This window comes from Cervus elaphus, chromosome 12 (assembly GCF_910594005.1).
Source record: "Cervus elaphus chromosome 12, mCerEla1.1, whole genome shotgun sequence".
Lineage (NCBI taxonomy): Eukaryota > Metazoa > Chordata > Mammalia > Artiodactyla > Cervidae > Cervus > Cervus elaphus.
In genome coordinates this window covers 26,725,517-26,869,695 of record NC_057826.1, presented here as the reverse complement: position 1 = coordinate 26,869,695, position 144,179 = coordinate 26,725,517, and the positions used below count along the sequence as shown (strand labels likewise).

Here is a 144,179-nt window from a genome sequence, read left to right as displayed (position 1 = left end):
AATGTAGCTCCTCTGTCCACAGAATTCTCCAGGCAAGAATACTGGAGTGGGTAACCATTCCTTTCTCCAGGGGATCTTCCTGACCCAGGGATCAAACCCAGGTCTCCTGTATTGCAGGCAGATTCTTTACCATCTGAGCTATTAACCACATAATAAGCTCTTCCCCTCAGCCCATAGTACTCTTATTAACAAGCAGGAAGTGAGACACTCCAGCCTGTGCCAGAAACAGTCTGTGTGATAGTCTGAGTGTGTACATTACATTCAGAGCTTAATATTGGTGACGTGAGGACTAACTACTGGTTGACTTACCCGTAATCCTGTACCCTTTCCCTGACCTCTATTTCTAACACATTTCTCACACTAGCCATTTTTTTGGTCCCAGTTTTACATGATAATCTGTTGAATTGGTGCATTTATGGCTCATTCCTCAGCATTTCTGCCTGTTTCCAAATTATAACCAAATCCTGTTTCTGTTTCTTTCTTTATTAACTCCAAAAGACAGTGTTTTTGTCCAATATTGCTCTCAGCCTTCATGATACGCCAAACCACATCAAAGCCTAAAGTTATGTGCACTGCTTACCTAGGACTCACACTCACATGTGTGCTGAGTCGTGTCTGACTCTTTGCGACCCCATGGACTATAGCCCACTATGCTCCTCCGTCCATGGGATTTTCCAGGCAAGAATACTAGAGTGGGTTGCCATGCCCTCCTCCAGGGTATCTTCCCAACCCAGAGATCAAACCCCTGTGACTCTCGTATTGGCAGGCAGGTTCTTTACCACTAGCTCCACCTATGAAGAGCTCACCCAGAACTGGGACCAGGTAAAGACAGAAAAATGGTTAATTTGTCCCAGTGTCTCACTCTATTCACTCTGTGTATAAGTCTCTTCTGCTCTGTTCTCCCCAGACCTCTTATGCCCACATACTACTCTGAATTCCTATAGTTAGGAAAGATCATATTACTAACTATACAACTGACTGGTCAATGTTCCTTATCATGCAGAGGACTCCTGGAGGGAACAATGCCCTTGGTAGAATTTCAGACACTGTGAACCCAGTAGGGAGATTTTTTTTGGTAGGAGTATTCATTATAATATTTAAGTGGTTATTTGGTCACATAAAGTTGGCCCTTCTTGGAGCCAAGCACAACTCAGAGGATGGCAAGTTTTCTGCCCCCTTCCCTGAGGCAGGATGAGGCACCCTAGGGAAGAACAGAAAACCAGACCCACCCAGTGAGGACAGCCAGGCTTCAAGGGCAAGTGCAGGCCAAGAAACAGAACACACAGTTTCCAGAGGATTCACAGCAACAGGGAAAGGAAGTCGTCAGTCAAGCTTCATCTTCAGGAACGTCCTGAAACTGAAAGGAGTGTCCCAACAGGCAAGTGGAACAGTAAGGGGAGATTCACCCTGGAGCAGGTCATGCCCTGAGATCCAAGCCAGAAAGAGCCACGGGGAAACTTAGCAGTCAGGTTGAGGAGCAGGAGCGCTGCTTGAATTCCTGGCAAGAGGAATTACCAGACCAACAGAGGTCCCTGACTCTAAAGGGACCAAGATATGAGCCATGTATCTGAGATATCAGCTCAGTTCAGTACAGCCACTCGGTCATGTCCGACTCTTTGCGACCCCATGGACTGCAGCACGCCAGGGCTCCCTGTCCATCACTAACTCCCGAAGTGTACTCAAACTCGGTCCACTGAGTCAGTGATGCCATCCAACCATCTTATCCTCTGTTGTCCCCTTCTCCTCCTGCCATCAATCTTTCCTAGCATCAGGGTCTTTTCAAAAGAGTCAGTTCTTCGCATCAGGTGGCCAGAATATTCAAGTTTCAGCTTCAGCATCAATCCTTCCAATGAATATTCAGGACTGATTTCCTTTAGGATGAACTGGTTGAAACTCCTTGTAGTCCAAGAGACTCTCAAGAGTCTTCTCCAACACCACAGTTCAAAAGCATCAACTCTTCTGAGATATCAATTTGGCTCAAAAAATAAGACAAGAATCTATCTCTTACATATAAATGGGAAGCCAGAGTCTCAGAACAAACTTCCCTAATCAGAATAGGGACACAATTCAGAGCCAGAATCTGTGCTCTGACCCCTGGACAGAGTCCGATAGGTTCTCTGTTTGTTGTCAGAATGAAGACTTGGGGTGCTGCTGGCCTAGCAACTGAAAGAGTGGTGGTCCCAGTTTGGAGATCTGAGGGTTAGATTGGGCCATAAGCCTGTATAACACTTTATGCTAATGAGGAAAAGGCATCCTGTGCACGCAATGGTAAACCTGTCAGCACAGCTCTCGGTAATGGACATCTTTGTGTTCTTTATGAAAAATACCCCTCCCAGTTGGGCACAGACTTGCGCAGGTCACAGCCTGGTGTCTGGAACACAGCTAGATTCTACCCGCCTTCTTATTCCTCAATCAGCCACCCTTGGGCAGCCAACAACCTGTCCAACCATACCCAGCTGACCTGGAAAGTATCATACAATGGCTTAACACTAGGAGAAAGCCTGTTCTGGAAAAGTCTAGAATCAGAGGTAAGGAAAGGATTTTCCTTCTCTCCTCTAAGGTATAACCAAGCCTCATCCACATATCCCATGGAACATAAAAAGGGGAATCAAGAGGAATGTGCATCAGCAGCTGATCAAAAGACTTATTTCCTCTCGGAAAGGACATTTAAATATGAATTCAAGCTAAGTAATCTGAGAAACTCCAAAATAAATGCTTTGGCAAAAACATGCATTTCATGACTTTCTTTTCATAGACCAGTTATGTTCCTTGTTTTTTTTTTTTTTTCCGAGGCCTGCCTAACAAGAGTTTTTATTATCTGTGACCAAGTAGAAGATAAGTTGGACAGATGCACCATTCTGAGGCCAAGATCCTCACAGCAGCTCTTTTTTTTGCTAGAAGCAACATCTGGCTGCATGGCTCTTTTCCCCCTGGAGATGTAGTGGCTGTGGACGTGGCTGGCTGCTCAGTTTGATTGCAGCTGTAGAGCTGCATCCCAAGTTGTTTCTGGCATAAGCTGCAGCTGGGCAACATCTGACTTCGTCCTTCCACAACCTCCCCCATCCTTTTATATAAAGCAGACCCCAGAGGAGTTGGGGCAAGATTCTGGATGATGTCAGCCCTCTGGCCCTATGCCCTCGGTAGACGTTGAAAGTGAGGCCCAGTGGTGTAGGGACCAGCGTTCTGTACCCTGTGAAGGTTTAGGGAAGAGCATAATCACATCAGTCAGGCAGGAGCCGGGGGGGAAAATGAGTTTCTGTTCACAGGGGAGAGGAAATGAAAAATCTTTCTGGAGCATGGGTACTTTCCTGTCAGTGACGCCTGCAGATAAAGAATGAAGAGAGGAACCTATAAAGATACTCAAGAGAGAAAGGAGGCCAACAGTCCCCAAGGGTTCCAGGAATACCTTTGAATTGGAAGGATTCCGGTCTGATAATTTTTTGAAAATCATGTTTTCATTTTCCAAATGATACATAGTCGCTGAGGAAACTATAGAAAAAGAAAGTAAAAAATACACACCTAGAGAGAACCCTATTTCTATCATTCAAACTCAGCTCATTTGGGATATTTCCTTCCTAACTTTTTTTTCTCCCAGTGTATAGAATGAGGAGAGGATCTCCCTAGATTCACTCACACATGATATATGTTTTTATATTTTTTATATGATACTAAATTATAAAAATTTTGCCATGTTGATGTTCTCCTTAACCATTTTTAATGGCTACATAATCAGGCAGTGATGTCAATTTTCTAAATTAACATTATTTAGGTTCAGAGGTCACTGAAGAAACATTTTCAAAAAGGAAACAGAATCAGTAATAAATAAGTAAATAAAAATAAAGATTGGATTTAGACAATGAGAAGTAAGAAAAAGTTGACGTAAACTGAAAGATTTATATAGACTGGGAAACTAGCAGGATGACAATACAAACAGTAGAAATTCTGAAGCTGGACCTTAGAGCTTGTGTAGTTCTGTGCTACTCAAAGTGTGATCCTCAAACCACCAGCATCATCTGGGAGTCTGTTAGGAGTGCAGAATCTCATCCACCCCAGACCTACTGAATCAGAACCTGCATTTTCCGAAAACCTTTGGGGAGTTCATTTGTGCACTAAAGATCAAGGATCATTGGTTTAGAACAATTTCCTCCCCTATCCAGAGAGGTAAAATCTGACCATAGTCACACACTTGTTAGCCACAGACCTGGTTTCTGTCTTTCTACTAAACCAAAATTGGTACTATTCAACTAGTAATAATAATAGATAATAGTTATCGGTAGCTATGTGCCAGGAATTATTCAAATTGTTTTACATTTAATCCTTATCACAACCCTACTAGTGTCCCTATTTTATAAATAATTTTTAAATAACTTGCCCAGGGCCAGATAGTAATTGACAGAGCTGAGACAGAGCTCCATTACTTGAGCTCCTAACCACTGAACTAGATGGGTAGAGGGACCATTTTGCTATACTTTAGCTTAGCTTATCCGACACATATCACACTTGAGTATGTTAGAGTCCTACACAAGGGACAGTGCACAGAGCTACGTGGATCTGAACCAAAAAGTCTAGTTCCAAAGCCCCCACTTGCTCTTAATGAATCACTAGGCCAGCAGAACTGCAAAAGAGAACAGGACATCCTGCTGTCTGAAAATCAGTACAGCCGATGTAAGAAGTCTTAATCTGCAAGAAGTCGCCTGTATGTTAGGCTTCCTTTCTTATTGAGTTTTCTATTATTTTCTATTTACCCGTTATTGATTTCTTCTCCCAATTTATTCATTCACTTTAATCTTTTATCATGCCTATTTTTTCTTTATTAGTTATTATAGCACTGCTCAGAAGACTATGTCAGAAGACAGTCTCTGCCCTCCTAGATTTTGCAGTGCAAAAAGAAAGATAAAGATTAAATAAATAATTATAGGAAATATAAATATATTGATAATATATTACACATTGTTTATATGACTATGTTTAACTTCAAGTAGTGCTATGAAGGAAAATTACAAGTGCTGAGAAAAACCAGCATGGGCTGGTGGCCTCATCTTGGAGTCAACCTTAGTCAGGTCTACCCACTCCCTGCAACTTCACACACACATTACCTTCCTTCATCATTGTCTCTCCACTTAAATATCAAACTCATTTTACAAATAGTCACATTTTTTTCAAATCAGAAAACCTTCTAACATCCCCATTAAATTCAGTACCTGAATTACTTTCCTACTGCTGTTATAACTAATTACCACAAACTAAGTGGCTTAAAACAAATTTATTATCTTAAAGTTCTGGAGGTAAGTATTCCAAAATGGATCTCCTTGGTAGCTAAATGGCTAAAATCAAGATGTGGCAGGGCCTCGTTCCTTTTAGGGGCTCTCAAGGGGATTGATTTCCTGGCCTTTCCTGGTGGTTAGAGGCTCTCCCTTTCAGCCAGCAACTGCATAACCCTGACCTCTACTTCTGTGGTCACATCTCCTCCTCTATGATTCTTCTACCCCCTCTTTCACTTATGGGGACCACTTCCATTGAGCCCATCCGGATAGTTCAGGATAATCTTCCTAACTCAAGATTAATCACTTAATCCCATCTGCAAAGTTCCCTTTGCCATGTGTAATAACACAAGTTCAAGGGATTGGGAGGTGGATGTGTTTGGGGGTCATTATCCTGCTACGACAGCAGGCTCATGCTGTGTCCCTCACCCTGTTCCTAGGCTGTGTGTGCACTTGTAGCTTCATCGTATCACCACTGTCTCCTTCTCATTCTTTCCCCTCATAATACAACCACGTAATGATTCCAGTAACACATCAGCTAAACAGGAAGAAGGAAGCATAATGGGGCAACCCCTGAACCACACTTTTCCACTGGAGCATAGCCTTTCTCCTTTTTTTTTCAAACAAAGCTTTTGTCTTGGACTTGATTTTCTAAAAAAAGCCAAAACAGCACATTTCCTGATTCAGAATGTGCCTACAAAACAACAGAAAGGCTATCATTTTTTCCAGGTAACTTTTATAAAGGAAAAAGTTACACTGAAATAGCTCATTATATTGGTAGAGACATTGGGGAGGTTGATTAGAATGTTTCAAAAGGAACTTTGACTCCAAAAATCTATCCCCAAAACAATTAGAGATGAAGCACAATGATGTACAATCATTTAAAAATGAAGAGGTGAAAACAACCTAATTATTCAAGGTTACAGGATTGAAAAAATAAAGATTGCAGGATTGAATTATTATATGTTTGTGCAGTGGTTCACTCTGTAGCCTTTTAAATAATATTGTGATACATATTAAGTGACATGGAAACAGAGTAGTGATATCAATTTTCAGGATTATGCAGCATGGTTAATTAACATACGTGATTATGTTCAGAATTATATAACTAAGATAACCATAGAGTTCTTTTTTTTAGTTCTTTTGGCTTTATCTGTGATTTTCTAATTGTTGCGCTATAACTTAGATTACTAAGCAATAAAAAAGCAGAGCTTTTCAAGTAGGGTTTACTGATGAAAACATACAGATATTTAATCATTAAAATAATAGCAATAATAACCAGAATGCATTTAGTTATTTTCATTTTGCAAAGCATATTCTTATGCAAATTTTATACCCATTAAATGATTTGGACACTAGCCAGGAATATTTATACCCTAAACAACCAATGAGAATCCACATAGCTATAAATAGCAGACACAAGATCACTTTTACCATCTATCCCTCTCCCCATGATCCCTATGCTCTTGTTACACAGAACTTCCACCGTTCTTTCAAATGTGCCACACTTATTGTCACCATAGGACCTGTACACTGACTGTCCCCTCTGCTTGAAATACTCTTCCCACAGATCTTCACATGGCTGGCTCTTTCTTATCATTTAAGAATCAACTCAAATGTCACCTCCTCCTCCTCAAAGAAGTCTTTCCTCACTACCTCAACTAAAATATTGCCCCCACCCCTTCTCCCAGACAGTTTTTTTCATGGCACCTTTCTGAAATTATTTTCCCCTTTAAGGTGTTTGTTTACAGCGTGCATCTTCTCCCCACTCCCATCCTTTTCTTCCCCTAAAATGCAAAGCATGTGAAAACAAGGCTATTTTTTTCTCTGTTCAGTAATTCCTAGAACATGCCTCATACACAGGAGGTACTCAATACATTTTATGTTAAATAAAAGAATTGCCAGAAAACTGTATCCATTGCCTTATAGAATGTGGGCTACAGGAGAGTTTTATTTTTCTTTGCAGCATTCAGTTCCTTATCATGATTCTGGAAGGTTCTTTACTCTTTTTTTTTTAATAGAATCATCATGTACATAGAGTGAAATACACAGATCTTAAGTGTACAATCTGATGAACTTTGGCAATCATATAAGCTCACTTAACCCCAACCAATATATATAGCTTTTAAATCACTCTAGCAAGTTGACTTTGCAAACCCTTCTAGGTGTCTCCACAGAGGCAATAATTATCCTGCTTTCTATCACTATAGATTAGAACTCCCTGTTCTGGAGCTTCATATGAAAGAAATAATATAGTACTATGCTCTTTTTTTTTGGCTACATGCTTTCATTCATTATACTTCTAAGATTTGCCCATATTGTTGCATTTAGCAATAATTTATTCATTCTCAATACTGTGCAGTATTACACTGTATGAATATTTTTCTATTCTTTTATTTGCAGACATGTGACTTAGTCCCAGTTTGAGGTATTATAAATAAAGCTGGTAGAAACATCCTTGTATAAGTATTTTTGTTAATATCCATTTTCATTTTTCTTGGCGAAATAACCAGGAATAGGATTACTGGGCTATACAGTAATTATATAGTTTAACTTTATACAAAAAACCGTCAAACTGTTTCTCAAAAATAGCTGTGCTGTTTTACATTAACACTAGCAAAGCATGGAAGCTCTGTTGTTTCACATTCTCACTGACAGTTGGTATTGTCAGTCTTTTTAACTTGGAACCTTCTGGCAAGCACGACATGACATACCCCTGTGGTTCTAAATTGCACTCTCCTCATGACAAATGATGTTGAGTACCTTTCATGCATTTGTTGTTCATTTTTATATCTTCTGAATAAAATGCCTGCCTGCTCAGCTATTTTGTCCATTTTCTCACGTGGATGGTGTGGGTTTTGATTTCTTCACTATAGCAGGTGTTCGTTATGTTCTGGTTGTGAGTTCTTTGCAGATGCATAGATTACAGCTATTGTCTCCTAGTCTCTGACTTACCTGTTCATTTCCTTAATGATGCCTTTAGAATAACTGAGGCTTTCAATTGAAGTCCAGCTTATCTTTTCATTTTATAGCAAATGCCTTTTGTATCCCCCTAAGGAAACTTCGTATGCCCCAAAGTCAGGAAAATACTCTCCCATTTTGAATCGATATTATGTATGGTACATAGTAGGAATTGGTACTCATCTTTCTCATACACTTATCTTGTTCTTTCAGTACCATCTGCTGAAAAACCATCATTTTACCTATTGAATTGCTATGGTGTCTTTGTTGAAAATTAATTGACCATAAAAAAAGAATGGATCTATTTCCAAACTACTGTATTCCATAGATCTATTTTTCTATCCTTAGTTTAATATCATGCTAGCTTGACTGCTGTATCTTCATAGTTAATCTTGGGATCAGGTAATGTAATTTCTCCAATTTTGTCCTTTTTTTAAGGACTATTAGTCATTTCTATTTCTTATACCCGTTTTATAAGTTGTATCTTTCAATTAAGTTATTGAATGTCTTGACAGAGTTATTCATAGTATTCTTCTATACTTTCAGTGTCTGAGATTTGTAGTCATGTCTTAACTTTCACTCCTGCTAATAATAATTTGTAAGGTTTTTTTTCCATCTTCATCAGTTTTTCTAGCAGTACATCAATCTTATTAATCCTTTAAGATTCAGTTTGGGCCTTGTTGCTTTTCTCTATTTGGCTGTTGTGTCTGGTTACTTTAAAGATTTTCTCTTGCTTTAACTGATTTTTAACAATTTGACTCGGATTGTCTAAGGATGGTTTTTTTTTTAGAGTTTGTCAAGCCTCGTGGATCTATGAGTTAATGACTTTCATCATATTTGAAAAATTCTTTGCCCCATTTTCTCTCTCTTCTCCTCTTGTATTCCAAATGTGTCATGATTGTGGACTGCTTGAAATTATTCTACAGGTTACTCTTCTGGAACTTTTTCTAATCTCTTCACTTTCATTTGGGTAATTTTTATTGGAGTGGTTTTAAGTGTACTGATCAACAATCAATGTCCTGTCTAGTTTGAACCCATACACTGCTTTTTTTTAGTTCAGAAATTACCTTGCTCTAGTTACAAGTAAGAAACTACCCTTCATCTCTGACCCATAAGTTCTGCGACTTCTGCCAACATCCATGGAATTGTGGCAGGCTCACTTGTTAGCTTGCAGGTACACGGGCATGAATCTGAGCAAACTCTGGGAGATGGTTAAGGACAGGGAAGTAAGGCATGCCGCAGCCCATGGGATCAAAAAGAGTCAGACATGACTTAGCAACTGAACAAAACAACAACAGTAAAATCTCAGACCCTCACAGTCTTTGATAACCGGTATTTAAGCTAAAAAGTGTTTGGAGACTGCAATTAAAGATATTATTTTATTCATCTTTATATTTAACTATGGTAGAATCCTAGAATTCACTCCCACAGGAATATGTGAAGCAATATTTCTCTCTGTTTTTAGCTCTTCATCCGTTGCAACTTACTCAACAATCTTCAAGGACCCTGGGGATCAAGCAATTTGCTTTGGTCTCTAATCCTCTTCCAGATTCCAGTTCATTCCACCTGCCCATGGAATCATCTAAGGCTTGAGTGATTTCTCCTCATCCCTACAATATTTCTCAATCTATGGCAGGTTTGCAACACCATCTGTCCAAACAAAGACTGACAACTTGATCCAAGGTATAAAAGCTGCCACACGTATCTGTTCATCCATAAAGAGCTCCTTCCTCTCTTATTCTCCTTTTCTTTATTTCTTTCTCTCTTTCAACTAAGATTTAAGTTCTTCACAGGTTCCTGCATTAACCCTTCTCCACTAGCCCCATATAAAAAAATAATTTTTATCTTATCTGGCTTTTTAGTTGTTGTACCATCAGTTCAGTTCAGTCACTCAGCCGTGTCCAATTCTGCAGCCCCATGAACTGTAGCTGAACTGTAGCACGCCAGGCCTCCCCATCTATCACCAACTCCAGGAACTTGCTCAAACTCATGTCCATTGAGTTGGTGATGCCATCCAACTGTCTCATCCTCTGTTGTCCCCTTCTCCTCCTGCCCTCAATCTTTCCCAGCATCAGGGTCTTTTCCAAGGAGCCAGTTCTTCGCATCAGGTGTCCAAAGTATTGGAGTTTCAGCTTCAGCATCAGTCTCTCCAATGAATATTCAGGACTGATTTCCTTTAGGATGGACTGGTTGGATCTCCTTGCAGTCCAAGGGACTTGAGAGTCTTCTCCAACATCACAGTTCAAAAGCATCAATTCTTCGTCGCTCAGTTTTCTTTATGGTCCAACTCTCATATCCATACATGACTACTGGAAAAACCATAGTTTTGACTATATGGACCTTTGTTGGTAAAGTAATGTCTTTGCTTTTTAATATGATGTCTAGGTTTGTCATAGATTTTCCTTCAAGGAGTAAGTGTCTTTTAATTTAATGGCTGCTGTCACCATCTGCAGTGATTTTGGAGCCCCAAAAAATAAAGTCTCTCACTATTTATTTCTACTCTTTCCCCATCTATCTGCCTTGAAGTAATGGAACTGTTGTTGTACCATATCAGGGAGTAAATATCTTTCCTATTCTTCTATATCACAATCAGATGTTTCAACCCTGATTCTGATAAATACCTTTGCAATGTAATGTATAAGAACTCCAAAGGTATTTTATACAAAAACTCAGGAGCTGTATCATTGTTCTTGGGTATATGCATTTAAGGGCTTCCCTGGTAGTTCAGCTAGTAAAGAATCCACCTGCTATGCAGGAGAATCCAGTTCGATTCCTGGGTTGAGAAGATCTCTTGGAGAAGGGATAGGTTACCCACTCATATTCTTGGGCTTCCCTGGTAGCTCAGATGGTAAAGAATCACCTGCAATGTGGGAGACCTGAGTTCGAACCCTGGGGTGGGAAGATCCCCTGGAGAGGGCATGGCAACTCACTCTAATATTCTTGCCTGGAGAATCCCCATGGACAGAGGAGTCTGGCAAGCTACAGTCCATGGGGTCTAAAAACTCAGACACAACGGAGCAACTAAGCATAGCACAGCACATACGTGTTTAAATTTGGCTCAAGAACAACAACTTTTAGATGTAATCAACAAACTTTAACCACTAGACAAGTGTAGTTAAGTGACAACTGACAGCTGCTGATGCTGGGAAAGATTGAAGCAGGAGGAGAAGAAGACAACAGAGAATGAGATGGTTGGATGACATCACCACCTCGATGGACATGAGTTTGAGCAAACTCCAGGAGTTGGTGATGGACAGGCAAGCCTGGGGTGCTGCAGTCCACGAGGTCGCAAAGAGTCAGACACAACTGAGTGACTGAACTGAACTGAACTAACAGCTGCTAGAAGTGCTGCTCACTAAAACTCACAGGGATTTTACTTTGCTTAGAATGATAATCCTCAGTGACCAAAAAAATGAGAAATTTAAGAGTTAGATTTGATTGCTTGCTTAAAACTAAGGACAGAAAGCAACTATAGAAGTGATGTTAAGAAAAGGTCTTTCTTTTTATATCATCATATTGAAAGAGACATAAAAATGTTGAACTGAAGTTGTTGAAAATCAATAATTTAGCACAACAGGGATCATCCACCTTCAAAATTTGGAAATTTAGCTGTACACTGTAGTAAAACCTCCTTAAAATGCCCCCACTGTTTTATGAGTCTGGTCTTTACTGAGAGTTGAATTTGTCCTAAGAGTACCCATGGGTAAGTAAATAGAGACTTTATTTCCCAACAGATCAGAGACCATAGCAGAGCAAGTCATGGCTCTTTTAAGCACCCCTTCCCACAAAACTGGAAGAGACAGTTTTCATCCACTACCAACTAACCTCCTGGATTTTTAGTTACAATAGCACCCACTACTACTCAACTTTATTGGTTAGGAATTTTCTCACTTCCTCTGTAGTATAAAAGTACTTTATTTAAGTAAACATCTATGAGCATCTACTACATATCTAACATAAATGCAGCACTAAGGATGTGAGAGTAAATGGGATGCACTCACTGCCCTTGAAGATTTCAGGACGATCTTATCTCAGATTACCACCTGAAATTTCAGCTCTTCTCAGTCCCCTCCCCTTCCATGCTCCCCATCCCAATTGATCCCATTGCCTGTCATCCCCAGTGAAGTTTACTTCCCACAGCTGACTGCCTTCCACACCCCTGACTCCGATTTGAAACAATATTGGCCCCCCTACTTTGTGCTGGAAAGCTTGAGCTCACTGCTTCTCACAGACTCTCCCTCTGAATTTTCAGAGGCATCCTAACCCCAAGATCCAGATCTTTTTATTCAAGGAAGATATCCTCTTGGTTATACTCCAGAGGAAGTCATTCCCAACCTCGAATGCCCTCAAGTAAATACAACTAACATATGCTCACTTGTTAAGCCTCCTAGTTCATTGAACACACCCCAAAATGTAACACATTTTACCATAGGAAGCTAATGGTATGTATTACCCACTCAGAACCAGACATTCTTCCTTAGTCTTTCAGTCTAATCCTGCACACTCCCTGTCCTGATCTTCCCTTAGGGTAGAATAAAAATAAGAAGACCACAAATCCCATGTAGTGCCTATGTGAGTTTCATACCTGGATCAGAGGATGTCTCAGACTTTAATTTCCCTAGGTGCTTTCCAATCCTAGATTTTGAGAAATAGAATTGCCTAGTATTTGTGGTAAACTGTTCAGAGAAATGGACACAATAGTAGCTCCCACCTCATCAGTTCAGTCCAGTTCAGTTCAGTCACTCTTGTGTCCGACTCTTTGCAACCCTATGGACTGCAGCACACCAGGCCTCCCTGTCCATCACCAACTCCCAGAATCTACCCAAACACATGTCCCATCTTGTACACCTTCTGCAATTAGGGTTTTCTACTACTCTCATGAAGCTACGGAGCCTCCCGTGAGATATGTACTGGCCCTCTGACTTGATTTTACCTACAGATGGCAGTAGAGGTGAAGGTGTGCCTTCTAATACCAGGCTTTCAGAGACCTTGTACCTTCTAATTCTATGATACTGGAACACTCCCTATTGGAATCCTGTCTTACATGCCTTAAGGAAGCCTAAGCTAATCATATGGTGAAATCACAAGATAAAGAATCATAGTGTCCCAACTGCAACTTCAGCTGAACCTGGACTTGAGCCAATCTGACATCTGAAGGTAGCCATATGAGTGACTCCAGACAACAGAAGAACTGCCCAGCAAATCCACAGAATCATAAAAAATAGGTACATTTTGGGATGGTGGTTACACAGCAACGAAAACTGAAATAATATTTAAGGGCATTATTTAAGGAACAACAGTGTCTGGGTTTGAATCCCACTTAACTCTTTCACTTATTAGCTTTGTAGCCTTACGCAAGTTATCCAACCTTTCTATGGTATTAAATGTCGACCTCTTTTTTTCATAGTAATATAACTTTCACTTGGTACACAACAACTCAGCTAGACCTCATTTTCAAGCCTCCCTTACATTTAGTCACTATGTAGCTAAGGAATGTGAGCAGAATATACATTTACCATTTCTTGGCCTGGACCTTAAGACATTGGACATGCACTTCTTCATACTCTCTTCCCTTTCTGCAGGACAATGGATGTGCCCATAACCTAGCTTCAGCCATGCAACGACAAAGACAACCTCCTAGAAGACAGTGCAGAAACAAGGTGAAAGGAAACTGGTTCCCTGAATGGCTACATGGAACATAAATATCCACCTAGACTACAGCACAAGGGAAATAGGCTTCTATACTCTTTAAACGAAGATCATGACATCTGGTCCCATCACTTCATGGCAAATAAATGGGGAAAAAATGGAAACAGTGAGAGACTTTATTTTCTTGGCCTCCAAAATCACTGCAGACAGTGACTGAAGCCATGATATTAAAAGATGCTTGCTCCTTGGAAGAAAAGTTATGGCCAACCTAGATAGCATATTAAAAAGCAGAGACATTAGTTTGCTGACAAAGGTCCACATAGTCAAATGTATGGTTTTGCCTTGTGAAAGTTGGACCATAAAGAAGGCTGAACACTGAAGAACTGATGCCTTCAAACTGTGGTGTTGAAGAAGACTCTTGAGAGTCATCGAACTGCAAGGAGATGAAACCAGCCAATCCCAAAGGAAATCAACTTTGAATATTCATTGGAAGGACTGATGCTGAAACTGAAGCTCCAATACACCTGATACAAAAAGCCGACTCAATGGAAAAGACCCTGATGCTGGGAAAGATTGGGGGCAGGAGGATAAAGGGACAACAGAAGATGAGATGGTTGGATGGCATCATCAACTCAATGGACATGAGTTTGAGCAAACTCCGGGAGATGGTGAAGGACAGGGAAGCCTGGAATGCTGCAGTCCATGGGGTCTCAAATAGTTGGACATGACTGCGCGACTCAACAGCAATGACTCTAAATTAAAGTAGTATTCAGTTTCCTTGTTACAGTATCTTAGTCTTTACCTAATATAATCTCTGTGCCTTAAGTTTAAATAATGCTTGAGGGCAATTTGAAATTGGTTGGTATTCCTTCCATGAAAGGAAAATAACAGGAACATTATAAAAATTATTAGTGTCTTTCCATATTCCCCCACAGGAAAAGTGTCTTGCTGTAACTGAACACTAGAAGAGAGTCTAAAACCATGTTGTACAAGAAAACATCTTATAATTTACTATAAAGTGCAATGTACTCAAGGCCACAAAGTTTTTTTCTGTAGTTTTTAGTTGAAAGGTATTCTAAGAGCACTCAAAGTATTCAACCTATTATTGGGTGAGGATTAGTTGCTGTTGTCAGCAATGTATATTTTTGAAATGTACAATCTCAGTACTTGACCAGATGAGATGAGGTGATGGATGGTAAATATTTTCTAATTTGTTAATAGTATATAAGGCAATTGGTTACCAGATGTGATATATGACTAAAGAGCATAAAATATACTTTTTTATCTTGTAATCCATTTCATTGCTTTGTGGGTGACCCATGATTGTGGGTCAATCATGAAGACAATATGATCAAATGGAATACATTTTCTGTAATTTTTTTTTTAATTTTTTTATTAGTTGGAGGCTAATTACTTCACAACATTTCAGTGGGTTTTGTCATACATTGATATGAATCAGCCATAGATTTACACTTATTCCCCATCCCGATCCCCCCTCCCACCTCCCTCTCCACCCGATTCCTCTGGGTCTTCCCAGTGTACCAGGCCCGAGCACTTGTCTCATGCATCCCACCTGGGCTGGTGATCTGTTTCACCATAGATAGTATACATGCTGTTCTTTTGAAACATCCCACCCTCACCTTCTCCCACAGAGTTCAAAAGTCTGTTCTGTATTTCTGTGTCTCTTTTTCTGTTTTGCATATAGGGTTATCGTTACCATCTTTCTAAATTCCATATATATGTGTTAGTATGCTGTAATGTTCTTTATCTTTCTGGCTTACTTCACTCTGTATAAGGGGCTCCAGTTTCATCCATCTCATTAGGACTGGTTCAAATGAATTCTTTTTGACGGCTGAGTAAAATTCCATGGTGTATATGTACCACAGCTTCCTTATCCATTCATCTGCTGATGGGCATCTAGGTTGCTTCCATGTCCTGGCTATTATAAACAGTGCTGCGATGAACATTGGGGTGCATGTGTCTCTTTCAGATCTGGTTTCCTCAGTGTGTATGCCCAGAAGTGGTATTGCTGGGTCATATGGCAGTTCTATTTCCAGTTTTTTAAGGAATCTCCACACTGTTTTCCATAGTGGCTGTACTAGTTTGCATTCCCACCAACAGTGTAAGAGGGTTCCCTTTTCTCCACACCCTCTCCAGCATTTATTGCTTGTAGACTTTTGGATAGCAGCCATCCTGACTGGTGTGTAATACAAAAAACCTCGAATAGCCAAAGTAATCTTAAGAAAGAAGAATGGAACTGGAGGAATCAACCTGCCTGACTTCAGACTCTACTACAAAGCCACAGTCATCAAGACAGTGTGGTACTGGCACAAAGACAGAAATATAGACCAATGGAACAGAATAGAAAGCCCAGAGATAAATCCACGAACCTATGGACACCTTATCTTTGACAAAGGAGGCAAGGATATACAATGGAAAAAAGACAACCTCTTTAACAAGTGGTGCTGGGAAAACTGGTCAACCACTTGCAAAAGAATGAAACTAGAACACTTTCTAACACCATACACAAAAATAAACTCAAAATGGATTAAAGATCTAAATGTAAGACCAGAAACTATAAAACTTCTAGAGGAGAACATAGGCAAAACACTCTCCGACATAAATCACAGCAAGATCCTCTATGACCCACCTCCCAGAATATTGGAAATAAAAGCAAAAATAAACAAATGGGATCTAATGAAACTTAAAAGCTTTTGCACTACAAAAGAAACTATAAGTAAGGTGAAAAGACAGCCGTCAGATTGGGAGAAAATAATAGCAAATGAAGAAACAGACAAAGGATTAATCTCAAAAATATACAAGCAACTCCTGCAGCTCAATTCCAGAAAAATAAATGACCCAATCAAAAAATGGGCCAGAGAACTAAACAGACATTTCTCCAAAGAAGACATACAGATGGCTAACAAACACATGAAAAGGTGCTCAACATCACTCATTATTAGAGAAATGCAATTCTGTAATTATTTTTAACCCAGTGGAACTCATTTGAGAGTTAAGCAGATAAAAATACAGGACAAGGAGGCCAATTTTTATGGGAGGAGATTAAGCACAAGTACCTTATTTGGATATCCATGCTTTAAAGGAATTCTCTCTAAAATTCTCTGTCATTTAGAGCAGTCCTTATACAGCAGGAATTTCGGTAAACTTGTTACAAGCTTTGAGCAGATACAGAACAAGACAAAATGTGGCCCAATGTTTTATCAGAGTCTGAAAAAAATCACAGAACTGTACTACTTTATGTGAGTCTGCCAAAATTTGTACTGGATGACACACTAGAAGTTTATAAAATAAAAATACACAAAAGCCTTATATAAGTATGTTATTTTTCATGTTTTATGGCTGTTATTCAATTTGTATTACAATTGATGATAATAGGTCTAAGAGAATAACCATTTAATGCAAGAATAAAATGAAAACAAACATTGTTGTACATTTATTCATAAATATATGAATAGATTCTTAATGTTTTAAGGTCTGTTTGGCATTCTAAGATTGATAAGTGTTGGAAGTACAACACGAGGTATAAAAGCCAATAACCAATTCCAAGATATTCATGAAAGTGAAAGTCGCTCAGTCATCTCTGACTGTTTGCGACCCCATGGACTATACAGTCCATGGAGTTCTCCAGGCCAGAACACTGGAGTGGGTAGCCTTTCCCTTCTCCAGGAGATCTTCCCAACTCAGGGACTGAACCCAGATCTCCTGCATTGCAGGCAGACTCTTTACCAGCTGAGCCAACTTTACCAGCTGAGTCAACAAGGAACTTAGGAATGTTAAAATTCTTACAAAGGGGGAAAATAAGGCAATGATAATTTATATAAAATAGTGTGAATGTATATTGAGTAATACTCAGACAGCCTTTCTTTGGACAGCCTCTTTTTGGTTGTTAGGGAAAGCAGGGGTGGTACAGAGACCAGATGTTATCTTCTGTCTTCCAGAATGGGCTGGAACCACCTCAGGAATTTGATCTGGTGCCACCACTCTTCCAGCTTAACCCCATGGTGTGACTGAGAGATTTAGACAAATGCATCTTAGAAGCTGAACAAATTAATGTGGGTTCTGTGCCAGATTCAGTTAACTTGCTTCTAGATTCCTAGTTCATCTTCCTCCTAAGAATCTGGCACTTAAAAAATCAGGCTTTGAGTTGTAACTTTTAGGGGAAAAACTTTACCTTAAAATTTAACTCTCTCAGATTTACTTTCAGTTCAGTTCAGTCGCTCAGTCGTGTCCAACTCTTTGCGACCCCATGAATCCTAGCACGCCAGGCCTCCCTGTCCATCACAAACTCCCGGAGTCTACCCAAACCCACGCCCATCGAGTCGGTGATGCCATCCAGCCATCTCATCCTCTGTCGTCCCCTTCTCCTCCTGCCCCCAATCCCTCCCAGCATCAGGGTCTTTTCCAATGAGTCAACTCTGCGCATCAGGTGGCCAAAGTATTGGAGTTTCAGCTTCAGAATCAGTCCTTCCAATGAACACCCAGGACTGATCTCTTTTAGGATGAACTGGTTGGATCTCCTTGCAGTCCAAGGGACTCTCAAGAGTCTTCTCCAACACCATAGTCCAAAAGCATCAATTTTTCGGCGCTCAGCTTCCTTCACCATCCAACTCTCACATCCATACATGACCACTGGAAAAACCATAGCCTTGACTAGACGGACCTTTGTTGGCAAAGTAATGTCTCTGCTTTTTAATATGCTATCTAGGTTGGCCATAACTTTCCTTCCAAGGAGTAAGCGTCTTTTAATTTCATGTCTGCAATCACCATCTGCAGTGATTTTAGAGCCCAAAAAAATAAAGTCTGACACTGTTTCCACTGTCTCCCCATCTATTTCTTATGAGGTGATGGGACCAGGTGCCATGATCTTAGTTTTCTGAATGTTGAGCTTTAAGCCAACTTTGTTACTCTCCTCTTTCACTTTCATCAAGAGGCTTTTGAGTTCCTCTTTACTTTCTGCCGTAAGGGTGGTGTCATCTGCATATCTGAGGTTATTGATATTTCTCCTGGCAATCTTGATTCCAGCTTGTGCTTCATCCAAACCCGTGTTTCTCATGATGTACTCTGCATATAAGTTAAATAAGCAGGGTGACAATATCCAGCCTTGACGTACTCCTTTTCCTATTTGGAACCAGTCTGTTGTTCCATGTCCAGTTCTAACTGTTACTTCCTGACCTGCATACAGATTTACTTTAACTCTTTACAATTACTTAATATTATAAAGGGACAACATATAACTTTATTCTGAGGAGTCCAGCAAGTGTAGTTTAATGAAGTGACCAAAGTTAACATCACCAGTAATCAAGTCAACTGGATCATTTGCCTACTGACATGGTGCACTGGGAATAATACAATTCTAACTGCATAAATGAACTTATCCATAAAACAGAAATAGAGTTATAGGAGTAGAAAACAAACCAATGATTAACAGGGAGTAAGGAGGGGGGGATAAATTGGAAGATTGGGATTGACATATACACACTACTTATACCAAATGAATAACTAAAAGGACCTACCATGTAGGACAGGGAACTCTACCCAGTACTCAGTACTCTCTACTCAGTACTCAGTACTGGCCTATATAGCAAAAGAATTTTTAAAAGAGTTGATAGATTTATATATAAAACTGATTCACTTTGCTGTACCCTGTACCCCTGAAATTAACACAACATTGTAAATCAACTATACTCCAACAAAAATGTTTTTAAATGCAAACCCTAACATATAGTGTTCCTACCAAAAATGCATAACCTGATTCTGATCCTGAGAAAACATCAGCTGAACCTGAAGTGAGGAGCATTTTATAAATACCAACCTATATTCTTCAAAAATGACATCTTAAAATACAAATAAAGAATAAGGAACTGTCCAAAGTAGAAGATTTAAAGATATATGATGGCTAAATGAAATGCATGATCTTAGATTGAATTCTCTACTGAAGGGTTGTGGGGAGGAGAAGGATTGCTATGAAGAAACTTGAATATAGGCTGCAAATTATGAAATGGTATTATAAAGATGCTGTATTTTCTGAATGTAACCATTGTACCATGGCCATGCATGAGAATGAGCTTATTCTTAGGAGATACAATATTTAAGTATTCAGAAGTAAAGGAATATAACATCTGCAACATATTCTCAAAAGGTCCAAGAAATACTATATAAACATAGAGGGAGAAGGCACAATAAAGCAAATGTCACAAAAAGTTAATAATTGATAAACCTAGATTACCAATGCATGGGAGTTCTTTCTAAAATTCTTTCTTCTTTAAAGTTATTCTAAATTGTATATTGTCTAACCCTATTTTTAAAACACAAAGTTATTAAGACATGAAAGACATGAGAAGTCATTAATTTTAATACCCCCATCTTGGTTAATACTATTAGGGAGTCCTAGCAGTCCAAGGGGTCACAAAGAGTTGGACATGACTGAGAGACTGAACTGACTGAGAACAAAAAAAAAGATGTTTATCTCTTAGCAAACCAAGAATACAGATCATTAGAGCTACTCATTAAACAGACAGTTTTAAGTGTTCATCGACACATTCAAAATAGACACTTTTCCAGAGTGTTTTTTTGTTGTTTTCTTTTTTTTTTCATGGCCATGTCACATGGCATGTGGGATCTTAATTCCCCAACCAAGGATTGAAACCAAGTACCCTACAGTGGAAGGGCAGAGTCTTAATGACTGGGCCACGAGGAAGTCCCCAGAGTGTTGTTCTTTCACAGTAGTTTCATTGGAAATGTCTGAGGTTTGAGATTGTTTCAAGTGGATGTTGTTAACCACCTAACATCCAGAAAGGTAAACTTCAAACAGCAGGAGTCTGTATTATACATGTTGTTGCTGTTCAGCCACTAAGTCGTGTCTGACTCTTTGTGACCCCAGAGACTGCACTCACTAGGCTTTCCTGTCCTTCACTATCTCCCAGAGTTTGTTCCAACTCATGTACATTGAGTTGGTGATGCTATCTAACCACCTCATCTTTTCACCCCCTTCTCCTCCTGTCCTCAATCTTTCCCAGCATGAGGGTCTTTTCCAGTAAGTCGGCTCTTCACTTCAGGTGGCCAAAGTATTGGAGCTTCCGTTTCAGCATAAGACAGTCCTTCCAATGAATATTCAGAGTTGATTTCCTTTAGGATTGACTGGTTTGATCTTCCTGCAGTCTGAGGGACTCTCCAAAGTCTTCGCCAGCATCACAGTTTGAAAGCATCAATTCTTTGGCACTCAATCTTCACGTCTGTACATGACTGCTAGAAAAACCATACCTTTGACTATACGGACCTTTGTTGGCAAAGTGATGTCTTTGCTTTTTAATACACTAAGTTTGTCATGGAGGACAGTGAAAAAGCTGACCTAAAACTCAACATTAAAAAAACTAAGATCATGGTATTCGGTTCCATCATTTCATGGAAAACAGAAGGAGAAAATGTGGAAACAGTGACAGACTTTATTTTCTTGGGCTCCAAAATCACTGCAGATGGAGACTGCAGCCATGAAATTAAAAGCTTGATCCTTAGAAGGAAAGCTATGACAATCCTAGACAGCGTACTATGCATGATGCACTCCAAATCCAAAGATCCATGGCTCCTCTACAAAGTCATTCAGCATCATTGGGCCCCCATTGCATGTCAGGTGCCACACTGTTTGTGGGCTGATTCACAACATAAACATAGTTTCCAATAAGCTGCCAGTTCATAAATAGATCACTTCTAGCCCAGACCTCTCTCCTGAGCTGCAACTCCACATGGGCCACAGCCTACTGTATCTCTTCACTGGATTCCTGACAGGCATCTTAGCCTGCACCTGCCAAACTGCACTCTAAATCTGTATATCCTCCAATCTTTCTCTCTTTCAATAAATATGGAATCCTTCTCGTTGATTTGGGGAGAAACATTGGAGTCACCTCTGCCATCTTCCATTATATCACCACGACAGCCTAGCCATTATCAAGTCCTCTTGATCCTATCTCTAAATATATCTTCACCTACTTTTTTCATCTCCATCTAAGAAAGACAAATAATTTAGTGATTAAGATCATGAAGTATGGAATCAGATTACTTGGACTGAAATCCAAGCTCCAATCTCTCAGCTGTGTGTCCCTAGCCATGTTACTTTCCTTCATTGTGCCTCAGTGTCTTTATCCGTAAAATTGGGATCAGTAATAGTATCTATTTCTTTTTAAATTTATTTTATTTTTGACTGCACTGGGTCCTTGTTGCTGCACAGGCTTTTTCTAGTTGCAGCGAGCAGGGGCTACTCTCTAGTTGCTATTTGTAGGCTTCTCATTGCAATGGTTTCTCTGTTGCAAAGCCTGTAGGGCATGCAGGCTTCAGCAGTGGAAGCTCTCAGACTCAGTAGTTGCTCTCACAGGCAGTAAAGTGTGAACTCAGTAGCTGTGGTACGCAGGCTTAGTTGATCCATGGCATGTGGAATCTTCCCAGACCAGGGATCAAATCTTTGTTCCCTGCATTGGCAGGCAGATTCTTAGCCACTAAACCACAGGGCAGTCCTGTTTCATAGGAGTATTAGTGTAACTACTCAGTAAATGCTGAATACTACCATCTCCTCTGCCACCACTCTGATCCAAATAATCATCACCTGTCAGCCTCTTATTTATCTCTGTAATTCCACTGTTGTACCTCTATGATCAATACCAGTGCTGCTGTTGCTGCTAAGTCACTTCAGTCGTGTCTGACTCTGTGCGATCCCATAGACGGCAGCCCACCAGGCTCCTCCGTCCCTGGGATTCTCCAGGCAAGAACACTGGAGTGGGTTGCCATTTCCTTCTCCAGTGCATGCATGCATGATAAGTCACTTCAGTCGTTTCCAACTCTGTTTGACCCCATAGACAGCAGCCCACCAGGCTCCTCCATTCCTGGGATTCTCCAGGCAAGAACACTGGAGTGGGTTGCCATTACCTCTGCTGCTGCTGCTGCTAAGTCACTTCAGTCGTGTCCGACTCTGTGCGACCCCATAGATGGCAGCCCACCAGGCTCCCCCATCCCTTGGATTCTCCAGGCAAGAACACTGGAGTGGGTTGCCATTACCACTAGAGGGTCTTTATTTGAAACACTGATAAAAGTATGTTATTTTCCTGCTTAATGTGTTTCAGTGGCTTTCCACTGCCCTTGATTATAATCTGAACACATTTCCAAAGGCTACATGTCCCTGCATGACCGAGCCTAGTGATTCTCCAAATTTTGACAGAAGAAGACCACATGATGGATGGTCAGTTGACACAGTGCTACAAATTTCAGGTCAAAAAAATAGACAAAACTCATCCTAATATTAAAGAATAAAAATATAGTTTTAAAATGATAACAATTACATGTAAGTGAGAAGTAGAATATTGCTTGCAGCTTTTCACCTAGCCATCCAGCTCCATGCCAACTTTCATCAGTTTCCATCCACATATAGGTGACTTATTTTCTTCTACTTTATCTCTAATAAGCTGTACAATCCTAAATCACAATTGAATCACAATTGTAGATATCAGGAATGGCAATCAAGGATGGACCTGTCAGAGCACTTAAAACTGAATGAAGCAGAGAATCCAAAAATTATATGATAATTTTTTGCTGAAGATCACTTTCAAAGCTCTGTCAGATGCTAAGTGAAGGAGTACATCAGACAGGAGAGCAGAAAGGTTAGCAATTTGCACCAATTTCAAATCTGACAGCATCCAATTCTAAAAGCATCTATTCATGTTGTAGTATAGCATTTAGATATGGTTTGAAAATAATACATAATCATTTTTATCTGGGCCCAGTGAAGAACATCATCAGGTACTAGGGGAAAAAAAAAGCAAAAAACAAATTTTCAGCAGTGGACACTTCTTCACTATAGGTCAATCTTTGTAATGAATCCTGCCATTTTACATTTGAAATCTTGAAATGTTGGCTTTCAAATAATGTATCAGGCTGTTTGAGATTCTGATATCACTGAGATACACCACTTGAAAATAGATTTCAATGATAAAGCTGCCATTATCAGATCATCAAGAAGAAATACTTCTATCTCTTTCCTCATTGCAAAAGCTTGTGAACACCTTTCCTCTCACCAACAATTCTCCCTCTGTCTTCTGAATCTTTATCTTCCTATTTATTAGGTCATTATCATTGGCATAAAAAACTATGCTGTTATTCCTTTATTTAAAAGAGTAAGACCTGGGAACTCCCTAGTGGTTCAGTGGTTAAGACTCCATACTTCCCCGCAGGGGACACTGGTTCATTCCCTGGTTATGATCCGGCATGCTTCACAGAGTGACCAAATGAAAAGATAAAACATCTTTTTAAAAAAGAATAAGAAGATAAGGTGTCCATAGGTATGTGGATTTATCTCTGGGCTTTCTATTGTGTTCCATTGATCTATATTTCTGTCTTTGTGCCAGTACCACACTCTCTTGATGACTGTGGCTTTGTAGTAGAGCCTGAAGTCAGGCAGGTTGGTTCCCCCAGTTCCATTCTTCTTTCTCAAGATTGCTTTGGCTATTCAAGGTTTTTTGTATTTCCATACAAATTGTGAAATTATTTGTTCTAGTTCTGTGAAAAATACCGTTGGTAGCTTGATAGGGATTGCATTGAATCTATAGATTGCTTTGGGTAGTATAGCCATTTTCACAATATTGATTCTTCCAATCCATGAACACGGTATATTTCTCCATCTATTTGTGTCCTCTTTGATTTCTTTCATCAATGTTTTATAGTTTTCTATATATAGGTCTTTTGTTTCTTTAGGTAGATATACTCCTAAGTATTTTATTCTTTTTGTTGCAATGGTGAATGGTATTGTTTCCTTAATTTCTCTTTCTGTTTTTTCATTGTTAGTGTATAGGAATGCAAGGGATTTCTGTGTGTTAATTTTATATCCTGCAACTTTACTATATTCACAGCAATCCCACTCCTGGGCATACACACTGAGGAAACCAGATCTGAAAGAGACACGTGCATGCCAATATTCATTGCAGCACTGTTTATAATTGCCAGGACATGGAAGCAACCTAGATGCCCATCAGCAGATGAATGAATAAGGAAGCTGTGGTACATATACACCATGGAATATTACTCAGCCATTAAAAAGAATTCATTTGAATCAGTTCTAATGAGATGGATGAAACTGGAGCCCATTATACAGAGTGAAGTAAGCCAGAAAGATAAAGACCAATACAGTATACTAATGCATATAAATGGAATTTAGAAAGATGGTAACAATAACCCTATATGCAAAACAGAAAAAGAGACACAGATGTATAGAACAGACTTTTGGACTCTATGGGAGAAGGCAAGGGTGGGATGATCTGAGAGAATAGCATTGAAACATATATATTATCACGTGTGAAACAGATCGCCAGTCCAGGTTGGATGCATGAGAAAAGTGCTCAGGGCTGGTACACTGGGATGACCCAGAGGAATGGGATGGGGAGGGAGGAGGGAGGGGGGTTCAGGATGGGGAACACATGTAAATCCATGGCTGATTCATGTCAATGTATGGCAAAAACCACTACAATATTGTAAAGTAATTAGTCTCCAACTAATAAAAGTAAATGGAAAAAAAGAATAAGAAGTTTTAATTTCTCTGATCTATCTTTTAAACCTCTCCAGTCAGTTTTACATTCCCATAAATTTCACCAAAATCACTCTTGTCAATATTACCAGGGACAATGATATTGCAAAATCCCACAGTCAGTTGTCAGTCCTCCTCTTACTTGAATGTTAGCAGCTTTTGGTGCTGTTGATTACTACATCCTCAGGAAACACCTTCCTCACTTGATCTCCTGGACACCATGTGTTCTTAGGTTCCTCCTTAAGGGGTTCTCCTTGCTCTGCTCAATCTCCTTTGTGCTTCTAACCTCAAGAGGGTTCTCCTTTCTCCAGGGAGGCAAATCTACACCCTAAGCCTCAGTTCTACTTAAAATCCAGGACCATATACATCTCTGTCCAATAGATACACCATTTCCAAAACTGAAATCTTGACCTCAGTTACTCTTAAATCTCCACTCACAGTCCCAGTTAATGGAAGTGTTATCTTTCTGGTTTCTCAGGCCAGAATCATCAGGGTTCATCCTTGATTCATCTTGTTCTTTCACAGCCTGCATACCGTCCTTCAGATCACTACTGTACCCAGAACACAACCTCTTCTCTCATTTTCTCTCTGGCCCAAGCCACCAACATATTTCAACTGGATTATTGCTATTGATCTCCTTGCTTTCATCCTCCAGTAACTTCCAGTCCATGTTCCTCACAGAAGTTAGGGTGATCCTTTTAAAATATGCCCAGTTAGAAGCCACAGAAAGGTATAAGAGCAAATACAGAGTTCCAGAGAATAGCAAGGAGAGATAAGAAAGACTTCTTAAGCGAACAATGCAAAGAAATAGAGGAAAACAGTAGAGTGGGAAAGACTAGACATTTCTTCAAGAAAATTGGAGATACCAAGAGAACATTGCATGAAAAGATGGGCACAACAAAGGACAGAAACTGTAAGGACCTAATAGAAGCAGAAGAGACTAAGAAGAAGTGGCAAGAATACACAGAAAAATGAAAAAGATCTTAATGACCTGGATAACTTACAATGGTGTGATCACTCACTTAGAGCCAGATCCTGGAGTATGAAGTCAGGTGGGCCTTAGGAAATATCACTATGAACAAAACTAGCAGAGATGATGGAATTCCAGCTGAGCTATTTCAAATCCTGAAAGATGATGTTGTGAAAGTGCTATCAGTAAATATGCCAGCAAATTTGGAAAACTCAGCGGTGACCACAGGACTGGAAAAATTCAGTTTTCATTCCAGTCCCAAAGAAGGGCAATACCAAAGAATGTTCAAACTACTGCACAATTGCACAATTGCACTCATTTCACATGCTAGCAAGGTAACGCTCAAAATCCTTCAAGCTAGGCTTCAACAGTACATGAACCCAGAACTTCCAGATGTACAAGCTGGATTTAGAAAAGGCAGAGGAACCAGAGACCAAATGCCAACATCCATTGGATCACAGAAAAAGCAAGAAAATTCCAGGAAAACACCTGCTTCATTGACTATGCTAAAGCCTTTGATGGTATGGATCACAACAAACTGTGGAAAATTCTAAAAGAGATGGGAATACCAGACCACCTTACCTGCTTCCTGAGAAACCTGTATGCAGATCAAGAAGCAACAGTTAGAACTATACATGGAACAACGGACTAGTACAAAATTGGGAAAGGAGTACATCAAGGCTGTATATTGTCTCGTTGCTTATTTAACTTTTATGAAAGGCCAGGCTGGATGAAGCACAAGCTGGAATCACGATTGCTGGGAGAAATATCAACAACCTCAGATATGCAGATGACACCCCCCTCTTACGGCAGAAAGCAAAGAGGAACTAAAGAGCCTCTTGATGAAAGTGAAAGAGGAGAGTGAAAAAGCTGACTTAAAACTCAACATTCAAAAAACAAAGATCATGGCATCCGGTCCCATCACTTCATGGCAAAAAAATGGGGAAACAATGGAAACAGTGACAAAGTTTATAGGCTTGGACTCCAAAATCACTGTGGATGTTGACTGCAGCCATGAAATTAAAAGACACTTGCTCCTTGGAGGCAAAGCTATGACCAACCTAGACAGTATATTAAAAAGCAGAGACATTACTTTGCTGACAACAGTCCATATAGTCAAAGTTACGGTTTTTCCAGTAGTCATGTATAGTTGTGAGAGTTGGACCATAAAGAAGGCTGAGCCCTGAAGAATTGATGTTTTCAAGTTGTAGTGCTGGGGAAGACTGGAGCGTCCCTTGGACAGCAAGGAGATCCAATGAGTCAATCCTAAAGAATATAAGCTCTGAATATTCATTGGAAGGACTGATGCTGAAGCTGAAACTCCAATACTTTGGCCACCTGATGCCAAGAGCTGACTCATTGGAAAAGACTCTGATGCTGGGTAAGATTGAAGGCAGGAGGAGAAGGGGATGACAGAGGATGAGATGGTTGGATGGCATCACTGACTCGATCGACATGAGTTTGAGCAAACTCTGGGAGGTGGTAAAGGATGGGAAAGCCTGGCATGCTGCAGTCCATGATGTCGCAAAGAGTCAGACACGACTGAGCGACTGAACAAGAACAAGTGCCCCATAGAATAGCCCTCTTCTTCTCCAGTTCCTCATTTGATTTTTCTAGCATAACTGTGAGAGAAGCTATGTCATAGCAGTGTCAATTGTAGAATTATGTCTGAGGTTAAGAAAAGGCTTAAGGAAAGACAGTGGGAAGTCTAAATTTCTGTAAAGTTATATCAAACCAATTGAACTGTCACTTCATTTTATGGAATCTGCTTCTTTCAGTATACTCAGGCCTGCATCTAAAATCACAGAAAGTTTACCTAATCAGGCTTCACAAATCCCATCCCCTCAATCAGATTTTGAAAACTCACATTTACTCTAAGGGAGCTTTCCCTAGTGACATAAAGGGAATTTCAACATTTTTTAAAAAGATCTTCAGTCCAGAATAATTTAAGATTTAAGCACTGTACTGATTCCAGTGGTTTAAGAAATACTAGGAATAACTGTATGAGACAGATGTTAACTGAGGAAAAAAGAACTTTAGAAATGGATATAGTTATTTTCCTGCAATGTTGTTATTCATCCAATTGATTTGGTCTGGTAACAGTATCTCTCGTGTTTTCATGGCATAGAGAATGTGATGGCTTAATTTTCTGAACATATATTGTGTCCAAAATATATTTTGAAGAAAGGAATAGAGTGGGAAAAATTGTATTTAGTTTTTGTTCGCTTTTGTTTAAGTGGTATCAAAGGTAGTCAATATACCTGACAATAAGTTTTTGTACCCAAAGAAGGAGGAAATAGACACTCCCTATTATGTGCCCAATTTACCTACTGGAAAAAACAAAACAAAACAAAAAATTAAGCCAAACAAAAGGTTCAATGATTTCTGTTCCATATCAAATCAAGAAATTGGGGCTATAGTCACACATCTAAGCAATAATGTTGCAGATTACCATTCCAATCCTCTTTTGATTGTGCAATAGATAGCCATGAAAACAAACAAGAGAGAAGAATATTTAATATTCATCCTTGGAATCAGCTGCAGAGATCATATACTAAGAAATATAGTGCTTTATCAACACCTTCAGTAAGAATAAAAATAAATATATAGAAAATGGTCTGAAGTACCAGAGTTCAGTAACTGATAGGTTATCCCAGGTGGTTTATATAATCCCTGCAAACAGAGCAAATGAGGCATGGATTGTAGGGCACAGCACTAAATGTTACTGCATGTTATGGGCTCTTAAAAGGCCAAAGATCAGAATTGGTGGGAAGAATTGAATGTAGGACACTCACTATGACTCAACCATTCATTCTTAACACAGCCAAGAGCATCCTGTAGCCAAAGCACTTGTGGGAATCCTGGCTCTGCTACTTCCTAGGGATGTGAACTTAATCTCTGTGTTTTAGCAATCCTATCTATAAGGTGAGAAGTTTTGGTACCCTTAGCATAGAGTTGTGGTAAGGATTATACATGTTAATATATGCTAACACACAGTCATATTTTTATCATCATAATTATTACTGCTACCACCAGCTATACTCATTATTATTATTCCTTTTTTTTTCCACTTCTTTTCCTAACATCAATATTTAGAGTTTCCTCCCTCATTCCCCTTTTCCATTTTCAGCTCTGTGATTCCATGGGCACAAGTTGTGCAGCTTGATTGGCTTAAATCCATCAGCATATCTCACTTAACCCAAGTCAGAGAGGGATTTGTAAGGAAATACCAAGATACACAGTCTCCTCCCTAACAGGCTGGGTGACTGAGGAAGTGAAACTTACCTCCATCATGTCTGTGGAGTGGCAGAGAGATGCCAGGCGCCATGTTGTAGAGCCTGTTGCTGTTCAGTCACTCAGTCGTATCTGACTCTTCGTGACCCCATGGACTGCAGCACGCCAGGCTACCCTGTCCTTCACCATCTCCTGGACCTTGCTTAAGCTCATGTCCGTTGAGTCAGTGATGCCATCCAAGCATCTCATCCTCTGTCATCCCCTTCTCCTACTGCCTTCAATCTTTCCCAGCATCAGAGTCTTTTCTAAGACAGAGTCTTTTCTTCGCATCAGGTGGTCAAAGTATTGGAGTTTCAGCTTCACCATCAGTCCTTCCAATGAATATTCAGGGTTGATTTCCTTCAGGATGGACTGGTTGGATCTCCTTGCAGTCCAAGGGACTTGGAGTCCTTCTCCAACACCACAGTTCAAAAGCATCAATTCTTCAGCACTCAGCTTTCTTTATGGTCCAGCTCTCATGTCCGTACATGACTACTTGGAAAAACCATAGCTTTGACTAGATGAACCTTTGTTGGCAAAGTAATGTCTCTGCTTTTTAATATGCTGTCTAGGTTTGTCAAAGCTTTGCTTCCAAGGAGAAAGTATCTTTTCATTTTGTGGCTGCAGTCACCATCTGCAGTGATTTTGGAGCCCAAGAAACTAAAGTCTCACTGTTTCCATTGTTTCCCCCATCTATTTGCATGAAGTGATGGGCCCAGATGCCATGATCTTCTTTTTTTGAGTGTTGAGTTTTAAGTCAGATTTTTCACTCTCCTCTTTCATGTTCATCAACAGCTTGAGGATGGAACTAACCCAGAAGTAGGAGGCCAAGAATGGATCCTACTGACAACATTAATCCTGGATTAGTCAAACCCAGTAATAGTAAATCTCAGTTACATAACTATAAATGGCTTTAGCTTAAGTTAGTTGGAGTCCAACTATGTTCCCTAGATCTTTTTATATATTTATAACTATGTTCTAGAGATGTGATTAGTTTATTTTTATTTAAAAAGCAAAAATTAATTATTTATTGAGGATTTTTTTATAGTCTACCCAAATAGGGGCTCAAGTGACTTTTATCTAGTTCTTAACCACGTGTCTTAGTCTGTTTGGGCTGCTTTAACATAATACTAGACTGTTGTAAACAACAAAAACTTATTTCTCATAGTTCTGAAGGCTAGCAGTCCAAGATCAAGGTTCCAATAGATTTGGTGTCTAGTGGGAGCCCACTTCCTGGTCCATAGACAGCCGTCTCCTTGCTGTGTCCTCAAGTGGTAGGAGAGGCAAGGGAGCCCTCATATAAAAGAGCACTAATAAGGGCACTAACCCCATTCATGAGGGCTTCATCCTCATGATCTAACCACCTTGCAAGACCCTACTTTCAAACCCCATCACATTGGGAATAAGATTTCCACATATAAATCTTGAGGGGACACAAACATTCAGTCTATAGTACCATGTAAAAACAAAAGCATAAGTTTGAACAGAAAATCAACTCATTATAATCACGTGTCCGGAATGCTCCTCCAACATTTCATACTTTTGTTAAGCAGGCATAGACTTATTAAGCAAGTCCTCTGTTTATGCATTGTCTTTTTTTTCCCATTTATTTTTATTAGTTGCAGGCTAATTACTTACAATATTGTAGTGGTTTTTGTCATACATTGACATGAATCAGCCATGCTTAAATACCACATGCAAAGCATAGTTTACCTGAGACTGCCCCTCCATCTTTCAGGCATTAACCAGGGCTCCTTCATGTGCAAATAATAGAAATACATCCCAAATTATTTTCCATCAAAATGGGAATGCACTGACGTATTCAAAAGGGAAATCCAGAGCTGTGTTAAGAATAGCTGGATCCAAGGACTCAAATTGTGTGACCTGGAATCTGTTTTTCTCTCTATGTTTCAGCTGTGTTTCTGTGTAGTATCAATATAATGGTTTAAAATCTTAGCTCTAGAAGAAAGCTGCCAGACTTAGAATCCTGGATCCACTACTTCTTAGCTGTCTGACACTAACAAATCATCTGATTTCACTTAGCCTCAGTTCTTTAATCATAGAAATGGAGATAATAATAATGTTCACCTCATAAGTTTTAGGAGAGGATTAAACAGTTATAAAATAAAAACTACTTTATTGCCCTTACCATTATCAGCATCAGGCAGGATCTTTACATCTGGTGGCAAATAATGGCCCCAACAAAAAGTTGATGTGATCCCTAGAGAAGTTTTAGGGAAGAAGAGCACCTCTTTCCAGATAGAAACAGCTGAAGTTCTAAAGATAATTCTCATCCACCATTCTTGGACCATATGCCCACTCCTGCAGCAGAACATGGGGTTAGCCCCAGATGAGCAGCTTGTACTGAGGATAAAAAAGAGCAGCAGGAAAATTGCTATCATCAAACGAGGAAAGATATCTTACTTAGATAGGAAAAAACAACAAATGTCTACTACAGAGCCAACCACACCTTAATTATTAAAATAGTAAATAATAGCTGTAGCTGTTTTATAGAGTGAACAATAATAGTCACGAAAAGGATGCAGCCTGTGAGCCATGTTGTAAAGAAAGTTCCTTTATTGTTTAGAAAGTTGGATTTAATAAATACAAAAAGTTCCTTCCAGATTCAATGAGATTGAGATTTGGAAAGATTTTGAAACACAATAAAAATGAAAGTCCAACAGAAATAAATCTTTTGGTACTTGGAATTTGCTATGTGTTGGAATCAGACAAGAATGTTTCATCAGTGTGGGCATTTTTAAAGGATTATCTTTCTTTGATATGGAAAAGTGAAATAAAGATAGATAAAAAAGTACACCTGAAATTTACAAAAACAAAACCACTTTAAATATTGAATATATTGTCAATTCTCCCATTATCATCAGTGAAAATAATATGATTTTATCATACAATATTAAAGTAAAAAGAAGTTACTTTTAGACTTCCAGACCAAAGGAGATATGCATCTCACAAAATTAATTATAATTCTTTTAGTTTTCCAAAAAGTGAGGAAAAGTACAAAATAATTACCAAGTATAATATAGTCAAAAACAATAGATGCACACTAGAAACCACTATTTAACATTTTTGAAATACCCACTGCTTTTAATAAATCAGCACAATAAAGAGTGAATAGAAGAACAACCAAAAAAGAAAATTGCATAAAATTGTCTGGAATCTCACTTCACAAGAATTCTCCATCTTAACAACTCTTTCTGTCGGAGACTGATTTTCTAGGGCTCTCAACCTGAAAACCATGTGTCCTTCTACGTAATGACTCCATCCGTACTGTGCCCAGGGTTGCTAGCATTATAATCACAGAAGACTTTCTCTTCTTTCCTCTCTCCTGGGAATTTTGATAGACTAGTTTGAAGGTATTTTCTTTCCCCTAACTCTCTTTCCACTTATCCCACTGGGAGCTGGTTTTCGGACCTTGCCTCTCAGGCCCTGTCATGCACAAGCTCTGAATCGGAGACTCAAGCTGTGATCGCATCTCATGCTTAGTAGTCTTTTTGTCTCCTTTTTTCTGACACATAATTTTTACACACAAACTAATTAGCACATGGATGTTCAAGAAAGACAAACAGATACATTAAGTCTACAGTGTAGAATTGCATTTCCTCTGCATTTAGTGTTTCACCACAAGGAGTTGGCTGGTAACCTGCAGGCTCTCAGAAGGACTCATTTTGAGTTGAATCCAGTCACAAGCAAAATGCCCCCTCGTACATAATATATCTTGTACATATTATGTCTTATATATATCCCATATCACCTGTTATTGTTGAAAGGAACTTCAAGTCCTCAATCCATGTATATTAATTTTTTATATAACAATAATGCATCCTAAGCAGAGGTCAAATTTCAAGTTTTCTAACAGAGACAAAAAATGTACACCAATCTTTCTCATTCTCCCAACAGACCCCACATGCAAAGCAGGCAACAGAAGGGACAAGGCCCCAGAGCCCACAGAAGTTAAACCTATGGCAGTGACACTGTGATGCTAGTTCACTCAAACAATGACCAATCCAATGACCTTAGGCTTCTTCGGCCCATGTCACTAACCTGTTGAAATAATCATCAAGGATCTTTGTTAGACTCTAAGATGGCTATTTCCAGCAACTATTTCCTGCTCCATGACCCTGATGGATGAACAACCTAATACCACTTCAATCTCAAATTTCTCCCCCTTCCAAAATATACCTTTCCAGTCTGTAAGATCAGGAATCAATGTAAAATTTCTTTCTAAACTGTTCTCTTTCTCTGGATTTTCTGGATAGGGGGAACTTCAAAGTTCTCTAACCTCTTAGTTTCTATGGAGGGAGACCAAAACATTAGATCATCTACTGGACTCTTTCTGGAACAAGGCTTTGTTTTCAAAATTAAGGTATGCAATAGTGAAACACAGAAGATACACACACACACACACACACACACACACACCTCAACCATTACTGGTCAAACTGGCCTCTTCTTTCCTAAGACAGAAAGAAGTTTCCACCTATCTTAGATCTGCAAGTAATCTATTTCTATCAGAATTAAGAGACTTGGAAAAGAGAGAAAATTCCTTTAAGCAAGAAAAATGAAAGCCATTTCTGGAACTATAAAAAGATCATATCCACAAAGACGTGGCTGACATATGATTATGATATGATATATGATATGATATGACATGGACACTGTCCAGAGGCCGAGTACAGGTAGCCTGAAAGATTGAAAAACGCAAATCCAGAAGGGTCCCTGGTGGCTCTGGACTTGGGGAGAAGCAGTTCCAGTCCATACTTATCCCAAGATGGCCTGTTAACTTTTAGCAGTTCTCCAATTCATCTTGAGGTTTGGTCCCAGTCGGGGATTTGGGTCAAATCCCCTAAAACTATGCAGCCTTCCTACCTCACACCATACCCTCCACCTCTGGAGGCCTGACTTCCATATTAGCCCCACAGAGGGCTTTCTCTGGGGCTTCCCAGGTGATGCTAGTGGTAAAGAATCCTCCTGCTAATGCAGGAGACATAAGAGATGTGGGTTTGATCCCTGGATGGGGAAGATCCCCTGAAGAAGGACATGGCAACCCACTATAGTATTCTTGCCTGGAGAATCCCCATGGACAGAGGAGCCTGACAAACTACAGTCCACAGGGTCACTACAGTCCATGGTGTCACAAAGAGTTGGATGTGACTGAAGCGACATAGCACGCAGGCACATACAGGCTTTCTCTGGAAAGGGAGTGACTCATGGCTGGGCTGGGCTTGCCAGAATCATGGGAACCACAATACATCCCACATTCCTAAGTCTGGAGTCTTAACAGTCTCCTATGTAGAGGCTAGTCCAGAACCAGAGCATCTGACCAAACTGCATTATTTCCCTGTATAATTTCTAGTTTCAAACACAAAAAGGAAAAAAAAAGGCAAGGGAGAAAGCCTGGGCTCTTTTATTAAAGTCAGACTAAAACTGGAATCAATCAGAGAAATCAGAATTTTATGCAAAAATACTCTGTTGGCATTTGGGAAACCTCATCTGAAGCCAAAGCTCACAGGACAAGAGGAAGTCAGGGAATTAAGGTCTTTTGGAAAAAGCAGGAAATATCGCCCAGCAAGATTTCACCATGTACTGTTAAGTTTGTGTAACTTGGTGCTTGAGGTAAACCAGATAATTAATGGCTACAAAACCACCACTCAGTTGTTGACATGGCCCAAGATCCTAAAGTACAGGCATCTGGTAAGGAATATTTTAGCAAATGGTCTTCAAACTTCTTCTAAACTCATACATATAAACTTTTGAAATTAAAGTATATTCTTGACCACTCTATCTAGACAAGTAGTCACAATTGTATTGACTCATGGACCCATAAGAACAACCCTGAATTTACTTTTTTTATTTACTTTTATTACTTTTTTATTTACTCAAAAATTATTTTTTTAATATTCTAATATTCTGACTCAGATCAGTTTTTAATGTTTAAAAAGATTTATTCTCACATGGACAATATGATCCATATAATCAGCAGGTTAATAAAATTCTAACTTTTTTGACCATTTTTACTAGGATGTCATAAACATTTTCCCCTATAAATATTCACTTTGGCCAGGGAGGGGATGTGGTCGAGGAACATTAAATAGCAATGAAACAAGTTTAACTTGAGAAATACAGCATTGACATGATCCATCTTTGCCTGTAATCCAATCTGTCAGGTTGGATTTCAAGTTAAAGATAAAAGACCCAAAATTGGTTGCTTCAGCTCTCTTAAATGTCTGTTAAACTGCAGCCCACGTGGAAATCAGCTTGGACTTAAATATCTGTGTCTGCTGGCACAGTGTTTAGGTTTATACACAGAGACAGCAAAATTTCACCCAATTTGATTTCCTGTTCTTTCCCAGGGTTTATTTGTAATGGAGGAACACAGGCTGAGCAGCCATATGGAGTTTGAGAACTCCATATCTGAATTGAGTATTTACTCCGTGCCACATTTACTGCTGATCTCAGGTTCAAGGTCAAAGGCAGAACCTTCTCAAAGTTCTGCCAGACATATCATCACGTGGTGCTCAAAGTGACCTTACTCGTCTTCAGGATGGAGTTCTTGACACTATCAATCACTCCGTTACCTGCACAGATTTGTTTGGCTGCTGCCTTCACACTTGAGCCAATTGTAATTTTATTATTACAATTGTATTTTGTAATGTATTATTTTGTAAATGTATTATTACTATTGTAATTTATGTTATTACATATTCCAGATGTTTCACATAAACTAAATGAAAATAAAATTATAAATCACATGCAGTTGTAGGTGCCTTCAAATGTTTCAGATTGGCACTAAACATGAAACAATTCAACTTTCACACTTCTTACCTAACCTCAACTAACCGATCTCTGGTTGTTTAAACTATCTCAACTTTTCAAGCTGTTCATCAACATTTAGTTCTCACCTTCTTGGAACATGGTAGGATCATACTTCTGACCCTCATGTTGGGTAGCATGGGAATGTGACTTGCTTTGACCAATGAATGAATAGAAGTGTCACTTCCAGAGTGAAGCTTTAAGAGTCAATGTATAATAGGCTATTATTCAGGCATAAAAAGAATGAGATAATACCATTTGTAGCAAAGCGGGCAGACCTAGAGATTATCATACTAGGTGAAGTAAGCCACACAAATATCATATGATATTGCTTATATGTGGAATTGGAAACAAAGATACAAATCAGAAAACAAACTTAAGGTTTCTGTTCTACACATGCAATCATTTGATTTTTTGAAGATTCCACCTATATGTGGACACACAATATTTATCTTTCTTTGACTTATTTCACTAAGCATAATATTCTCTAGGTCCATCCTACATTGCTGCAAATGGCCAAATTGCATTTTTTGTGGTTGAATAATATTCCATTATATATATATACATACATATATATATATATATACATATATATATATATATACATATATATATATATATATATATAAAAACACATCTTCTTAATCCAATCACCTGGTCATGGACAACTTGGTTTGCTTCCACATGTTGACTATTATAAACAATACTATTATGAACAATGGGGTACATGTATCTTTTCCAATTAGTATTTTAATTTTTTCCAGATATATACCAAAGAACGGAATTGATAGATCATATGGTAACTCTGTGTTGAAAAAGTCTATTGATGCCATTTTTACAACAGCATTACTTTTTAAATAAGGTAGATACATATTTCTTTTACCTTTTTTGGGCTTCCCTGGTAGCTCAGTCAGTAAAGAAACTGCTGCAGTGCAGGAGACCCAGGTTCAATCCCTGGGTCAGGAAGATCCCCTGGAGAAGGAAATGGCAACCCACTGCAGTACTCTCGCCTGGAAAATCCTATAGACACAGGAGCCTGTGGGCCACAGTCTATGGGGTCGCAAGAGTCAGACATGACTTAGCGACTAAAGCCCCACCACCATGGTAACTCTACCTTTACATTTTTGAGGAAACTCTATACTGTTTTTCATAGTGGCAGCACCAATTTACATTTCCACCAACACTGTACAAAGGTTCCTTTTTCTCCACTTCCTTACCAACATTTGTTGCTTGTAAACTTTTTATGATAGCCATTCTAACAGGTGTGAAGTGATACCTCATTGAAATACATGTTATTTTAAACTATTGAGCATTGGGAGTTGCTATAGCAATATAATTTGGTAGAAACACAACAACCTAACCAAAACATCATCTCCTTATAGAAAGGAAATATTGGGACACTAAACACTATGGGAAATGTTACTACAATCCAACACAGAAGAAATATGAGAATATATTGATTATACAGTAGCATATGTATGTGGATATATATATTATTGATGCATGAGTGAGTGCACATGTGCTCAGTTGTGTTCAACTCTTCGCAACCCCATGGGCTGTAGTTCACCAGGCTCCCCATCCAGGGAATTTTCCAGGCAAGAATACTATAGTGGTTTGCCATTTCCTACTCCAGGGCATCTTCCTGACCCAAGAATCAAATCACATCTCTTGCATCTCCTGCATTGTCAGGAAAATTCTTTATAACCACTTATTAAAACAGACTTCTCACCCTACCCCTGCAAAAAAAAAAACAAAAAACAAAAAGCCTCAAATCAATTGGATAATCTGAATTCTTAAAACCAATTCTCAAAAATCTCAAAGAAACACACAGTTCCTGTGTCAAAAACGTACTTGACCCATTTGTCAGAAACACTTGCAGAGTTCCACTTCTTTTCTAAGACTGAGGACATTAATCACACTCAGTGCTTCAAAGGGGCTTCGTTTTGAGTGACCCAACAGACAAATAAATTAGGTGCCAATGGCTCCTTTATAATTGAAGAGGACCAGGCTGACCAAGGGGAGAAGACTAAATTAAAAATGGAACTGTTCAAGAAAAAGCAGCGTTTGGAGACCTGAAACAAACCAATAAAGCTGTCCCACACACTCTCATTTCCAAAAGTAAGGGTGAGCCAAGACATGTGTGTTTATTCGCTAATAAGATGCAAACATCCCACATCTGATTGATTTCTTATGTGCTACAACCATAAAAATGTTTGTGTCTGGAATACACGTACGAGTGTCGAGCTCAAATGTGGCAGTTTATAAACCTGATCACACATCTTAAACCTAACAATCTACAACAACGTTTCCCTTTGAAACAATGAAACTCTGGAAGGTTTTCTTCTTTATTGCCAGGACAAATTTCTTGCGGTTTCTCATTTAAGTATGTGAATAACTGTCCAGTTTTAATTTGCAGAGCTTTTAACTGGTGACTCAGTGAGGAATGATGTCATATATTATCCTCCAACGGCTGGTGTGGTTCCCTGTGTTTCTGTGGCAGACAGTACTCCGGGGTTTTCATCCTTTCGTCAGCCTCTTCCCAGCCAGCCACAGGCAAACAGGCTCCCCAGCCCTGGATGAAACAGGAAGTCTGACAGCTTGAGTCTGCAGTGGGACCCCTAGTGTTTTCCCACTCCATGTCCTGGCAGCGTTCCCCAGAAATACAAACACACACACACAGAGCTCCCATTGTTGCAGCCTTCTCCAGCCCACTGATCCTAATATGGAATGCAGCAGGAAACCCATGATTTCCTGACACTCGGCAAGCTGGAGGAAGCAAGGAAAAACTCCATTAAAAAAGCCCAGCTTCCCTCCATGTTAGATGTGAAGTGGAAAATGGGGAAGATTTAGCAAAATTCCACAGTGTCTTCAGTCAGGCTTGGAGAACAGGGGACCAGAGTAAACCCCTCCAGCTGTTGAAATTTCTAGACTCCCAGGAAACCCCTAGAATTCAGTGAAGATGAGGATTTCTTAACTTGAACTGATGGGGGAAAGGGACAGATGCTTTTAATCACTCTCCCCAGTGCGTTACCTGTCCCGATCAGTATGGTAAGTGAGAGGGCATGTGCCAGCCACCTCGGACGAGTCCGCAGGATCCCAGTCACCCCAAGTAAGGCAGAGTGATCTCAAGCCTGCCGCGGGCTTCATGGGCTTTGGAAGAAGCGGGAGAAGCAACAACCACAGCACAGGAACGGCAGCTGGAGCCGCGAGCATGAACTGCCAGGAGGGAAATGAGAGCAGCTGCGGCTGTGGTGGCCACGAGGAGAAAAAGATGCTCAAGTGTGTGGTGGTGGGGGACGGCGCCGTGGGCAAGACCTGCCTGCTGATGAGCTACGCCAACGACGCCTTCCCCGAGGAATACGTGCCCACTGTGTTCGATCACTACGCAGGTAAGAAAAGGGGGAAACCCTCCCCTGCGTACGGGACACACGGTGTGGGAGGTGACATCCCTGCTTCAGAGGGGCCTGGCTTATCTCCATTGTCAGTGCTGGGTGCAGGCCTGGCGGAAGCCAGGTAGCTGGGCATCACAGCAACCAAGGTCTTTGCTGTTGTTACAACAACTTGTGTATCACTTTTATTGTAACACTTTTCTCCACTTTAACCAAATGAATAATGCTGGGGAAATACCCTGAACTGCCCTCTAGACTTTGGGGCTAGAGATATTATTTAATATTTGTCCGAAGATTCATCAACTTTCTTTAATGTGAACATTATAAAATGTAGTGTAATTGCATCACAGTTCTTTTTAACTTTTTATTTTGTATTGTGGTATAGCTGATTAACAATGTGGTACGTCACAATTCTCTTTTACAAAAAAAAAACCTCACTAGTTACACAACTGGTGAAAGAAGTGTTCTTGCCACTTCTCATATATTCACCCCATGCCATTTATAAATGAAATGCTTAAATTAGTAGCAATAGAACATTCATTTTTCCTTAATGATTGGTGCTATCCTGATGTAGTTTCATTTTCCTGTGGAAGTAGATTGAAGAAAAACTATTCAAAGATTTTAAATATCTGTTAGGCAATCTGTATTTTGATTAAAAGAGAAGTTTTTAATCAATATGTTTTAAAGGTAAAAATAAAGATTAATATAAAATTTCTTAATTATTTTCAACATATGTCCCCAAAGCACAAAATACGGCATAAGATATTTTAAGGTCTGACAGTTAAGATACTATAGTTACAACTTAATTCTTTTGGTTATATTGAGTGTTCCAGTTTGTCATGCGATCGCTTATCTAATTTTTTCCACTTTGACTCTCATTTTTCTCTTAATCTCTAAAGTAAATCCTATTAAACTTCTTAAAAGCAAATTCATAAAATGCTTCAATTTACAGTAGCCTTGTTTTTATAACTTTTTGGAATATGATGAATTGTTTGATCACTATAAGATCAGCTTGAGTTACCAGAGATTTGAGATTTTGTGATAGGGAAATTTCTCTTCTTCACTTTGGCTTTGGGTCCAGGGCAGCAGAGGGGAAATAGCCCACAGGAAACCTGTTTGAGTGCTGGCTTTGCTGTGGGGCTATTTGAAATCCTTTCTGTAGGAAGTAGCTTCTTTTCCATAACTAAACAATCACCTACGTCTCCTCCTCCTGCTAGATGTACCTGATTTATGACACTGTTACATAGCAGACAGGGAGAAAACCACAGTGAAAATAGTATCCATTCTCTAGCAGCTTTTTCTATATTTGTAGAAATTAAGAGCAAATTTGAATGCTAATTCCCTTAAGCTTTTCTGAAATTATAGTGGCTGTGCCCAGAGAAGGGTTTCCCTAGTGGCTCAGACGGTAAAGAATCTGCTTGCATGTGGGAGACCTTGGTTTGATCCCTGGATTGGGAAAATCCCCTGGAGAAGAGAATGACAACCCACGCCAGTATTTTTGCCCAGGAAACCCCATGGACAGACAAGCCTGGTGGGCTACAGTCCATGGGGTCACAGAGTCAGACATGACTGAGCGACTAAGCAGACACACACGTACATGCCCAGAGAAGAACCTTTTAATGAGAACAGAAAGAAGAGAAGTGCACATAGACTTTCACCCTGAGGGGGGAAAAAAATCTAATTGTAAGATTAGGTCTGCAACTTAAGAAAATTATTAGGATCTTGACCTATAAACATCTTAGCAAAGGCTATTTATTCTACATTCTCTTTCTGCCAGGCTAGGGAACTGGCAGATTGCTGTTGTTGTTCAGTCACTAAGTCTTGTCCAACTCTTTGTGACCTCTTGGACTGCAGCACACCAGGCTTCCCTGTCCTTCACTATTTCCCGGAGTTTGCTCAGATTCATGTCCATTGAGTCAATGATGCCATCCAGCCATCTCATCCTCTGGTGTCCCCTACTCCTCCTGCCCTCAATCTTTCCCAGCAACAGGGTCTTTTCCAATGAGTTGGTTCTTGGCATCAGGTGGCCATAGTATCAGAGCTTCACTTTCAGCATCAGTCCTTCCAATGAATATTCAGGGTTCTTTTTCTTTAGGATTGACTGGTTTGATCTCCTTGCAGTCCAAAGGACTACCTAATCTCAAAAACTGCTAACAAAAAAAAAAAAAAAATAGAACCCACAAGGTTTCGAGTGCTTTTAAAAATTGCATATTCATGGGACTTCCCCTAGTGGTTCAGTGGTTAAGAATCTGCCTTGGAATGAAGGGGACTCACTGGTTGGGGAGCTAAGATAGCGCATGCTGTGGCCAACTAAGCCCATGTGCCACAACTAGAGGGCCCACAAGATGCACTGAAAGATCCCACATGCTGCAACTAAGAACCAATGCAGCCAAAATTAAAATAAGTAAATAGATAATTTTTTAAATTACATATCCCATCTCCAACTTTTAGGTGAACCAATTACAGCACAGTGTCAGAAATAACAACGATAAAACTGTCTTTAGAGGTAAAATCAGCCTATAAAAAACATCAGAGAACAAACAAAGCCTGGATCACCACTAGATTTCACCAAGGACAAATTATTTTGTTGCAGTTGTATACATACTTGCTGTTATTTGAGCATTAAAGCATCTAGATTTTGGCTATTCCTTGTTTTAGCTCTCAAGATACACAGCCACTATTGCCAAAGCAATATTTTGCTCATAGTTCAGTTCAGTTCAGTCGTTCAGTCATGTCCAACTCTTTGTGACCCCATGAACAGCAGCACGCCAGGCCTCCCTGTCCATTACCAACTCCCGGAGTTTACTCAAACTCACATCCGTTGAGTCGGTGATGCCATCCAGCCATCTCATCCTCTGTCATCCCCTTCTTCTCCTGCCCTCAATCTTACCCAGCATCAGAGTCTTTTCCAATGAGTCAGCTCTTCACATCAGGTGGCCAAAGTATTGGAGTTTCAACTTCAACATCAGTCCTTCCAATGGACACCAGGACTGATCTCTTTTAGAATGGACTGGTTGGATCTCCTTGCAGTCCAAGGGACTCTCAAGAGTCTTCTCCAACACCACAGTTAAAAAGCATCAATTCTTCTGTGCTCAGCTTTCTTTATAGTCCAACTCTCACATCCATATATGACTACTGGAAAAACCATAGCCTTAACCAGATGGACCTTTGTTGGCAAAGTAATGTCTCTGCTTTTTAATATGCTATCTAGGCTGGTCATAACTTTCCTTCCAAGGAGCAAGCATTTTTTAATTTCATGGCTGTAATCACCATCTGCAGTGATTTTGGAGCCCAGAAAAATAAAGTCTGCCACTGTTTCTACTGTTTCCCCATCTATCTGCCATGAAGTGATGGGACCAGATGCCATGATCTTAGTTTTCTGAATGTTGAGCTTTAAGCCAACATTTTCACTCTCCTCTTTCACTTTCATCAAGAGGCTCTTAAGTTCTTCTTCACTTTCTGCCATAATGGTGGTGTCATCTGCGTATCTGAGGTTATTGATATTTCTCCCGGCAATCTTGATTTTAGCTTGTGCTTCTTCTAGCCCAGCGTTTCTCATGATGTACTCTGCATATAAGTTAAATAAGCAGGGTGACAATATACAGTCTTGACATACTCCTTTTCCTGTTTGGAACCAGTCTGTTGTTCCATGTCCAGTTCTAACTGTTGCTTCCTGACCTGCATACAGGTTTCTCAAGAGGCAGGTCAGGTGGTCTGGTATTCCCACCTCTTTCAGAATTTTTCATAGTTTATTGTGATTCACACAAAGGCTTTGGCATAGTCAATAAAGCAGATATAGATGTTTTTCTGGAACTCCCTTGCTTTTTCGATGATCCAGCAGATGTTGGCAATTTGATCTCTGGTTCCTCTGCCTTTTCTAAAACCAGCTTGAACATCTGGAAGTTCACGGTTCATGTATTGCTGAAGGCTGGCTTGGAAAATTTTGAGCATTACATTGCTAGTGTGTGAGATGAGTGCAATTGTGTGGTAGTTGGAACATTCTTTGTCATTGCCTTTCTTTGGGATTGGAATGAAAACTGATCCTTTCCAGTCCTGTGGCCACTGCTGAGTTTTCCAGATTTGCTGACATATTGAGTGCAGCACTTTCACAGCATCATCTTTTAGGATTTGAAATAGCTCAACTGGAATTCCATCACCTCCACTAGCTTTGTTTGTAGTGATGCTTCCTAAGGCCCACTTGACTTCACATTTCAGAATGTCTGGCTCTAGGTGAGTGATCACACCATCATGATTACCTGGGTCGTGAAGATCTTTTTTGTACAGTCTGTACAGTTCTTTTGCTCATAGTAGGCACTCCCAAACATTGTTGCTTTTATACTTCGTACCTTTTTTAAGTACACAGTATCTCACATCTTTAAGGGAAATAACAACGTGGGCCATATACTTCTAGAAGCCCAGTGAAGTGAACATTTTCATCAGTAGAAGGATATTCTCCACCACAAAGACCCTAACTCTCTTTACCACCATCCTCTTCATGTATGAACTGATTGAATGTAAACCCTGACACAGTCATGTGAGAATCCACTCATGATCTCGTCTCCATGTGGAGAAGTATTTGATATCTAGTCCCTGAGTTCTACTGGCTCATTCTGCAGTGACAACCTGCAACTAGTTTACTGAGTCTTTGGAAAACTGAAGTCAAAAAATTCAGAAAAATTCAAGTCAAAGAGAGCCTATCCCTTAAAGAAGTGAAAGGGCTTCCCTTCTGGTTCCGCTGGTAAAGAATCCGCCTGCAATGTAGGAGACTGGGTTCAATCCCTGGTTTGGGAAGATTCCCTGGAGAAGGAAAAAGCTATCCACTCCAGTATTCTTGCCTGGAGAATTTCATGAGCTGCAGAGATCTTTCCCTAATAACTAACTATCTTAGAAAGGTAAAGATATAATAGTATGGTCGCATTAGCATACTGCTGAAAGTAGTGAGCTCTGAAGCCAGACAGCCCAGTTCTAATACTGACTCTGCCATTACTGTGTGGCCTTAAGTTAGTTGCTCGACTTCTCTGTGCCTCAGTTGTCATGAATCTTTTAAAGGGACAGTAGAGATATTAATGTCATGAGAACAAAATAAATTAATACATATAGTTCTTAGAACAGTGTCTTACATATGGTTTTAAGTGTTAGGTACATAGCAGCTACTCTGATTAAGCATAGGGATGAGACGGTTAGGTAGCATCACCAATTCAATGGACATGAATTTGAGCAAACTCCGGGAGAGTGTGAAGGATAGGGAAGCCTGGTGTGCATGGGGTCAGTCCATGGGGTCACAAAGAGTCAGACACAACTTAGCGATTGAACAACAAAATCTTATATACACAAAGAATAAACAAAGTCTTACTGCATGGCATGGGGAATTACATTCAAAATCCTGTGAAAAACCATAATGGAAAAGAATTTTTAAAAATTTATATATATATATATATATGTACACACACACACACGTATAACTAAATCACTTTTCTGTATAGCAGAAATTAACACAATGTTGTAAATCAACTATACTTCAATAAAAAAAAAAGAATAGGGTCTCTTTACTTGAACACAGCTGTGAAAGGGAATTAAAGTATAATTAAAAGATAAAGGCTACAGCCAGGAAGAATATCATTACAAGAGTGTCCTCCAAATGGAACAAGGTATGATTGAATGTGTATATTGTCTTTATAATATAGTCATCATGTTCACTGATAATTGATAAATATGTCTACATGGAGTAATTGTAGCTGGATATTCACTTGAGAGGAAATATTAGTTTTGCACAAGTGATTTTAAAAAAATCAACAACCAACGAGAAAAGCAATGTTTTTAAGTTTTATGAATCTTGGTTGTTCTCCCTCCCTCCTACCTACCAGAATCCAAAAGTACATCTGCCAAAAAAAAAAAGGTACATCTGCTCAATGTAGCTTTCCCTGACTCCCCAAGGAAAATTCCTTGTTCTTTCTTCAACCCATGTCCAGAAATGTGTCAACATTGCTAGAACACAACTTTCACAGTTGACAGCAATTTGCTTGATTTCCTTACTTCCCCACTGCCACTGTACTATAAGCTCCTGAAAGAAAGGGTCATGTCTTGTCAAAACCAGTGTTCTATTCTATGTTATTGGGACTTCCTTGATGGTCCAGGAGTTATGGCTCCAAGCTCTCACTGCCAAGGACCCAGGTTCAAACCCTGGTCGGGGAACTAAGATCCTAAAAGCTGTAGTGTGGCCAAAAAGGAGAAAAAGACTCTCAGTCTTCATCTTACTTGGTCTCTTGGAGGCTTTTCTTATGGCTTATACTCTCCTTCTTGAAACACTTCCTTGGTTCCTGAGATATAACATTCTCCTAGTTTTTATTACCCTCGATGGCAGTTCTCTCTCTTATCTCCCCTGCTGTCTTCTCCATCTCTTCCCTACCACTCTACATCAGCATACTATAATATTCAGTCTCTCCATACTCTTCTCTATCTGTGCCCAGGTTGATTGTATCTAGTCTCGTGGACTTAAATACTATTTATACACTGATAACTCCAAAATGTATATCCCTACCACACACACACACACAAAATACCCTGACTCAGAGTCATATACCCAACTGTTAATCTGGATATCTAACAGACATCTCAAACTTAACCTGTCCAAAGCAGAATATTTTTAATTCTCCAGATCTACTCCTCCCCTAGTGTTCCCAGTAGAAGTATATGATTACCATTTTCCACCCAGTTGCTCAGAACAAAAACTTTGGTATTATCCTTAACTCCTTTCTCCTTTTGACAGTACCCTCCATCTCTCTCCAGCCAAACCACTAGTTATTACCCCTTCCTACTACAAATCAGGTCAACATTCATAATACATCTCAAGCCTGATCACTTCACACCACTCCTCTGCTTTCATTCTTGTCCACTCCACCATCACTTCTCATCCAAACTGCTGTAATCACTTCCCAGATCCCTGCTTCCAGTCTGGCCCCCTCCAGTCAGTTTTTCACAGAGGGACTACCCACAGCCCCAAATCCACCAATCACTTCCCTTCCCCCTAAGACTCCATCGTTTATCACAGTCCCCAAGGCACTCCCTGACTTGGGCCCTGTTGTCTCTCCAACCTCCAGTCCTAACACTCTGCTCTGCAGTAGTTTTGCTCGAGCCACACCAGCCATCTTGATGTTCTTCAACCACACCAAACTCCTTTCCTTGAAGATTATGTTCTTGCTCTTCCCCCAACCTAACCTTATTCCCTCCAGATCCCCCTCGGTCTCAGTTGATCACAATGTTTAATGCGTTCACATACACAAACACAAACACACATGCCTACAGAGTCACTCTTTAACTTTTTATCCTGCTTCATCTTTCTTCATAAGATTTAACACTACTTGACATTATACTTATATTTGTTTGCTTACTATTTTTATCCTACGTTGGAATGTAAACTCCATGAGGGCAAGGGCTTTGTCTTGTTCACTGCTCTATCTCCATCTTCTAAAATAGAACTCAAACTCCAGTGTACTCTAAATAGACAGTTATTGAATTAATGAATTAGAATGTCTTAATCATCTCATTCCTCCTGTGCTTAGACAAATTCCTGGTCCATTAAAACTTTGAATAAACTTTGAATAAATGAACAAATTGTCAGTCCAATAGATGTCTCTTTAGGAAGGAACATATAAAATATTTATTAAATATATTATATTTTTGAACTATTTTGTTCACATTTTAAATAATCGCTTTATCTCTACTGGAATTATAATACAGCATTGAATTTTCTTGATCTAATGGACCAATGTCATGTCTATTTGCTCAGTCGTGTCCGACTCTTTGCAACTGCATGGACTGTAGCCTGCCAGCCTTCTTTATCCATGGAATTCTCCAGGAAAGAATACTGGAGTGGGTTTTCATTTCCTTCTCCAGGGGGTCTTCCCAACCTAACGATCAAAACTGGGTCTACCACATTGCAGGCAGATTCTTTACCAGCTGAGCCACCAGGGAAGCCCAATGTATTCAATGCATAAATTTCATTTGGAAACAGACAGGATGCATTCAAATTCCTCCACTTACATTATATTTAAACGTTTACATAAATTCTGAGTGGCCCACTCATTTATAGTTCTTTATAAAAGAGCATGTTCCGGAGTAACTCCAAGTTTAACTAAGAGCTAGGTCTAAAAACTGGGGGCAGTTAAAGGAAGATTAAAAAGCCCACAAATATGCCTAAGAAACATCTTGACACTGTTTCCTACTCCCAAGGATGACTCGAGGTGTCCTAACAACCTTTAGAGACTTCACAGCTTATCACAGAATAACCGTATTTCTTCTCCCATTCTGGCTTCATCTTATCTTCAGCTTTGAGTTTTGTGGCAGATGTCTCACTGATAAAATAGTATCAATTAATGTTTCACACCACATATGTCATAAGGATAACACTTGCGTTTCTAGTTTAGTTAGATTGTAAGTTGAGTTGGATCATGCTTGTGGTTTGTCTGTTGATGTGTGTGGCTGCATAAAAGAATCCCATTCAAGTTAAAGCCTCTGCCTGACATACCTCATTCATCATTTCATTTATCCTCTGTATGAGAATCAGTCATGTCTGTGGCTCTTTCGCCTACCACCCATCTCTCTAGGAAAACCACCTGTGTTTAAAAATTTTATGTTGTCACTACTTGCAAACCCAGGCTGCCTATGCAGGAAATTAACACAATTTGTGGAAAAGGGAAAAACAGCTATTTGCTCTATCAGCTGAGTGAGATGTAAAAGGATGTTGTTTTCACAGAGAGCTGAAAGTCAATTCTAAACTTTTTCCACCTAATTAAATGATGATTGGTCCAAGGTAGACTCCATCATAACCCTAATGGCCAGAGCATTGGGAGGAAACTATGTCCAATCCAGAAGGGAAAAAATAAAATAATAAAGAGTGAATAAAACAAAGCCCCAGTTCTATACAGTGTTATGACACAGTTCTGCCCCTTCGGGAATATTTACTCAGGAGTTTCTCTTTTGTTCTTTCTAAAGATATCTGAGAGTCTCTGGAGAATGGATGAGATTCATTTTTTGTAAGCCAAAAGAAAACCTAAAACACCTCTCATGGGACAATAAAATAAATCACCAGGCTTTTAACCTTAGGCAAAAATATAAAAGAAGTATGTGAAAGAGGAGACAAGAATGAGCCAGTCAAATCTCTCTGTTCAAAAACCCAACATGATGCTCAAAAGCCCAATATCTCATAAGTATTCCACACTCCAATATCTCTTTGCGAGGCAGTGTGGTAGTGCAATGAGTGTCTGATGTTTTTTCTGGACTCTTAGAGGCCACATCAAAGGTACAGTAATAGGAATTGTATAGATAGTTCCTTCCACAGTCTACATTGTGATGCCTATGAGCACAAGCACATTCAGAGGTTCAGGGGTGGAAATTACACTCGGAAAGCCAAAGCATACTGCAGAGGAGTAAACTGTGAGCTTCATCTCTTAGGACTAAGAAAGAATAGAAGAGGGAAAAAGAGAATTAAGTATCTGTGACCCAAGAAAAGTCATGCTCCTGGGATTAGAAACTACATCTGCAGTTCATAACCCTCCTGCATTCCAGATTTAGCTGGCAACAAACCAAGGCCTATGACCAACGCAGGCTTCAGTGGACAGACTCCCTGTGACCAAGACTTTTAGTTCCACACGGCCTGGCTTCTTTGACTGCCCAACCTAGGAAATCCTTCATAAAGTTTACTACTGACTGGCCAACAAGGTTGGACTTCAGGAAATCAGTACTTCATCTCCAGGATGGCATTTTCAGAATTTACCATCACTCCCTCTTGTTGTGGGGCAAAGAGAAAACTTGGCTCAGTGATGGCCCAGTACCTTGGATATCTTTGTTTTGGAATGTAGTTGGCCTGTTCCACAAAGGCAACAGAAAGGTGGGCAACTCAACTGAGGCCTCTGAGGAAAGGACAGGTATGAAAACTCAACAGAAATCATCTCGCTCACCAAGTCTGAGCACAAGATCACAAGGATCTACAGAGGTCCTACCCTCTGTGTATAGACACAGGTTCTAATAAGACTGAAATTTTAGTTTCCCACAAACAAAAATCAAGGCCATCCCTTGGTTAGTTGGCAGAATCCAAACAGTTAACTTTCTGAGTATAACTCAGTCAAGATAAATTCCACCGTGAACTCAACAGGGACCCACTGTGAATCACTGAGTGGCCTGGCATCATTCCTGAATACTCTGAAGTCCACCAACTTTTTGGATGTGCCTAATTCTCACCAGACAAAAGGACCCATTCATGTGTATTCATTCAGCGTTTTGTATTGGTTCACAATACAGCTTTTATTTATGATGTTCCTCATTCGCAGTCTCAGTTTGAATTTCATTATGGCCACGTGTAATCCTACAAGCAGTGTGGTACTATTTAATTGCAAAACCCAGATGCTACTAGAATATGTACTAACAACAATAACAATAGCTACACACTTACAAAGTCCTTGCTATGAGCATATTTTGAAATGTTTTCATACATCAATTCATTGTATCCTCATAAATGATCCTATGAGGTATTAATTTTCCTAAATTTGACTGATAAGGAAACCAAGTCTCAAAGTTATTACCCAATTTGCTAAGGTTAAATAACTTGTAATGAAGTAAGCGGAGGCCATGAAACAGTAAATAAACAATGTAAGCAGTGTGTAGGTTTAGAGCTAATAACATTAATCAGAAAGTCACTGTTAGTTAGGATATGCTAACCTGTTCTAACAAATAGACCCAAACATGTAAGGGATTAACACTTTACTAATTTATGTCCCTGAATAGGTATTCATGTCAGTTGGGTGACTTTCCTTCATTTAGTCATTTAGGGACACAGGTTCTTTGCATCTTGTGATCCCACCATTCCTTAAGATCTCCCATCCAACCAGACTACTGAGAAAGAGCATGGTGGAGAGGCTTGCATGGAAAGTTTTATGTACCAGGCCTGGAAGTGACAGACATCATTTCCAGTCAAACTCCAGAGCAGATAACTTAGTCATGAGGCCACACCTATGTCTAAGGGAAGCTGGGAAATAAAAACAAACCCACCTATGTGCCCAGAAGGGGGAAGAATGAATTTTAATGGAATCTAGCCATCTCTGTTTGCATCAAACTCTCTAGCCACCAAATATTCCTGCACATTTTTTCCTACATGTAAAACAAAATTTTTCTCAAGAGGGATCACAGAGTCCAATATTTCAGTGAAGCAGGTTGAAATCTACCATCTGCAAGTGACGCCTGGTCCTTTCCATTTGATGGAGAAATGGTTCCTGTGGTCAGTAGAAGATTCATTATCTCCCCCATATATACAGTCACCTCTTAGCCAATGATAGAAGAGATGGGATAACCAAAATACCCAAACCCCCTTTCAGAAAAGAAAAGAATAGGAGAAATGTAGCAATAACAGAGTCCAGATAGCAAATGTTGGGAAGACTCCCTGACCTAGCAGTGGGAGACCTTTCTTGAACTAACCCTTATGTTGTTCTCCAGGAGGAATTTCTTTGTCCATTATTCTGAACTTCCCCTAGCTTGGGTCTCTGGGGAGTTCTTCTTCCTCTTCCATTATCCTTTATGACACACATCTGAATTGGGCCTCAGGGACTCTGTCTTTCTTAAAAGTCACACAACTTTCACAGCCTGCCTCTTGCTTGTGCAATTTCATGGCTCAAGCATTATTTTCATAAGAGCATTTAGTCCAAGTTTGGAGTTTCTTTGGAAATGCAGTTCTCTCAAGAACTTATTAGGTTTCCGGTTAGTTCTCAGTACCCAGTAACCACATCCAAGACTGAAGTGAGTCTTTCCTAGACAAACTTCTTAAAAATACTTTGTCTGCCTCATCTAGCCATTGCCTGTTGCTCTCAAATTAACAATAGTGGAGGGCATATGAAGCAAAAGACTTTATGTGACTTCATATGACTTCATGTGATTCTGCTGTTGGGTACGACTTCGTGTTGCTCTATATCTAGACAGAATATGAGAGGATCTGGAGGGCAAGGCGTGGTGATCTGGCCCAGGTCTGCAAGTGGCAGGCATGACATCTCTTTATATTTCTTTGGAGAGAAGTTAAACCCTAGGCCACACTTAGAGAAGTTAGCTATATGCCCAAAGAAAGAGTGAACAGATTTCAATGAACACTTAGTAATCATCATCACACTCGCTAAGCTGAAATTTCTTACATCAAATACAATAAACTCATAAACAATACAAATTTCCCTAAGGATCATATTTAGATATTCATTCAACTACAAATGAAATATCTGTATTTCCCAAATTTTCCCAGTACCTGCTTGTCAAAAATGCAGATTCTGCAAATTGGTGTAGCCACTATGGAAAACAATATGGAGGTTCCTTTAAAAACTAAGTATAGAGCTACCATGTTGTCATTGTTCAGTTTCCCAGTTTGTCCACCCCTTTGTGGCCACATGGACTGCAGCACACCGGCCTCTCTGTCCCTCACCATCTCCCGAAGTTTGCCCAAGTTCATGTCCATTGCATGGCCATCCAGCCATCTCATCCTCTGACACCCTCTTCTTCTGCCCTCAATCTTTTCCAGCATCAGGGTCTTTTTCAATGCATCAGCTGTTTGCATCAGATGACCAAAATACTGGAGTTTCAGCTTCAGCATCAGTCCTTCCAATGAGTATTCAGTAAATTCCCTTAAGATTGACTGGTTTGATCCCCTTGCTGTCCAAGGGACTCTCAGGGGTCTTCTCCAGCACCACAGTTCAAAGGCATCAATTCTTTGGCGCTCTGCCTTCTTTACAGTCCAGCTCTCACAACCATGTCTTCACATGGTAGCTGGAACATATGGTAGCTAGATCATATGGTAGTTTTTTTGGTTTTTTGTTTTTAATAAAAGGAGAAAAAGAGCTACCATGTAGTCCAGCAGTCCCACTCATTGGCATATATCCAGAAAAGATGAAGTCCGATTCAAAAAGATACTTGCTCCTCAATGTTTATAGCAACACTATTTACAATAGCCAAATCATGGAAACGACCCAAATGCTCATCAACAGATGACCGGTTTAAGAAGATGTACTATGTATTTATAGTATGTATGTACATACACACGCACACACACACAGTGGAATATTACTCAGTCATTAAAAAAGAATGAAATACTGCCATTTGCAGCAAACATGGGTGGATCTGGAGAGTAACATACTAAATGAAGAAAGTCAGACAGAGAAAGACAAATATTATATGACATCAGTTATACAGGGAATCTAAAAAATAATACATATGAATCTATGTACAAAACAGAGGCATACTCACAGACATAAAAAAAAACTTGTGGTTATGAAAGGGGAAAGACAGTGGGGGGAAGGATAAATTAGAAGTATAGGATTAATGGATATATATTACTATACAAAAATAGAAAAGCAACAAAAATTACCTGTATAACACAGGGAATAATATTCAAGATTTGTAATGCACATATACAGATTATTTTCAATTATATTTCCATTTTAAAAAAGGAAAACTATACTTCAATTTAAAAAGGAAAAAAAAATGCAGATTTCTTTGGTTCTTGCCAGAATTTCTATACCAGAGAAAGAGCTGTAAATATAAATTTCAACAAGCAGCCTAAGAATTTCTTATTAGGTGAACATATGAAATGATCATTTTGTAGTTCAAAATCATTTGGGTATCATAAGTTCATATGGTTCAATCTAATATAATTTAGAACTTTCAGAAAATCCTTTATGCTATAAAGATGCCTAAAAATCAAGAGAAAAATTCTATAACCAACCATCAATCATTATAAGGGCTTTCCTGGTGGCTCACACAGTAAGCAATTTGCCTGCAATGCAGGAGACCAAGGTTTGATCCCTGGGTCAGGAAGATCCCCTGGAGAAGGGCATGGCAACCCACTCCAGTATTCCTGCCTGGAGAATTCCATGGACAGAGAAGCCTGGTAGGCTACAGTCCATGGGATTGTAAAGAGTTGGACAAGACTGAGCGACTAACACTTTCACTTTCACACTTTGAATCAGTAAAAAGCTAGTTGAGAATAAGTACATGTATATATCATTTCTTGACTTAGTTTCTAACGGAAGAAATTGTATAAGACAGAAGAGGTCTTTAGAGCCTTTCAGAAACAGTTAGCAAATTCCTAAATGAGGGAACAGAGTCCTTTATAAAAAGATCTGTGCCCATGGCTGGGACATAGAGAGACCTTGGAAGAAAAAATTCACAAGGATGAAAATCAGAAAGTGTCAGGGAAGGGGGAGGCGCGGGGAGGGGGGAGGTGCCTGGGAGGAAAGGGAAAAGCCTCGGAGACTCACAACAGAGAAGAGTGGGAGTTGTAAAGCGGAGCGGAAAGAAGGCTCATTAGGGAAACTTGGGTGCATCAAGCACCAGCTGCTGAGAGCAAAGCCTCAGGCGTGATTGGCAAAGCCAGGAAGCATGAACCGCTGTTCACAGAGCCTGCTGTATGCAAAACACTAGTCAGCGCGACTGTGAGACCTTCGGAGCGGGCCCTGAGGAAAGCTTAGAGAACGCGTACTGTCATGGGAAGAAGCAAAGGAGCTTTAAAACACTGGAAGGAGCCTGGGATCCTTGGGAGGTTTGGGTGCAGCTTTGTCCTGGACGCAGTTCTTGCTCTTCCATATCTATCCAGCCCTGTGGTTATGAAACGAACATAAACATCTGTTTCCCCTCTGCAGATCTTTCTGTTCTTCTTCTTGCTTTGACCTAATATTTGGAGAAAACGGGGGGGGGGGGGGGGGGGGGGGGCGGCGCGGGGGAACAAAAATGGAAAGTTGCCTAAAATTCAATTTCTCGGAGTCTAAAAAAGCTTTTACTTGGGCTAGAATCTGGTTTCTGAAAAAGACAGGAGGTAAAGTCAGGGAGAGACAGAAATTTGGTAACTGGGACTTAGGCACCCTTATCTGGGCAATGACCAGCACTCCTGCCGGTGGGGACCTCTTTCAAGTCTCACTCTCACTGTTTTTAATACAAATCAGTCAGCCAGGCTTCAGAATGCGATTCAACTTGCCAACAAGAGAGAAACAATTCTCTGTGTAGCCTGAGCAGAATGTATCATGATGAAAAAAAAAATTGCTTCATAATCTTTTTGGAATAATATTTGTGGTTTATTAATAAAATAGCAATTATGTCTGTGTGTGTTCAGTTGCTCTGTTTTGTCCGACTCTTTGACACCCTATGGACTGTAGCCCACCAGGTTCCTCTGTTCATGGAGTTTTCCAGGTAAGGATACTGGAGTGGGTTGCCATTTCCTCTTCCAGGGGATCTTCCCAACCCAGGGATTGAACCACCTCTCTTGTGTCTCCTGCATTGACAGGCAGATTTTTTACCACTGTGCCACCTGTAAAGCCCCAAATAGTAATTAATTAATGTTAGTTAGCTATTATTTAATATGCACCAAGCCCTTTACTTTGCTGTCTTCTTTAAGCCTCATATTTTCTCTGGTAGTAATATCTTCATCTCATAGAGAAGAAAATTGGAAGTCAGAGAAGTCATCACTGCAATGTCACAGGACCAGGAAGTGGCAGAATTGGGGTTAAAATCTGTCAGCTCAAATATTAACTCCTCAGGAGGCTAAACCAAACCACCCTGATTTAATTGACCACCACTTCAACACCTATTTATTTTCTCTGTAGTAATTATCTTTCTTGTTTATTCATTTATCCATTGCTTGTCTCATTGTAGAATGTGTACTTCATGAAGGCAAGGTTCTGTCTGTCTCATTTATTCTTATGTCCCCAGTGCCTGGAATTAGCCTACAATATAATGGACACCAGAAATGCCTACTGAATAACTGACTGAACGAATGAATGACATCCAAATATCCCACAGTTTTAACCACTGCATTATACTGAAATCAGCACCCCACATGAACTGTCAGGATAATTTTCTATGTTAAAATTTGGTCCTCCCTCATCCTATATATCCTAAACATCATGATCATTCATTCAGAAATAGTGTCTTGAGGGGACTTCTCCTGTGGTCCAGTGGTTGAGACTCTGCTTCCAATGCTGGTGGCACGGGTTCAATATCTAAGATCCCACATGCTGTGTGGCATGGTCAGAAAAAAAAAAGGTAATAAATTGGGTTTGCTTAAAACTTTCTAAAGCAATTTTATTCTTCTAGGAAAAAAATCCAAAAGCTTTTGCTTTAAGCCAAATTTCAAACTTGTGAGTTGAGTGATTTCACTAGGCAAAAATTGTTTTTCCTAATTATATTAAGGATTTCTGTTCTATCTCTTGTTTTTTTGGATGCTATATCCTAGAGGCAAAAAGAAAAATTTAATTCCCTAAAATATGTACTGTAAAACTTTTTTCAAGTAATTAAATAAATAAAGAAAAAAGCAATAAGTCAATAATCTCCTTAATGCATACCAGGTATAAACTTCCTAAAAACTGTGAATGATGTTTATAAAATGTCACCATTCAGTAGAAAGTATACTAATTTTCAGCTGATAAGAAAAGTCATGAACATATATATCAATAATGGGGCACATTATACTTGTTATAAGAAAAGTTATTTGGAAAAAAATGGTTATGCTCTTTCTCCTCAAGTCTCCTCTCTGCTCTTATTGGATAAACACACTCTGAGCCTTAAGTGCTTCTTTCTTCAACTAAAATGAATTTCACATGAAATTTACAATAGTTCAAGCTAGTAAATACTAGAGTTTTCAATAGTAAACATGTTTTTAACCAAACAGAGTTTCTGTTGTCTAGTCACTGAACCATGTCCACCTCTTTTGCGACCCCATGGACTGTATCCCACCAGGCTTCTCTGTCCATGGATTTTCCAGGCAAGAATACTGGAGTAGGTTTTCATTTCCTTTTCCAGGGGATCTTCCTGACCCAGGGATAAAACCCACATCTCCTGCAGTGGCAGGCAGAATTTTTACCACTCAGTCATTAGGGAAGCCCACAGAAGACAGAGTGAATGTTAAATCTTAAGTGTCAATATCAGCCATAAACTTTGCCGTGGAGGTTGTTCCCTTCATTTCATTCACTTACCCTCCTAATAACTCTCCCTACCAAGTCCTCCCCTTAGATAAACTGAATCTTTTAGGCTGTAGATGAAAGCCATTTCCTCTCAAGTTATAAAAGATGGAGCAACCTTCATCTTCATCTTCAGAATAATGGCTTTTAACATATTTGAAAACCAAGGAAATTTTCATCCCTTTTGTCCTCAGACAATATATTGCCAGATCTTTTCAACTCCTTTCACAGACGTTTGACTATTCTTTCCCCGTTTTTAATAGGCCACTTCTCATGAGTTCACTTCAAGGAAATCACAAACAACTTTCATTTCAAATCTTCAGCCAGCACCCAATAAGTAGCTTTTGTAATTTTTTTAGTAGTAAAGGGTGTCTCATCAACATGGTTAGGTACAGCCAACCCTAACAGGATGTAGAAATCTAGACTAAATAATGTTTTTGATCACCTCTATCTTTGAGGTTTTTTCCCTTGTTATTAGGGAAATTAATGTGTCCTTAGATTGACACATTCTTTGGTATTACAGGAGATATATTGGTCCCAGTGGTTACCATAGATCACTGTATTTTATAGCACTGAACACTCTATCATTGTAACAGATATGCTAGTCTTACTAGGATTTAGAATGTAGATTACAAATCATCCTGAAGCATTTTTTCGTCAGCTGCACTCACTTCCTACCAGTGAGTACATTAAAAGCTTCTCTAGAAGAGTGACATCCTATTTAATGACCTCACCAATTACCACAGATTGAACTCCAGTTTCACAAAAGACATTCTGTTCCAGAGTGATCTAGATTTTTCTGGACACAGGAAGAAATTTTAAGCTCCAAGCTTTGAACAAAGCCTGAAGTGTACCTTTAAGAGATCATGGGTCATTGTGGACCTTACCACATCATCAATTAACCTTAAGTCTCATAATTTACACAGTAAAAAAAATTACTTCACTTTGTGTTTATTTATATATGTGGGTCCTCAAGAGATTTCCAAAATTTCAACTGATGTGCAAGTGTGGAGGTTGTGGTGGTGGGGAAGGAGTGATAGGGGGTTAGGAATATAGCTTAACAGATGCATGGCTTACATCCACACAACATTTGGGGGCTTCCCTGGTGTCTTAGATGGTAAAGAATCTGCCTGAAATGTGGGAGACCCAGGTTTGATTCCTGAGTTGGGAAGATTCCCTGGACAAGGGAATGGCAACCTACTCCAGTATTCTTTCTTGGATAATTCCATGGACAGAGGAGCCTGGCGGGCTACAAACCATGGGGTCACAAAGAGTTGGACACAACTGAGCAACTAATCCAAAAAACTAATTTGGAAAAATTAGTTTCCAACACATTTGGAAAAATACATTTTATTTGCATTTGGTGTCACAAGGAGCCAGTAAACCTACATTGTTTTGATATCTAAAATCACTACTTCAGCTTCCCTATCTTTTGCAATGTCACCAACATTTCAGAGGCCTGTTCCCATGAAATGAGGAAGAGAATTTCTATTGCACTGACAGAGACACTTAACTGCACTTTTACAGCCAACATCTGGTTACTCCCACAGACTCTGAAAGTCACTCAAAGAAAAAGAAAAAGAGATCACCCAAAGAAAAAGAGCACCAGGTAAAGTGTTTTGCAAAAGAGAAGAATCAACCCACAGAATGATCCATTCATCCATTAAAAATTGTTAGCACTGCTCTACATCTTTGTAAATGGGCACCAACCACCTCTAAATAAACTAACTGAAAATGGTGACTACAGAGGATTTAATGCACATTTTTATTTTCATGATTCTTAAAATCAATAATCAGCTATTGAAAAAATATATGACATACTCAAGAAAGAGCCTCATAGAGATTGTTTTGTTCTTGTTTAGTCTTTCCATATTCTCCTTCTTCTTTTTTTAAAAGACTGTAAACTTTCTTTGGCATGTGCCAAGAGTTTCCCCCCACCCCCGAAGTACCTCTATCTGGTGAATTCTGCAGGAAAGGGAATGCATATCTTCTAAGAGAAAGGCAGTGGCATGTTAATTTGACAAGCAGCTTTAATTTGATAAGCAAAACTTGTTGCTAATATTATTTAAATTTCATCTTTTATTAAGGAAAAATTACTTTAGCAATATTTAAATGGTATATGTGAGAATCATAGAAATTCAGTTATGGAAATTACACCATAATGCAAAAGGAACAAGGAAGAGCTGCATATTTCTTTCTTGGTGAATTAATCAGTGATTCAAGAGGAATAATGCAAGTCTACCCCTGAGCAATGTCTTTTCAAATCTATAGAAAGAGAAAATTAAGTGAGCTATTTCTCTGTGATTCTTCAAGGACAAGGTTTTTCTAGCCCCAAATCTTTGGTAACTTTTCCACTAGGATCCATTAGGATCCTTTCTTGGGTACATAGAGTGATCCTCTTCTATTAATTTCTAAATTTCTCCTTTTTTTCTCATTTTAACATCAAGTCACAAAGACAAGAAGATTCTTAGTTCTGGGGATGAAAACTAGCACAGGATATTCCTATTTCCTCCAACCCCTGACTAGGTAACTCGATCTCACTCCTCAAGAGAGGTCCTGTTTGAAAACAGAACCGGCCTGGAGTCTGGCCTGGTCCATGAGATCAGAGTAGGACATAGCACAAGAGAGAGAGTAGCCCTTAGCAAAAATCCAAATGTTCCTGAATTATAAGAGACGGTGGTTTTAACTTGACTTCCCAAATGCCTTCCTTCTTTATACATATACTCAGTGGTTGAAACTATAGAAATTCAAACAATAGAACTAAATTTTTTTACTAAAGAATCTGGCGTTATGTCCTATCTCTAAACGACTATACTGTTATACTTGTTGTCTTAAGGCAATAAGATCCCTAAAGCTTTCCTGTTCCTCCTCATCTGTTGTCTCTCAACTGTGTGAATGCCTCCTATAAAACAGCTACTTCTCACTGTTTCTGATAGGCAAGACGTGGAAGCAACCTTAATGTCCCCCCATAGACGGGTGGATAAAGAAGATGTGGTATATATATACAATGGAATGTTACTCGGCCATAAAAAAGAATGAAATAATGCCATGTGAAGCAACATGGATGAAACTAGAGATCATCATACTAAGAAAGACAGAAAGAGAAAGAAAAATATCATATAATATCACTTATATGTGGAATCTAAAAAAAAATGATACAAATGAATTTACTTACAAAGCAGAGTTAGACTCACAGATATAGAAAACAAATTTGTGGTTACCAAAAAAGAAAGAGGTGAAGCAGAGATAAATTAGGAAATTGGAATTAACATATACACACTACAATATATAAAATAAATAAGAATCTACTGTATAGCACAGGGAACTGTACTCCATATCTTACAATAATCTATAAGGGAAAGGAATCTGAAAGGAACTGAATCATTTTGCTATACAGGAAATTAACACAACATTGTAAATCAACTGCACTTCAATTTCATTGTTTAATTTTTAAGTTTAATTTTTAAAATAGCTGCTTTTATCCCCTTCTGCCAGGCTACTCCTCCTAGTGAGGCAAGGCTCTATCCCCCATCACAACTGGGCTTATAGTAAGCACTAGATTGTAAATGCTGATTATATTTTCAACACCAGAGAATGGTGATAAAGGATGTAGCACCTTTTCCAGTGTCAAGAACACAAATGGATGTCTCAGGGATAAAAATTGCATTACACATGTCTGGTGGACATGCCTAAATAGATCATCTTAAACTACAAAATGAGGGATTTAGACTAGACTGGTTCGAATATGACACTGCTCTACAACTTCCAAAGTAATTTTGGCATCTTCCCCTTCAAAAATCTCAGATTATTTCATTATGAACGAACCCACTTCATAAGGGGAGCAGCCTGAAGTTGTGTTAGGTCTGAAGGTCAAGAGAACAAAGACAAAGGAATGCAACTTCTTTACAAGGTGTCTTGTTATTTCTTGCTCACTTCACCTCTGTGTATCTGGAGAATACAAAGGAGGTAAGAAGAGGAGAGGAAAGGGCGTAGACTAGCTCCTCCTGCTTTGAGCTCATCTATCATTGTTGCGTGACAAGTGAAAAGATTGAAGAAAAGAATTTAAGGCTTGTGGGCGGATGAGTAGAGGTTAGTTCTGATTCTCAAGGAGAAAGTGTATTAGCCATTCAGTTGTGTCTGACCCTTTCCGGCTCCTCTGTCCATGAAATTCTCCAGGACAGAATGCTGGAGTGGATAGCCATTCCCTTCTCCAGGGGATCTTCCCAACCCAGGGATCAAAACTGGGTCTCCTCCACTGCAGGTGGATTCTTTACCATCTGAGACACCAGGGAAGCTCTTCACAGCTAAAAGCCATTTGTGAAGATATTCCATCTTGGAGGCACTTCCTCCAAGTCTTGTCAATGCTGTTGGGTATAGTGAAAAATAGGAAATTTTGGTCAGCCATCTAGACTATTGCTAGAGCAGGACCTATTAGTGTAAGAAAGAGATCCTATGGTCCTGCTGTCTCTAAGGTCCCACTGCATCTTGTCTGCATAGAACTCCTAGCATTGACAGATATTCTTCCTCAGTGCTATAGATCATCTCCATCCAAGTTCTGCATTTACGCACAAATTTTAACACTTACCCTATTCTGCCATCATCCTAGGTGATCCACAGAAATGCATAGAAAAGGGAGGGGAGGGTGGGGCACATGCAGTGAGTTGCTTATTGCCCAAAAGCCCCACACTATCACCCCCAGATCAGTGTTTTCCTCACAAGGAAGTTACTGTCTGCTGAGTTTCATAGGAAAGTTGTGAAACATTCACAGAAGCTCACTTCTGTACCTATTTTACCAGTTCAGTGCTGGAAGCAGTGTTTACAATATGAACATTCCAATCTTTAATTTCATGGACACCTCTGAAAGACTAAAATAAGTGCAATCCAGTTCATTATTGATCTTGACTGGGTGTGTGTTGGGGCGGGGGGTATGTAAAAGAGTTACAGATTCACAGAAACAGAAAAACCCCAACTCTACTGTAGAAGAAAAAAAAGGAAGGATCTGTATTGACATACTCCTCAGGTATTGCTCTTACACAACTCTGCTTTTCCAGATTAATATTCAGTCTCATTCCTACAAGATGACTTCAACATGTTTTATTTGTTTTTAAGAAAAGATAGTCTTATCCATAAAGCCTTTTAAACGTTTCTACAGTCTCATTTCATAGTCCAATTTTACTCTACCCTGAGAGTCTCTAAAAATACTTGTTAAGCAAATTATGACCACCACAACTCTCTCCAACATGTAATTTTACCTTGAAACCAGGTATCTAGGAAGTAATTTGTCTTCTTGATAGCATTAATATTATAGAGCTTCCCTAGGCAACTAATCTGTATTAGCCAAACATCCTTAAGAAATTTATAAATTATATAATGTACATGAAAGCATTTTGTGTGCCGGAAAGCACTAGCAAAAGTTATTGTTTCTTATTAGTATAAATCACTTTATTTATTAAATGCTCCTTAAGTGTAGAATGACGTAAAATGTAATTAAACACCAAACACAACGACAGCACACAAAACTAACACATCCTCTTTCTCCCGGACTGCATCTCTAAGAAGGCAGTTAATCCTCGTTTGTTCCTTCACGTGCATAAGCAACATGGGTGTGTGTGCCAGAAACAGGGCTCAGAACCAGAGGTCCCTGCTCTGTGTCCTGTAGCTCGTGCACCCGCCTGCTTGTTCCTTTTATGGGTGGAAATGCCTCCGCACTGTTGGAGTTATTTCAGCAGCAGGTGTGGGGAGCAGGGGGGGTGATCTCCAGAGTCCAGATCACCCAGCTGCAGCACCAGAAGAACTGTTTCTAACCAAGCATGTAAATCCATTTTTATGACCTTAAAAAGACTCACCATAAAAACATTTGGATATTAAAACACTCTATTCTAAAGACATAATTGTAATTGTACTGTTTACTGTTGATAATATACCTCAAACAATTTACTGCCTAGGGAAAATTCAGGGCCTACTCCATAACAAATTCACAGAACAGTTAATAAGCGCAGTTAGTCCCTACTGGGATAGATCCAAAAGTTTGCTGTTTATAAGATTTTGTTTGTATTTTTCCTGATTTCCCTAGCATTCTCTGCCTTCTGAAGTTAGCTCACCCTTATCCCATACCCCCACCCTGGGACCTCTCACTAACTCCCAGGTTTGTTCCTCAGCCCCTCAACCCCATCACAATTTTGAAAGTGATTGGGATCAATCTCCAAGGAAAAGCATTTTTTCCCAATTGCATCCAGCTATCACTTAACCTCTTTCACTTATACAACTATCATTGCTATTTTTTAAATTATAGTTGGAGGTTGATGGAGGAGAAAAGTTTTCCCTTGGAACAATATAAATTACCTCTAGCTTTCCAGGAGAACATTGTATTTGCTACCAAAGAAGATAAATAATTAACTTGTAATAATCTTATCCCTGTCCCCCAAAATATTGAAATCTTTTACTTCTCAAGCAATTTCAACTCTAAAATGCCTACTGAGTCTGTGAAAATCAATTTAATATCTTGATATTTACCCCTGTAAAAATAATAGTATTTCATTGGGACTTCTGATGTGATTGTTATTGCATAAATTCAATTTTATCCTCTTTCTGAAAACCATCCAAGAGAAAAAAATGGAAAACAAAAATACAAACTGTATTTTCAGTAAAACAAGAGCATAGATTTCAAAATATTTTGCAAAGGATGCCAAAAAAGAGCAGAATTCACAGAAGAAACAAAGGAAGGAAATATTTAGAAGCTGAGAAGACAGAGCCCAGTTATGACGGGTCTCAAAACCTGCCAACAAAAATATAACTTTTGAAGATGAGGGATACATCTAAAAAGGAAAAGAACTTTATCCCATGAATATAAAACAGTGCAGAAAAGAATAATCTGGAGGCTTTAGAAGACTCCATACATCTGATTCAGATCACAGAAGCTAAGGACCTCACAAAGAGTCATACAGATAAAGCCATGTACAGAGAGGTTTATTCCAAGTATTTAAGAATAGTTCAAGATTAGAAAATGTATTAATAAAATTTATCATATTAATATGTCTAAGGAGGAAAACAATATGATCACCTTCATGGAGATTGAAAAACATTATAAAATTTAATAATTAAAATTTTATTTAAATAATGACAACAATAAAATAGGGAATTGATGATACAATAGCTTCCAAAGATAGCCATGGTCAATCCCTCCCTTCCTGTATAAATATGTCACTCCACCATCAAGAGGTAGAGCTGTTCCTCAACCCTTGAATCTGAACCGGTCCTATGACTGTCTTGACCGAGAGAGTAAAGTGATGGTTTTCTGGTACATCAGAGCCCTGGATTTTCTTCCTCTTAGAACCTCTCTGTCGATGCTATGAAGCTCAAGCTATACAGAAAGACCAAAATGAGAGCTCAAATATTCTGGTCTACAGCCGCAACTGAGCTCCCAGACAAATCGACACCAAATGGCACACATATGGGTAAGCCGTCTTGGAAGCTCCAGCCTAGTCAAGCCCCAAGACAACTGTAGCCCCAAATGACTTATTATTAAGCAGAAAAATGCCAAGTCAAGTCCAGTCAACAGAAACATGAGATAATAAAATAATTAATGTTTTAAGTCACTGAATTTTTTTATAGCTGCTTATGTAGCAATAGACAATTTAACACATGGGTATTTTGTTTATACATCTATCTGAATCCAAAAGCCAGGATAATGAATGATAAGGAAAGACTAGAAATATTTCCAACAAAGTCAGGACTTAGGCAAAGTTTCCCTTACTAACATTATTATCTAACATTTCATAGAAAGTACAAGATGATGCACTTGGACAAGAGAAAAGTATTGGGGATATTCTTTCATAATTTACTCTCTCCCCTCCATTCATTCTACTCTCTAGGCTCTTCCTTGAAAGCAAGGTTCCCCTTTAGAGATTTTGCTTTTGCTGTTCCGACTACTGGCACTTATGCTCCCCAAAGTCGTATGACTGGCTTGCTCATTTTCCTCAGGGATCCACTCAAGTGTTACTTTATCAGCAAAGTCTTTCCCAGTCACACTATATAGTAATGAACTACTCACCACTTATCCTGCTTTATTTTTCTGTAGAACTTACTACCACCTAATATATTACATGCATATATACATGTACCCATTCACTACATTTCTTTATCATCTCACTATTAAGGTGATAGGCCATATCTCCGATATTTAGAAGTATGCTTAGCACTCAGTAAATATCTTTTGAGCAAACAAATGTAAGTTTACAAGAATACAATGTCTTCACTTTGTAGGTCTTTTTTTGTTGTTTTGGGGAATTGTGTTTGTTTTTGGTTTCGCTGTGAGGCAGACAGGATCTTCAATCCCCAGCTAGGGGAACCTGTGCCTCCTGCAGCAGAAGCAAAGAATCTTAACCACTGGACCACTAGGGAAGTCCCTCTAGTTTTTTTATGTGTTGATTCTTCCCTAATTCCAACAAGTATTTATATCCATCTTTACTTTTTCCCTCTGGTCTTATGAGTCCATTATAGAGGATATTAGATCATACTTATGCATAAGCAGAGAAAAATTAACGAGTTCTAGATTTTCCCTGGTGGCCAGCAATAAAGAATCCACCTGCCAAAGCAGAGATGCATGTTCAATCCTGGGGTTGGGAAGATCCCCTGAAGAGGCAAATGACAACCCACTCCAGTATTCTTACCTGGAAAACCCCATGGACATAGTGGGCTACAGTCCATAGGGTCCCAAAAGAGTCAGACATGACTTAGCGAATAAAGAACAACAACATAATTTAGGGAACCTAACTATCTTGCTGGGAAATATAATAGCTAGTCAAGTAAATCAAAATTTGTAGCAGCTGTGCTTGAACTATTATTTTTCCTGGTTATGTGGGCAAAGAACTAGTGATGCTTTTGCAAAATTCCATCCTATAATTATGTCACACAGTCATGTTAGGAATAGACATACACATGTAGAGTAGTCAAGAAGATGTACTTTGGATCAAGTAGCCCTACATTAGACTCTCAGCTGTGTCACTCAGTAGTAGTTTGATCTTGATCGAGTCACTTAAACTCCCTAAGCCAGTTTCTTCATTTGTAAAATGAGAATATAAGAAGACATTTCATCTAGGACATTTGAGGATTAAGTGAGCCAATGCATCAATATATGTATAAGTATTGAGAAAATGTTAGTGACTTTTCTATTGTTTCTGTTCATGTGAGAGAGCTACCTAATCCAACTTCTTTGTCCTTACATCACATCTGACCTCAGAGACTGTATTTTCCCTGTCCACTGTCAGTTTCCAACATCCACGGATGAATAAACACAAAAGCCCATAGACTAATCCAACATAGAATAATGTTAGTTGGTTTGGTTCCTAAGATATTGAAATGAGCAAGTGAGTTATGGAGTATACATATATGAAGATCTCTTCATAAAGAGAGCAGACAGTCATGGTACTGATGTGGTTAAGACACTAATATACCAGAGACAGCTGTGAAATGACTTTCTGGGGTCCCTTCTAGGTTTACCTCTAGGTTTATTTTTCTTTGGCAGCCCACTTCAATACTCTTGCTGGAAAATTCCATGGACTGAGGAGCCTGGTAGGCTACAATCCATGGGGTCAGAAAGAGTCGGACATGACTGAGCGACTTCACTCACTTATTTTTCTTAGTAAAGCCTCCCCACACTGTTCAGTTCAGTTCTGTCACTCAGTCGGTCCGACTCCTTGCGACCCCATGAATCACAGCACGCCAGGCCTCCCTGTCCATCACCAACTCCCAGAGTCTACCCAAACCCATGTCCATCGAGTCGGCGATGCCATCCAGCCATCTCATCCTCTGTCGTCCCCTTCCCAATCCTGCCTCCAATCCTTCCCAGCATTAGGGTCTTTTCCAATGAGTCAACTCTTCGCATGAGGTGGCCAAAGTATTGGAGTTTCAGCTTCAACATCAGTCCTTCCAATGACTGTGGGTTTCATCAAATAATTTTCAACTAGAGAATCATAACTTCATTCTTAGGTAGTCAGGCATACTTTCTTCCTTTCTGACACTTGAAGAGATTAATTTTCACAGGTCTTACTGAATTTAAATCGAGGGTCAGAAAAGCCATCTTCCTTCCCCAAAACTATACATTGCTGATACAATAATCTCAAATAGGGTTTGGACAACAGCACTAAGGAGAAAGGTGCCTGGGAAGTAGGCAGTAGGAAAACAAACACAGTCTATTTCTTAGAGGCACTTCACTTAAGGAAGCTTGCTAGAATATGGGGACTATAGCTAGTACAGAGTTGGCCCCCTGTGGGAAGCTCTTCACTGCACAGTCTGTATTCAAACACACTAAACCATAGTTGGATTAACATTAAGTTAGATTGTCATGTTTCTCATACAACATTGAGAAGAAATAATAGACAAACATGATTCCTATAAATATAGCAATTATATAAATACCTATATGTTTCAACGAGTGAAACTTTACCATTCACTTAAGTAATAAAACAGTTACCATCTTGACACATTTTCTCGATGAAGTTTACTCCCAACCTCAGGTGAAGAATGGGGAACCAATGAAATTCTTGGACCTGCCATCTCTAATAAATACATATTTTCATGAATTTTCTTAACATTTCAAAAGATGAAGCTAGTAACCGAAGAATAGATGAGCTATTTAAAGTTGAGGAAAACGTGAAGGTCATGAAAAGTGGTATGTAAAAGAGAAATGGGAAAGTTACCAGGGAATTTTTAAAGACTACTGTGCTTTGTATTCACAAACAGTAGTCAAGAGCATGACTTCTGAGCTTGCACAAAATGAAATATGAAATAAGTAACTTCTTGCCTAATCCTTAATTTTCTCACTTGTAAAGGAGTTAAGTACTTACCTCATGGATATATTGTAAGGAATAAATAAACTGAAGTACTTAAAGCATCTAACACGTGTTCAGTGCATGAAAATATTATTACAAATTGCTGTGATAATTTAAAAGTAGCATCATTACTGAAAAAGTATTTATCTGTGTCTGACCTCTTATACAGCTTTAAGCAATTTTTCCTTCTTTAGAACTCTACAGACTAGGGAGCAAGATATTCTCAAAGGATTTCTTTTTCTTGCTTCATTGCTCTGGCTAGGACTACCAATGCTATGTTGAATAAAAGTTCTGAGAGTGTCTTATTCCTGATCTTAGAGGAAAAACTTCCAGCTCTTCACCACTGAGTATTATGTTAGACATGGGGTTGTCATATATGGCCTTTATTATATTGAGTTACATTCCCTCTATGGGTTTCCCTGGTGGCTCAGTGGTAAAGAATCCATCTGCCAATGCAAGAGATGCAGGTTCGATCCCTGTGTCAGGAAGTTCCCCTGGAGAAGGAAATGGCAACCACTCCAGTACTCTTACCTGGGAAATCCCATGGACAGAGGAACCTGGTGGGCTACCCCTACATGGGGTCACAAAAGAGTCAGACACAACTTGGTGACTAAGCAGCAACAACAACATTCCCTCTATACCTACTTTGTTGAGAGCTTTTATCATAAGTGAACGTTGAATTTTGTCAAATGCTTTTTCTGCATCTATTGAGATAATCTTATGATTTTTATACTTAATTTTGTTAATGTGGTATATCAAGTTGATTGATTTGTAGATATTGAACCATCCTTGCATCCCTGGGACAAAGTCCACCTGATCATGGTGTATAATCCTTTTTGTGTATTGTTCAATTCAGTTTGTTAATATTTTGGTGAGGATTTTTTTTCATCTATGTTCTTCAGGGATATTGGCCTGTAATTTTCTTTTCTTGTGTTGTCCTTGTCTGGTTTTGGTATCAGGATAATGATACTAAAATCAAATGAGTTTGGAAGACTTCTCTCCTCTTATATTTTTTGGAAGATAGTTTGTCTTTCTTTAACCATACTTTCTCTTATAAGCCCCAACCCAGTATTCCCAGCCATTTTGCTAAACATATCCATGGTAGAATGATGACATGTTAAAGAAATCTGTTCCCTTTCTTTTAATTTTAGAAAATCTAAAAACCAGTAAACTCAGACACACTCTGCTCCCAAAATACTATTATGTTTCCTGCCAAATTCATTCTGTCTGATCTAAATCTCTTGGGGTTCCTATATTAATATGAAAGTATTCACCACTTTGGTAACTATCTCTTTACTAATATACTAAACTAAGTTCTTAGGCTGCTTCTTTTGTGATTCTAAATTATCCAAAAAGCATATCAAAACTATTCCAGAATGTAATCTATTCCATAAGAAAACTGGCCTGGACTTCTAAAAGCATCAATAACATAGCAAGGGGCCAGGGGTGGGGGAAGGATAAACAGACCACTCTAGACTAAATGCAAATTGGATCATCATTTCAGAGAAAGAAAAGCTATTGAAGACATTTGTGGACCATTAAGGAAATTTTCATATGGAATTTAGATTACATTAGGAAATTAATGTCAATATTCTTGGGTATAATAACAGTATTGTGGCTCTGTAAAAGGATGTCCTTTTTTAAGAAATGCTGCTAAAGTAGTTATAGATAAAATGTCATGTCTGTAATTCATTTTCAAATGGTTCAGGGGGAAAAAATTATATGTGCAAAGAGAGAGAAAGCACAGTGGCAAAATGTTAACACTATTAAATCTAGGTAGAGGATAGAAGTGTTCACATTGTTCTTTCAACTTTTTAGTACGTTTTAAATTCTTTTGAAATAAAAATTGAAATAAAACTCTCTTTATAGAAAAAATTTTTTTAAATGATAATTGTGCCCCATGCTATAACATACTTTTTCAAACTGAGATGGTCATTTGGTTTACTTTAAGTAAGTCTTTTGTTAGACTTGATGCTACAGAGATGGCACTGCTTTTTCTGATTATTAACTTCTGAATTGGGTTTAAATAAGAAGGTTAAATTCTCTAATCCTACTTTAGAACCTACCAAAAAACTTGAGGTTAGAATTATTTTCTCCCAGAGAGGAAATATCAAAATGCAAATAGGTGACTTTCTTTAATAATTACTTTTTCACTTGGAGAAATATTTCCCCAAGAGAAAAATGTGCATATGGGACACATGGAAGAAATTCTTCTTCATAAATTCATTTCTTCATTTTTTCAGTGTTCTAAAAGCTAAACACAGCACTCACAAGGAGTTTAAATTGCTTTTGCATTTTTCTACAAATCTATGGATCAAATCTCCCTTTCTGCATCCTTTCTTCTTACTCTGATTCCAGAAAGCCATACATGCGTGCACACACACACACTCACACACACGCGCACACACTCACACAGTGGGAAACTGTTTCAACAGACTTTGAGTAGACAAAAGAAGATGTTTTGTGAGATATACTTTGCTGATAACAATAAGAGAAAATATGAGCAAGAGGAAAAAAAAATCAGTTTCTCTATTATTAAATAGCTTGGCCCTAGCAGGAAACAAGATGACATAACCTAGAAAGCATGATGTGACAAAACATTGACCAGCTCAGTTTAATATCATGAGAAAAAAAATTTTAAACTTCAAAAGAATAATTTTCTCTTGTTTCCCGTTGAAACAGTTTGAATGTCAGATCAGTATCACTCTATGGAAAATTTCAATTTTAAGCATTAAAACACATCTTCTCTTGAGAGTCATTGTTATTTCTTAAATCTTCTTCATTTCTCTCTTAAGCCAATGGCAGGAGAGTGGTATGTAACGTGGTATTCTGTTAGCTATTCATCAAAAATTCCAATTACACACTTGCTAAGTTGCAGTTTAATTATGGCTTCAAGGGGTAATTCCTTGTTCCATTTTCCAAAGAGTATCTAAATATGGTAGAAACAAGAAATATAACTGAGAAATACTGATGAACATGTATACATTTTGTAAGTTCACTTTTACTGCAAACTTCTACCGTTTTTGAAAGTTAGACTGAATTAATTGTTGTGTATCATCAGACCATCTCCATCACACCTGTCCTTGTTATCACAGCTCAGTGAAATCTAGGGATTTTTCACATGCTTCTCATTCTTTAGCAAGTACAACTTAGGTGTGAAAGGAGTTTTCCTTGCCACTTCAGCCTGGCTGTTCTCCCACCCTGCTCTGTCCTGCTGGTCCTACAGCTGCCAAGAATCAGCAAGCTTCAGACCACATTCAACTCACTTAAGATTTACTCTAATGCATTCACCTCTTGGCTGTGGTTTCCACCACCAGTGGATCATGGCCTAACATGGCAAATTTTTCATGTAGAGAAAAAAATTTTCCTTGATAACTCCTAAGTGAGAGATGGAGGGAGAAATGGTAGATTTCTAGTATATTTAGAAAGCTAAGTCAAATCCATCTTAGAAGTGTTATTAAAGGTAACTCCAATTTGTTGCTTGCTTGCTTATTTCATTGTTTCCCTCAGGCATAGCAAAAATAATATAGTTCAGACCAGAACACTTTTAGGAAGCTGTGGAAATTGTTAAAGCAAAAGTCATCCACAGCATAAAACTAACAGTATAAAACTAACTTTTCAACAATCAGAGCCAGGGAAAGCCTTAAGCTGTGCACTTTTGGTTACGCTTAGCATAATATTACAGTCAGCATAGAGTTCATGGAACACTGCTCATGCTCCAGGAAATGTGATGAGGACTTTCCTATATGTGATGTGTGTGTGTGTGTGTGTGTGTGTGTGTGTGTGTGTGTGTGTGTGTGCGTGTGTGTGTGTACTGATACATCTATCACTACAGGTCTTCCCTGGTGGCTCAGATGGTAAAGAATCTGCCTGCAATGCAGGAGACCTGGGTTCTATACCTGGCTTGGGAAGATCTCCTGGAGAAGGGCATGGCCACCCACTCCAGTATTCTTTCCTGGAGAATCCCCATGGACAGAGGAGCCTGACGGGTTCATGGGGTCATAAAGAATCAGACATTACTGAGCAACTAAGCATAGCACAGCAGCATATATCACTACATTTTCAGTATGTATAAATGTCTGTATGTGTATGTATATATATGTGTGTGTATATATATATATATATATCAGTTGTATATGAACTGAAATATATATCAGTACATTTTCATGGTGATCTTGTGAGATAACTGTGATTTCTCCATTTCTGGAGATGAGGACAGTGTAACACAATTAAGAAATGTGCCCATAGTCATATCACACACAAGCAACAGACTTGATATTGCTTCTCATACTCATAACCATAAATCCACACCACCTGGTCACACCCTAAGTTGGGTAGTGGGGAAATCAGGGACCTAAATTCAGTCCATGATCTTTCTGGGTCTTTACCTACTGCTGAGCATAATTTTTTCAAATGAATAACAAATCATTTTAAAGTGGAAATAAAAACGACAACTTCTTCAACAAAGTTGACTCTGTTACCAGAAAAATTGAGGGTGAGCCTCATAGACTTTCCAGGGTTCCCATGTCATCAAGTCCAAGTACTTTCACTGACTCTTTGGGGAAATTCAAATGGCTTCAAGTTGTTTCTGAAAGTTTCTTTGAACAGAACTATAAATTTAGTTGTCAGAATCTGACCTGACTAACCTACTGCGGTTGTCAGGTGCTTCTCCTCTGTTTCAGGGTTAAGGGACGTGGGTTAGAGTGCCGTAGCTGTAATTTTGTGATGGTCACTGCTCTTTACTTGCAAGATAGCAATACAGACCTCTCTCAGGATGAGTAGAGGAAGGGAAAGAGAAGATTCTTTAACAATGTGTGTGTGATATTTTCTGGAATTAAGGACAGTCAAAAGAGGAGGTTATCAAGTGAGTCAACTCTATGCTAAAAGACCAGAGATGAAATTCTAAAGAACTAAAATAGATACCTTTGTGGCTATCTTAATCTCCCTATTTCTAGTCTTTGGGGGCAATGGTTCTGACTTGTATTTCCTTTATAAAGTGTCACAGAATTTTATGTTTGGTAAATATTCTGTAATATGGCAGAATGGCAAAAATGAATAATTTATGATATTGAAAATAGAGCCTTTGAGGAAACCCTAAAGGAGTTGGATTTGCTTAATAGAAAGAAGCAAAGAAAGGCTGGGAGGGAATTCATGGTTAGACAAAAATGAAAGTTTTAATAATAAAAGCATGTGAGTGAAATCTTGTCATTTGTGACAACGTGGTTAGACCTTGAAGGCATTATGCTAAGTGAAAGAAGTCATACAGAGAAAGACAAATATCATATGATATCACTTATATGTGGAATCTAAAAATAATCAAAATCATGGACACAGAAAACAGATTTGTGGTTGCTGGGGCGGAGGGAGAAAAGAGGGAGTCAAAAGGTACATACTTAGCATTATAAAAAAGTCCTGGGGATGCTATGTACAGCATGGTAAGTATAGTTAATAATAATGTTTTGCATATTTTAAAGTTGCTAAGACACTGGATCTTAAAAGACCTCATCATAAGAAAAAAGATTTTTTAGTAGCTAAATATGGTGACAGATGTTAACTAGATTTATTGTGATGATCACTTCAGCATATATATAAATACCTAATCATTATGTTGCATACTTGAAACTAATGTAATGTTGAACATCAATTATGCATAAATAAATATTTAAATAAATAAAACCAATAGAGTCCCTTTTTTCAAAAAGGAAAAGAGTATATGAATACTCTTTCTGGAAAGTCTAAGCAGAGCTCTGTTTAGAAGAAAGAAAGTAAGAAAATAAAAAGAAGAAAGAAACTAAAGATATCATTCTTTTCTAAGGTATATATTTATTATCATCATCCAAACCATTAAGTACTTTTTTGGCATGAAATATTACTATATTGGTGGCTATGTGGAGCAATTTGGACAGAAATCCTCCCCTAGCCTTTAGGAATTATAGCTTAATTTCTGCAAAGCCTGTTACAACAACAATATAAAAAAAAAATACTTGCTGATTGATTGATCTCAGGGAGAAAAAAAAAATGATAGGCATGAAGATGCAGAGAGCTCGGGGCAGCAGAAGAGAAATAGTGAGTAAATAGAAAGACACTGGAATATTTACACTGAGTATGTAGCAGAAGCAGTGAGAGAGAAAAGAGATGATCCATACTCAGCACAAGCTGTCAAGAAAAACAATCAAGCCCACAAACTATAGGACAACCTTATAATCATCTTGTTATAACGTTTCACAGTGGATACTCCACAAATACCTACTGGCTTTGCAGAACAAGTAAAAACACAATGAAATCAAGTTATGTCAGGATTTTCCACCTTGTAATAAATTTGTCAAGGAAAACTATTCAACTCATTTAATGTAATTAAGACATTTATAACCAGAATCCACTTTTTCATTTTCTCATCTGTGATACTGGTTCCATGAGATGAAAAGTGTATTTTGTTAAGAATGTGTTCAACAGCGGACTAAGCATCTCAATCTTTTGATCTCAGATTCAATGATTTCAAGTTCAAATCCACAGCCAGTCGTCTCCCAGTATTTCACTTGCTTTCTTCCGAGAGCCCTCAGGAGAAATCATGACTAATGTAAATTCCAGATACCAAAGATTGTGCCCAGTAAAGTTCCTTTGAAACTATTATCAGATCTAGAGTATCTCACAAAAGTCTACTCAGGGACAGGTGAACACAGGAGCTGGGAGTTGGGGGTTGGGGGTGGAACACCATAAATGTGTTTGTTCCATGGTCATTGGAGATCTACATTTTTTTAATATGGATTGGAAGCAGTGAGTCAAAAATGCATCCTCATAGTATTAATCATCTATCTTCTGAGTTTTCTGGGAAAGCAAGGACCAAAAATTTTGCATCCTCCCTAGTCTTTGATACAGCCATAAATACACAAGAGAAAAGGGGAAAGAAGAGATTTCTAATCCCATCAATATCTTGCCAGCTTTCTTTTCTTTTTCCTTTTTTTCTTGCCTCCCCTCACTCTGTACATGTGTCACATTTGTCAGTTTCTTTGCATGTCTCATAATATTTGGTTGAAAAAATGGACATTTTATATTCTTTTCCATATGGTTAATCACAGGATATTGAATATAGTTCCCTGTGCTATGCATGTGGACCTTGTTGTTTATTCATTCTAAAGCTAATAGTTTGCATCTACCAAGCCCAAACTCCAAATCCATGCCTCCCCCTCCATCCCCCTTGAAAAAAAATGAACATTTTAGATGATACAGCAACTGTAAGTACTGATTCCCCTCCCCCACTTCAGGGCTTGATATTTTTGTTGTCTATTTTGTAACATGGTGGATTATTTAGTGAAGTTTATTTCTGCTTCTGTGAGCAGCCCCTGCTATCACTCTGCTGAGGGCAAGGTATTGGCCAGGTATGATCACCCTTGGATGAGAATGGATTTTGAAGGGCTTTCTTTTCCTGATTTCTGTTACCTGACTGCTCCTGTTGATACCACAAGTTGCTGCCAGCCTCCCCTCACTGATGGCTGGTTGTATTATTGGGTTTGTTGTTGTTGTTGTTGTTGTTTTACTGGAGTATAATTGCTTTACAGTGTTGTACTAGTTTCTACTGTACAACAAAATGAGTCAGCTATAAATATACATATATCCCCTCCCTCTTGAACCACCCTCCAGCACCCACCCCCCATCCCACTCCTCTAGGTCATCAGAGAGCACAGAGCTGAGCTTCTTTTTCTATACAGCATGCTCCCACTAGCCATCTATTTCACATGTGGGATGGTAATGGATATATGTCAATCCTAGTCTCACAGTTCATCCCCTACCACCCTCCCTGATCCAGGTTCTCATGTCTACTCCCTATGTCTGTGTGTCTAATCCCGCCCTGCCAATAGGTTCATCAGTACCATTTTTTCTAGATTGTTTTTGACAACGCCTTGGTACCCAAATTTTTCAACAGCCTGATCCAATAAATGTCATGGTCCTCTTTTCAGGGACTGTCTTTGGGGAGACTCTGAGGTTTGTTTCAACCCTCTAGCTCTCAACTGTGTCTTTTTCTGGTCTCCCTGTTAAACTTCTCAGTCATCTACTATATAGCTTGTTTCCCTCACGGAGCTACTGCCTTCTCTTAACTGCTCACTGCCAAGATCCTATTTTCCACAACACCCTTGGGTATGAATATCCTCATACTCTGTTCCCAAATCAAGTCAATTACCTTATGCAGAACAGTGCAGTTTGTTCAATATTTCCCTCCTTCCAAGTAAAGCTTCTGTGCTTCTGCACTGAAATTGCAGCCAAGACGATGGCCCACTTCTCCCAGATAACCCTGGTCTCTGAGTGGGAACAGTAGACCCTCATCTTCTTGATTTGTTCCTCCTGGCATGGAACCTTTGCCCTATAGGTGAGCTTGGGCAGAAATATTTAAGACTCAGTATGCTCATCCTATTGTCCCTGGATGAGAGCTTCTTTTCTGACTGGGAGGTGTGTCAGAAGAGGAGACAGGTTCTCTTGGCCATGTCTGTCTGAAACAGTGCTTCTGCAATATGGAAGTGGGGGCTGGGGAAGAGAAGCGCTGCTGGCCTGCCCTTCCTAGAGTGAAACCACATCCCTAGATGGGGAACAAGATGAAAAGAGAGCCCTGCCAGCTTGGCTGCACATGCCTGGTTAGTTTTATATTTTAAACAAATGCTTGTCCCTCCTGTCTCTGGGCACACATTCAGAAGAATGACTTGCCAGTAGACTTTGGTGACTTCAAGGGAGGATTTAGGATTTATTGACATGACGGAAAGCAAGTACAAGCCAAAGACACTCACATTAACTACCTTTATGTGCTTTCTGCAGCTTTGCAGATGACAGGAACATCAATATCCAGTTAACTTCGCAGAGCAGTTAGTTATGCTGTTGAGTGCAGAAGCAGCAAAGCACAGGCTGGAAACATTGGGGGAGGGGGAGGCAGGGGAACATACTCAACACAGGCAAGTGGAAATTTTCTTTAAAGTTCTATGTTTTATCTTTAATCACCTCATGAATTTGGCATTTATAATATATCCTTCTTTGTTTTAATATGAAAATGAAGTGTTGTTATTTGATTGTGGGCAGTTGATGTTGCAGGAAAAAGCTTCCTTTTTCCCTCTGTGTCTCCTTACTCAAACCCAGTTTGAGAAGCCTGGTTCTGATGGAAAGGCACACATTAGCAATCACCACGAGTTTTTTGCCATAATTTGGGGCATCCCAGGAGGCATTACTGGTAAAGAACCTGCCTACCAATGCAGGAGACATCATCCTCTTTAAATAAGCCAGTCCTCACTCCTATTTTCTGGGAAAAATCCATAAGCTCTTATCCAATCTAAACACTGCTATCCACAGACCTATATAAGCAGTTATGTCATACAGTTATACAAAGGAGATAACTCAGAGACATAAAATGAAATGACCACAATGATTTACAACATGTGTTATTTTTATATAACACCCTAACAGACAATTCAAAACTAAATAAATAAAATACGCACTTTTCTATTGAGTATTACAGTTCAAACCATAGTGGGTATAAGCTGTATTGACCTCGTCACCAAATACAAGGAACCCACCAGATTCCACGGGGCATGAGAATGTATATTGTGGACATTGATATATTCAAAATGGTAGGGTGGCCAAATGGAGAACTGTAGTACTTGTACCTCCTTCTTTTTTATTATATATGTAAACAAAAAACAAAGAAAAACTCTTAAGGGAAAAAAAACTTTTTCTTAACAAAAAAAAAACACCTTCAGGCTCCCTCAATTCCCAATCTGAACAAGCCTCCCTAAAAGCAAAGAAAGAAAAGTGCTTGTACCCTGTATGTCTCAAGGTTACCCACATGGTTTAACTAACTGGTCTTGCAAGGGGACTGATCCACCCAGAAGCACCAAGGCTAGCTCCTCCTATCCGCCTGCCCTGTGCAGTGACACCCGGGCATGAAACTTGGCATTCCTGAAGCACCAGCAAAGGATTTGACCCAATGACCCACATTATATTTTGCCTAAAAGGTAAGGATAGCCTGAAGAGTATTGCCATGAAACAGCGCCCCCAGTAATTTAAGGAAGGCTTAACCCATGGCTCCTTTAAACATGACATGGGGAACACAACAGTAAGCACTCTGGAAGCCAATCTTCTTTTACATTAGGCTATGAGAGCCAGAAACTCTTCCCCAAGACAAATTGCAGTCATTTCCACAGCTGTGCAAAGGGCACCATTTCTGATGTGATGCTGGAAAAGTAGCATCACAACCAGTACATTTTACAGACAAACTCCTACAACTGACTAATATCAATTAACAGCACCTATTCCTACTCAGAACATGTACAACATCCTTTTCTAAAACAGATGCGTCTATGAATTTCTCATCCTCTGTGTCATCATCCCTAAGATGGAGATGGTAGAACTCTGACTTCACAGGCTCTGAGGGAGGAATATGTGAGATAGACAGGCTCATAAAAAGTACTCTGCAGTTCGTACATGGCAAGAAGGCAATAAATCTAAGCTATGATTGCTGTTATTATTGTTGCTTGTAAAACCATTAGGGATGTTATCAAACCAAGGTAATCCCTGATTGAAAATGAGCAGCTTTGAAAATTGATAACGGCTTCTTTTTTGGAAGAGTTGTCAAATCTCAAGTAATGTATTAGTGATACAGGTAGATACACATTATCTTTAATCCTTACAACAATACCACAAAGATTCCAATTTCAAAAACAAGGAAACTAAAACTCAAATACATTTGATTTTACAGCTAGTAATAATATCATTAGCTAATATGTTATTGTTAGTATTAGCTTGTTACAGGTAGTATAAGTCAGATTGTAGAGCTAACTATTTAACAACTAAACTGCAGTAGTTCTCAGGGACTTCACTGGTGGTCCCTTGGTTAAGGATCCAAGCTTCCACTGCAGATGGCATGGGTTTGATCTCTGGTTGAGGAACTTATATCCCACTGGCTGTGTGGAGCAGCCAAAAAAAAGAAAAAGAAAAACTTCCATAGTTGCTTGTAATTACTGTAAGAAACTGCAACACTTTATTGGCTATTCACAAAAGCTTATTTCTAGCTCACTAAAATCCAAAATCAGTGTTTCTAATCTGCAGGCATTTCTCTTTCATGTGGAGATTCAGACGTCCAGATTCCTTCCCTTCTGAGCAGCACTGCTCATCTTTTATGGACTAGATCACTCAGTCAGTCCTACAGCAAAGGAAGCTGGTAAATGTAGTCTACTTATGTGTCCAGAAAAAAACAAAAACAGATTTGGTGAACAGTTAGGAAGTCTCTGCTACAAGCTTTGATGTCAAACAAACCTTGGTTTGAATCCAGGCTCCACAATTGACTAACAATGTGATCAGCAACAAGTTTACTTCAACTCTTGAGTTTCTTCATTTGTGAAAAGAGGATTACAAAATCTCCATATGGCTGGTTGTAAGGAAAAGCGATATAATAATTATCACTTCTAACATTCCTTATGTGCCAGGTAACATCCATATTATCTCATATAATTTTCACAATCTACCTGTAAAGTAGAAAGTATTATTACGATCTCTGTTTCACAGACTGAAGTTGTAGTAGATGAGGTACAAAAATCACAACAATTCCTCATGTCCCCCTGTATCCACACCCTGCACGATGTGATTTTGCAGTAACTGCTCTCAAGAGGTAGAATCCTCACCCGTGAATCTGGTCCAGCCTTGGGACTTGCTTCAGCAGATAAAATGCGGCAGTAGTGACACTGCCAATTGTCAATGTAGACTACTAGCTGTTCTGCACCCACCACAACAATAATAAAATTTGCCCCAAATCACAAAACTGTGCAAAAATTAATTCTCAACAAATAAAGACATTTTCAGGTAAGCAAAGCCTTCACTTTGATGTCCTTGCTCTTGTCTCTGATTGAGTTCACTCACACCTGGGCATTTGTGTGTACACAAAAGCAACAGAGCTTATTGAGAATGGCGTGAGCCTTGGAGTCAGACAGTCATGAATCGAAATACAGTGTCCAGGGTTTACTAGTTGTGTGACCTTTTCTGTCCGTCAGTATTCTCAACGGTAAAATGGAGGTTTCTGCTTCATGCACACTGTGACTCATCCTTCAACCCTCTTCACAGTGGCTGCAGAAACCACAGGACCAAATTTGGGTTTTCTTTCTCACGGGTCAGTAAACAGGGGCCTACCCTGTATGTTTTGTATAAGAACATCTTCTTTGCCTTCACTTAATTTTTCCTTCATTAATTTTCTTTTCACCCTGATTGCTTCACTTTACAAAAATCTTATATTTTTGGCAAACCTTTAAACCCTTTCAGGAAAAGCATAAAACTGATACATAAGGAACAAAATCAAATACTTTACAAATTATTGATAAATAATGGATCCAGTACAATGTAATATCAAGTCACTGAATAACTAAATAATCAAACATTTCCTTATCACCTCAATCACATGTATGGAAATAGTAAACCTGAAGTGATTCCATCCAGATTCATAGAACACTCTACGCTTCAGGGAACTGAACCAAACTAAACTCTTACAGTGCTGATGCTTCTGACCATGACTTTGCCTTACCTCCGAGTCATCACAGTGCAAACCCCACAGTGCAAACATGTTCAAGATTATCTTGCTCATTGAAAAGAAAGGCAAAAGACTCAACTAGCTACACTAGTACACAGTGTATATTATTTAGAAACCTATGTATTTGTTAAACTATATAAATCTGACCTAAGTGTAAACCAATTTCTAGGACTATGATCTCTTTGTAGGCAAACGCTTACATACTGAAGGGTCTGGAAAACTTATAAAATCCATACCTACCAATGGTAAGGACCTCATAGGAGACATTCACAATCACACATAGTAGTTCAAATCATCAGAAACATAAAAGAACAGGGCGGATAGAGCCCTGGCTTTGAATTCCAAGAGACAGGATTCTAATCCTGGTTTTTGCCACCTGTTACCTGTGTAGCTAATGTTGCTATGAGATGGTATATGACCTTTTTACAAATCCAAAGGAGATTGCATAGTGCAGGGATTCCTGCCATTTCGAAGACCCAGTTTAGGAGTGTCTCACGCTTCCTTCCCCCACCCCTAGCTCTCTCCTGGCAACCACCCAGGAGACTGGGCCAGAATCCAGGCAAGGCCCAACCCCAAGTCTGTTTCCCATCACCTTCTCAAGTACTCACTTACCCCTCCTCCCTTCCCCTCTTGTTCTTACTTCTCACCACTCATCTCTAGTTCCTGCCTCTCGTCTCTGTCTTCAAAATATTTCTCTTTCAGTGTCTCCTTTCCCATTTCACGTGTAAGCTAAAAGTTAAGCCAACTTTTTCACTCTCCTCTTTCACTTTCATCAAGAGGCTCTTTAGTTCTCTCTTTCCCTACCTCCCCTCAATGTTTAGGTTTCTAGGCTAGCCCATAAGATAGATTTCCTATATAACAAGGGTCTGCAAACTCCAGGATCTAATGCCTGATGATCTAAAGTGGAACTGATGTGACAATAATAAATAATAATAGAAATAAAGTGCACAGTAAATGTACTGTTCTTGGATCATCCCAAAACCATCCCTCCTGTATCCCTGAAACTCGTTCTTGGTATAAAAAAGGTTGGGGACCACTACTATATAAAATATGCATGTAGCCCCCAGGAAAGTATCACATAAAAATTATGATTTAGATCATTGACTAGATATGTTTCTCTTTTGATTGATATATTGAAACATGTGAATGTGCTTTCTTTCATGATACAGTAATTCTACAAACTCAAATATGGGCAAAATTTTAATAATCTATGTAAGGTAAGTGTGATTAAATTAAGTGAACCATTTGCAAAGCTAAAGAAATAATAAATAAAATACTTGAGTTTGGGAAATCATTGACATACATGCCTTAAATCTGAGTCAGATTTCCCCTGATACCAGTGTTATGGAAAAACAATTTTCTCCCTCCCATCCAGCTCAATTTATTTTTTATTACTACTTTTTTCCATTTAAGCTTCCTCTGTCATTGTAAGGTGATCAGAAGGAAATTCCATATTTTGCTATTTCAAGTTGATGTCAGAATCAGAAAAATGATGGCAGTTTGGCCTCCCAGATAATGGTCTTTTCTTCTGTAATTACATAAACTCAATATTGATTTCTATTTTCTAACACTGCTGTCTTTCCTCTTTTTACCATTCATTCATTCGACAAATGTTTACTGTCATGCTAGAACCACAATGAACAAGGCAGGCACAGTCCTTATATCACTGCAAGTTACAGGGGGTCATCCTGGCTTCGGATGAAGCTTTATCCATGACTTACACAACATCTGTCAGCCCTGCTTTCTTAGGATTGGCTGCATTCTCAAAGAGACTTCTTTTCACAGTTCCAAAATCAGCTACAGCAGCTACCTCCTTATCCTTTCACTTTCAATCAGAAAGAGGGTGCATTCCCTTATACCTCACATAAAGAATCTGGAAGTGAATCTCATTGGTCCCAATTGGTCTGACCTGAGTCATGTGCCAACTCCCAACCAAACAAGGTGATCTGTTATATGGGGTATATGACAGGCTTATGGTAATCACAGCTCACTCTTAGAACCAGTCAGAGCTCATTGTTTGATGCTGAGAAGCTCAGAGCACTTTCAGAAGGCAAAGTAACTAAGTAAGTAAATAAGTAAAGTTGCTCAGTCGTGTCCAACTCTTTGCCACCCCATGGACTATAGCCTACCAGGCTCCTCTGTCCACAGGATTTTCCAGGCAAGAGTACTGGAGTGGGTTGCCATTTCCTTCTCCAGGGTTCAGAAGACAGAGGAAGGTATGAAATGGATGCTGGAAGGAACTAAATACATTCACTGCATTCTCAGTCCTTACAGAGCTGATGGCCTCTCCAGAAGCAGCAGGATGATGGGAACTCACCAACTCAGTGTGTGCATGAATCATTTCTCATACCTGAGGACTAACAAGTATGTAGCCTGGGAATTTTCCCATAGCAACAGGATGCAGGCCGTTGTTCTATTAAAAACCCCCACAAAGCAGCCACCATATGCTCAGAACTGCTGGCCTCTGACACTGATTTAGAGGTGAAACATTTCATGTCCAATTAGCCTATACTTTGGTTCATGCAGTGCCTAAGAATTTATCTTTATTTATTAAGTTCAAGGTTTCAGATGAATTTGACAAGAACTGCTATAACTTAAACTATTTATGAGGATTTTTTTTCCTCAGTTTGTCATGATTTAATTTTCTACATGTAGTGCTGGTTAAATAAAACCACATAGTTGGCTCCATTCAAATCTCATATTAGCAAAAAAAATTCCTTCTCTACCTTATTTACAATCTTAAGTATTGGACTTAATTCTAATCTCACATATTACATCTCATTATTAATCTTATGTTCTATAATAGTGGTTCTTAATCTTAGCCACACAATGGAAGCAGTTGGGGGACTTTAGAATATGTCTGTGCCTAAGCCTCAGCCCCAGAAATTCTTTGATCATTGGTCCAGGGTGTGGCCAAGGTTAAGAACCATGGCTCTAAATAGAATCTTGTTAGGGATGATAATATCCTAGGAAGTCTGCCCAATTTGCACATGCAACTAATTTAGATGCTAGAGCCAATCAGTTAAGAAAGAATTGAGGTTGATTTAGGATTAAATCAAATCAGAATTAGGGAGAAGCATTCCCTCAATCAACCGCAAAGCATATATCTGCGCCTGCTTTTGCCCCCATCACCAGACACATCTCCACCTCTACACCACCACCCCCTGGTCTCAGCTACCAACATGTCCTGGGGCCACTGCAGGAGGCTCCCCGTTCTTTCTTGCCTGCTGTCACACAGGAGCCAGAGTGAGCTTCTTAAAATATAAACTAGAACATGTCACTTCCTTCCTCAAAAACCTTCAAAGGGATCCCACTGCTTAAGCTAAAAAATACACAAGTTCTCCAGGCCATTGTCTGCTCACCCCCCTCTTTCATTATACAATGGCCACATTAACCTTCCATTTCTTCCTTATCTTTTCCATCTTGGGGCCTCTGTGTTATTGTTCTACCTAGAATGCTCTACACACACACACACATACACACACACACACCTGATCTCTTCCCACTATACCCACATTCTTTGTTTTGCTCACTTAATAGTTAAAGTCTCAGCTTAGGTGTCACTTCCTCAAAGAGGTTGCCCCTGATCCCTAGTATAAAGTGACTCTTCTGTTTTATACTCTCTTAAGTTCCCAATTTTCTATCTTCCTAGAATGGGGTTACTTGTATATTATCTGGCTCTCCTTCTAGACTGTAAGCTGCCTGAACAAGGGTGGTTCTGTTTTGCTCTCCCATGTATGTCTCAGTACCAAGCATCACTCCCAACTTACTGAGTAGATGCCCAATAAATATTCAATGTAAAAGAAAGAAATGTTTTATTATACCATTTACTTCCACTGAAGGATACTGTAAAAACAATAGCTTCTAAAGGTAAGTATAGCCATATTAGACCTACATACACTGAACAACACCTTCTAGAACTAACACCAAAAAAAGATCTCCTTTTCCTCATGGGGGATTGGAATGAAAAAGTAGGAAGTCAAGAGATAACCAGAATTATTATTCTGGCAACAAGGTTGTCTTGGAGTAGAAAATAAAGCAGGGCAAAGGTGAACAGAGTTTTGTCAAGAGAACATGCTGGTCAAAGCAAACACCCTTTTCCAACAACAGAAGATATAACTCTACACATAGATATCACCAGATGGTCAATACCAAAAATCAGATTGATAATGTTTTTTGCAGCCAAAGATGGAGAAACTCTAGACAGTCAGCAAAAACAAGACCTGGAGCTGACTGTGGCTCAAACAATCAGCTCCTTATTGCAAAAATTCAGGCTTAAGTTGAAGAAAGTAAGGAAAACCACTAGGCCATTCAGGTACGATCCAAATCAAATCCCTTAATGACTATACTGTGAAGGTGATGAATAATTTTAAGGGGTTAGATCTGGTAGACAGAATGCCTGAAAAACTACGGATGGAAGTCCATAACATATTACAGGGTGAAGTGACAAAAACCTTCCCCAAAAAAAGAAATACCAGAAGGCAAAGTTGTTGTCTGAGGAGGCTTTACAAATATCTGAGGAAAGAAGAGAAGTGAAAGGCAGGGGAGAAAAGAAAAGATATACCCAGGTGAATGCGGAGTTCCAGAGAATAGCAAGGAGAGATAGCAAGGCCCTCAATAGCAAGGCCTTCTTAAATGAATAGTGCAAAGACATAGAGAAAAACAATAGAATGGGAAAGACTAGAGATCTCTTCAAGAAGTTGCCAATATCAAGGAACATTTCATGCAAGGGAGGTCACGAAAAAGGACTGAAACAGCAAGGACCTAACAGAAGGAGAAGAGATTAAGAAGAGATAGCAAGAACACACAGAAGAACTGTACAAAAAGGTCTTAATTATCCAGATAACCACGATGACATGGTCACTCACCTAGAACCGGACATACTGGAGATTGAAGTCAAGTGGGCCTTAGGAAGCATTAATATGAACTTTCCAGGCTTTCCAGGTGGCCCAGTGGTAAAGAATCCACTTGCCAATGCAGGAGATGCAAGAGATGTGCATTCAATCCCTGGGTCAGGAAGATCCTCTGGAGCTGTTGCTCAGTCACTAAGTCTTGTCTGGCTCTTTGCGACCCCATGGACTGCAGCATGCGAGGTTTTCCTGTCCTTCACTATCTCCCGGAGTTTGCTCAAATTCATGTCCATTTAGTCAATGATGCCATACAGCCACCTCATCCTTTGTTGCCCCCTTCTCCTCCTGCCCTCAATCTTTCCCAGCATCAGGGTCTTTTCAAATGAGTCAGCTCTTCACATCAGGTGGCCAAGGTATTGGAGCTTCAGCTTCAGCCTCAGTCCTTCCAGTGAATATTCAGGATTGATTTCCTTTAGGATTGACTGGTTTGATCTCTTTGCTGCTCAAGAGACTCTCAAGAGTCTTCTCCAGCACCACAGTTTGAAAGCATCAATTTTTCAGTGCTCAGCCTTCTTTATGGTCCAACTTGCAACCCACTCCAGTATTCTTGCTTGGAGAATTCCAAGTACAGAGAAGCCTGGTGGGCTACCGTCCATGGGGTCACAAAGAGTCAGATGCAACTGAGCACACACATATGAATGAAGCTAGTGGAAGTGATGGAATTCTACCTGATCTATTTTAAATCCTAAAAGATGATGCTGTTAAAGTGCTGCACTGAATATGTCAGCAAATTTGGAAAACTCAGCAGTTGCCACAGGATTGGAGAAGGTCAGTTTTTATTCCAATCATAAATAAGGGCAATGCCAAAGAATGTTCAAACTAGCACACAGTTGTGCTCATTTCACATGCTAGCAAGATTATGATCAGAATCCTTTAAGCTAGGCTTCAGCAGTACATGAACTGAGAATCCAGATGTCCAAGCTAGATTTAGAAAAGGCAGAAGAACCAGAGATCAAATTGCCAACTTTCATTGGATCATGGAGAAAGCAAGGGAATTCCAGAAAAACATCTACTTCTGCTGCATTGGCTATGCTAAAGCCTTTGACTGTGTGGATCACAACAAACTGTGGGAAATTCTTTAAGAGATGGGGATACCAGACCATATCACCTGCCTCCTGAGAAACCTATCTGCAGCTCAAGAAGCAACAGTTAGAACTGGACATGGAGCAGCTGACTGGTTCCAAATTGGGAAGGAAGTACATCAAGGCTGTATATTGTCACCCTGCTTATTTAACTTACATGCAGAGTACATCATGCAAAATGTCAGGCTGGATGAATCACAAGCTGGAATCAAGATTGCCAGGAGAAATATCAACAACCTCAGATATGTAGATAAAACCACCCTAATGGCAGAAAGTGAAGAGGAACTAAAGAGCCTCTTGATGAGGGTGAAAAAGGAGAGTGAAAAACTGGCTTGAAACTCAACATGAAGAAAACTAAGATCATGACATCTGGTCCTATCACTTCATGGCAAATAGAAGGGGAAACAGTGGAAGCAGTGATAGCTTTTATTTTCTTAGGCTCCAAAATCATTGCAGACAGTGACTACAGCCATGAAATTAAATGGCATTTGCTCCTTGAAAGGAAAGCTGTGACAAACCTAGACAGTATATTAAAGAGCAGAGGCATCACTTTGCTGACAAAGATCCTTATAGTCAAAGTTATGGTTTTTCCAGTAGTCATGTAATGATGTGAGAGTTGGATCATAAAAAGCTGAGCACTGCGAGCCTGGTGCACTGGGAAGACCCAGAGGAATCGGGTGGAGAGGGAGGTGGGAGGGGGGATCGGAATGGGGAATACGTGTAAATCTATTGCTGGTTCGTGTCAATGTATGACAAAACCCACTGAAAAAATAAATTAATTAATTAATTAAAAAAATAAATAAATAAAAAAATAAAAAATAAAAAAATAAAAAGTTCAACATAAACAAATGGAAAAAAAGATAAATAACTAGAATTTTTCTTTCCTTTTTCTCCTAACCTGTATTTCAAACTTCTAGATACTCTTTTAAAAATTAATGAACTGAGCTTTCAGACAATCAGAGAGTGTACCTCTACAAAAAGTTTTTAATAAAAATGACGATTAAACTGGAAAAAAAAAAAAAAAAGCTGAGCACTGAAGAATTGATACTTTTGAATTGTGTTGCTGGAGAAGACTCTTGAGAGTCCCTTGAACTGCAAGGAGATCTAATGAGTCAATCCTAAAGGAAATCAACACTGAATATTCAATGGAAGGACTGGTGCTGAAGCTCCAATACTTTGGCTACCTGATGCGAAGAGCTGACTCATTGGGGAAGACCCTGATGCTGGGAAAGATTGAAGGTAAAAGGAGAAGGGGGCAGCAGAGAATGAGACGGTTAGATACCATCACCAGCTCAAAGGACATGAATTTGAGCAAACTCTGGGAGAGAGTGGAGGACAGAGGAGCCTGACATGCTGCAGTCCATGTTGTCACAAAGAGTTGGACACAACTTAGTGACCAAACAACAACAATTTGCCATGTTTACTCAAGATGATGTCTAGAATCCCATTCACCACATTATATCAATATGAGTGTTCTGTTTAGGAAGCCATAGAGAGAGTTTTCAGTTTCAGTTCTAGGAGTAATTATGTTTCTCATGAGTAACCAGTTGGTGTTTTGCTATCATGTTCCATAAATCCTTCTATTTTGATTCTATAATAATCTATTAATCATTAACCAATTAGGCTTCCCTCTTTGCTTTTACTGATAAGCTCATAGCCAAATTTGGAACCCTCCCCAACCAAATCCCCACCATTACCAGAAGAGACTTTCCTAACACAGGCTTTGCATTCTCTCCTTGCTACAGCTTGATCTAATCAGTCCTTCATTTTTCCCTCAGCTCCTCATTTTTTATTATAATTTATTTGTAAACCATGGTAAATACTCTCTGGAACTAAGCAAGACATAGTAAATAAATAACAAAGAATAACTTATTCGATGAAAAGAGAAAAATAGTTATGTGATGAGTTGTGTTTCAGGAGTTTGGATAAACGACACCGCTTTTCCCTGATTTAGAGAGAGAAAATAAGAGTCAAACAGAAAAAGAACAGAATGGCTTTAAGCACATAACCCATCACAAACAGTATTGGAAAATAAAGGCTTATGAAGGGAAGAGGGGAGGTGGGGAGGAAGAGAGAGAGAAAAGAAACAGAGCTTTTACGTCTGTGGCAGACAGATCTCAGAGAGAAAGAAGGGCTGAGCAGTGCACACCCAGTTATGTTCTCAGATTTACCAGTCAGATCATTGTCTCCACTCCCATGGGCGCAGTCAACTCAAAAATGTTAATACTGAGTGATGCCTTCACTTAATGAAAGCATTAAGCCAATGGAAAGGATGCTCCCTCTCCAGAAACATTATTGACTTTATAACATTTATTTTGGCTAGTATTTTATAACATAAAGTTACTGTATTAGATTTCTATTGCTGCTGTAACAAATTATCAAAAAGCTTATCATCTTATCTTCTTTCTGACCTCCAGAAATGTGTGACAATCGGGGCTTCCCAGGGGGCGCTAGTGGTAAAGAACCCACCTGCCAATGCAGGAGACATAATAGACGTGGGTTCCATCCCCTGAAGGAGTTGGCAGCCCACTCCAGTATTCTTGCCTGGAGAATCCCATGGACAGAGGAGCCTGGAGGGCTACAGTCCACAGGGTTGCAAAGAGTCAACACAACTGAAGCAACTTAGCTACTATCAAGGTTTCAGCAGAACTGCATTTCTGCAGGCTACGTGGGACAGTCCGTTCCTTGCTTTTTCCAGCCTCTAGAGATTGCCCTCATTTCTTGACTCAGTGTTCCAACTTCTGCTTCCATCCTGTCATCTCTGACTGACTCTCCTGCTCTCTCTCTCTCTCTCTCTCTCTCTCCCCCTCCTGAGGATCCTTGTGATTACATGGAATCCACCAGGTAATTCAAGATAATCTCCCCAACTCAAAATCCTGAACTTAATCACATCAGCAAAGTCTCTTTTGCATTCATCATAAGGTAACATATTCACAGATTTTGGGAATGTGGAGGTAGGCATCTTTGGGGGAATATTATTCTGCCTACAATTGTTATACTAAATAGTTAGATATCTATGGATGCCCCAAGGTATGAATCTGGAGTATGCTTAAAACCGTATCAGTGGACTGTCTCCAATATCTGGTACCATCCATTCAAATCAGTTCATGTAGTCCAACAGTTCATAAAATGTATTTCACTATGGAAAAGTGGTTCAAGGATATTCCTAAACTATTTTTAACCCTAAGAAAAGCATCACTCCTTCCCAATTAATAGCTCTCTAGTATGCAACTGTGAGGAAAGAAGCTATTTCGTTAGTCCTCCTGCCTGGAATTCACCATTCTCAAACCCTCCCTGCCCCCTCCACCCCCTAGAATCACCCGACCTCCTTTCACTCGCAGAAATGCAACAGTGTCATAAAGATGGGAAGAGAGGCATCTCTTAAGAACAGTAATGTGAAAATGAGATGATATTTAACAGAAAAACTAGGAAATTCTCCATAATTGTTCAAGAATAATTTGCCTGTATGTTTAGACAATTTTTCTAGCCCGACTGCTAAGTCTAGGTTATATACATACATACATATTTTTATTTCTCTTGCCTTTTCCTTACTCTCTTACACTTATACTTACTTATAAGCCCCAAAAGATCAATAGCTCTGTAATTCTCAAGTCGAAATCCCTTTAGTAGCCAAGGTAGTGCCATGCTAAGGGACATTCAACAGATACATATTTGTTAATTAGACGCCTATGAGTGCCAATTCCTAATTCCTTCAGAAGTACATGGGTTTCCGATAATACTTTTAATCATTTTCTTTCACAGGTATCAGCTACTGCTGCCCTCTTGCCTATCTTTGTTTTCCTCCAGGCATTTCTAGTTTTAGGCAAGTCAGCATTTATTGATTGGTAAGGCTGGTCCCTTCTCAACCTTCTTGAGATTGTATATAAAAACAATTAGTTACAAATGCTATACCTCACAGAGAGCCAGAACTGATCCTTAGACAAAGTCTAAAAGAGAAAACATTCTGCAGACAGTTGAAGGATCAGCCATTGTGATGATTTTTTTAACTGTTTGAATTTGTCTCAGGAGGTATAATTAATGAAGGTTAATGTTCATTTACTGTCATTAACTCTGTATTTTTTAAAAATCTGTAACGTATTTAGCAGGTGTGCTTGGCCATTTTTCTCTCCACCTCCTAACTGGAAGTCAGATTTGGGAGCAGAGTCTGCCACTCTAGCACCACCCCCCACAGTGCCCCTGGGAGGCATGGTGCTTGGAGTGATGGTAAAACCAGTCCCAGCAAAGATTAGGGTCAAAGGTTTGGGCTGCTCCCCCAAAACTATGACACTGACAACCTCAAAGGCTGCCTTATGTCACACAAGCCTGGATCGGGGTTGTTTCAACTGTCAGTGCTGGGAACTAGCCAAATACTTGATCACTGTCTATCTTGGAGTATGCCCAAGCCATGGGTTCAATAGGTTCCTTGTTTCCTAGAATTGATCAGTTTCAATTCAACAACTGTTTCTCTGTCACCCACACCAGATAGTATTCCCAGGACCTCCCATTGTGATTTCCCAAGTGCTAGGAAAGCTACAAGTCTCACACAAACTCCCCTGCCCTCCACACCAGATGCTCCTGACATCCCTATTAGATATGTATCAGTTTGACGTGACCCCCTCTAAAACGTATACTTTCTCATTGGGGAGGGGGTAGATGTGAAGCTATCCATTTATTCAACAAATGCATTTATTTAACACCCATTACTTTCAAGACACTATGTAAGGAGTTCACAGTCTATTCAGTTATTAATCATTTGTAGAACCTCAGTGTGTTGTGGGGAGGGGAGAAAAGAGGATAGATGTTGATAAGAAGAGGAAAGAAAGATACCAATTACTAGGCCAGGGAAGAGGAAGTGGGGTAAAGGGCACTCACCCAGAGAGGATAAATTGTCTGACTTCACCAACTGCCCCCAAATGGGGCTTTATCCTTGTCCACAAAGACCCTTACAGTGGACAGATAGCAACAATAGGTACTTCCACACGCAGGTCTAGAAACACACTTTTGTAAATTAGGTCACAGAACTTCAAAAAGACATTCAGAAATCCCCAACATAGAAGCAAGCACATTGGTTTTTATTATACTCCAAGCTGCTGGGTATAATCTACTGAAATATTGAAATAAATGACTGAGAAAATCGGCCCTTTTCATGGTCTCAATTTGCCCAAATCGCTTGCCTCTCACATTTTGAGGTCAATTTCCCCTCAGTAATGACCCAGGGGAGTGAGACAAAATTTTCCAAGCCTCCAGATTACTTGTTTATAATTCCATTTTTTACAGTCCTCTTTTTTGGCTGCAGTCCCTTCTGTGCCTCAAATCCCCACCACAGAAACTGGCAGCCCCATCAGGAGGCTTCCCTCATGGCAGGTCCTTTGACTTTTTGTAGGACCGATAAGGTGATAGTCCATGGGGTCACAAAGAGTCAGATATGACTGAGAGACCTTCACTTTTGGGCTTCCCTCGTAGCTCAGTTGGTAAAGAATCTGCCTGCAATGCAGGAGACCTGGGTTTATTTCCTGGGTTGGGAAGATCCTCTGGAGAAGGAAATGGCAACCCACTCCAGTATTCTTGCCTGGAGAATCCCATGGACAGAGAACCCTGGCGGGCTACAGTCCATGGGGTCGCAAGAGTCAGACACGACTTAGCAACTAACCACCAAGATGACCATGCTCCACCTTTTTAATTTCTGAAGCCCAGTGAGGGAGTAGGTAAGAGTGTGTATGCTATTTGTGGACCAGATCCAGTTTCCTTTCTACAGGCCTTTGTGGTATGTCTACATATATATTTTTTTAGATATGTATAGGCTTCCCTGGTAGCTCAGTAGGTGAAGAATCCACCTACAATGCATATGTGCCATATTTAAGGGGAGAATAAGAACCTTGTCACTTGAAGTGTGGCTTGCAGAGCAATATCAATGGCACCAGCCAGAAGCTTATTAGAAATGTAAATTCTCAAGCCTCACCCAGACCAACTGACTCAGAATCTGCACATTAATAACAACCATTACCATGCAACCCTGCCTCCCCATCCTTCCTTCAACATCCTCATAATTCAGGTGTGCCTCTTGGTAATAGCAGGGGATAAAAACAACTCCCACTTTGGTGTCTCCCCATCTCACACTCAGATGAGGGTCACCTGCTACATGAATTGTCTTTTCTATCTCCATTTTGGAGCCACATTTCTTGGAGCCTGAAGAAGGAGCTCTCACCTTGACTTTACTAAGGATGCCTCCTGCACCATTCAGACAAGGATGCTCTGGGTCATTGGTGACCAAGTCATTTGCAAATCAGCACCTTTATTTACCAGTTTCATGTCCTGGGTCCCTTACTTGCCATACAATACGCCAACTGGCACTGGTATCAGTCCTCACCTAACCAACTCTGTCATGAAAAATATCCTTTTATTTATAATCCACTTGTTGAATCTCTGTGTTAGTCCAAACATTATACCAAATACTTGTCCTCTAGCTGAGAGCTTGTAGATCAGACTGTGTGGTCCTACAAGAGCCCTTGTATTAGTCAGGGTTCTCCAGAGAAACAGAAACAATAAGATGTGGATATATAGACAAAGAGATTTATTATTAGGGATTGGCTCAGGTGATTATAGAAGCTGGGAGATCTACAGTGTGGACAAGCAGGTTTAAGACCCAGGAGAGGCAGTGGTACAGATGGAGTCCAAAGGCAGTCTGTTAGAGAAGTTATTATGACTCAAGGAGGGTTGGTCTTTTCTATTCAGGCTTTCAAGTGATTAGATGAGGCCCACCCACATTGTGGAGGACAACCTGCTTTACTGATTAAAACATTAAACTTATTCAAAAATATCCCCACAGAAACACAGAGAATAATATTTGACCAACTATCCAGACATTCTATGGCCCAGCCAAAGTTGTATGCATGCTCAGTCATTCAGTCATGTCCAACTCTTTGAACTCTGCAACCCCATGGACTACAACCCACCAAGCTCCTCTGTCCATGGGGTTTTCCAGGCAAGAATACTAGAGTGGGTTGCCATTTCCTTCTCCAGGGGATCTGCCCAACCCAGGGATTGAATCTGTGTTTCCTGTGTCTCCTGCATTAGCAGGCAGATTCTTTACCACTGAGCCATCTGGGAAAGCCCCAGCCAAGCTGACATATAAAATTAATCATCGCAGCCCTTATTAGGAATTCATAATGAGAGGAGAGGGGGAAGCTCAAGCATCACACGATGGGACAACAAGGGTCATGACATGCATGGGTATGACTTTCCTGACCACGCCAACACTCTGGTCTTCTACAGCATCCTTCGTCTGCCTTTGTCCATTTATCAGTGCCCTTGAGAAGTCAGGACTCAGTAGGGTGTGATTCCATCCAGAAGAGAACAAGCCAGGCAGAAGTGACAAGGGTTTCTTTATCTACCCTCTCTCCCCCCAGTCATAGGCATCCCTGACGCCTGGCCACTCAAGAACCAAGCCCAAGCCCATATGCCCCTCCTGATTTGAGCTGGCTCAAATCAGGAGTTTACTAGTCCTTCAGAATAGGTTTGGGTTTTCCCAGTTGGAGAGTCACAAGTCAAGACCATCGGCAGGACAGAGAAGCCACAAGTCAGAGAGCTCCCTGGGTGACCAGATCAGTTTAGAGCAACCCTGGAGGATCTGAACTACACCTAAACTGCCTAAGTATCTCAGCTGAACCAACTCTTGGAACTTCCCTTGGGTGGCTGGAATGGGGCCCACACTGGACTTCTGAAGATTGATGCCAACTAGAATAATCCAGTCCCTTCCCTATGGGTGGCTGAAATAGTTCAGAGAATGTAGACTGAAGAGCAAAAGGTCCCTGGCTCAATCCCGGGTTTCAGCTATTATTTCTGATCCTTTTGTAATGTGAACTATGGGATATGGATGCCAAACTAAATGTCTGGTCTTCAAATACTCCATATATTGGGCTTCCCTGCTGGCTCAGACAGTAAAGAATCTGCCTGCAATTCAGGAGACCCGAGTTTGATCCCTGGGTCGGGAAGATCCCCTAGAGAAGGGAAAGGCTAACTGCTCCAGTATTCTTGCCTGGAAAAAAATCCCATGGACAGAGAAGTCTGGTGGGCTATAGTCCATGGAGTTATAGAGAGTCAGACATGACTGAGCAACTAATAATTTCACTTCCACCCCCTTCCCAAGTCTTCTTTCCACCTTCTCCATCTTATTTCTCACTCCCACCTCCAATTTTTGTCCCCAGCAAATATGACTTCTTTTTTCCTTCTTTGATATTATTTCTCTGTAGTTAATGGCAAAGCCTCCCCAGCTCCACTGTTTCAGCAGGTCCTGAAAGCCTAACTTCACATTCTCTGGAACACAATACTTCAGTATTCAAACCCCTTCACACATGCAGCCCTGATCCCTGTCCACACAGCTGCCACTGGCACAACCTCCTTGCTTCCAACAAATTAGTTATGATTCAAGAGGACCATCATCTAATCTGTATCCTCTTTCTACCCTTCAGCCTTTCACCTTCTTGTCTAGCAGACTCTGCAGTTCCATCTTCCTATGGTGTTTATGACCATGTGGTTGTTTAAACTGTTGATTGTCTGTGGGTTCCAGCAGAAACATATGGTGTTATTATCCCAAGAGTTGGGCAAACAATCCCTTAACTTATAAAACAAATACCTGCGTTATAAATGTGTCAGGACGCAAAAGTTAAATTATAAATGTTTATTATCCTTCCCTTTCCCCTAGTCCTCGCTCCCTCCCCCTCTTCTCCTGAGGAGGGAAAGTGCCTTTGGCTACTGATTTCCTCTCCTCCAAAGCCCAGAGGAGAGCACCAGTCAAGCCTTGGCTTTCCTGTGTTGGCAGAAAGGAGCCATATATTTAGGAAGGCGTGCTGGTGATGAATGAAGGGGAGGGGCAAAACTTCACAGCTGTGGTAGACTAGGAAAAATACTGAGAAAACAATGATTTTAAAGAGGCAGTGCTGTGGTTTATGGGCTTCCCAGATGGCTCAGTGGTAACGGATCAGCCTGCCAATGCAGGAAACGTAAGTTGGATCCCTGGGTGGCAAAGATCCCCTGGAGGAGGAAATGGCAACCTACTGAGTATCCTTGCCTGGAAAACTCCACGGACAAAGGAGCCTGGGAGGCTACAGTTGACGGGGTTGCAAAAGAGTTGGACACAACTGAGTATGCACACACGCTGTGGTTTATGGTTTGAATCCCCCTTTGGTCCCTTTAGCTTTTACTTAAGGTCAGAATGGTTTATGAGGACTGTGCATGGTTAGTGTTGTGTGTCCTTGAATCTGAAACCACACTGACACCATACCAGGTGGTTCTCCGCTTTTGTTACATTTTTTGAATACTTGAAAATGTACAGAAACTCTACTAAATTAATGGTATCTCACCTAAAACCTGACAGAAAAGTATCAGCAAAACCAAGCAAGAATTCAAAGCCTCATATTGTTAATCCTCTGACCTAGTTGAACTCAGATGCCAAGAATTTCATGAAACCTTTCTCCAGCTTTGGGTGACAATGTATACCACAGGCTCTGAGAGTAGCTGTCATTCAGAGCATTCCTTTACTGGCTGTGACGAACTTAACATTAATGATAAGCATCCCCAAAATTATACTCTTCTTTTTAGGTGGTTTGAAGAAGAACAACTGGGGAAAAATAGGTGAACAAGGACATAGAAACAGTAGATGTTACCTTATGGAAATTCTGAGAAAATGCTCAATAAAGTTATACAAGATGGTCTCTTAGATATTCATCGCAGAAAAGATCCAAGGACTGTTTTATCTCAAATTGTCACATATCCTCCTTTGATCATAATTAACCAGCAACTATTAATATTTCTTGACAGTTCTTAAGAACTAGAAAGTAAAGTTGCTACCTGAAAAGAACCCCATATTAGACTAAAGTAAATGAAATAAATAAAGGGAGAAAACTACAAATACATAACAAAGATCCTGAATAACAAAGAGGCAGATGAGTAAATATAATGCAGAACAACCATGCACAAAAGTAGACAACAGAAAAATCACTTAATTTTCTCCAAATTATCTTGTAACACTTAGGAAAAGAAATTATTGAGAGAAGAAATGCACACTGTAAATATTTACCTGGCTAATTTATTTCACTCTGTCTAGACATTGTTCTATATTTAAAACCAATTTACTGCTGTTGTCTTTACAGCTCATATACTCCTTTTGGTTTACAACTAATACATTTAGCAGATTCCACCATCCTCAAATGCACAATATTTTCTTGGTACCTTTGAAATGCAAATATAGGTAGAGCATTAGTGGTTCATCATAATTCTCTGAAAAAGATGAGTTGCTCTGCAATACACAGTTCATAAACCTTCACTGCGGTAGACCGATTCATCACATGGTCCTCCTTGTAAAAATATAAACTTGGTCCTACAGCCTAAAATAAATCTGGGTAAGCCTAAAACAGAATTACAGAGGGAACCAAGAAGAAACAGTAGAATTTATGTGATGGGAGACAACTTAGTTAACATTGAATCCAATCTACATATAACAGCAATAATAACAACAAAGTAACTAAAACTGTTGAACACCCACCTATCTTTTTTTCTGAGTTACATGTTCATGGTAACCAAGTATGGAAAAAATAAAAAGCGTTTTCTGTAAGTATTTTTGCACGTTCAATATAGAATTTTATCTCCTACTCCCTAGACTTTATATCCTAGTTATTTTACCTCAGTGTTCTTTAAAGTTTCCATTGTATGGTTGTTCCATAACTTTTGAGGGCCAATCCCCAAGTATTGAATATGTATGTGGTTTCCAATTCTTACTATTATAAACTTTTTGGTGATATACAGTCTTATACATATATATTCTTGTGCACCTGTATGACTATTCCTGGGGATACATTGCAGAAATAGGAGTTAAAGGCAGACCCCTGGTTAGACTGTTTTTTTGATCTATGTTGCCAAATGACTTGACAGAAAACATGAACCAATTTACGTTTCACACACCAATAGCATGTAGGTGCCGCATCCTCACCCTTCCTGGGTGAGCATGTAGGTGCCCATCCTCACCCATCCTCACCATTCTCCTCATCTTTGCCAATTTGACAAGCCAAAGGTTACACCTTGTTTGATTTTTTTACTCCAATATTCATTGGCCCTTTATGTATTTGTAATTTTTCTATATTCTTTATATATTTTCTTTTGGATCATTATTCTTATTAATCAGAAAGCACCCTTATGCACCGAAGATAGTAAACTTCTTGACCCTCATCCACTGTGACCATTTTTCACAATATATGCGAACATATGTGACTTTTTTAATTAATATCTAATTAATATAATTGCTTTACAATGTTGTGTTAGTTTCTACTGTACAACAAAATGAATCAGCCCCACATATACATAGATCCTCTCCATTTTGGACTTCCTTCCCACCAGGTCCCCACGGTGCATTAAGCAGAGTTCCCGGTGCTATATTATACGTGACTTTTTTTAGGTCAATATATCAATCATTTTCTTTATGGTTTTCTTCATTTGTTTTTATATTTTCAGAGTCCTTTTTTATTTCCAAATAGTAACCAGTTATCTAAATGCCATATATTGACTGCTTCATCTTTCCCCATTGTCACTTATCATGTACTAAATCCTCACATATGTAGCATAGGTTCAGTGGCTGAGATTCTTTTTCTGGTTCATTGATTCTTATGCTGATACCATTCTGCTTTAATAACTTTATATTACATGTTAACATATTAGCACAATTAACCTGTCATTCTTTTTAAGTTATTAGGTATTCTCCCCAACTAAATTTTGAATATAACTGCTATAATTACTCTGGCATGTACCCAATTCAAAAATTCCATTGGAATTACTATAAACATATTAAACTGAGGAGATCTAACATCTTTACAATACAGTGCTTCCCACCCTAGACCATGAGCTGTTCCCCCATTTTTATTCTTTTACATATCTCAGCAAAGTGCTTTTTATGCTTATTTTCATAAAGGTCTTCCCATTACAAGACATTTTATAGTTTTAGTTGTTATTGTGAGAAGGATATTTTCCAACATATTTTCTAAGTAGTTATAGCTGGCACCTGATAGAATTTTTATGAACCTAATAATTCTTTGAACACTTCTCACAGGAACACATTATTCTATTTTATCATCACCTAGGTGTTTGAATTTCCTTAGTGACTACTTCTAGAGAAGGAGGGGAGAGGACTGCTACAAACATACCGCCTTGTGCCTGTATTGTGTAGGATCAAAAAAAGATAATATCCATGTAGCATTTTATAAACTGTAACTCGTTTCCTTTTCATACCTCATCTGATATTCACAAAACTGTCTAAAGTGGACCAGATGCTCCAGGGTAAGAGTTATTATTATTCTCATCTTAAAGATGAGAAAACTGAGGTTCAGATTTTAGTCATTCAGAGAGTTTGATAAAAATGCCGACTATGGGCCCCATCCCAGACCTACATTCCTGGAATCTTCGGTATGAGGTGTAAAACCAGAGAATGTGTGTTTTTAAACCAGCTTCCCTTGGTGGCTGCCATGAAACATTGATTTCAACCAAGTCAAGACCAAGGCTGAAAGGTTCTGCCTCTAAGTTAGGTGTTTATTCTACCATACCTCAATGTCAGCTTAATTATTTTAAGTTTCTAGTGATGTATGAATGTGACTGAGTTGGCTTTCTTTTTTTAAGTATCTCTTTAAACAGGGGGTCCTGCATAAAGCCCAGACCAGACATCTCCATATGCAGGCTTCATTTATAATACAGTCACTTCTTCCCAAAGTCTTAATCAAAATACAGAGCCCCTGTACCCTGCCGCTAATGCCAGGGGGATTGGCTACTGTGGCTTATACGGCCACAGTGTTATGTTGGCAGTGATCCTGCCCCACAGGTGGAGTCTGGCAGCCCTGGAGATGGTGAAAGTTGCCTGGAAAAGTGACAGAGAGCCCCCAGCACTGATCCCACCCAGTGGAACCACATTTCCATGGCATCCCCTCTAAGTAGGCCAACTCTAGGATAGAACACCACTGCTGTTGACCCCATCCTGCCACTTCATGTCTAGGAAAGCTAATGATGAACCTTTGGGAAAGGCCAAGGACTCAGCTAGAGAAAATGAATGCCTCAGAGATAATGCCCATTTTGGTTGGAGTTTAACTCACAGTTACTCAACCAATAGTTACGGCGTCACATGCCAGGCCCGTGCTAGATGGTGCACGAGGATAAAGAGCACAGAGCACTCTGAGGCCAATGGGCAAGTAAGCATGAAAAGATGCTTAAGGTACGTGAGGGGAGGAGGGGCATCAAGGAGGAGCTATGGAAGTGAGTTTTCCAGGTTATGGAAGCTTTCCAGGTTGACGGGTATGGAGAAAGCATTTCAAAATTTCTTTTCCAGATCTCCAGGGGGAACAACTTAAGCAAAGGCATTGTGAGTATAACAGATTGCAGGATATTTGGGTTGTAGGAGGATAAAAAATAAAAGATCTGGAAAGGTAAACCACAAGCCAGATTACAAGGAGGTTGCACACTCATGGAAAGTATTTGAATTTTATCTGAAATGACTGGGAGCCATAGTTGCGTTTACTCTGGTGGCAGTGAGGAAAAGGAGAACAGGAGATGGAGCCTGAAGAAATAAATGAAGATTAGGAGCCTTTTGCAACTGACAAAGTTGGGGGTAAGGGGCTGCCTGGCGACAGCTACATGGATGGTAAAGAAGAGTTCGAATCTAGAGATACTTAGCAGGTAGAACTGGCAGGATGGAGACACCAAATGAACATGGAGGAAGGAAGGGTGAGGCCAAGTACTAAGACTCTAAAATCCCAGGATGTGGATGTCATGGAATCATAGCTCTGTCTTTGGTTTGGCCTCATCCCCAGTCAGTTCCAAAAACCCTGGAAGTGCACAAGCTCCTCCCCTTCCTCTTGCTTTTCATCTGCCTCCTCCTCAATTATCAAACAAGTACTGAGAAGGGCAGACCTTTCCTGAACACCCAGCCCACACCCAACTTCATTCCAGCAAGTTCTGTTCCCAAAAGTATTGTTAAGAACTCATCTGCTTAGTGATGCCACCTTATATTTGTAGTAGCTTTCTTGTACACTGTGTTTATGCTCATGATCTCCTTTTCTCCTCAAACTTTCAGCAAGAAAGTTGAGACTTATGGAAGTGGAAGCTTGCTCAAGGTCCCAGTTTGTTCACAGTGATTTAGGCCTCCAACCCGTTCTTCTGCCTTAAACTGTGGGGTGATTACAATCCCAAATGACTGCAAACCAAAGCTCCTGTCACATAGGTATACCTAAAGGAAAAAAAGAAACATGACCAGGGATGGAAGATGCAGGTATGTTACCCTGTTCAAATGGAACTTTCGTTACTGTAGGACAAATATAAAGACCTAACCAAAGAAAATCCTCAGCTCAGAACCCTACTGGATTCTCAGGGAACCTGTTTGGTTTTCTCCTCAGTCTTCTTCAGAAACAGGAACTCATGCTAGCACATCAGTTGCCTGAACAACTTTCATTTCTCACATACACACACACACACACATGCATGCGCACTCACACACAGGCTGCTCCTCAGGAAACAAGAGGCATTCTTTGCAAAGAAGGGAAACCAGCTGGCTGAGGGGGGTCAGTGTAGGTGGATGAGAAGGTTTTCAAGCCACCTTCCAACATAAGTTAGAAGGATAAAACCCCACTAGGGAGAAATTCACCACCATTCATATTCATAAAAACACAGTGTCTGTTTCTAGTTTCATTCTATTCACTAACTTATTTTAATTTGAGGGGACTGTCATCCCAGACGCCTCTGAGTTTCTTCCTTATAGAATGAACATGTTCATTTATGAGGCAGATACCACGTAACACATACAGACAAGCAACTCCTCAGAGCAGACTCTGGTGTTAGGTGAGTCACTCTCCCAGATGGGATCTCCTAGAAAGGAGAAAGCGCAAGAGGTGACAGTCAGTTCAGAGAGGGAAAAGCTCAGTGAAAATATCCTGTCAGCAAGCATGACAAGGGTCAGAATTGAGATTTTTCATTTAAACTCTGTTTTTTGCAGCCGCCAGAGGTAGACAAATTATAGTGATGATTACCCCTGACTTTGGAACAGCTTATAAAGAATTTCTACACCCCATTAGCTTCCCAGGTGACACTAGTGGTAAAGAACCTGCCTGCCAATGTAGGTGGACATAAGAGATGCAGGATCGATCCCTGGGTCGGGAAGATCCCCTGGAGGAGGGCACAGCAACCCACTCCAGTATTCTTGCCTGGAAAATGCCATGGACAGAGGAGCCTGGCGGGCTGCAGACAACAGAGTCAGACATGACCTAAGTGACTTAGCACACACAGACCCTTTTAGGGTAAAGGCAATGTGTTTATTTTCCAGGTGAGGGAGAAACCTACTGAGCTGCCTGACATCTCACCAAATGAGTGGAAGGCTAAGTATGGACTTGAATTCAGACATAAAGAAAAATTATCAGAAACTTGGACATAAAGCCAAGAGCCTGCACCTTTCCTCTCAACATCATGTTGGGGCGCTGTTCAACACCCTTCCCTCAAGGCTTAGCCATCTAGGGGAATTCACCTTTGTCTGATGCTGCTGCTAACTAAAAGTTTAGATTTTCTAAAGTCACATGTTGCCTTGTAAATCTTGTTGGGTCAAGATGCAAATAATTCATTTAGTAAGAGAGCAGGACACCAAAGGTTATCTTTCCATAGGATAACAACCAGTTTTCCATTGAACCTAGCCATTTTATTCTGATGTTTTGCTTTTTAGTACCTATAAATGCCCAGTTCTTCAAAATGCTCTTCAAACAAGATTTCTTATCTTACTGATTCTCTCATAAAGAGTTAATAAATCTTTGATATAATATCAATCTATGTTTGCATGAGGGCATATTTCAAGCTTTCTTAAAACTCTGTTTATTGCTATACTTATAAATTTAGGGTTTCTTCCTCCAAAATAGTGAAAATGAAAGGGAAGATGTTAGTCACTTCAGTCGTGTCTGACACTTTGTGACCCTGTGAACTGTAGCCCACCAGGTTCCTCTGTCCATAGGATTCTCCAGGCAAGAATACTGGAGTGGGTTGCCATGCCCTCCTCCAGGGGATCTTCCTTACCCAGGAATCAAACCCAGATCTCCTGAATTGCATGCAAATTATTTACCATCTGAACTACGAAGGAAGCCCTAGGACCTCCATGGAATTATATCCACACACCTAGTCAGGTCTGCTTTATCTTACCTGCCAACTAGAGTGCATTCAACCTGAGTGATGCAGACAGCTGGCCTTGTGTTGGGAATGGAGGGGCACTGGGAGGTTTTCTCATGACTGATCTGGCATTTCCACCATGCCAGTTCTCAGATTCATCATATATTCAACACATTGACCCTGAAAGATTTCTCTGGCAGATGAGATTACCTGTCCACCACCCAACAGGGCAGGGGCCTTGAACCAGGTTCCTAGCACTGCTGATGAGCTGGACTGATGGTCAGAACTGGCTTGCAGGGAATGACCAACCATTCCTCATCTGGGTTTGCAAATGACATGCATGACATGAGGTGACAGAAATGCTAGGGTTGAGGGGCAGGGTGGGCTTATCTCCTTCCAGGACATTTTCTCTCTGGGTGAAACCAACTAACCCTCAGGAGAGCAAACATGACTTTAACTTCATTACCACCTCACTCCAACTCATAAATTTAACCATCCAAGCTGCACCAAGAGTAAACACAAGGAAGCAAAGAACTTAATGGATTTGGAGAGGAAGGCCTTCATTTTACATACTTAACAGGTCACTGACAACTTTTCACACTTTATTGAGAGAATCATGAGCCATTAGCAGGTCACTTGACCCACTCTCTTTAAAACCTCTCTAAGCTCAAAAAAAACAAAAAACAATCCTAAAACCTCCAAGAATAGAAGGAGATCTGGGATTTTAGCCTGACCACTGTCTGCCAGGCAGGTTTACTGGCTGCAGGCAATTCCCAGCAGTTGGCGTCTTACCAAGGAGCCTGAAGCTGCAAAAGCTGTGGTTTTGAAGGGCCTCCTTCTGCCTGAGTTGCCCCTGAGGCTTCACTTCCATTCTGTGGATTCAGCATCTACTACAAATGTCAGGAACTGTGCTCTGTACTGTGCAGGGCATGGGTTATGGAGACTGTCTCCTCAAGGGTCTTCCTGTCCAATCAGAGACACAAGACACTGATCTAAATAGCAACCATTTAGGGTAAAAAGTGACTGGCAGTTCATATACATTATAAAGTTGTTGTGCCAGGTCATGTCCATTGAGTATATATGTGCATTGAGTACACATACACAGGGGCGAAAAAGTCAGACTGTCCCTGGCCTTAGAAGAGATTCAATAAGCATTCATTGAAGGAATGTTAGTCATTCAGTCATGTCCAACTCTTTGTAACCCATGAACTATAACTCACCAGCCTCCTCTGTCCATGGGATTTCCCAGGCAAGAATACTGGAGTGGGCTGTCACTCCCTTCTCCATTGTTGAAGGAGAGAAAGCAACAGTTGTTCCGCACCTACTATGGGCCAGGCTATGTGCCAGGCATCCTCTCCTTTAACTTCCTCCTCACAAGTATTCTCTTCGATGGATGATGCTCTCTTTTAACAAATAGGGAACGAGGGGCTCAGATATGTTAGGTCACTTTCCCAGAGTCACACGGATGGTGAATAGAAAGATAGGATCGAAAGCAGAACTGTCTGACTTCCAAGGTCCTGCTGTCTCAACCTCTCTGCATTTCCTCTGATCATTTTAGAGCACACCTTCCTTCTGTGCTGATCTAATTCATTTCCAAGGTGAGGAGCCTCACAGAGCCAGGTTGACAAGCGACAAGGGGTCCATTGCTAATCCAAGATAAGGACTCACAAAGCCATCTGCCTATCCCGCAATGTGTGAGTCCTGCTTGGCTCTGTCTCTGGCTGCCTGTCCCGTGATGTTCTCCATCGTCGACCCAGTGATCCCCTCATCTCCCTTCTGATAAAATGGAAGAATCGAAGGGCAGAGAAGAGAGAACAAACGTGGTTTCCAGAGATGGGGTCACAAGCTCCGCCTGTCCCCTCAGGATTCCTCCAGCAGGGCTGACCCAGCAGCGCAGGCAGCCACTACACAGCAAGCTCACGGCCAACCTGGCTTCCACCCCAAAATCCTCATCTTCCCTCCTCTTGCCGTTTTGCCTAACCCCAAGAAAACTATTTTCATTCCTTCTCTTTCACTGCCTTTGGGGAAGAGGAGAATTCAGGACTTTCACAGCTTAACAAAGCCGTCAGCATAAAGCCTGTATTAGTGACTTAGGAGGGCCTGAGCCTGCATGCTCACCGCCTCAGCCCCGTCTCCTCCAGTGCATGCTGGGTAGCTCCTGAACCACTCCCAGGGCACCATGGGTAACTCTCGCCAATCTTGGGACTCAGCTCAGACCATGTCCTCCAGAAAGCCTTCTTGGACCACACTTCAGCTGTGTGTGCACGCATGTGGTAGTGCCCCTTCTGCGTGCTCCCACACCCACCTACACTGCCCTGCAGAGTGCCCACCACACTGCCTCGTACCCTCCTCTCCACGCTCTGTGACAGCAGGAGACGTATCTCCCGGGAGCAGAAACACTCCCAACCCTTGAGCACAGTCTTGGAACCCAATAAATCCTAGAGGAAGGGAAGGACAGAGGAAAGGAAAGACTGGGCTCAGACTCTCAGCCCAAAGCCTTCCTTCCCAGGCTGGCCCTCGCCTCAGGCCTGGTACAGTTCCCTGCTGTCAGAGCTGCCAAGGGAGAAGAGGGTGAGGTCTGAGGAAAAGCAGGCTGGAAGGAATGTTTTTTCCCTGAGAAAACTCAAGCATGATCTTCAGGGCTCCAGTGATGAAGGTCGGAGCCATCACTTCAGAACATCTGCAGTGCCCAGTGGGGCCAGAAGAATGAGGCAACTTCTAGTCCTCACTCCACAGATGGCCCTGGGTCTGTAGGTCAGGGGGCTATCCCAGGGGGTCTCCGAGCAGCTGCCCTAACCTGTGTGTACTGGGCTCACTAGAGGCAGGAAATTCCATGTTGTAATGGCTGGCTTTCTTTCTTTCATTCCTGATCCATGACTAGGTGGTGGATGGGCCATTAAAGAAATCATTTAGGCAGATTTTAGGAACATCTGACTAGGCTCCAAGTCTGCAGGAAGAGGAAAATATAACAGGACAAAGAGCTGGGGGCTGCGCCATCTCGCCTTCATTTCCATCGCTAGCCTGGCTTATGAAAGGAAAATGTTTAAACGCCTATCTTCTGTGTTGTCACCAGCATTGGATGGAGCTGAGTTCACCACTTAAAAACACATATTTAAAAGCTCATCTGAGTGGCTGCCACCATGTTATCAAGCTGAACACATGTTGATCTGAGAAGATTAGAAAAATTGTTCCCAGTGTCTGGGGAGGCAGTGCTTTTAAACAAGTGCTTTTCAAAGAATAAGCCATTAAGAAGCACTTTGCACACATGTAGCCCCTGAACCTGAAAACAAATAAAACTCAAATCAGTATCAAATCAGTAACTCTAAGCAGTAGACTAGAGACTCTGGCTGGCATATTTTAGAAGTGGTTATAAAAGGTTGCTATTCCATTTATTTTTCATTTCCTGAACAGTTAATGACAGGAGGAATCAAAAATCATTTTTATGTTGGACCTGCACATTTTTTATTAAAATATAGCTGATTTACAGCATCATGTTAGTTTTAGGTGTACCATATAGCAATTCATTTATTTCCTGATTATATTCCACTATAGATTATGACAGGATATTGAATATAAATCCCTGCATTTGTAGCATTTGTACATTCTTCTTAATCAACTAGGAAAAATCACATTCTCCTTCATATTTTACTTTCTTTTCCCAAAAAGGAATTAAATTTTTGTGGAAATTTAAATTTGTTCCTTCCATTTACCAAGAAAATGGTATTACTCTTGCTTTCAATCTGTTCTATCTCAGTTTAGTTTCAAGTTGAGACTTTATTTCATTTCCAGCCATGTAAAGAGTGGCTGGTATTCCTCTATTACCTCTTACTTTTGGACATGATTGCTTGGTGAGGCAATAAGCCTATTGGGTAAATCAAACTCTCTACTTTTCACTCTATATATATGCTTCAGGTATGTTAGAAGAAACCCATATACAACACTTCCTTCTGCAACTAAGTTTCAAACTGTCATGAATCAGTTGAGCGAAAGCAGAGAGATATTGAATAAAAACACTTTTTGCAATAAATGTTAAGCCCTTCTCATTTCACTATTAGTTTTGTCTTCCTGCTGATCCTGCTGTGACTAGTCATGTCCAACTCTGCGACTCCCATGGATGGTAGCCCACCAGGCTCCTCTGTCCATGGAATTTTCCAGGCAAGAATACTGGAGTGCGTTGCCATTTCCTATTCCAGGGGCTCTTCCCAACTCCGGGATCGAACCTGTGACTCTTATATCTCCTGCACTGGCTGGTGGATTCTTTACCACTGAGCCACCTGGGAAGCCCCAGCTTTGCTATAAATTATAAAATAGACAGGTGGGTTAACATCCTTTGTTTTCAGGGCTTCTTAGCATTTTGACAACAAATAAAAGCCAAGATTTCTGGTTACATGAGTCTATATCCTGAAAGGTGGCTCAAACCAAATGAAAGAAGAAAATAACCTAACCAAGAACGAGTCCAGCATCCTTTTCCTTCAGGAGCTTGATATTATAGCACCTAATCAGGATTAATGAACAGCCTTCAGAGTGCCCTAGTGGCACCAACAGTATTTGCCTTGATCGAGAAATTTGGACTTGACTCAGCCCATCTGCTCTCACTGCAGCCCAAGGTTGGCTTTCATTTGGCGATCATGCTGTCAACTCAGTTTAGAATATACATGGGTGAGGCATATGCTTGGCCTTGCTGCCCAGGGAGATGCTGGCATAGGGAAATGTGAAGGATCCTGATTGAAGCTCGCATTTACAGACTCTCCTTTTCTCTTCTCCCCTAGTTACTGTGACAGTGGGAGGCAAGCAACACTTGCTCGGACTGTATGACACCGCAGGACAGGTATGTTTTTCTTATCTTGATTCATGAAGCGTTTGGGAGGGGGGAGAATGGTCCATTTGACTAAGTTTACAGGGTAGACTAAGTTGATGGGATAGACGTTACCTCCTCTGATGACCTGGGGCAAATTTATCATATACCTAAAACAACAACCAAAATATTTTTAATACCTTAACAATATTTTAATAACAAAAAACTAAATCATTATGGGATTCAAGGTATTGATAAGCAAATACCCATTCATTTATTGATTGATGACTATCACTAACCAAAATCACATATTTGGTGAAGAGTTCCAATTTCTTCTAACACATGCCAATTCCAGATCCAGGGTAACTGAGTCAATTTCATAAATTTTAGTTTCATCCACTATATTTTTTCCATGTTGTATCCTTTACCCACTCTTTATTTAAAAAGCCTAATAATGAGCTGTAGAAAGGTACAAAAAGAGATAGGAAATGGGGGTCAGGGAATAGAAAAAAGATGGATTTAGTATCAGAAGGAGAAAAAACCAGGATGCTGGATATTTTCCCGAAGTGAGGGTCAACCCCTGAACAACTGGAGTTGAATCTAAATCCTCTACTCTTGAAATATGCTCATTCTGTCAGAAATATTTCTTCAAGTCAGAGATCTTGGCCAACCAATATGTAAAGCAATAGAACCCTCAATTCTTAAACCAGTTAACACATTCTCTCCTGGGGTGAAAATGTCACCTTGTCTTTTTTTCCCCTTGTATCCCACATGTCATTACAAAAAGTTTCTAAAGTTACAAGTTCATGGGCTAGAGGGGCAGTGGTTAAGTAATTGATGGCTGTAACCCAATTTCTTTGACAGAGCTTTTGTTACCATACATCCTGGGTCATTTATTTAAGTCGAAATCAGTGGGTTTTTCAGTCTGTCCGAATTCATACATCTTAAGTCCTTTGGAGTGAACGTTTGACCCTGCTTATTCCCACTGTGAGTCTCCTGGTAATTGTTATATGTAGTTACGCATTTGTCTAGATTTTTTTCACAATTATCTGGAGATACGTCTTTTTGCTCAGCTTGAAAAAAAAAGTCATAATAAACAAAATTCTCCTTGGGATTTCTGTGTGCATTGGCAAGAACCACTGTATTGCTATTGTTGTTCATTCGCCCAGTCATGTCCTACTCTTTGTGACCCCATGGACTGCAGCACGCCAGGCCTCCCTGTCCATCACCATCTCCCAAAGTTTGCCCAAGTTCATATCCTTTGCATCAGTGATGCCATCTAACCATCTCATCCTCTGATGCCCTCTTCTCCTTCTGCCCTCAATCATTCCCAGCAACAGGGACTTTTCCAGTGAGCTGGCTGTTCATGTCAGATGATGGTGGCTCAGGCAATATAAAAGTCTATGGAACATCAAAAGCAGGTGTTCCACAGACAGGCAGAACCAGGCAGTGGAGAACTTGAAAAATCTAGCAGCAGAATCAAAGCTCGTAAAAGCATCTAGTTCCCCCTCACTAGAAGATGGGTGTTGTAGCCAGCTACCCTCAGGAACTAGAAAGTGGAGGAGACCTCTCACATCAATACCAAGACACACAACTAGGAAAGGATGCCCACAGACACGCAGACTGGAAAGGTGAGTGGCTCCTCTGCTAAGGTACCAGGCTTCAGTGCAGCGCCTGCTTGACTGCCCCTCCACCAGAAAGCACTCCAGCAATAGGAGGCGGCTGCTCTTTGGGCTGGAGCTGCCTACTCTCATTCAATCACACAGTCATTGGGTGTCCCCGTTCATCAGGACTCACAGCCTAAAAAAGAAAGTATACACCCTTCTCATACATGGTCATATCTTATGAATATAATCCAGTTTGAAAAGCTCAACACAGCAAGGATTATTACCTGACTCTGAAACCTGTTTCCTTTGCCTTCTAGAAAAGCTCCCTATGCCCCCTGCCCTGTGCCCAGTTCTTCCTAATTCTATAGCAATCCACTACAATTGTTAGCTTCTGTGCTTAATTGTCCCCAGGACAGCTTCCCCCAGCCTCTATTTAATTTCAAATCCAACAAAACTGCATAAAGCCAGTTTAGTTATTCTTTCCCACTGCTCCATCTTTTTAGAAAAATTTAAAAATAATACTAGCATTTGAGTAGAGACTCAAAGGCAGTGGATAAAACATGTTTAGACTCCAAATTGACCCAAAACTCTGACACAGGAGAACGTGATAATTGCTGATAGAATATAACAAATATAACAACAAATGGGTTACAGATAATTCTGCAACTTAACTTTCACTTTAATGCTTTCCACCAGCTACTTTGAAAACCCAGAGGTAGACAAGGTTCATAGGGGAACATAAAATGTGGGGAAGAGAAATCGGAACATATCTTAAAGTCGGTTATAGAACTGAAATTCTAAGATTGGGACCTTTGAAAATGATTTAAATAGTGCCTTAAAGAACTGGAGTAATTAAGCAAAACAATTGGAGGCTAGACCTAAGGGAGACCTTTTAGCAGGAAAGGGCCGTGAAGTGTTGGAATGCATTCCACTGAAGGATTCACGTAATTCATTACGTGGAACAGTGGTTCTCAGACTTAAGCAGAAATGAGAATCACAAATAGGGCTGGTTAAAACCCAGACACTGGGCCCCACCCTCAGAGCTGCTGACTCTACAGTTCTGGGATGGCGCCCCCACACTTAAATTTCTGACAGGTAACTTTGAGAGCCACTGTTCTAGAATCTTGGGACTCAGAGTCTGGACAACCAACCAGCAGCATCACCAGGGACCTTATTTGAAAGGCAGAATCTCAGGCCCCTCCCCCACCTACTGAATCTGAAAATGCATTTTAAGAAGATCTCCTGGTGATTCATCCGCAGATTAAAACTGGAGTCTTTGTTGGTTGAAACATTGTTCCTAATGTCAGGAGGATGCAGTGGAAAATAACCATTACCCAAGTTGATTCCCATGGCTCCACAACTCTGCCAGTAAGGCTTTGTGACAAATTTAATTTAGAAGCATTGTCCCAAAATTTCCATTCCCAGCTTCAGGGATGATAACCTCCTCAGTTATATTCTCACAAATATTGCTGAGGTCACATGACTAAAGAAGATCTAGAACTAATGCAAAATTACTCATTTGATCAGAGTTACTAACAAGAAAGAGAGGTAATCTCGAACCAATTGATTGATCCCTGAGCCGCAAAAAAAGAAACAAGCCTCTGAACCTGGCTATAGGGTTGCATCCGGCTGTGAATAACCAGATTTTCGTACACGAACAAACTAAGGGACAGTGCCCCCTCATCTTTGTCTTGAGTTAAACAGGGCTCAGAGTTAAAAATAACCTCAAGAAGCACACGTGTTCAGAAAGATAAAGTGGCAAGAAAATATTACCTCTACCCTCAAAGTCAGCCCTGGGCAAAATCATCTGACCTGGTTCCCTCCACTTTGCCACACCTCGTCACCTCGGGCGCCTCCGCAGTCCCATTAGACTTGCCTGAGACACCTTCCGGCACCGCACAGCCAGCCCAGCATCCGCTCAAGACAGTTTGTAACGAAGCCACGTGCATACACTGCCAGCATGAGGCAGCTGCTAGCAAACATTAGCTCTCTCCCCAAACCCCTGAAACAAACGGATACTTGGGCTGTGAGTGGAGCTCTTTGAAGACAGTCTTCAGAACTCCGGTTCATCTGTTCGACAGAATTCCAAACATTCAGTTAGGCAATGAAGTGAAGGGCTTTTTCACAGGGTCACTCTGCATGTTACTCCCAGCTCACACCAGGGAGGCAATAAGGCCCAGGTCTGTCAGCTGAACCTATTTAGATCCTGCCTACCCAGCCTGCACAACATATGCCCCAGTAGCATGTGGCTGAGAGGCTTTCTGAGAGGGATTTCCAGAGCTAAGGTCTTTGGCTTGACTACAGAGTCTGGAGCCGACTTTTTCACAACATGCTTACAGGCCAGTTTTAAAGCATGTTCATGAGAGACTTGGGCTTCCCCAGTGGCTCAGCGGTAAAGAATCCACCTGCAATGCAGATGTGGGTTCGATCCCTGGATCAGGGAGATCCCCTGGAGAAGGGAATGGCAACCTTCTCCAGTATTCTTGCCTGGGAAATCCCATGGATGGAGGAGCCTGGCAGGCTGCAGTCCAGAGGGTCGCAAAAAAGTCCAACACGGCTTAGTGACTAAACAACTGCATGAGAGACTAGGGGAGAGCAGGAAGCAGGATGGGGGATGCTGCTACAAGCCAGGACATTTGCTGGCTGAGAAATGCCAAAACGGGAGAAGGGTGTCTCCCAGGTCACAGCCCAGAACCGGGCAACCCCCACCTCCCCCCACCCCAGCTGGCCCCCTAGAGTGGGACCAGTCCCGGTACTAAGACACCTCACCTGTTCCTCTCACGGGCCCTGGCCTGCAGGAGCAATGTGAGTAAAACCCTGCTGCAACTACAGCCTCTCAGGGCGAACCCCAGGACAGAGGTATCTCAAAGACAGCATTTGCAAAAGTGGCAGTTAGCTGTGCTGCAGGGAGAAATGAGACTCTCCTGGGGTCAGGGGCCTGGCTTCTCAGCATGATAAACCCCTGAGTTCTTGGCACATGAGCACCACTGGATTAGGGCTGTCTGCTTGTGGGCAAGTACAGAATGGTGTCTGTCACGAGCAACCACAGCAGCCCCAGTGACCATGAGTGTCTGAGAGCAGGAAAGCCATCAGTCGCACTGCTCACTCAGTCAGGGCGGCACACCAAGCATCTTCACTGCCCTAAATCCTGAAACCCTTCCGCCCCTCGCCCTGAAACCCCGCACCCCCTACACCTCCACAGGGGCTGGAAAGAAAGACATATGACCAGGTAGGGAGGCAAGTACATCAGGGGTTCATTAACAGCAACCCAGGGCCCACTTGGAAGGACAGGAGCCTTCCTGTTTCTTATCAGCTGACCCAAGGGCCCTCTGGAGCCCAGAATCCAACATCAACTCTCTATGGAAAGTCTGCCTAAAACCTCAGAACAAATGTTCTTCCCCAGTGAGTGACTCAAACTCTCTTGCTCATGTGCCTCTTAATGTGGTTTTAGAAGTGTTCAAACTGGGGGCAGGGGTAAGGAAGTTGACTCCTGTGACAAGTTATTGGTTAAGAATAATCTCAGGACACAATCATACTTTTCTCCTCATGAAAAAATGGAGCTGAAGGGAGGATGAACTCTCAACCACTAAAGAACCTGCTGTGTTCAAGACACAGGTCTGTGGTCTACAAACACTAACACATTTTATTCTCAGAGCAACCCTCTGAGACCAGCACTGCGGCTGCTGCTGCTGCTAAGTCGCTTCAGTCGTGTCCTCGGCCCCATAGACAGCAGCCCACCAGGCTCCCCCATCCCTGGGATTCTCCAGGCAAGAACACTGGAGTGGGTTGCCATTTCCTTCTCTAATGCATGAAAGTGAAAAGTGAAAGTGAAGTCGCTCAGTCATGTCTGACTCCTAGTGACCCCATGAACTGCAGCCTACCAGGCTCCTCCATCCATGGAATTTTCCATGCAAGAGTACTGGAGTGGGGTGCCATTGCCTTCTCCAGAGGCCAACACTGTTATCAACCTATTTTACAGATAAGAAAACTGAGGCAGGGAGAACGTACCCCAGGTCCCACAGTAGCCACAGGCCGGGCTGGAATTGAACCCTGTGAATAGGTCTATCTAGCCCATGTTTACTACACTCCTGCCCTCTGTGTGCTGCCTACATTTTCCAAACCAAGCCTGACAGATCCAAGGGTACTTACGGAAGAATATAAAAGTGAGACCGTAAAGACTCTGAATTAGAATGATTGGCCAAAGACTACCCGGAAACGAATCCCATCACCATAAAACCCAAGACTGAGAGCCACGCGGCAGAGCAGTTCTCCTGGGTTCCCTTACCTACTGCTCTCTACCCGGGTGCCCTTTCCCAATAAAATCTCTTGCTTTGTCAGCATGTGTCTCCTCGGACAATTCATTTCCGAGTGTTAGACAAGAGCCCAGCTTCGGGCCCTGGAAGGGGTCCCCCTTCCTGCAACAAATGGCGACCACGAAGGGACATCTTCTTCGCTGAGATTGACATCCTGACCACTCGGGGTACTCAGGGGCCAGCTTGCCTGCCAATGGACCAGACCCAGCAGCGGCAACTGGGACCCTTTTGTCCCTGGTCTCCTCCTGACACGGACAACTGGCCAGAGTGCCCCAACCGATTAATTCCCACTTCCAAAGGCCCCTACACTGGATTGGTCTATAGAGAAGACAGCTGACCTGATCTCACCTTAAAATGATGCTCAAACAAGAAAAACTACAGTACACCAGGATGAGAAGACAACGACATCAGAGGAGATCCTGATACGGAATACGGAACTAATAAGCCACCACCAACCGGAAGAGTTCGGGAAAGGTCAAAAGGAAACACCACGTGTCTATCCACTTCCCAGAATCCCTCTTGCTAGCATCCATCTTGGCTGAGCAATGCGTGTGCCACCAGGAAAGACTCTGAATTAGAATGATTGGCCAAAGACTACCCGGAAACGAATCCCATCACCATAAAACCCAAGACTGAGAGCCACGCGGCAGAGCAGTTCTCCTGGGTTCCCTTACCTACTGCTCTCCACCCGGGTGCCCTTTCCCAATAAAATCTCTTGCTTTGTCAAAAAAAAAAAAAAAAATGAGACCGTGCTGAAAATCTGGGGTAAATATCATTCAACCAAGAGGAAGCAGATGTTTATTTCCAATTTGACGTGGGTGTGGGGGGAGGAGGGGTGAAGGGACTGCTCGGTGCCACTCTCCTCTCCTCCACACTCAGAGTGTGGTCCCAGGACCAGCACCGCCGCCTGGAAACCCATCAGAAATGCAACTTTTCAGACTTCATCCCAGACCTGATGCTGAATAAGAATCTGCATACTGACAAGATTCCCCAGGTAATTTAAACACGCGTAAAGTCTGAGGAGAGCTGGCCTAATGGTTTCACTTCCTCACCATCTGTGCCATCACGGTGTGGCTGATCCAGACGTATTTCAAACACAAGTGTTTAGCCTGTCTGAGGCTGAGGCTGTCTCTGAGCTTTTCTTGTTTGATAATCACCCATAGTTACCCCCAGAACATGAGATTTGTCTTCAAACCAAACACTATCCTGCCCTCAGAGTAAAGTTGGGTGAAAAGCACTCAAAAGCCTACCTTTACAACATCCCACCCTTCTCTCCACCCCCACCCCTACCCCAGCCTCTGTCTACTTTAGCCCTTGAAGCCCCTTTCAAGTCACTGTTGCAGTCTTCCATTATCAGTTTCAACATTGGAAGGGATCTCAAATACCAGATAGACCACTGACCCTTTACCCCATCTCAACACGTGTGCATCCAACCAAGACTCAGAACATGGTCATGGTGGTTTAGTCGCTCAGTCGTGTCTGACCCTGTGACCCCACAGGCTATAGCCCGCCAGGTTCCTATGTCCATGGGGTTCTCCAGGCAAGAATACTGGAGTGGGCTGCCATTCCCTTCTCCAGGGAATCTTCCTGACTGAGGGATCGAACCTGCATCTCCTGCACCAGTAGGCAGATTCTTTACTGCTGAGCCACCAAGGATTCCCACTCAAAACGTGCTCCATTGCAAAAAAAAAAAAGAATCAAGTTATCAGCTGGTGCAAATTCAAGTCCCCCAACCTCCCAGTCCCCAGCCCTCAGTCCGAGGGAACACTTACTTATATTAAGCCTGAAGCCCCTGCGTGTTTCACAGCTGCAGTCCGTGGGGAAGAAGAGCTGAAATGAGTCAGGCCAGCCCAGGTGTGAGCCTTCTTTAATGGTGCGCTTGCTCTGTGGCCCCGATTCAGTCATTCAGTGTCTACAGTGGAGTCACCTGGAGGACCCATTAGGTCACAGAGCGGGCAGCCCTGCTCCCAGAACCTCAGCTTCAGAAGGCTGGCCAGCACCTGGAAATGTGCATCCCTCACGAGCTCCCAGGTGATGCCCATGCTCCTCTGGGAGCCACTGCACTAGTGATCTCTAAGACCTCTTCCAGCCTTGGAATTGTATTTTCCCAACTCGGTCAAAAACTATTCTATAGTATTCTATTATCAGGGAGTTAACTAAAAGCAAGGCTTCCCTGGTGGCTCAGTGGTAAAGAATCTGCCTGCAATGCAGGAGACCTGGGTTTGATCCCTGGGTTGGGAAGATCCCCTGGAGAAGGGAATAGCTGCCCACTCCAGCATTCTTGCCTGGGGGATCCCATGGATAGAGGAGCCTGGTGGGCTACAGTCCATGGGGTCACAAGAGTTGGACACGACTGAGCAACTAACACAAGAGAAATTGCACCTCTCACTTTCACATAAATCGAATTGTTTCCCATATTTTCATTTTTTTTTCCCCACCAGATTTCCAATTCTTATTTACCTTGTATAGTTCTTATAGCATCCTGAATGCTATATGCTAGGCATTCAGTAGGAAATTAATTAATCTTTTTAATTGGAATTATACAGCAGGACTGAGCTTCCCTGGTGGCCCAGGTGGTAAAGAATTCACCTGCAATGCGGGACACCTGGGTTCAATGCCTGGGTGGGGAAGATCCCCTGGAGGAGGACATGGCAACGCACCCCAGTACTCTTGCCTGGAGAATCCCCATGGACAGGGGAGCCTGGTGGGCTATAGTACATGGGGTCGCAAAGAGTCGGGCACCATTAAGCGACTAAGCACAGCACAGTACATAGAGCAGCACTAAAGTTTCCACAGAAGAGAGATCCAGAATACAGAGCAGCATAAAGCCCAATGAAGGATGCAGTCAGAAGTCACCCAGCTGGGCCTACTAGGAGAAAAAATTATCAACAAACCAAACTGCTGGCACCTTCCCACCTACAGTTAATCCAGCAACCCAGGGTGTTCCTAACTTTCCCGTAATATAAGTAGAATTCCTTTGAGAGTTTCTGGGTAAACTCTCAAACTCAAGTAAACATGATCCTTTCAGACCACCAATTATTTGCTTATCTAGTTGTAACCCGATTTGTCTAGTTGTGACTTTTCTCCCAATTGTGTTGTTTTTTTAGGCTTTGAGGTTTTAAATATACAGTGTCTGCTGCCATCTGGTGGTGCTTGCTGGTAGATGCAGACCTAGAGACAGGCCTTTCTTTAGATCTATAGAAGTAAGTAACTACACCCACCCCAGGGTCTAACATTTCTTTTCCTAGATCCTTGGGTAAAGCATCAGTCCACATTATGATTCCTAGAGAACTGAATTTTCAAGAAAATGCTTAATCTGTCACTTAAAATTCTGGTCTGAAACAAATTACGTGTTCACAATTAAGAGCTAGAGATGGATTCAGGCCAAATACACTATCCTGGTGTTTAAGTTCTGTAATTTTGGTCCAGTGCTGAATTTCTCTAACCCTTAATTTCCTCTTCTATGAAATTTGGAAGTTGATGTACCATCTTTCAGGGCTAGTGATAGGATTCAACAAGATCATGCATGAAAGAGCTTGAAACAGTGCCTGACCCTTAGTAATAAGCCCTTGATATATCTTCAGTTGGTAGTCAAGGTGATGTAATTCAGTTGTTCTCAACTCCATGCCAACCTCAGGCCAGTGAAATCAGAATACCCAGATGCCCAAACCCACTCTCAAGAGATTCAGATTTCACTGATCCCAGGGTAGGGAAGGAAGAGGCAGGTAGTTGGCTAGCAGGGCATCGGGAGGTTTTTAAATCTCCCCAGGTGATTCTTATGAAAACTACAATAAATGATCCATAGAAAAGCCATGTGTTCATTTGCAGATCACAGCAGGCCCCGTGTCATCCAGTCAGTCAATAGCACTTATGGAATATTTGCTATGGACGGAGTGTAAGTGGGGCACAAGAAAAAACAACACAGCCCCTACTCCATTTATGCCAATGCAGAGAGGATGAAGTGACAGGGAGCAGGTGGTGTCATGAACCCACAGATCATGGGCTGGGAAGGAGAGTTCTTAGCTTGTGGACTTCACAACTACCGTGAGAGAGGAGAGAGAATAGAGAGGGGAGAGAGACCCTGGGAGAGGTTTGGCTTTTAGGGCTCGTTGTGTACAGAGAAGGAGGCACTGATAAAAGATGTTGTCCCCTCCCACCACTACCCGCCTCAACATGCATACATACACACACACAGACATGGGTACAACTTGACTGAGATGCAATCATAGGCCTGGCCCAATCAGTTTTTAAGCAACATATTCAACTCCCAATTAATTGCTTTCATAGAAATGTGGTAAATAAGCCACAATAACTGACTTTTTGTGTGTTTCTAGTTCACTTTTTTAGGATTTTAGGATTATTCAGCATCCTTGCCAGCCTGCACTGTATTTTGCTTAGGCTGTGATAGAATTAGAAGCAGTAATAGTGTACTGAGCCCCTGTGTGCTGGGTACTAAATGACAGATAAATGCATGCTGACCAACCAGAGATGACCGCGCCTGACATTCGAAAGGGGATCCTCCCAGGCACATGTGTACATGGCCATGTGCACCCCCTTTTAATAAAGATGTTATTAGAGTCAATAGAAAGATAGTGAGGTCGATATTTTTAAATATCCATACATATTAAGTTTAAAATAGCAAATATCAGGACTTCCCTGGTAATCCAGTGGTTAAGAATCTATCCTGCAATGCAGGGGATATGGGTTCAATTCCTGGTCGGGGAACTAAGATCCCACATGCTGTGGAGCAAGTAACTGGGCCACAACTAGAGAGTCCACACACTGCAATGAAAGATCTCACGTGATGCAATAAAGATCTTACATGCCTCCCTAAGACCTGATGCAGCCAAATAAATAAACAAAATCTTTTAAAAAAGCAAGAATCACACAACAATTTAAGCTATATAATCAATTAATTTTTAAATAAACATGTATATGTTATATATGTAAATAAATGTTAAAAGTTTGGAAGGATACTGTTACATAATGGCTCCATCTGGGAAGAGAGGAAAAACTATTAGAGATAAAGCACTGGATAGAAACAAACTTTTACTTCTAATTCTATGTCCTTACATAATGTTTTAATATTTACAATGAGCACATATGTTTTGTAATTTTTTTAATGTTAGAATAGTAAGGACAGACCCTAATAAATGAATTGATACACATATGTACATAGAAATGGACAATGTAACTGTGAAAATACAGATTTGGTTGCACCTATGTATGTATAATGTCTGCTTGGATGTAGTATGTATATGTATATGAAGTGTACTGTAGTGTGCATGAACATTTGTGACATATTGTGGTATGTGAGAACATGTATTATTAATATGTGTATATAGTATATACATATAAAATATACACACACACACAAAGTTACAGTGCACTTGTTACCAAATTCTATGACAATAGATAAAAACTTCTAATGAAATAGCAGATTTTACCTTGGAACCTCCTAAAATATTTTACATACAATAAAGGGTACTTGCTGACTTTTCCCAAAGTTGAGATGATCCAACGTTTTTCTTTTTCTCTATCATCTCCCACTAAAATAGCATATACATAAACATCTTATGCAACCACAAAGCATATTCTGGTCTGAAAAGTCTTTGGGGAAAATTCATTAATCTGGTATTTTATTTATTAGGTCACAATATGGCTTTTAGGTAGATTTAGAAACAAATCCCAAATTCTTAGCTCTAACCCCTCACACAGTATGTTTCTTCAAATATTGTGGTGTATGCTTTAGCAACAACTCGTTGCTTTGCATTTTAGTTAGCTTATTCTAAATTGAATTTCAATTCAATTTTTTAAAAATTACATAAGGAGAGAATTTCTGTGCCTTGGCCAATGGCCCACTAATTTAAATCCATATTCAATACAACACAATTCCCATAGACACAAGAATCGCAATAATTCTTCTTGACTTATAGACATTAAACGGATGAACTTTATAGTATGTAAATTATCCCACTAAAACTATTTTAAAATGTTTTAAAGGGTTTTTTTTTTTTTTTAGTTCATCTTAAAAGAGGTCAATTCATAATTGCTCTGTACACAACAGTGTTTTCCTGGCTGACGGCTCCTTTACTTCTGGTAATACAGGGAACCCCCAGATTCCGGGGTCGGGAAGGAACAGTGTCAGAGGACGCTGCTGTGGAATCCAAAGTCTGCGTCACTCCTGGAACCACACGGGCCGCACCTCCCCCTGTTGCATCAATACAAACACACAGACTCTTTGCTCTTCCCACAGGAGGATTACAACCAGCTGAGGCCGCTCTCCTACCCCAACACTGATGTGTTTTTGATCTGCTTCTCTGTCGTAAACCCTGCCTCTTATCACAACGTCCAGGAGGAGTGGGTCCCGGAGCTGAAGGACTGCATGCCTCACGTGCCTTACGTCCTCATAGGGACCCAGGTTAGAAGGCGGCGTGGCTGGGTAGGGTGGCCGTGGAGGGTTTACCAAAATGCAAAGACCCTGTAGGCATTCCCAGAACATCCTATTCTACCAAACACTGTTGAATACGGGGTCTCAGGTACAACAGTCCTATGCACAGCCTTTATTATGAACCACGTGGTTATCTAGCCCACGGTTGAAAGCATATGTAACAGGAAGTTTCTGTGGGGCCTTTAAAAATTCTTCTCTCCACTTTTTGTGTTTAAAAAACAAAGTCATTTTTTAAACAGACACCCTTCTCCAGTTCTGAGTCAGGGGAATGAGGTGTAGATGTCAATTACACTTATTACCTAATTTTTTTATATCTAAAATCCATGATTGTTTGAAAGTCACAAAATAGGTGTGAATGTCAAAATGACCACAGCAATCAGAAGAGGCTCATTATGACAGAAACTCCTCAATAACAGTCCTTGAAAAGGAAGACAGAAAGTCACTGTTCCCTATTCCCTTGAAGGACCCTGGTCTTTCAGATCTTAGAAATGATATTAAAACAGATATATATCAGACAAAGCTGCAATTGTAAAAGACTTTAAAGTGTTTTGAAAGCTAATAAAGTTCCGTAGTTTGAATTTCCAACAGTAAGCCAGTTCCCAAACACATTAGAGATTGTTCTAGTTTTTTATAGTTTTAAATAGATTGTTCTTTGCTATGTTAAAACCCAAATTACTATCCCAAAGACATAGAAATGTAATGATACTGAAGAGCTTTATTGTTGTCTGTTTCATATGCAGCTGTTTTCTGTCTCTCATTTTACAGTCTGCTTGACCAAGAGAAATTTTTAAGTGAGTAAGAGAAAGGAAAATATTTCCAAGAGAATATGTGGACAGAGAACTAACAGATCCATAAATACAATTAACACTTCTGCTCTGAAAGATAATTATTTGTTTGTTTAAATAAAATCTTTTGCCTTAACTCTAGATGATAATGTTTGACGATTTGGTAAGAAAATATATGATGGGACATGCCAACATCTTTGTATGATCCAAATCCTTTTCTAACTCATGGACACTAAGTTAAAAAATTAGGGCAAAAAAATAAAACCCACCCACAAAGTTGTAAAGCTGAGAAATGGGCTTTCAAAGGGGACCCTAATGTCATTTTTTCTTTAAAACACAAGATTTGATGTGCCCATATTGACACGCATGCATGTATGCATGGGTTCACACACACAGTGAGAGATTAAAGCAACTTAAATATTTAAATTTTCACCCCTCATCCACACATGGACGTTATTTTTGAAGTAGTTCTATGTTTGAAAAGATTAATGTTTATTCCTTAAGCAAGCCCCTTGGAAATTCCTCTTTAGAACTTGCCTTCAGAGCCTACAGCACATTCTTTAGAATATCCTCACAAGTGACAAATCTTCATCCCTTTGAGTATGAAGATTTGGTTTGGAAAAGTCTATGTATATAATATACATATAATCAGAGCCAGGAAATAAACTATTAGAGAATTGGTAATATAACTAGAGACCAAATGAGGCATCACTGCAAAGTAATAAGACTGATTATTTTGTATATCCTATAAGTAGGGTCTAGAAATAAACAGGAAATTTCAAAAGCATTTGAAACAGCCGCAGAATCATTTGAATAAGTCCTCAGCTCCCAGGGTAATAGTGAAAGTTCCTTGATAACTCAGTTGGTAAAGAATCCTCCTGCAATGCAGGAGGCCCCAGTTCGATTCCTGAGTCAGGAAGATCTGCTGGAGAAGTGATAGGCTACCCACTCCTGTATTCTTGGGCTTCCGTTGTGGCTCAGCTGGTAAAGAATCTGCCTACAGTAATGATAACCCTATATGCAAAACAGAAAAAGAGACACAGATGTACAGAACAGACTTTTAGACTCTGTGGGAGAAGGCAAGGCTGGGATGTTTAGAGAGAACAGCATCAAAACATGTATATTATCAAGGGTGAAACAGATCATCAGCCCAGGTTGGATGCATGAGACATCCACACTCCCCTGAGGGATCGGGTGGAGAGGGAGATGGGAAGGGGGATCGGGATGGGGAATACATGTAAATCCATGGCTGATTCATGTCAATGTATGGCAAAAACCACTACAATATTGTAAAGTAATTAGCCTCCAACTAATAAAAATAAATGGAAAAAAAAAAAAAAAGAATCTGCCTACAATGTGGGAGACCTGGGTTCCACCTCTGGGTTGGGAAGATCCACTGGAGAAGGAAAAGCGACCCACTCCAGTGTTCTGGCCTGGAGAATTCCATGGACTGACAGTCCATGGGGTCACAAAGAGTTAGACAGGACTGAGCAACTTTCACCTTCACTTTCCCAGGATAATAGTTTTGAAGGCAAAACTATAAGGAAAGCCTAGGGTATACATCTACAAAGAACTCACTTTAATTTCTAGACACAATATGGCCATGTGTATGCACTTACTTAAAGAAAATTCAGCAATTTCTTGAGTGTCAAGTGGGAAAACATCTCTATTATGTCATGGTTTGAAATATCTGGTAAGGCCTGAAAAAGTGAATAAATGTATTGCATGTGTGTTTTTTGCCAGATTGATCTCCGAGATGACCCCAAAACTTTGGCCCGTTTGCTATACATGAAGGAGAAACCTCTCACTTACGAGCATGGTGTGAAGCTTGCAAAAGCGGTACCGATTTTAAATTTCATTTTCAATGGTTTCTGAGAGACGAGTTTGCTGTATGCTTTAGAATGGAAGCGCTACATAGGCTTTTGCTTTAAAGTGCAGTATGTTCAAAATCATCTCTCTGCTTTATATACACTTCCCTCTGTTCAATTCAGGCTGGAAGGGACCATTTGGTTAGCATTCTTGTCAGCCAGCACTGTCTGGTTTTCATTAAGAAAGAAACTTGATGAATTTAAACAGCTGAAGCACTTATCATTTGATTTAGCAACCTCTAGAATATCCATTTGCCATATTGAGTATGAATAAAGGGAGTCATTAGATAGATATTTGTAAATCTCACTGCTTATTATCCATGTAACTCATTTAAATGACTCCATAAAAGGCATTTTGTGATTTTCCTGAGAGAAGCTTAGATTTGCATCTGGCAGGGTTATATTTGTTTAGTCTTTCTCACCCTATAATGAGTAGCCACTTAGAGGAGCTGGATTATGTCACCAACAGCATCTTAAAAGAGTACCATGGTCCAAAAGGTAACTAGCCAAAGAATCCAAGGGGCTATTCACAGATAATAGCTACTTGCTCACAGCTGGAACAGTTTCCATGATCCTTTCCATGGTCCTTTCTTCATTCTTACGAGCTAAAGAATGATTTTGTTGGGAAAACAATTTAGACTAAATCTGTCTCCCATTTACTGCCAAGATGTGCACAAAAGCAGACACTAACATGTACATGAGAGGATGAGGTACCAGATGCAAAAGGGGGTTTATAAATCATATTTCCATAACCTCCTCGTTGATTTAGTCACAAAGCCATCAAGCCAAACCAAAGGTCTCAGAAATTTCTCTTTTACTTTATTTAACTAACTCTGCAAATGCATGCCCTGGGGCAGAGTTAGGGGTCCCCTGCTTTTAAATAGGTCAAGAGGCACATTAGTTACCAATTTTTTGTGAATAAAAATGCATGCATTTCTCTTATTAAACCTTTCTTATAGGCAACAAAATTAAGTGATGCATTTGAATAGAAATGACTTAAATAAAATTCTGTTTCTATGGATGTAATACATAAGAACATCTCACAAATATTTGAGAAACTGAATGCTTCTAGGGGGCTTCCCAGGTGGTGCTAGTGGTAAAGAACCTGCCTGCCAATGTAGAAGATGCAGGTTCAATCCCTGGGTTGGGAACATCCTCTGGAGAGGAAGTGGCAACCCACTCCAGTATTCTTGCCCTGAAAATCCCATGGACGAGGAGCCTGGCAGGCTACAGTCCATGGGGTCACAAAGAGTCGGATACGACTGAAGTGACTTAGCACTATGCTTCTAGGGATGGTAATGTGAGAAACAGCAATGGGAGCCACCCATCCTGTACTCACTAAGCACTTTACAAGCTCCATCTCATTTCAGCCTCTTGCTCCCCTCTTAGGTAGAGAGAGCAGTGGTCTTCTCTTACCGTTGAGGACCCAGAGTCTGAGGGAGATGAATAGGTTTGATTCACACAGCTGATAATAGGGGTGTGTGTGTGTGCTTGTGTGTGTGTGTGTGTGTGTGTTCAATTGCTCAGTTATGTCCGACTCTTTGCAACCCTTTGGATTGTAACCCGCCAGACTCCTCTGTCCATGGAATTTTCCAGGCAAGAACACTGGAGTGGGCTGCCATTTCCTACTCCAGGGGATCATCCTGATCTCCCCACCCCCATGCACCTGATCTTTTGTAAACCATCTCCTCAAACCATTTCTTTTCCCACCTATAGAATGGGCACATGTCAGACTTCCTGGTGGTCCAATGGTTAAGACTCTGCACTTCCACACAGAGGACACAGGTTCAATTTCTCGTTGGGGAACTAAGATTTCATATGCCATGTGACACAGCCAAAACTTTTTTTAAGAAATGGGCACATTTCTACAGGTTCTTCTTCCTTTTCCTCAAACATCCAGCTTCCATTCTCTCCCTAAAGTACTTAAACATACAGTTCCACAAATGATTGTCTGTGATTCCCAGCTAGATATCTTTCACAGCGAGGAGGCTCCAAAGGCTCAGCATGAGCTTTGTGCAGAGATTTGTTTTCTGTGTCCCTTGCTTCTGGAGTCTCTCCCACCACCGTCCTGTCAACGTCCTAGACTGACTTCTCATTTGGGAAGTTGTTTTTTCCCTCTGCGAAGAAGTCGTTCCAGAGCCTCCCATCTCATTTCATACTTATTTTAGGAACAATGGCTGAGTTCACCACTTCATTGCCTTTTGCCAGTTTCTCCTAGCAACTGCTCTCAGATACAGCAAAAATCATGTTTAGCTTACAAAATCCAATTTAGAAGAAAACCAAGCAAGAGTTTAACTTGTTTCATCACAATTCGTGTAATTATAGAGATGTTTTAGGTTTCTCTGCTCCCTGACTTTCCTGTCAAGTAGTTTATAATAACAGCTAACATTTATGGAGTATTTTCAGTGCACTGGGCTTCATGCCAAGCGCTTTACGTGCCTTGTCTTAATTAATCCTCACAGCAGCCCCCCAAGGTGTACATATTATTACCTCCACTCTGCTAGAGGAAACTGAGGCTCAGAGAAGCAAAGATCGCCTCGCTAGAAAGTGGCAGGGCCAGGATGTGAAACTGTGTTTAACCACCATGCTCTTCTACCTCCCCCCTCTAATCTGAAAAGAAACCCTTAGGTTTGGGGCTTCTTTGTTTATAGACTGAAGCCCCGTATCTTTCTTAAAGGCTTTTTTTGATGTGGACCATTTTTAAAGTCTTTATTGAATTTGTTACAGTATTGTTTCTGTTTAATGTTTTTATTTTTTTGCCATGAGACATGTTGGGTATCAGCTCCCCAACCAGGGATCAAACCTGCACCCCCTGCACAGGAAAGTGAAGTCTTAACCACGGGACCACCAGGGAAGTCCCTAAAGGCCCCTATTTTAATGTGTATATTCTCCCCATAACTTAAACACTTTGCAAGTTCAGATTTTTTATATACTTTTGTTCAGTACTTTTCAATTTCCAAAATGTTTTTCATCTATCATCTCTTTTTTATCTGAAAGGGCATTTTATTTATGAGACATTTTCCTGTCATACATATTTCCTATTATTTACACTCTAGAGTCAACTACATTTATGTAAATGTTTTATATCAGTTTATAATAAATAGTCATTGTTATCCCTTTACTTGCTTTACCTTCCTCTTCTTTTCATTATTGTTTTTAATTTTCAGCCTACTCTTCCCATCCTTTTGTCATTTGTGTATGTCTGTACTGTAGCTGGACTTATTTGGCAATAATTAATACCTAATCTGTGCCACTTTAGCTCTAAGATCATGACGCTGGTGATGCTTTATGCATTCTCTTTCCCAATTCCACTGAATACAATCTAAACATGGTGTTCTAAGCTCAGTCTTCCTAAGGTATTTCTGAATAAAACACTGGACCATTTTCCTTTTTTCAGTTTTTGGCCTCTCCTATCATCTTCTTCACCCTGTGCATTTTTTATTGCTATTCTCACTCTTTGTCTTAGCACCCGTTTCTTGGGTTTTGACTTGCACCAGTGGGGTTTAAAGCAGCAAAACTGCAACAAAAACCCTGTCATCAATGCTCATCGAGTCTTTAATACCCTCCCGCTGACTGTGAGGGTCACCATGACCCTCCTTGTTTTGTGTGCTGGCCATTTCCACTTTGTCCTGTGCTCATGGGAAATCAGTCACTTCACCTCTGGGATCTGGGCTACAGAGATCAGAGGGAGACAGCCCTGCCCTCAGGAGGCCCACAGCCCAGAAGACAAGAGAGACAGGCAAGCTAAAGCGCACCAACTGAACAAATAGAATAGACACGTGCACTGGGGTAGCAGAGAGGAGACAGTGACGGACGCGTTTTAGGAGACGGACTCAGAGTCAGTTTCTTGGAGAAGCCAATAACTGAGCCAGGATAATAAGTTTGTCAGGTGGACAAAACTAGGGGACTGGGGAGATCAAATTCCAATTAGGGAGACTGATACATGCAAGTAATGGCCCAAATTTCACTCACAAATGTTTTGATCAACCAACATGGGTATTTTTGATGTGATTTAGTGGCCAACATTGAGCAATTTGGAAACTTCATGTAAATATACACATTTCTGACTTCTTAAAAAAATCAATACATCTGGCAGCACAATCCAGCATTTCCTCATCAATTGCAACTTTTAAACAGTTTTTTAAATAAGGCATTGGGTTGGCCCGAAAGTTCATAAGATGGTACAGAAAAACCCAAACCAATATATTCTGTTCAGTAAGCCACAATCCCCAACACCTCATAATAACCTATGCTCAAGCAGTACGCTCACATTATCCACCCTTGAGTTGGCAATTTCTACCAATTCTTGAAAAAAAAAATCAGCAGCCAATGTATCCAGCCTAGAAACACTTTTCCTCTTTCAGCAGTTTGGTAATCATGCTAATTTATTGAGATGGAATCTTTCTCACAAGTCCTTTGGTTCTCTTTCCATCATGTGGCTCTCAAGTTGAACTTTCTCTCTGCATAACTTTACTAAATTTTAAATAAGAAATAAGGAGCTTCTCTGCTACTAGCCATTTCTTTAGATACCAGCTTACTGTTTATTGCACTAACATCTCTTCTCCCTATTTACATAGAGTACCAACCTTCCTTTTCCTTCTCGTCTCTCATCGTCACTCTGTCATAACGAAATCTCCATCTGTTTATTTTGCTCTTTCATCACATTTCTTTACATTTGCTAGAGAGACCTCAACAGAATGGTTAAGACTAGGCTCAGGAGACAGACACATTCCAATCTCTGCCATTTTCTTAGTTGTATGGCCTTAGGGACGTTACCTTACCTCTCTGGACATCAGTTTTCTGAGCTGCAAAGGAGAATGGTGAGAGACTTACCTCTCACCTAAGTGACCCAGTGTCCCTTCCACAAGGTCTAGCTCACCTAGCTAGCACTGTTGTAGACATTGTGTCCTCTCAGATATGTCTGCAGCTGGGCAGACCTTCCATTTTATTCCTTCCAGTTATGCCTCATCTTATTCTAGAACATGTCCCACCTCCACAAGGACCACCTGGAAGAAGCACTTGGTTTTCTTTCACTTGATTGGTCACTGTGAGTTTGTTTGCCTGTTTTTTTTCTTCTTGTCAGACTCTTTTATGTTCTGTATACCTCTGATAAATTTCCCAGCTTCTGAAACATTAAGTTACAGCTATTATAAAGTTATCAGGAAAATGTTCTCTCAGTTTACATTCCTCAGTCTCTATTTTGTTCCTGAAAACACATCATTTTGGTAAAGCATGTCCCAGATTGCTAACATGTATATCTAAACAAAGATCTGTGAATCCTGAGCACTTGCAGATGGATTCTAAATATTTGACAGTGTAGGTCACTCTGCTCCAAGAGGCAGATGAAGGTGCTACTATAAAAGAGGCTGTATTTCCTTGGGATGGTTTTGCATTTTGCATCTTGGAGGGCACACAGTTTTTTTCCAGCAGTCCCTATAACATGGCTGTGTAGTAGGGAATAATTCTTACCTGCATCAGGATGAATTCTTTCCTCTGACCATTAGAGCACCTGATCCTTGGTTAGCAATACTAACCTCACAACTGGGTTCTGATTCTCACACATATTTCCCAAGTCACACGCAAAATCTGTTTGCTGCTTTTCCTGTAACTATCAGTACAAAATAATGCTATATTAACCCAGTTACACAATAATGCCTTGATCTACTGTTTGATTATCTTCAGAAATGTCTGAATTGGGAAAGACAAGTTTGGACTCCTCTTGCACCATCAAAAGGCAAACTCTGATAGGTTGTCAGCAGCACTGTGGCAGGGGCGGGGGAGAGACAAGAGAAGGAGAAAATGTGCACTCTCCCATCTTGCAGGACCAGATGGTCCAGAATTCCACATGTGAACCTGGCTCAGTCCAGCTGTCCTGTAATTTCCAGAGTCAGTTGAGGCTTGTGATCTTAGCGGGGAGGTATTCTAGATACAACAGTCCCACGGCGTGCTCTGGGTATTTTTTTCAGGATGACTGACAAGAGCCAGAACATTACAAGCACTCATTCAGTAGACACATTCATTAAATTAGTGTGCTTTTCACATGTGTTAATATTGAGTCCTGAATACAATCCCAAACTGTAAGAGATGACATTTCAGAACATTATTAGGAAAAATTTTTCTAATCCTTATCCCTTGCTTCCCTTGTGGCTCAGCTGGTAAAGAATCTGCCTGAAATGTGGGAGACCTGCGTTCAATCCCTGGGTTGGGAAGATCCCCTAGAGAAAGGAAAGACTACCCACTCCAGTATTCTGGCCTGGAGAATTCCATGGACTGTATAGTACATGGGGTTGCAAAGAGTCAGACATGACTTGAGTGACTTTCACTTCACTATCCCTCTCTTATATTCAATTGTTTTTAATTATATAAAAAAGCTATTTTCTAATCCAGACCATGGTCAAAGCAAAACCATAAAATAAGTTTTCAATATGTAACATGCTTCCTTTGGGAAATTTTTTGGCTCATATAGTAACCAATAACCATGTAGGGGAAAAGTGCATATCTGGACCCCACCAGAACAATTTGACCTCATGCTTAGTTTTCTTATCTGTGGACTTTCAAACAAGTGGGCAGCCTCATTTCATTGCCAGCTTGACCAGAGTTGAGTGATGAGGGTCAGAGTTTCCATCATGGATCAGGGAAAGAACACTCATCAAGTGACCCAGATTCCAGGTCTAGCTCATTCACTTTCTAGTTGGGTGTCCTTAAGCAATACAAATTGGCTGGTTGCTGCCCAAGACACCCCACGTTAGTGTCTTGCTTGGCCAATAGAGTATTTTTTAATTGGTAAATATTAATTAAAATCCAAATGCCCACGTCCTCTTCAAAAACACAGAGATGGCAACAATGAACCAACATTCCTGCATGACCACAATGGTCCAAAGCCAAGTAGACTGCCAACTTTAGAGGGGTGTGCACCCACAGGACGCCGCAGTCTCTACCTCTCCCTGTTGTCTGGTACCAGCCCTATTTTACTGTTACCTAAGCTACGGCCCTAATCAGCATGTGATTTTGCTACCCTGTTTTAGTCATTTATCTGTTGGTTTCCAGGAGCTCTCCATCCATTCACCCTCTCCTGGATACACTTTAATTTTTCAGTTATTCTTATAATGTGAAGCATATAATAAATGCATTTTTCCAGATGTCCTTAATATTAAAAAGTCCACATCAAATTGTTAGCTCATACTGAGCTTGGGAGCAATTAAAACCCCAGGTCTTGCTCACATGAATTATCTCATGAAGTTGCCTGCCAAACATGGGCTGCTCTACCTGCAATTTTTTAAAAATGAGAAGCTGTAACTCTGGCCTGAATTTTTATATTTCTCATAGGGATCTGTGATTATCCAATATGTCATAATATGAAATCATCAAAAGCTTTGAAATAAAGCCCTAGGCAAGCACAAGATATTTTGTCATTTAAATACACATAGACTGTATATTGACAAAGAGGATATCTGTGTCAGTAGATACATTTTATGACCTTTATTTTTATGTGTTTTGGGAGTTTTTTAACTGCTTAACATATGCCTTTTAATGTATCTTAAAACTGAATAATATAACCAGTCAGATACTACTTTGCTGAGAGAAACCTTGTCAGAAGTGCATTTTAATCAAAAATGACCTCTAAAGCCATATCACTCTCTATAAAACCACTCTCTTTCTATGAGCTTTATTAAGCAAGTTGACACCCTGCCCTACTATGCACAGAAGGGCATTCATTTCACTTGTACCACATTCACATGTTCTGCATACAAATGAGAAGGCACCAAAAACAGCATCACCTACCCTGTAGTTCACAAAAAAATACTTAAACTAAGTCACTGGTTTTGAATCCTCTCTTAATTTTTATGTTTTATGTTCTTATACTTATGAATAAATTTGTTGTTTATCAGAAGCAATCCACAGTCATTTAATGTTAATATCAGAAAGCAAAATATGTAAAAACTTCAAAAAGTAAAGCAGATGCAAGTTGAAACGCAGAAGGAAAAGACATGATCCCAACCATCCCCGGGCTGTGTCAGACACGCAGCGGTGGCTCCTGGCTGGGCAGGGGGCAGACGCCACTGTGCCTTGCCCTCTCTCCTCTCACGCCTCTCTTTGTGTTTTAGATTGGAGCACAGTGCTACCTGGAATGCTCGGCCCTGACCCAGAAAGGCCTCAAAGCAGTGTTTGATGAAGCAATCCTCACCATTTTCCATCCCAAGAGAAAGGAGAAACATTGTTCCCAGTGTCACAACTGCTGCTCAATTATCTGAGGTGTGAGACCCCCCGCCGCCCCGCAGAGGGTGAGAATGGCAGCCGATCTCTGTGACCCAGCTCAAGCCAAAAGGAGGGCGTGACCAGAGAGGAAGTCCCGACCCAGAGGACTGCCCCTCCGCCCTGTGAGCCCTCCCGAGCACAGCACACTCCCAGCCAACTGCCGCTTCCTCCCTACCAGCCAGAAGCATCCACGTTGCACACTCCGTGAGAATGCTGAGCCCAGATCCCAGCCAGGGCCACTGCCGACCACGTGGGAAACAAAATCAGGGCCATCTTGAGGTTTCCATCATCCCCTCCAAGAACATGAAACTGATAGGAAATCATCACAGGAAAACCAAAAAAAAAAAAGAACTTGGTTCTTGTATTGGTGGCCTTACATGATGTCTTTTACAAAACATGGGAATATGATACTAACCTTTTTTTTTTTTCTTGAATCTGCTGTTCTACTATGTGTCTTACATTAATTTGTATTATTTTAAGAAATTTACTAATTTACCAGTTTACTCAGGCCTTAAAAAACCACACCAAACTATCTTAAAGAAAAAGGTTTTTATGTTCATTCCTATTTTCAGCATGTTTCTACCAAAGCTATTAAAACCAACATGTACCTCTGAATGCCTGACTGTAAGAAGATACAAGGAAATGTTGAAACTTTTGGAAATATACGAAGCTGTAATTTCTCAACCCGATTGAAAGAAACACCATCTGGATTGTTGCAGGTCCACATGTATTGCCTAAGATTCACCCCCAGAAATGCTTACGTTGATTGGTCACTTTATTTTTTCCACATTATATTGTCATTGTTGTTGTTTAGTTGCTAAGTCAGGTCTGACTCTTTGCAACCCTTTGGACTGCAGCACACCAGACTTCACTGTCCTTCACTATCCCCCAGAGTTTCCTCAAACTCATGTCCATTTAGTCAGTGATGCCATTCAACCATTGCATCCTCTGTCTCCCCCTTCTCCTCTTACCTTTAATCTTTCCCAGCATCAGGGTCTTTTCTAATGAGTTGGCTCTTCAAAACTACAAATGAACTGTGCTTTTAAGAAAGTAGGATTTCTGTTTTTCAATCAAACTGATTAGGAAGAGAATATGGCAGACCTATCTTATAAAAAATTATTGTTCATTAAAGTGAAATTTCCTGCTCCCTCCCTTCCCCACTGTATGCCTATTTCCTCTCTTCATTTCACACTGTCTCCCATGCCCAATAACAACTTGATTCCAAAGAAGCAACTGATCATGGGATGAAAAAAGTTGCGTTTTAAAGTCCCAAAGGTTAAGCCAAAGTGCCTCAATTTTTCCTCTCACTTCAACTGAAAGTACCTCTCAGTTTGTCCCATGGGAGCTCTCATTCTCTTTAAAGGATATTTTTCAAGTATAACTGGTACTAAAATACTGCCCCTCCCTATTTCCTGTACTCATTGTCCCAAATGTGTATTTTGGTCTATATCCATGAGTACCAAGCTCTGGATCCACCTGTGCCCTGCTTCCAAAATGATGTACTCTATGGAACCAGGACTTTGGGCTTGGGAAAGAGACTCTTCCAAACATCCAGGGATTCTTGTATCTCAGAGTGATTTATTTCCTAGCTTTTAATTAGAGACTGTGAAGGCTTCTAATTAGTCTTATTTGCTTACAGTTATCCTGGAAACACCCAGGTAGGCACTTTATTTTTATTTCAACTGCCTAAGCAAAGTGCCTCTTTGCAGAATGAAATTACATGAATTTTAGTTTAAGAATTTCTAGATTCACACTCCTGTTGGAAAAATCCAGTCTTTCTTGTTCTTTCTGTTCCTGGAGGAAGCACATTTTAAAAGAAGCATACAGTATTGGTCTTTTGTGTGAAGACCTTCCATGACACCCCCTCAGTTTTTTGGGTTTTGTTTGTTTGGAATTTTTGAAATGTGCTTTCCCTTCTTCTACATTTCAAGTTTTATTTCTCTTCTCTCCCATCTAGTTGCTGAACATTTTCTTGAATATACACACACCCCACCTAAAAGAAAACGGGAGTTTTGTAAGTCAAAGCTTGACATTTAGAGATAACAAGGACATTCTCTCTTTGTAAATGGAAATCAACCATGTATAAACTGTAACTCTGAAGATGTTGAGTTCATCCTTTACAAACAATAATGAGCATTTAGCCCTATAATAAATGAAGTGCCGTTAGCTGGTTTTGTTACATTATTGTGTGGTTACGTCTTGCTAAAGAGCCACTCCTCACTGATGTGGATGAAAAATTGAGAACAGTGTATTTGCTCTGCCAAGGAGAGTTTTCCAGATGTGTGCACTCAACAGGCAAATGGTTCCCCAGGTCATCACCTCCCTAATGGGCCACAGAGATTAACTTGTTCACAGTGGGAGATCTCTCTCTCACCTAGAACCAGAACCTGGAGAGACAGTGTCTGTGTGGAGCCCAGGCTCTTAGAGGTTTTAGGAGCTACTTGTTGAATAAAATAATGAAGAACAAAGCAACCTAAAAGAGTTCATGTCATTCCACCAAAGTAATCATGTATTCCCTGTTTCATGGCAATAGGTAGTTCATGTCTCTTACAAAAAAGTTTTCTGCCTTAAAATTGAATAAAACTATATTCTGAAACCAATGATTAAAAGACATAGAAATCTCAACAAGGACCCTTTTAAAGGTCTACACCATCTTCAAAGTCAAGAAGGGGCAACAGACCGCTACTGAAGGTGTAGTCTTGACTTTTCTGAGATAGAAGAAGCTATAACCCAACCTCCTCATTGTACAGATGAGAAAATACAAGCCCAGATGAGTTAAGAGAGATATGTTGTGACAAAGGTGGACAGGTCTCAGCTTTTCTGCTTCCCGTCCAATGCCTTTCATCCCCATACTGTATAATCTGTACTGGTGGCTCAGATGGTAGAGAATCTGCCTGCGATGCGGGAGATCTGGGTTCAATCCCTAGGTCAGGAGGATTCCCTAGAAAAAGGAATGGCAACCCATTTCAATATTCTTGCCTGGAGAATTCCATGGACAGATGAGCCTGGCCAGCTATAGTCCCTGGGGTTGCAGAGTCGGACACCACTAAGTGACCAACACTTAACTTTCATACTAGAATCTACTCATTATCAACATATTAAGTTGGAGTTTTGTAGGTATATTACCTGAGTTGCATCTGTTTATCCTATAGATCCTAACTGCATTTCAAATATATGACATTGGCCACTATAATAAGATACAAATATACAGTGTAATATAATCTCAATTTCATGGCTTGATCAAGGAGCTAGTTAGACAGATTCTTTTTTTCAGTCAGCTGGTTGATTGGTTGGTAGAATTAATGGACTTATATGGAAGACCCAAGTCAGAACCATGTTAACAGTAGAACTCGGGGCTGCTTTCTGCCAAGAAAATTTATACCCAAAGAGCAATTGCTGAATGCAGTAACTGCAGCACCCTCAACAAGAAAGCACTAAACTGGGAAATCAAAAATTGTCATACACATATGACAGGAAGAGAGATTTGGTATATATTGAGATTTCAGTATGTCTGATCATGACATGCAAAGAACCATTTGGAAGATTTCTGGTATGTCAGAGAAGTACCAGCTGAAGTGCCTGTAACCATACACACAGCTTTCATAAAACCCAGAATGTGAAGCTAACATAAATATCATCATTAGGAGTGATAGTTCCTATAACCTCCCAAAGTAGAGGGTCTTCAAGAAGAAATATATAACTTGAGTGAAATCGCTCAGTCATGTCCGACTCTTTGTGACCTTATGGACTGTAGCCTGCCAGGCTCCTCCATCCATGGGGTTTTCCAGGCAAGAATACTGGAGTGGGTTGCCATTTCCTTCTCCAATATAACTTGAGGTTAGCCTATAAAGAGGCAGTATTGCTTTCATAAATGCAGATTCATCCATAAGACCAAAGTGATGGAAGATTAAAAATCAAGGTTTAGCTTTAAAGGAATGTTTGACACCATGCTGGAGATGATCTTATGTCTTCATTTTTAAATCTACCCCTGTATTTAGAGGCCAGAATACAAAATGTGCATTCTCTTCTGCAGAGAGAACCATAGGTCACCAGCTATTCTCTTAAGAGTCATTGAGTAGGCTGCCCAAGTACAAAGGAAAACTCAAGAAAACATTTCATTTCAAGGACCATTAGAAACAGAAAAAGAGAGAGTGAGGGAGGTCAGGGAAACCAAACTTCTTGTGAAGAAAGTTAGGTTCTCTTAAAAAGGAAACATTTAGAGAAGGGAGAAAAAACTAAAATCAAACACGAGGCAAAAACACATATCTGACAGTCCTCCTGAAGAATCACTAACTTCTGCCTGGTCTCTAGAGCCATGGGGAAGAAAGCAGGGCCATTCTCATGAACAGCAATCTATGTTTCTGAGTCTCTAAGCAGAATCAGCCAACAGAATTAATTGTGTAATAATCCTAGATAATGCCACCTCGTGATTCATTAAAAGTGGATGAAATGCTGGACAGCGCTCTCTGGGTCTTTAATAGCCATGCAGGTGATCTCTCTCAAGCCTCCTCTGAGGTCATCCCCTTTCAAACCTTCTTCTTCATCCTCCTCAAGCCTTCTAACATGGAGCAGGCAGGCAAAGGAAACTTACCAAGAAATATGAGTGAATAAATCAGTTTGAAAATTTCCTTGAGAATGAACATGACTTAAAACCTGAAAAGGATGACTGTGGGATATCTGGAAAGACAGTTACTTGTATGAAGAATATTTATTTATCTTGGCAGAATAACTCTAAATAAGAAGATTGCATTTAAAATGGACAATGGTGTTACCTTTCTAAAATAAAACATTTCTAAACTCCAAAATGAAAAAATAAAATACACAACAGCAATAACAGAGTACAACAATATGAGATAAGGCAACAATTCATGGTGCTTCCATGGTCAACAAAGACCAAAAAGGAAATTAAAGCACCAAGCCCTACACACAAGCCCATCAAGCATTAGAGGCTCAGCATTGCTCTTGGGAGATCTCTTGGGGTTAGGACAGAAATGAGTCAAGGAGGGTTTGGCTCATCTGTGAATTCATGGGATGCAAGTTCAGTAACAGCTCTTGGCTTTTAACTTCCACTACAAGAAATTAGAGGAAAAGCTACACGATTAATCTTGGTCACAATCTATGGTTTTTTTTTCCTCCTTAGGGAATATCCTGTTAAAATCTAGAGTCATTTTGTGCGTGTTTTAAACATGTTCTACCATGGAAATTTCATTTTGTTCTGAGTTCTGCAGTGACTCAAAAACTTTATGATATGTAACTGGTATAATTTTGTTGTATTTTCAGCCATGTCCTCCAAGCCTCTTGGTATACGCAGTTATCATGGATGAACATGGTCTGATCGGTGTTTTAGTGATGTGATGTCTGGAGTAATTTGAGGAGAGGGTCCCTAAGACCCAGAGCTGAATCTTGCCTGGAAGCACATTTCGCTTCCCAGAGACCCTGAACAAGTCAGTCTTTTTGAGTTTATGTTAATTCGTTAAAGAAAAAACAGAAACTCTTTCATAGCAGGGTGGTATGTTTGGGACAGCTTTGTAAACACGCACCTGAAAGTGCCACCACCTGCTATTTTTTAAATCAATTTTTGTAAGCAATCGGATTTTTTCTCACAGAGGGGCTGTGGGCAGAAGGTTAATGAATTCTACATTCCTCTCATCACCTGGTTTAAATTGTTTTGTTTGCTCTGAGTACACAGTAATTGCTGCTTAAGTACATCTCAGGAGAATTTTATCCCAATGGAAACAGTCCACGTTCCTCCTCAGGCAATCTCGACAGAGAAAATGATAGACACGGGGTGCATGGATGAGCTGCTTGCAGATTGGCTTTCTTACCATCTGCTTCTTTGTAATGGCTATTCTGTGTACACTTTTTGTAATTAACAAAATGTCATTTCCTGTACTGTAACCTTGAAGTTTATCTTGTGCTATATTCTGACTTTTAATTCATTATACACTCTTTTTTTCCTACTCTCATTTCTGGGTTATCTGAGGGTGTCCCTGCCAGCCACTCAAGAAAACTGCCTTCTCTAGCCTTTGTTAGAATGGGAAATTTGCTACTCAAAGAGTGGTCCAGGGACTAACAGAATGGGCACAACCTGTGAGATAGTTAGGACTATAGAAGCTCAGGTCCCAGGCCAGACCCACTGAATCTGAAGCTGTATTTTAATAAGACCCCAGGTGACTTATGTGCACTTTAAAATTTGAGAATACTGGCCTTTGAGACAACCAAGTTTATCATTTAGTCTTTACACCCAAACATATAGCTGCCAGATGATGAAACCATCGGCTTCATCTGTCTCTGATGCTATCTTAGGCTGTTTGAGTTGTCCACATTTACTTGATGAAAAAAAAAAAAAAAAGACTTTCAGAAGTCCTTTCTTTTGCTCTTCGTGTGCTTCCCAGCTGCAGTAAAAGAAACAGCATGTTTTGGAATCCAGAGCAGAAAAGCAGCATCTGGTTTGAAAGATCTGATAAATCTCAAGAACTTCTTTTCCTAAACTCTTTCTGGCTTTTATAAGGGAGAGAAAAAACCTCCAAAATGATTTTCCATGAAGAAATAAGAAAGATTTATATCATGTAACATTATAAACTTATAAGATGAAGATAAAACAAATTTCTGAGGCATAAAACTTTATTCTTCACTGTTTAAGGTAATATTCTAGACAGTTCTCTAGAGGCCAGAATAAAGATTGACTGCAACTTCACCTCTACGAAGGGCATCCCCCTGATTTAGATGTTTATTGCTCTAAGCACAGACCAGAATTGTCATCACTTATTCAACACATTTTCACTAAACGTCACAGGGGACATGCTTCATTAACTCCACCCATATCCCGCCTCGTGTACAAGAGCCCTTTAAAAACTGAAAGTTGTACACATACATGCTTAAGCCACTTATCTTATTCACATTCCATTGTTGCTCCAGAAGACCTGAAGGCAAATCATACCTACTTTCAAACAAAGAAAGTGCATAAGGATCACCACTTCTTTTGTACCTACAAATGGCCTACTAATTTTCCAGCTACAATATCAGTGATTCCATCCCAGAATTAGAAATTGATGCTATTCAGATACCATCACTAAAGGACCACCTCCTCTGGAAAGGACCACCTTCTGTCCCCTGCAGCTCTGATTCTGGTCCTGTCAGTCAGCTATTCCTTCATGTTCAAGGCTGCAGGAACCACCTATGTCCCAAGATATCCTTAAATTGGGTAGAGCTTTTAAATTGGGACAGTTTTTGCATCTGGGAGCAGCTTGGCTACCCAAAGCAGCTAGCATTCTTGGAAGAGGTTAGCCAAATCCAAAAACAGAATCTTACTATAGATGATTTTCATTATTGCAGCCTCTTACTCATAACCACTGGTGCAAGCTGCCAAAAAGCACTTCTTACACCAGGGGCTGTGTATCCTCCTAGGGCCCTGCACCCCTACCCCCACCCTGCACCTTCACTCCCTTCTCCAGGCCACAAAATAAAGCATGTTTTATCTTCCTCATAAGAAACTAACAGGGCAAGAACACTGGCAACAATTATCAATCTCTCTTTTAAGAATCCATTTACTTATCATTTTTAAATGTCTCATTCTCACTCTCTTTATTGCAACAGAAAAACAAAATCCCAGTCCAAGAAACTGGAAAGTCCTCTACTGAATTAAGCACTTTGAAATAATCAAGTGCCAAAGGAGAGAAGCCTCTGGTCACAACCCAGTTGTTTCTACTCCGCTGGCCAGCAGCCTGCAGCTTAGAGAGGCTTGAGTGAAATTATGGTACATTAGTTCCTTTTGGTTCGTCTCGAAGGTGGCTCAGATTTTGTTCATGCTGAAATTTGCCACTGATTTCAGCTGGACTTTCTCATTAACTAATGTTTATGTTTCAGTGGGGAGATATTTTAGCATTAGCATCCTCGGCTTGCTCAAACAGGAGCTAAAAGCTGAGCAAAATCTTCCTTTTAAAGCCATTTCCAACATATTTGAAAATGCTGGATGTCGTCATTCCACTCAGTAAAATCGGTCCCGCCAAATATTTTAGTTTTGATGTGCAGATGCCAAGAGGGTATGGAAGATGAGGGTTCAGAACAGCCTAGAAGCTTAGAGCACCTTCCTTCAAGGGTGCACCTCTCCATGTATTGATAACCTCTGCATGAGCAACAGAGTAAGGCCGAAGAAGTGTGATCTGTTCATGCATTTCCTATGCAAAGAACTGGGAACCTCACAGGATTAAATTTCCATTTCAGTTGTATAATTCTGTATGTGTACTTCATAGAGATAATGACTACTAATAATTCATCAGTATCCTTTATTGTATATATAGAGAGTTTATTGTAGGCTTCCCAGGTAAGCTCTGTGGTGAAGAATCCACCTCCCAAGCAGGAGATGCGAATTTGATCCCTGGGTCAGGAAGATCCCCTGAAGGAGGAAATAACAACCAACACCAGTATTCTTGCCTGGAAAATCCCGTGGACAGAGGAGCCTGGCAAGCTATAGTCCTTGGAATCAGAAAAGAGTTGGACACGACTTAGTAACTAAACAACAACAAGAGTTTAAGTGAATAAATGTTCTTTCAAGTTAAGTCATTTATTATTTATGACTTAGGGATAGTTATATTTATCCCTGGTGGCTCAGAGGTTAAAGCGTCTGCCTGCAATGAGGAAGACCTGAGTTCGATCCCTGGGTCAGGAAGATCCCCTGGAGAAGGAAATGGCAACCCACTCCAGTATTCTTGCCTGGAGAATCCCATGGACGGAGGAGCCTGGTGGGCTACAGTCCATGGGGTCGCAAAGAGTTGGACACAACTGAGTGACTTAAATAACTATATTTATTCCTTGATGGTAATCATACCTTGAGCATCACCCAAACTACCATTATCGCCTTGGTAATGTATTGATGCGTGAGTGCATGCTAAGTTGCTTCAGTGGTGTCTGACTCTTTGTGACCCTATGGACTGTAGCCCACCAGGCTCCTCTCTCCATGGGCTTCTCCAGGCAAGAATACTGGAGTGGGTTGCCATGCCCTCCTCCAGGGGAATCTTCTGACCCAGAGATCAAGGTCACATTGATATTCTTTGTTAAAGCAAAATGTTTTTTCTCTTTTGAAGAAGGGCGTGTGTGTCTTTGGGGGTCTGAATGACTTTCCAGAAGCCCTGATGGCCCACAGTCAAGGTCAAAGCATATAATTGATCTTGTGTATCAGGAAGCCTTTTTTTTTTTAACTCAATTATTCAGTATGCTAAAGAACTACAGTCAGAGGAACTTAGAGTCAAAAATAAAGCCAAAGAGCTTAGGAAATATTTACTTTTCTCCTGCTAATGAGGACCTGGAACAGAGACTCGAATAATCCCTCTAAATTCCTTAACATTGGAATAAGTCTCTACTTACGCTACTGGTTACAGTGCTATGCACCTGCTCCTCTTTTTCTCATCCTTTTTCTATTTCTTTCCTCTGTGGTTAGACATCACCTACCTCCTCAGAGGTCTTTAGCATCCCCTTCAGATATTCCAGGACCACAACAACCAGCCACTGAGCCTTTTAGATCTCCCTGTACACAATTCCAAACAACCCTGTTCATTAAAACAAAGGGAGATCATTGTAAAAGAAAATGCCAGAAGATTCATTTCACCAATAAGGAGCAAACTGTTTCTCTAGTAGAAATTTTCAGCAGCAAATAAAATTTTTAGAATTTTCCAAAGAATCCTTTTAAAGTTACTTCTTCATAAGTTGCTTTAACATGTTGAAGAAAATCAAAAAGGTACATATTATTTTTAAGAAAATGTCTCCTGAATGAAAAAGATAATCAGTCCTCTTGGAAAACTTGATGAAATGCAATTTAATTTTTATCAATGCCACATTATTTTTGATTAGATATACAGTTTATTTACTATCTCAGAAATGTTTTTTATATTAAAAACCTAATTAATTTGAAGAGTTGAGTCACTGCAACAGAATTTGGTGCTTTTGTGGTGGCTCATTCATTTCCTGATCAGGGGAAGAAGGAAAACGTGAATTCAGTCAGCACAACTAATAAGCCCAGAAGTAGAATGTGTTGTGAGTACTTACATTCTCCACTGAAAAACACTCTTATGGGGGGAAAAAAATCTAGGAAATTCCCCTTCTCCTTACCTGTTGTTAGTTGCAAAATAAACATGTCTCCAAGGGTAAGGAGTTGCTGGGAGTCAGTTTTGTCTAGAGCCTCTCCCCCACCAATAGGCATGGACCACCATCTCTGCCAGCATTCACACTGCCTGGGAGATGAGCTGAGGGCATACAGCCTTCATCTCTAGAGCAGTCTCTTTGAATTTCCCTTTGAGGCTCTGTTTCTTTTCTCTCTCAATCTCTCCTGTTGTAAACTTTGGTTTGAGTTATAGCAAAGCACTGTCTTGCTAGAGGTTATAAAGGAAACTAGAGAAAAACTACAGTCTCCATAAAACAATGCAAGTTTGCACCAAGCTACCTCCAGGAGAGACAGCAGACATGCTAATCAATGGTGAGAAAGAGTCTGACATCAATAAACTCAAAGACTTCTCCAGGTGAGAACAACTCAGAAGGAACACTCCAAAAAGCCATCGTGCTCCAATGTAAAGAATTTGGTTCTGGGTCAGAGAAACCTAGCGTGTGCTGCCAATCAGCTGTCAGATCTTGGGGAGGTTATCTGACCTCTCTGAACTTTGGTTTCATCATCTGTAAAATGGCGATGGCATTAACAATGCTTCAGCAATAACAATGCCTATGAGCACGATTGACACAAGATTACAAAGAATTAACATAAAGGGTCCTACTGTATAGCATGTGGAACTCTGCTCAATGTTATGTGGAAGGCTAAATGGAAGAGGAGTTTGGAGGAGAATAGATACATATACATGTATGACTAAGTTCCTTCACTGTTCATCTGAAACTATCACAATAGTGTTTCTTTATCGGCTCTACCCCAATAAAAATATAAAGTTTAAATATATATATAAGCGGTCCTGTTTACAATAAGAAATCCATAAATGGTAGCAATATTTATATCTTTACTTCCAAACATAGTGCTTTGCACAAAACTAGAATTCATAAATACTTGTGGAAGTGAAGGAGGGAGAAAAAGAAAATGACAAAGAGGGACACAGGAAAGGGGAAGAGGAGATTTGAAAAAAAAAAAATCAAGTTTATCACTGACAGACATTTTCCTCCTTTTCATTAATAACATTTCTGATTATAATAAATATGTACTGTAGAAGCTGTCGGAACACCACGGACTAGGAACACCGTGGACTCCTCTCCAGCACCGCAGATCATGCGGATCAGAACCTTCCTCCTGTTACGGCAGCTACGTCCTCCTCGCCTCTGCAGCTACATGTCACCACCAGGTCTCTGCTGTTCAGACCCCTCTCACCTCTGCTGAGACCAGGAAGCCCAGCTTCTCCTGCCCATCAACCCTGGTCTACAAAGACAGCCACTGTTGAGCTTCTCTGTGTTGCAGAAGCCCCTCCCTAGCGCCTTCCTCATCGCTTTAATGAAGGGAGGGTCCTCTGAACTCTCCAGGTGAACATATCAGGGCCCCTCTCTGAGGCTTTAGTCCTCAAATACTCTGCCAGGACAGTCTGGCATCTTCTCTTCATTCATGTAAGCCACCATTTCCCCCGAGATTTAGGGACCCGGCCCAAACACACACCGGAATGAAATCCAGGTGGCCTTGTGAGGATGCTAGTCTTGAGACATGGGAGAATGCCCAAGAAGCTCTTCTTGAAGTGAGGAAGTGTGAGTTGCTCAGTTGTGTCCAGATCTTTGTGACCCCATGGACTTTAGCCCACCAGGCTCTTCTGTCCATGGAGTTCTCCAGGCAGGAGCACTGGAGTGGGCAGTCATTCCCTTCTCCAGGGGATCTTCCTGACCCAGGGATTGAACTCGGGTCTCCTGCATTGCAGGTGTACTCTTTACTACTGAGCCACCAGAGATACACAAGCTTATATTCTGCCACCCTCTCCTTCATCCCATCTGACACCCTCAAGATCCATTCCCGAGCACATTGCCCTGAACCCTGTCTGCTTTAGTCAAGTCCCGAGGTTCCTTCAATGGAAAATCTCATTCCTCCCACCATAGGGAAAGTCCATCCCCAGCCGGGTCACCCTGAGGCTTGACCCTAATTTTCCACATAGAATAAATGAGGCGTTGCGGGTGGTATTTGAGGAGGGCAGGTATCACCATGTAAAGAAAGCAGCCTCCTCGGACAGGGCCTTGGCCTGGTCTCCAAGCACCAGGAGGTTGGTCTCCTCTAGGAAGAAGCAGCAGTCTTTTTGGTGAGGGAACCTCAAGCTCATCCACGGGTTGTCCCCACTGCAGTCTCTGTGACCCACTACTTCCCTGTGAAGAACTTAAGGACAGGAGATTGCCAGGGTGAGAGACGCAGCCTTTCTGATGATTCAACTGATCTTCCAATTAGGCTTGGGGCCTGGTTTTCAGCACCTTCTGCCTTCTATCTTCAGGAGAAGAGAATCTCTTCAAATGTGGCTCTCATGCCAAGCCCCAAGTACATTGATTGCACTTAACAACCAATCAGTCACTACAGTCCTGATCATTACCTCAGTTCCCACATCTCTCAGATGTTGTTGATGTTGTATTAACCTGTACATACCTTTCCACATGCACCCCATCCCAATTCATCACAGCAGAGTCTTAGTAATTGTGTTGCTATAGCACCTCCTACGGCTCTCGAGATCAGCATTGCTATCTATGGCATTCTGGCTAAGTTTCCCAAAGATACCTCTGGGGATTTTATCCATTGGCCCCCTTAGGTTCACTCCCCACCTTTCTCCAACCTGCTTCTTGGGTGGCCAGCATTTATGAGCTGAACCAATGGACTCCCTAATTCTCTGCCTTCCCATTTGCAGAAGATCAGGGCACAGGAGCAGAGCGAGGTTGGAGTATTTACTAACCACCTTCCTCCCTCCCAGGCCTCATATTGGTAACAGCCACATCCTCCTATGAAAATCCACAACCCCTCTCAAAGAATCCCTCTCCTACAGTTCTCTTTGAGATCTGAAAATCACTCTTTCTCCTGGTCTTTCAGCCTAGGTTGCCCACTGCTTCACACAAGTGTTTGAGAGTGTCTCACCACCCCCTAGTTGGTTTCCTTAATTCTGTCTTCATGTTTGTAAACAGACTCTTTGTTTAATTCTCCTCAATATCCCACTACAGTATATTATTTGTTTCCCACCAAGACCCCTACAGATGCTTACATGACATACAGTCATGTCCGACTCTCTGCCACCCCATAGACTGTAGTCCACCAGGCTCTTCTGTCCATGGGATTTTCCAGGCAAGAAAGGGTTGCCATTTCGTTCTCCAGGGGATCTTCCCGACCCAGGAATTGAACCCAAGTATCTTGCATCTCCTGCACTGGCAGATGGATTCTTTACCATTGTGGCACCTGCTATAGTCACCTTTTCTCAAATTCTGGCAAGCCCTTCCTGCATCTGCTCTTTTCCCCTAAGTTTCTTTAAGAAGCAGATCTTTCTCCCAGAAACTCCTGATGGAAGTTCTGAGGAATGGGTTGAAAACACCTGAGTGGTGCCATCCAGTCTTATCCCTAATCCCCTTCCTCCACTCCAGTGGAGACGGCAGGCAGGCACGTACTTTTCATATTAGAGTGACCCTCTTGTCTACCAACAGATCTGCACTGAAGGTCGGGTGGATTTTGCTCATGCCCTTTGTTCTGGGA

At 40.5% G+C, this 144,179-nt stretch overlaps 1 protein-coding gene across 1 annotated transcript; it reads left to right on the top strand.

The window, feature by feature from the left end:
* The first annotated feature begins 39,246 nt into the window (after positions 1-39,246).
* Positions 39,247-132,664, top strand: RHOJ (ras homolog family member J). The gene is made up of 5 exons (XM_043919836.1): positions 39,247-39,912; positions 107,193-107,251; positions 119,395-119,559; positions 122,118-122,213; positions 130,348-132,664. The coding sequence occupies exons 1-5, from the start codon at positions 39,669-39,671 to the stop codon at positions 130,492-130,494; spliced, it is 711 nt and encodes a 236-aa protein (XP_043775771.1). The 5' UTR covers positions 39,247-39,668; the 3' UTR covers positions 130,495-132,664.
* The last annotated feature ends 11,515 nt before the right edge of the window (positions 132,665-144,179 follow it).

What these genes read in the sequence shown, in the direction of transcription:
- RHOJ (XM_043919836.1), top strand. Translation starts at nt 39,669, where the DNA reads ATGGGCTTTGGAAGAAGCGGGAGAAGCAACAACCACAGCACAGGAACG. An exon ending in TGTGTTCGATCACTACGCAG is followed by an intron (nt 39,913 to 107,192) that starts GTAAGAAAAGGG and finishes CTTCTCCCCTAG; the next exon opens with TTACTGTGACAGTGGGAGGC. An exon ending in TGTATGACACCGCAGGACAG is followed by an intron (nt 107,252 to 119,394) that starts GTATGTTTTTCT and finishes CTCTTCCCACAG; the next exon opens with GAGGATTACAACCAGCTGAG.